The sequence below is a fragment of the Alosa sapidissima genome, chromosome 5 (genome assembly GCF_018492685.1).
Source record: "Alosa sapidissima isolate fAloSap1 chromosome 5, fAloSap1.pri, whole genome shotgun sequence".
In the NCBI taxonomy this organism is placed as follows: domain Eukaryota; kingdom Metazoa; phylum Chordata; class Actinopteri; order Clupeiformes; family Clupeidae; genus Alosa; species Alosa sapidissima.
In genome coordinates, this window is record NC_055961.1 from 6349258 (window position 1) to 6493436 (window position 144179).

Below are 144179 nucleotides of genomic sequence, written 5' to 3' on the forward strand. Positions count from 1 at the left end.
ATCAGGTCAGGATCACGACTACGCAAGTTGCTCGTCGCTGGTCGGTACAAGCCGTGCACTTCATGCTGGAACTACTCCCTCGCTGTGGTCTGGACTGTCGTCTCCTTCCTCCTCATCCTGTTTCCCTGTCACTACTAATGCGAACACTGAACGTGGAGCTGACACGCTTCCCTCCTCTGCTCCTGTTCCCCTGGGCTACCGTAGCTCATATTGTGGAAAAGGCCGAGATCACAGCTGGCTGTCTATCACAGTTTGACCACTTTTTTTCCCCATTAGAGTTTCTTTTGGTATTAGTCAGTGTTAAACTAGCAGCACTTCAAAGTCAAAGTTTGATGTACTGTATGCCTGTTTGTATTGGTTTATTTTCTTTGTTTTGTATGCTTGTCTGAGTGTGATACACTGTCGCATTTACACTGTTTGCCAGGGTCTGTTACTCAACAAGTTGAAGTGTTGTTGCCATCCTTGAGCTCATAATAGCAACTAGTTAGCGATTTCCGTTGACCGTTGCTCCGAGGCTATTGGGACCCTGTTTGCTAGTATGGCCTGCTAAGTATCAGGTGACACAGTTAAGGTACTCTAGGACTGCCGCCTTCCCCTAGTTTGCGGTGAGAGCGTGTGAGAGCGTGTACTGAACACCTATTTATACTCATGTGGGTTGTACTTAGAAAGCGTGAGTGTTACACTTGTGTTTGTGTGTGTGTATGGCCATAGATCACTTTTGGGCTGGGCAGCCATCCGAGGGTTACTGTACCTGTGTTAGCTCAGGCCGTGTAGCAGCCACCAATCCACTGGGCATTTCATTTATGGTTATGTGTATTACATTTTGTTTTCTTTGATTATTTTGTGTTGTGTACTGTGATTTTGTTTCTATCTGATTTACCTACTGTACACCCCTGCCATCAATTTTAAACAAAGAAAATAAATAATAAATACAACATTGTTTATACTACTGCCTCTGTGTACATCCATTTAGTTGGATAAACCCGAGGGCCCTGCCACAACCAAGAACTAAGTATTGTACAGAGCCATACAGTAAACAACATTCAGTGTGTATGCTGCTCCTGGATAAGGTGCCTATCTCATAGTTCACTCCCAGCTATATGAGAACAACTGGTAAAAAAAAAAAGGTTACCACAGTGCACGTTGTATTCAGACTTCCTGGACCATGCTACATTGGTTTAACACATTAGATTGACTTTTGTCTTTTTACCAATCTCAGAAGATAAACTGTGGGCTATACTACGAATCTCGATTAGTGGGTTAGCGAGGTATGTTGCGCTTAAAGCCAGGGCATGCTGTGACACGAAATGGGCTCTGTTTCAGCGTCGCTGTATCACCATGGTATCTTATGCTGTCAACCAAACCTGGTCGGGAGCAGATTATGTGCTAAGTTATAGCTCAAATTGTGTAAAACTACCGCCCACTGACCAATCAATTATCTTGAAAAACTAAGTTTTTCTCATGTGTCGTATTCTGTCATATATCTTACATGTGGAGCTCCGCCTCTACAAACATTTTGGATATTGCATACACTTTAGTGTTGTGCATGCATATATTGTTTATTAATATAGGCGGTCTTATGCGTCTATGAGTCAAGGCTTTGTGTAGCCTCAATATGTCTAGATAGCCTAGATATATCTAACATGCTTTTAAGTATACCCCACTGGTCTACAGACCTTTCTACGTGTTTAACAGTGTTTAATATAAGCATTCAGCACTGACGTAATGAGAAGAGCAGCAGAGGCAGTTCAGCAAATCCAAAACACTCGGAAAGAATAATCTACTGGGGCACTATTTTTTCCAGGCTTATCAGAGACAAGCAGAACCCCTCACACTTCCACAAGACTAATGTGAATTCCTCTGGCGAGTCACCTGACCGTTGGTTGACTGGGATTAACCCACAGGCAGGCAAGCACTGCCATACAATACAGATAGAGAAGAGCCTCGACGTGCCAAGTATTGGGCTCCGCGCCTGCCCCTGGTTGTAGCTCACAAAGGCTCCGTCTAACTGTCAAAGCCAACGCTATTGTGACTGAAACACAGGCATTTAAAGACTGAACGGCACGTCCAAGAGAACGTCCTTCACGAGCTGCCAAAGATTGAGTCCTCAGCAGCTTAACTGACTTCCGTAATGTGTATTTCCCCATAATGGTGCATTTGTTTCATCTGCGCTCTTAAGCTTCAGTGTAGGATGGAGGAAGCCTGTCTCCACACTAGGGGTGTCACGATATCAATATTTTAGAATACGATTATCATGACAAAATATATCACGATAACAATGTTATTGTGATATCAACAGCTATCATTATAAAAGAAAGCAATCACTTAAAGTATGCCTAGAGTATATATTAATTTTATTCAATTTTTTTTCTCTCTTCAAAAACATACCATTCAGGCCTACAACTCCCACTTTCTCTCATAAAACAAAATGCCCAAACCAGGTCAACAACATTAAATTGTTATTTTCGACAGATAAGACAAATTTGAACATGAAATTGAACTACCCTATATCACTGTATTTATGAATACCTGTAGTTTCATTGTTACTAGGCATAATTCTAATTGGCTATCTGACATTGCATTTTCAGGAGACTTGCCATAACTTGTGATGTTAGCTATTGCATGTTAAAAAGGCATGTCATGGTTGCACACACTGCCAGTTCATGGACAAACGCAAATAGCCTACGTTACCTCGTCAGAGCAGCTTAATTAGCGATAACATGCAGTTAATGCTTGTTTTGCCTCTTTGACAGCTCAGAAATATCACTATGCAGAGGTATATTTTTAAGCCTTCTTATTTTTTTACAAGCAAATTTTTAGAATGATCTAAAAGGCTATAGGCTATGCATCATGCGAATGAAAGATGGAAAACATGTCAGTAGTTCGGAATGCACGACGAGACAAAAGAAAAGTTCACATTAAGCCTACAACTTTGCATAACATTTCCAATAGGCCAGTTAGCAAATTAGCCAGCATTTTGTGTAAACTGGTCTGCTTATGTAGCCTGGGAAAAACCCAGACGTACTTCCGGCAAATTCGAGATTCGCTCTGAAAGCCCGTCTGGCCTAGCCTAGAAATCTAGACGCACCCTAGCGGCAGCAAATTACATTTGCTTCCAGGGCTAGTCTAGCAACTCTCCGTTGGCTTGTGAGCTCGAAAAATTAAACTTCTATCAGGCCAATCAAATCGTGTATAGAGTCGTTAGGTGGGCTTAACATAATGATTGATGGCAGAGTTGCAACGGTTTGGCTTGAATTCCCTGCTACTTGAAAACAAAGAAAATGGATGTTGCTGTTGGCCAACAGTGTGACACGAGTTAAGCTTGTTTTAAGTTGGCAAAAGTTTGAACTAGCCAACTAGCTCCGCTGGTGGGAAAACGCATAAGACTCAGCACTGTCCTATTGCGTGCAGGAAATTTGAAAGACAACCGATTATCCCGCCCCTCGGACTGAGCACTTCAACCGGTGAGTACCCAGACCCTACATTTCAATGTGGGCCTGGCTCGTCAGGCTACGTCTGGCCAAGAATTCATTCTAGCCCATTTCCAATTTTACTAGATCTAGGCACCAATCAGAACCCTTTACACGATGGGCTTTACACGATGATGATAGAGGCTTTACACGATGACGATAGAGCACCCAGTTGAAGAAGCCCCGGGGTTTTAAAAAAGAAAAAACCATCAATGATGGCTGCTGCCGCTTGTTTGAAGCTGCTATCTCGTTGGTTTAAGACAGGGAGTTAGAAGTTTCGCAACTGCTTCCTTATGTTGGAATGTGCAACATTGTACAAACATGTAAGGGATACCTATGTGATATCTGCAACAGTGGTAGGCTACTGAAAACGGTTTGATATTCTGTTCATTTATAGGCCTACAGTAGCTGGACATGTAGCCGACAGAAAACACATACTTTTGAATTGGTTTGCTATGCGAGCATAAATCGAATGCTTAAAAAATGAAATAGGCCTAGGCTAGCCTAAACATTGCAACATCGAGAGTTTTTATGGAAAGAAACGGATTTACAGACCACTATCTGCATTAAGCAGTGTCTGCCTTGAAACAATTCCAGCATAATTGCTTTGAACGTTTCAGTCTCTCGTCCCCCATTCCTGCTTTATATGTCCCGGTCAGCAAATGAAGGACAAATGAAACAAAATGCTCGTTTGAACGTGAATGGTTTTGTTCAGAGGTGAAAATGCAATTCTACGTTTAATTAAAAAGCGGTTAATTCTTCCTGCTTCTCCCTACAACTAGACAGTGTTGCAAATTGTGTGTTTCCGTCACTCTGTCTCTTACATTGCTCTGATTGGTTTTTGGCCTCTCCTATTGCGTCCGAGGCATTTTGATCAGCGTCCGTTTGGGAACGCCCTTTGGAAATGGGCTGTGAACGAACCTTCCCCAGACCCACTCTCAGTTACGACTGAGAAGGGTCTGGTATCAACCGGGCTACTGCTTATGTTGTTTCACAGCCTTTTGCTTGTGGGTATGCTAGTTAGTTCGCTAGAATTTATTAGACTAATAGACACAGTCTCCTGATATCGTTTTTTGTTGTGCAGCCAAAAGAATTCCTAGACGCTTTTCAAGCTGCGGGGCAGAGCGGTAAAGACTGATAAAGGCTATTCTATCCACTGCATTCTCCATCATGTCTGGCATCTTTTCATCTTTAGCCTACAAAATCAAAAGTTTGGCGTTGCTAACAGGTTTGAGTGTGTGACTTTGAAGGGAGCAAGTGAGGAGGAGAGAGAAATCGCGAGACAGTAACAAGCCCGTTCATTTAAAAATGCCATTGTTGTGCTACACGGTAATACCGTGGGTGCATTATTTCCACGATATTCATATCATCATGTTTTAATCATCACGATTATCAAAATCGCGACACCCCTACTCCACACGGGGACACACAGACACACAGGCAGCCGTGGGCAGCCGTGGCCTACTGGTTAGCACTTCGGACCTGTAATCGGAGGGTTGCCGGTTCGAACCCCGACCAGTAGGCACGACTGAAGTGCCCTTGAGCAAGGCACCTAACCCCTCACTGCTCCCCGAGCGCTGCTGTTGATGCAGGCAGCTCACTGTGCCGGGATTAGTGTGTGCTTCACCTCACTGTGTGTACACTGTGTTCTGTGTGTGTTTCCCTAGTTCACGGATTGGGATAAATGCAAAGACCAAATTTCCCTCACGGGATCAAATGAGTACTGTATATATACTTATACTTATACACACACACACACACAGTGGACGTGGAGCGCTATGTAGGATGGAGGAAGCCTGTCTCCACGTGGACGTGGAGCGCTATGTAGGATGGAGGAAGCCTGTCTCCACGCGGATGTACTGTAGAGCGCTGTCTGACCCCAGGCGAGCAACGCTGTGAAATAAACAGTCGGCTCAGAGCTGGTTGTTTGTTACGCACCATGTCATGTTCAGGTTAACCTCAGGTCAGTGTGTGGTTGAAACAACCCGTTAAACACATTCAAACATACACAACGCATATGTGCAGAAGTGACACACACTCAAACACACACACACACACAAACAAACACACACACACAAACACAGTCATATTCTCAAACACATACGCTCAGAAGTGAGCCAAAAGCTAATTACACAGGAAAACAAAGGCTTGTGAATTCAGATTTTGTGTTTGTGTGTGTGTGTGTGAGAGAGAGAGATATCGAAACAACATTTGTCTTCCATAAAGAAATCTATCTGTATAATTAAACCCAAAGCGTCAATAGCATTAGTGGAAATGTGTGTATTTTTTTAGTTTTGTTTTTATTTCCCTCTCAGATTGCCAGGTTGTCTCCTGCTAATGCTATACCTTATTAGATGCCGTTCAGTCGCCATTTCATGGTTAGCTGGCATTTCTGAAGGTAATGTCTTGTGGGGAGAATAATTTCATAGTGGATTTTCAGGAGATTGCTCTGTCTGTGCGGGAATCTGCCAGCTAATTAGGCTGTGCAAGTAAACAAACGAAGGCATTAGCAGCCAGGCTCTGGGGATAATTGCTGCCTCTTATTGTCAAAACTACATCTGCAGAACCGGCTGCAATTACAGTATCTGCCTTCGTGTCGCGACCCTGAAAAACTTTAGCTACGCTATGCTACGCACTTAGACGGAGATCTGGACATCTGTGCACTGAAATAATCTACAAGATTTGTCTGGCAATAACCCAGCATCTGGGCTGGCAACAGACAACGGCAAGTCTGGTTCTGAAATGGATTTGCTCTGGCCCTGAAGTGGTTCTGATCTGGCCCTGAAGTGCTGAAGTGGTTCTGATCTGGCCTTGAAGTGGTTCTGATCTGGCCTTGAAGCGGTTCTGATCTGGCCCTGAAGCGCTGAAGTGGTTCTGATCTGGCCCTGAAGTGGTTCTGATCTGGCCCTGAAGTGGTTCTGATCTGGCGCTGAAGCGCTGAAGTGGTTCTGATCTGGCCTTGAAGTGGTTCTGATCTGGCCCTGAAGTGGTTCTGATCTGGCCTTGAAGCGGTTCTGATCTGGCCCTGAAGCGGTTCTGATCTGGCGCTGATTGGCATGCGCCCTGTTTCTGTTCCTAGAGAAAAGGATAGACCTATACGTTTTTGGTTTTATTTATTTTTTGTTGGTGTAGAATGCAAGAGGTATATGGGTTGTTTTTTAGGCTATATCAGGTGGCTGGCTGTGTCTATCGAAAAGAAGAGCCACTTACTTGTTTAGGAGCTGTGTTATTACGGCCAGTTTTCAGTAAACTGTAAGAATATGGCTTGTTGTTGCCCACAGTGAGTTTGGAGATGGCAGATGGTGCAGCATGTACAATGTTCTTACAGAACTGATAAAATGTCTAGCAGTGTGTCCTTGTACATCAACAGAATATATTCATTTGGCAGACAGACACCATCAGCAGAATACATTTCTTCTCTTACAGAGACGGGATCGGCCCCAGAGCATGTCAGACAGGGCCGATTGTCACCCAGTGGACACATGAGAGACTATGAATATCAATACAGCACAGAACGACAACAGCATCAGCCAGCATGGCAAATGCAAATACATTTCGCCTGACATACTGCTCTACGCGGCCTGTCTGATTGATCTTTTATATATATATGCAAATGCCAGTAATAATTATGGGAAGTGGACTACCCTACACACGCGCACACACACACTCACACACACTCTTTTTCCTCTCCTGTAATCTGTCTGCGTAACATATTGCAAATTCCTGAAGCGAGGCTGGATACAAAGTATGTGTGTGTGTGTGTGTGTGTGTGTGTGTGTGTGTGTGTGCGTGCCAGGAGGGCTTTTCTGTCATGGGCTAAGTGGCAGCTGCCTGGATAAACTGGCCTGACGTGTTTGTTTGTTTGTTTGTGTTTGTCATGGCAGATGCACCCTGTCTTTCGGGGGCTTTGTTTCCTACTTAAACATTTATTAAAATGGGTAGAGGGGTAGAGGGGATGTGTGTGTGTGTTTGTGTGTGTGTGTAGGGGGTGGGGGGTTTCATTGTGGGATTTCAGAAAACTGGCTTCAGTGCAAAGTTGTGATTCTGTTTCATGACTGTTTCATGTTTATGCTAATTAGTTGCAGAATGTTTTCTTTTCTACCTAAGGTAACCTTTTTATTAATACATTTTATTTTGTTGTTGTTGATCACGTTGTTTGTGAAGCAACAATGTGCTTGTGCCCATGCCCACCTGGTGATGTTCTCAGTGTGAAGTCACACTTCAGGCACACACACAGCCTGTCTCCACGCGGATGTGGAGCGCTATGTAGGATGGAGGAAGCCTGTCTCCACGTGGATGTGGAGCGCTATGTAGGATGGAGGAAGCCTGTCTCCACGTGGATGTGGAGCGCTATGTAGGATGGAGGAAGCCTGTCTCCACGCGGATGTACTGTAGAGCGCTGTCTGACCCCAGACGAGCAATGCTGTGAAATAAACAGTCGGCTCAGAGCTGGTTGTTTGTTACGCACCATGTGGGCGGTGGTAGCGTAGTGGTTAAGGAGCTGGGCTAGCGTGCAGTAGCCTGTAGGGTGGTGGTAGTGTAGTGGTTAAGGAGCTGGGCTAGCGTGCAGTAGCCTGTAGGGTGGTGGTAGTGTAGTGGTTAAGGAGCTGGGCTAGCGTGCAGTAGCCTGTAGGGTGGTGGTAGTGTAGTGGTTAAGGAGCTGGGCTAGCGTGCAGTAGCCTGTAGGGTGGTGGTAGTGTAGTGGTTAAGGAGCTGGGCTAGCGTGCAGTAGCCTGTAGGGTGGTGGTAGTGTAGTGGTTAAGGAGCTTGGCTAGCGTGCAGTAGCCTGAAAGTTGTCGGTTCAATTCCCGGCTTCCACCGTTGTGCCCTTGAGCAAGGCACTTAACCCCAAGTTGCTCCGGGGACAATGTGATCCCTTGTAATATAGCTGACATACTGTATGTAAGTCACTTTGGTCAAGAAGTGTCTGCTAAATGTAATGTAATGTAATGTAATGTTACGCACCATGTCATGTTCAGGTTGACCTCAGGTCAGTGTGTGGTTGAAACAACCTGTTAAACACATTCAAACATACACAACGCATATGCGCAGAAGTCACACACACACCTCAGGCACGCACTGCCCCTCCACCATTGAGGCTACACTATCAAAGGCAAACAAGTTGAACACGCCGCACTCGAGCAGTAAGACATGTGAATTTGTCTTTACACCGTGGTGTGGATAAATGACCATATATGCCCATTATTAGAATGCTGCAGCAGAGCTCTATGAGCACAGTGGCTTCATTATCACCTACTTCAGCTGGCTAACCCTGTGGTGTGGGTGTGTGGGTGTTTCATATCATCTCTACAGTGTGTGTGTGTTTCATATCATCTCTGCAGTGTGAAGTGTGTGTATGTGTGTGTCCATATCATCTCTGCGGTATGTGGTATGTGTGTCCAAAGCAGCCTAGTGGTTACACAAGTGCCTGAAAGTCATTGGACAGAAGATAGAAAGAAAGGCATAGGAGAAGAGAGGAAAGAGAAAGGGAGGATAAGAGAGAGAAGAGAGAGGGACATTGGATGAGAGTGAAAGAGAGAAAGGGAGAAGAACAGAGAGAAGAGAGGGAGAGGAGATGCAGGGTGAAGGAGAGAGGGACATTGGAGGAGAGTGAAAGAGAGAGAGGGAGAGGAGAGGAGAGGAAGAAATGGGGGGGGGGGGGTCTCCAGCATGATCCAAGCATGCTGTTATTCATATAATGTCATTCTCAATGACAGTCTCTGTGACAGAACATTCACACACACACACTCACTTCTAAGCCTGTGTCTCTGGGTGCATGAGCAGCAGGCCCTGTCAGTAGTGCTCCTGTCAGAGAGATCCCTGTCTCCTGATTGGCTAAGCTCCAGCACAAGGCATTGATCAGGATCTCTGATCTGTGATCAATCTGAAGCAGCTGATCAATCATTCCAGGGCATGCCGTGTATGTGTGTGTGTGTGTGTGTGTGTGTGTGTGTGAGGCATCAGACTTTATGGAGATGTGTGTGAGAGAGAGCTGTCAGCCCTTATGGAGGCTCAGTGTGTGTGTGTGTCTGTGTGTGTGTTGGTGGGGTACGAGAGCTGCAGCCTGAATCTTCAGCAGGGAAGAACACCTGTCTGAATACTGAGCAGGAGATTAAGGCTGCCATCGCCCTCCTCCACTAGAGATTGATGTCAGCTCAGAACAACAACTCATAGGCCCACTTGACACACACACACGCACACACACACACACACACACACACACAGAGTGATTCTGTCTTCTCTGTTTTCTCCCCCTCACTAGGCTCAATGTATTACAGACAATATGATGAATTTCAAAGGGAACTGGGGACTTTTACGAACTCAGCTTCATTTGCCTACTGGGATGGAGGAGTGCTCAAGAGGGTGATTTGAATCTCTTTCAAGTGAGACGATGCTCAGTGGTTCTTCTGCTTCGCTCCGTTATTGCATATATCTCTTCAAAGTTAAATGCTCTTTTAAATTCAAATATCGCCTCGTTTTAAAGTGCATGTGAGGACGCAGTTGTAATTTGACAAAGTTAGAATTTATTGTTTATTCTGGATAATGACATCAGTTTTGCCAACTGGTTTAAATGAATGTGTTAAGGCTCTTCATGTCAGTGATTATGATGTTATCTCCTAATTGGATTTGGGTGAACCAGGATGCCTGGCTAATTAACAGCTTTGTTCCTCTGACATCAAGACCTCCTCACAGACTGAAGCGTGCTGCGCAGAGTTAGATGTATTAATTAAGAGCATAACATGGAAGAGTAGTCCTGTTGTGGAGTTATTTAAAAACACACAACAGGCTGTTCAGCTATTTTACAGTGATTTGTTTTGAAATTAAATCTTATTTTTTCATTACACGTGAATTGTATTCTGCCCCTTACAGCGTGCAGGTTAATTGAAAACAGTAAGTGAAATATTTGGAAGTCTGTTTTCAGTGAAGGTTTGGTTGCTGACTGGGTGTAAGTTTTGTAAAGACCGACAGAGTGACTCTCCTATAGTTACTGCCTTCAGACATTTCAAACTACCGGAATCCATTAAATGTACATCCCATCAGATCCGATAGTATCCTACAGTAGCCATCTTTGAATCAGACACACCTCCATCTCACTTTATCCATTTCACATATCACTGTTTTGCCAAGTAAGACAAAAATCCCCCAAAATAATGTGCACAACCTTAAACAAATAAACTTTATGTACTAACACTAATAAACACACATCCTCTCCCATCTGAACCAGTGCTGTTTGTAAACTTGAATGTCTCACTGCAACCCACGAACACTAGAGGCACTGCACTGTGATGGAGATCAGGTCACCCAAGCTGAGACGCCCGATTGGACTGGTCAGTGTTGCAGGTTTGGTTTTAGGTGAGTAGCAAGCACGATGTCAGTGTCCATGCCTCTGTCTGAGTACTGGTCAGTGTTGCAGGTTTGGTTTTAGGTGAGTAGTAAGTGTGATGTTAGTGTGCGAGTCTGTCTGAGTAGTGGTCAGTTGCAGGTTTGGTTTTATGTGAGTAGTAAGCACAATGTTAGTGCCCATGCCTTTGTCTGAGTAGCTGTCAGTGTTGCAGGTTTGGTTTGGTAAGTGTGATGTTAGTGTGTGAGTCTGTCTGGGATTGTGTGAGTAGAAAGTGAGGTGTGTACTTGGTGATGTTAGTGTGTGAGTCTGTCTGGGTTTGTGTGAGTAGAAAGTGAGGTGTGTACTTGGTTATGTTAGTGTGTGAATCTGTCTGGGATTGTGTGAGTAGAAAGTGAGGTGTGTACTTGGTGATGTTAGTGTGTGAATCTGTCTGGGATTGTATGAGTAGAAAGTGAGGTGTGTATCTGGTGCTGTGTGAGTCTGTCTGGGATTGTGTGAGTAGAAAGTGAGGTGTGTACTTGGTTATCGGCGGGCCGATATTATCGGCCGATATTAGGCATTTTCCAAACTATCGGTATCGGCATTTATAATGGCCGATAAATGAATATTTTAAAAATAAAATAAAAACAGACGAAACACCCTTCAACCATGTAATGAGTGTTGGCGTTGTATAGTTTGTCCACCAGAGGGCACTCTACACCATCCCTGCTGGCAACACTCGTGTATAACGCGCCACACATCCTGCAACCTGCTGATCCAGCCAGAGTCGGGCAGAGAGAACCAGTTATCCGCGAGTAAGATCATCAGTGAAGTGTGTTCATGGTGATTTGGTCACAAGACATACATTGCTTGAAATAACAATTAAAAGAACATCCCCATCAGTTCTCTTAACTCAAATAAACATGACAAAATTCGTGAAAACAATGCCCAGTTTTGCTGCTGTTAAATAAGCCAAGAGTGAAGCGGAATTAGCTAGTAATTACGTTATGTTGTTACAGTGTAGTTGACTGTCCTTTTAACTTTTGACAATGTGACTGAAGATGTATTTCTTTAATAGCGTGACAGTTATAGCAGTGAGACGTATCATCTCTCCCCGGCCTGTTATTTTGAAAGCGTATGTTTTACAATTTGCAGTATGACGTTATCCATTGCTAAATTAGGGCTCATCATAGACTAGCTAACCACAAAGCTAGCTAATGCCATGAATATCAGTGGAAGACCGCTAACGTTAACATTAATGAGCTTGGAAACCACAACGAACTTATTCTGCCTAAATAAAGTAATGATTTATAACTAGTATATCTGTAGTTACAGTCCCTGCATTGTAAAATGTAAGTTAGATGTGCGAGGAGTGAACATTTAGACAGAGAAAAAGTATCAAACGTAGCTTGTGCAAAACGTAGCTTGTACATAAAAGTTAGCTTTTCTTTTACACGTGTGTGAAATCCAATGACGACAAGTGTGCGTTTCAGACTGTCGTTCAGCCGCAGCATTAACGAGTTACATAATGGATTTAGATCACTAAATAGTAGGTTTTTAGAAGGCAGGCAGCAACTGATGATTGAAAATGGTTTGATGTAGCTTGATGGAAATAATTTTAAAAGTGCAGGTAAAGGGATAAGCAAACTGACATTGTAATTATAAGGTAGCTTAAGGCAATAGGGACTAATTATTACACACGCACACTCAAACATTTAAGAGTGTTTAATGATAATACAAATGATGATGATAATAATAATGTCATCATTATTTTTTGTAATTATTAAGTCTTAGTTCAAAGTTATATTTATGAAGCTTACTAAGTCTTTTAATACTGGTAACTTTGATTTGGGTGTTGTTGTTATTGTGTTTTTGTTCAAATGACTAAGTTTCATATCTTAAGTTTCTATTTTAATACATTTTATTTATCAGAACTTTAATATATTTCAATGTTCCTCTGTTCCACTGTGACAATATTATTTAAAAATAAACAAGTTTGTTTTTGAAATGCATTATCATATTATTTTAGTCAATACTCATAAATAACTACAAATAACTAATGTTAGGGAAATCTGTTAATGTTTTGTTGCGCGTTTCTGAAAAAAAAAATATATATATCGGCCGATATATCGGAATATTGGATTTTTAAATCAACAAATATTTGTATCGGTATCGGCCTTCAAAATCCTTTATCGGTTGGGCTCTAGTACTTGGTGCTGTGTGAGTCTGTCTGGGATTGTCTGAGTAGAAAGTGAGGTGTATACTTGGTGATGTTAGTGTGTGAGTCTGTCTGGGTTTGTGTGAGTAGAAAGTAGAGGTGTGTATCTGGTGCTGACCTCAGAGAGAGGACGATGGGAGACAAGATGGGCTCTCACACTTTGAATGCCATCAGATCATCTGCATAATGTTAATACATAGATTGTTTAGAAAATGTAATAATATCCTCTAAATAGCTAATCTCTCTGTGACCCCTGTACATGTTTGTTTACAAGTCTGTGTGTGGGTGAATGGGGGTGAGGGAGAGAGCTATATCTCAGTGAAGGTCAGACATATTTGGTATCCATGCTTATCTGTCTGCCAGAGACCTCAGGTTAGGCTCTGTAATTGGAAATAGAGGAGTGCATTACCCCATCCCACTGCAATGCAACACATTACATCAGTCATAACCGTAGAAATGCAGTAATGGAGAGCATATACACTGGAAAAAGGGTTATTAATCTTATGCTAAGATAAAAAATAGTTGGTATTGTTTTTAGTATAAAAGTGCTTTCTCGTAAAATCATTTGACTTTAATTTAATAAGCGTTTACTGTACATACTGTACTATCAATAAAACAAGCAATTTTGGCTGCCAGTATGTTAAGCATTTGTCTTGATAAGACGTCTTAAAATAAGGGAAACTCTTATTAAATTAAGCCAAATGATTTTACGAGAAAGTGCTAGGTGTCTTTTTACTTAAAATAATAACGGCTAGATTTCTTTCTCTTAATATACCATTAACAACACTTTGTTAGATATCAGTTTTTGCAGTGTACTTTATGCAGATCTTGATTGACACCTCTCACTCCATGCCTTGAAATCTGCATGGACAATTTCTGTTGTGTGTACATCTTAGAGCAGGAGGGAGGTTTGTTTGAAGTATGTTTGCCCTGAAAACAGAGGTAGGTCTATCTCCCCGTAGTTTGTTTCAAAATGTGTTCTTTGTGTTTTGCAGTTGTCAGGTTTACCCTTCAAACTGGGTTTCATTCAAAATCAGTAAGATGTCATGTGTCGCCCCCAACTAGTCCTCTTGTGGACACACTCACTGTAGGTAAACACCATCAACAAGAATAAACCGCTTACCTTACTCTGACTACCCCATAAGCAGACATGGAACTCTGTTTGGATGTGGTTTGCTGTCTTCTACTGCCATCTGCTGGCTGGTTTGTGTTTTGCTGTTCATTGTTTCCTGATTTTCACCTGATTTGGGGCAGCACAAGTAACTGAAAGTAACTGGACAATTTTATGTACATTTCACCAGCAGGAGGAGACAGGGGAGATGATTGAAGAACAGAAGTCTACTCTCTTGGAAACCAGGAGGTGACAGATAACGGACATCTGAAATATTTCATACACCCTGAGGTTAGATCAAATGGTTGGCCTGTCTGTGAAATGAAACAGCCAAGTCAAACATCAGTCAAATAAACACTTTCGCAATCATCAGTTCTTTATAATGTCACATTTGAATAAATGCACAATAGATCAGAATCAGAGTAATAAATGGGTTTATTATCAATTGAGTTTCTCATGCAAGTCACCACATCCAGACAGAACAGATTACACCTGTAAATGAGTTCATTCTTATCTTATCTTATTCTGTCAGACAATGGTGGGTAGTAACAAAGAACAACTAGTGGAGCAGATAAGCTCATATATAAAAGGTATTGTGCATGGGGACGCTTTTTTCATTTTGAAGCAACTTTGCAGTTGAGAGACTCAATACACAGGGCAACTTTTAGGGCAATGTTGACGAGAAATACTTTGTCATTGAGGTTGGGCAACTGTTTTCTATCTGAACACTTTGGATACTTTAACGGAAACTTTTGAGATCATCCAATCAGAATGCTGGCAATGAGTCACATGACCATCTTTGAGCATCTGAAATTTCCAACAAAGATGGCGGCGTGTTGCCCTGATTAGTTGCTCTGTGTCTCACCTGGTTGCCCGTGGCCGGCAACATTTCCCTTCAACATTGTCCTAAAAGTTGTCCCGTGTATCATCACCTTCAGTCTCTCTAGGATGATCTTTTTTAATCCCCATTCAAGGTTCCAGTTCACCTAATTAGTTGTGCCATGTTCCTTTTGTTGTTTAACAACAAATTAAAAATGTTATTTAAAACACATGTCCTTGAGCTCCCATTTACATGCCCACAGAGTGTAGTGCTGTAGCTGACTGCTTGCATTAGCTCCTGGCTGTAGCAACTCGAGCTACAGTAGGTAAAACCAATTGTCTTCATTTGTTTTTCGTACCGACATAACTCTGTGAACTCAATAAGCTGAGATCTATGTGAAAACTTGCCAGATTTTTCCTTTAAGGCTGTCATCCAGAAAAAGCTTAGGCTGTTGTGCCACCTGCCATGAATCAATTTGTAAAGGCAATGTCATTCTCAAAGGAACGTTATTAACCCCTCTTCTATTACGCTCTACCCGCAGGAAATGCCTTGGAGCACTGGAACGGAAACGGAAAAATTATGTTTTTGCTCAGAAGGAACCAAAATGGCAATTATTCTTTTTTCAGTCCCTGCTAACAGGTGCCCCCTTGATGCTGGCTCTAAGTAAAGCTAGAAGCCTAATCGCCCAGTGAAGAGAACCAAAGCAGGAACAAACATCACCACCAGAACAGTCTTCAAGTGCATTTCCCTGGGCTTATCAAACAGGCACCTTCCTATATTGACATTTGCATTGATTTCATCAGGCTCAGTAGCCAGGGACCAATTGTACAATTGAGAGTGGGTCTGGAAAAGGTTGATTGACTTACAATACGGCTTCCAGCAGGGGCGTAACTAGCAGTGAAATTAAACTTAAATTGGTACATTAAACTCTTACTAAATTGTTTAAAAAGTGTAGCAATCTTGTAAACAAAGGTTTTAAATGCAGTTGTTTACTCAATTCTAAAGACATACACTTCCATGTCGGATTAGCGATTGTATTGGCGTGTATTAGGGACATTGGAAATGTGCTTCAATGGCCTCTTGGCCAGACGGACCTGCAGAGCAAATCCCAAATTTGCCAAGAGGTCGTATGGTAATTCCCAGGCTACTTTTGGACCTCAGGTGGCACTGCATTACAACCAGACCTTTTTCTGTAAAGAAAATTATTTTATGTGCTCAGAAAGACTTCTGAGACTGCTAAATTGGGGAGGGACTATTCAACCATCCAATGTAACCAACTATTAGTGCTCAATTCAAAACCCAGCATCCATGATGGTGGTGCATTAGTGCCTATGACATGGGCATTTTGCACATCTGGCAAGGTGCATCAATTCTGAATGATGTATACAGGTTTTGAGCAACATATACTTTCATTCAGACAATGTCTTTTCAGGGAAGGCCTATGCCAAAATGAATTCTGCGCTTCTTTACACAATATATCTGCATAGAGGAAAAGTCCAGGTGCTATGATGGCCTGTCTGTAGTCCAGACCTGTCTAATTGGTGGCACCATGGAATGAAAAACATGAATAAGGGTGTGATCAGACAGCATGTGCTTTGCCGTTTATATAAAGCAAAATGTTTTGCACTATATTTTCATAAAAACGCGGGCCCTTTCCCGCTTGGAGTTGAACTTTTTTCAATTTGAGGCGTTCAGGGCACCTCTGCAAAAGCGTGAGGCGCAGCAGGCGCAAAAAACGCAAAGTGCTCTGGGAGCATAAGCAGCACGCAAAACACTTACTGCCAATACGAAACTGTCACAGTGTGCAAAATATTATGTATTCACGGTTGTCGTGTTTTAATGCACTTATCTGTGTCTTGTGTGCTGTGTTTTGTTTTGCTTTGATGCTTTCATGTGTGGACTTTGATACTCCCGTCACGGCTGTCCCAATCATGAACTGACAATTAACGAACTCAAGGACTCAACAATCGAACCTATAGGAAGGGGGCTGCTTAATTTAATGAGGGGGAACAGGTGTGTTGGAATGTTTGTCTCCCTATATTTGCAGGATCGACCGGCGCAGAGGGGTGTAACAAGTCAGGCGGAGAACTGCACAAGGCACAGCGGCCGAGCCAGAGGTGGCCTACCCAGTCGGACACACAGCAGAGCAGTTCCACGATTTTGGCATCCACGCACAAGCTATATTCCGGGTGGCAGATTTGGTCTGCACCCGGCAATTTGAGTAGCTCCTTTTTGCCTCAAGCAACATAACGTGTATTAGTATTGGTAGTTTGCGCCGTACTGCCCAAAGTCTCGTTTGTTTCAGCGGAGCAATTGCATCTGCTGGTGATCGGGGTGGAAAGCTGAGTACCCTACGATCTGTGGAGGACTTACGGGACTGTATCGAGCTATTGGAACACTTGTGCGTTGCCGTGCGGATGACTGCTTGGCTAGGCTAGGCTGGGTGAACACGGAAGCTACTAACTCGCCTGCTTTCTTTTACTGTATGCTCCATTGCTGCTCGATTGCTTGCTTGCTTGCTTGTTTGTCTACTGCTGTGCTGTGTTGTATTTGGTGTACATTTTAACTGTGAATCCAATGTGATTGACTTGATGTGTCTATTTATATAACTGTATTATTGAAATTAATAAGATTTTGATCCCCTTTGCCTCACTGATTAATTGCACTGCCTACTGCCGTTTATCTTAATTACTCAGGTTAAAGGGACACCAGGCAACGTTTTTGTGTTAATCATCTTCGTAAGTCGGTATATGGTTAAATGACTCATTACGGGGCGAATGAAGGCTCTCTTGCCCGCCCCTACTGCCTGTAGGAAGAATATCCTACTTGCAAGTTCGGTGTATCCTACCCGACGACCTTCAGTCTCACAAAGACTCAGACATCGCGAGAAGCAGCCAGGATCAGTTTACATCCTGCATCCCCAGCACAGAGGCAGGCTAACAAAATGCTAGCGATTGTTGCAAATGTGTGTAGCCTATAGGGTGACCAGACGTCCTGAGCAATTCGGGACAGTCCCGAAATCTAAGCGTTTATCCCGAATCCGGCCCTAATTGTCCCGAAAATTATACTCAATCAGAATACTGAGTAGTTATTTTCTGATAAACATTAAAAACTGTCCGTAGAGAGGTTGAGTCGACTGCATGCAGCCCCCGACGGCAGCTAAGTGTCTGGATGCAGCCCCGGCTATTTTGTTTCTTTTTTGATGTTCTATAATTAGGCGCGAATATGCACTGATTTTAGCTCATTTTCATTCATTCCTTGACATGGCTGATGTACCGGAACCCCACCACGCCGCTAAAAAGCAAAAGCGTCTATGCAGGTACCAGGAGGAGTGGGTGGGGAGGTACCCCTGGATTGACAAAGCCTTAAGCGACGAGATGAAAGCATTCTGCAAAGTGCACAGCGAGAGTAAAGACCAACACGTTAGGCTATTATCCTTATTCTGAAAGGTCTGATTTGCACTGTTACGCATTGTTTGTTTTTTTTCCCACAATGACATTTTGAGTTCATGATTTCTCTGTTGTATTTTGAGGCAGACTTGATGTTTGAATAAAAATGTGTTTTGGTACAGGTTTGAAAATTCATTATCTTTTATAATAGTCTATGTAGCCCTACAACCCCCCCCCCCCCGCGAAAAAAAAAGCGTCCCGAATTTCAGCCAATCTCATCTGGTCACCCTAGTAGCCTAAAATGGCAGAGCCACGAATAAGCAGCGAAAACCCTTGACGGAAGATGCAAAGAAAAGGAAAAGAGCTTCAGACCGAGCGAGGGCTCGCACACGGTTCGAAACGTACAGACGGAAATATTCAGGAATTGAAGTCCGAACAAAAGGAGTGTTTAACACATTTTATTTCGGGCAAAGATTGCGTAGCCCTACTCCCTACGGGATTTGAGAAACATTTGATTTGTATCGCGCAGTAGCCTCGATATTAAATTACAGCATGTGCGGCAGACCCGGTATGAACGATTTGCCGTGTTTTCAATGATCACATCTACAGTAGCTTTGACAATTGTGATGATATTGTAGCGGCGAGGCTATTTGCCCCCCTGTTGGGCTTTCCCCTGTGTCTTCTGTTTTTCCGGCGTGTGTGTACATGTATGTGTGCGCAAATGTTTGTGTCTCCCTCTCCCTCCTGTGTCATAGTGTCAATGAGTTCTGATGTGTTTTGATTGGGGGGAGGTGTCCGGGAGGGAATATTTAGGGGTTCAGATCATGGAGGTATTATATATAACTGGAGAGAGTGACTAAGTCCCGCCCTCCATTCAAATGAATGGTGGAGGCTAGGCTAGTAAATCCGGCCAATTCATAGTCAACGCCATCTTGAACACTGGGGTTCGGATCCAGCGCCAGTCGGCTCTGACCATGCGCCAAGTTACAAAGCTGGAAATGACACATGGACCAACGTCGATTTTTATTGGATATTCTGTAAAAAGAGAGTCGTCCTCCAGTAAGAGGGTGGCGATAATGCACATAAAGTCCTTGCCTCATAACAAGAAGAAGAAAAAGTTGCTCGGGAACGCGCATGGAGTCCGAGTGGAGTCGCCCTGAAGCGCAACTTAATTTCATTGGATAACACAGCGGCTCTAACTAAGAGCGGTTTGCCTGCTGTCCTGCTGCAAATATGCATTCGAACATGACATGAAATATCCGTAGTCGAACTATAAATAAACTATTCGGTTTTTAGTGCCAAGTGTAGCGCATTTTTACAGTCTATGATTAGTTTGTTTTTTATTTTATTGTTTGCCATCTCATAGCAGGTGCTCTAAACGTATTCTAGCGTTGGCCCATGACCAAATCAAGCCAATAATACCCAGTAGCCACAATAATGACTGGAGCCAGAGCCCTTAATAGCCACCCTGTTTTGAAAATAATATTGAAGATATTCAATATTATTGAAGATAACGCACAGAACGGTCAGCCTGACGGCAACGGTCAGCAACTCATCTAAAATGTGGTGTCTTTACTTTGAGTTGTACACCGCAGATGGTAAAGTAACGGTTAAAGAGAATGTTGTCTGCGGACTCAGCAAAAAACAGTTTACTTATGCATCCACGACATCCAATCTTCGCGCTCACCTGTGGAGTTACCATCCAAATGAGGCAGCGGTGTCAGAGGCACAGTAGACGGCCAGAGCATCGCCAGGCGTCCAACATCGTATGATTGCATACTTTCCGTAAATCCTAAATTATGTCTGGGGTCTGCTATTTACTTAGGCTGCAAAGCACAGGTATTTATTTGAGGTAGGCTTATTCGAGGCAGACCTTTATTTCTTACATTGTACGTTATTGTGAGACATGCGTTTTGTTTGGAGCGGCATACCAGGCTATCAAACGCAGACGATTTTCGGTTTTGGTATGGGATTTAATTTACTTTTTGACTTTTATTATATAGTTAAATGTTGAGACTGATGGGCATTTAAATCTAGAGGGTATTTGATGATCACTGTAAAGCAGGGGTCTCAAACTCAAATGAGCTGGGGGCCAATTCTGCCAACGTCATCTGATTGGAGGGCCGGCTATTTCTGAAAATGCAATGTTCTTTTTTTCAAATACCACACAAAACTGCAAACAGAAAGTGCAAGTGTTTTTATCTAGTTTTAGACACCTGTGCTAGCAACCTTAGCTTATAAATAAAAATATTTTAACATTTTTAAACCTGGCAAACTATAAGAAAGCAACACCATTGGATTTTTATATAGTTTATGAAGGGGGTACATTTACCCATCTAATTTGCCACTGGATGGCAAGCACCTCAAATTATGCACCTTTCAGTAAATACTGGATGAACATATTTGAGCAGGTTTACTTTCCTTTTTTTGATATTACCCACATAACAAATTAACAGGAAAACATCTAAAATGTATACCAACACCTAAGATGTATATGGTTTCTAAACCACAAGGCCTACAATAAAGTATTCTGGTCAAATCAGTTCCTATCGCGGGTAATCTGAGTACCCAGAAGTTCGCATCATATTGCGGGTGACTTTGTAGTTTAGAGCCCTATTTCTACTAGCCCTGCTGTCTGTACCACGTCCATTACGGACACTATCATCACGATTACCACTGCAACCTCTAAGCTATGTTGGGCAGAGGGTCGAAATAACCATGGTATGCTTAGTGGACACCGTTGTATAGGCTACACGCAGACGCACCTCCATTCAATAGACGATGGATCATAATCTCCAAAAGGATATTCTTCAGATTTAGAATAGGTGAATACCATAGCCTACCTAAGACTTCATCATACGTAAACGTTTTTCAACATTTGGTGTAGGCCTATTTCTGCTTATACAACAATTGGGTTCTATGGAACTATTTATTTGTTTCTGATTGGCCGAGAGACGTTCCATGAGTTGGAATATCCCTGGACATTTCAACTCAGACTCAGCACAGCTAATAATAAATCACTCCGCGATACAATGCGAAGATTTGACACCCAGCTCTCCACTATTTCAAGCAATGGGTTACTCCTTAACAAACCATAACGAAACAGTGCTTCACCACATCTGTGGATTAAGCCACACAGTCAACTCAATGTAAGTAAGATAAACGAGGATGCTAATTGTTCTCAGCATTGCCAGCATTGTGTATAATATGATTGTCACTTGGAGGAGACTTGTAGTTCTAGATAACAAACGTTAGCATAATTAGCTAACCGCTGCTAACGTGCTAGCATCGTCACGTCAGGCTGTGCACAGTAGTGTAACATTTATTCACTATACATTAATAAAGTTGAGTGGTTCTGCAATGTAGACTATGTTTCCGTTTTTTTGCAGTACCATGTCCCTTACATGACATGGCCCAGTGTCCTTGTAACATGCATGCAGCAAACCTAGATATGAATGTGATTTCAACATTTCTTTCAAGAAGACATGTAAACCACAAAGACCCGTAACGAGAGGTCTGGAATGTTGGTTACCTAGCAACCAAGACGCTGTCTATTGAAAAGGGAACTATTTTTTGATGCGTAAGAACGATGTCGAAATTAACATTTTTAAACAATAATGGGGTGTTTTCAGATTATTTAGTTTGTGGTAGAATTGTTGTATAAAAGCAATATAGCACTCGTGATCGTGGGATTGGTCATGGATATTCCCACGGCTGTTGTTGCCTGCGCCACTCGGCCTCCGGCCTCGTGGCTACGGCCGAACAACACCCGTGGGAATATCCATGACCAACCCCACTCTCACTCGTGCTATATTGCTTAATTCATTTCTGCTTCAATTTATGCAACACTATGGCCTGCATCGCTTCAGCGTCATTACAAATGCACGTCTTTGTGTTTCTCACGTGTAGCCTAATACAAGTATTTCCTGAAAACTTTGCGCAGCGATTTTGGGTTTGAATGAAGCTCTGGATGTCTAGCACATAGTGGAGCAGAGTACAAATGAGATTTGTCACTGTACTTGGAACTATCGTCTATTTTAATCAGTATCGTTGTTTGTCGCAATTAAAAATAGTCTCAAGGGCCGGATTACATTATTATTTTGACATAGGACCGGGTGTTTGAGACCCCTGCTGTAAAGTTTTGTGTAGTTGAAAAAGTGTTGGAATGTCCAGCTGTTTATTGCGAGACAAGGCCTTTCCTTCATTCATTGAACGTGCGCTGTGCTCTAATAGAAACCTTATTGCATAGCGAAGTAGCCTAAATTGCGTTTTTTTTTTTTTTTAATTATGCATGGTTTACTTTTTATTAAATTCGTAGGTTGGAATGCCTCGCGGCAATAATTGTGTTTAAATGTAGTAGCCTAGTGCTTCAGCCTCTGGCAAGCTCCAAAGGGGGCGGCTATAGGTTGAGAGCAACGTGTTGGAGACCCATGGTGTAACGAGACAAGGTCTTTATGCCGCTGTTGTGTAATTTATTGTCTTTAATCATGTTTAGGCTATGTTTGTTCGGGACAAACAACAACGAAACAAGATCAATACAATTTTCTTTATGTCATATGATTGATAAACAACCATAATATGCACGTCTTCTCATAGGCTCCTCAAGAAATACGTACTGAATAATGTTTGGCTGTAGCCGCCGGATAGGTACCCGCCCACCAACATGTACGCGCATGAGAGCTCGTGCCCAACATGGATTTTCGTGCATGGAGCTGGTTCCAAATGCTCCATGCAGCGCCATATTTGAAAATGCCGTATGCTAACATGCCGAAGCTAATCTGCACGCTCTTGACCCCTGGTTCAGATAGGTTAGCGATTGATGAGGGGATGGAATAGAATAGGGGGTTCTAAGGCGTCTAGTAAGTTTAGTCAGAGTAGAAGTGGATTACGTGCGAGTGAGTTGTGTTGCGTTGTGTTGTTGGCCGATGAGTGTGAATGATGAGTGATTGAGACCGTGATTTATCAGCGATCAGTAGGTTGTTTTGTAGTGGACACCTCCTGTTGCCCGTGCACTAGCCTGTACATCTATAGGAAATAAACTACCAGAGTTTTGGAACGATATATCAGCCTCCCTGTCTCCTAACTTCTCATCGGTGTTACAATATGTTATCTTCAACCTTACTGTTGAATAGTAATCTGCTATTTGCTATTCTTCCACTAACTCTTACATTTGTATCGCAAAGCTGGCATCGGTCATTTACATCCATCTTGTTCACTCTGGTGGGGAATGGTTGTTGTAGGCTATACAGCGCACGCAATTTCTGAGCGTTGTAGTGTAGCTTACTTCACGATCGAGCTGCGCATAACATACGTCATGGTCAAACGTTAGCAATTGGGTGAAATCAGATCCAATCGTTTCAAACTTCTACAGAGTCCATAGCCTAGAAATCTAGACGCACCCCTAGCGGCAGCAAATTACATTTGCTGCCAGGGTTAGTCTAGCAACTCTCCGTTTGCTTGTGAGCTCCAGAAATCAAAACTTAATCAGGCCAATGAAATCGTGTATAGAGTGGTTAGGTGGGCTTAACATAATGATTGATGGCAGAGTTGCAACGGTTTGGCTTGAATTCCCTGCTACTTGAAAACAAATAAGATGGATATTGCTGCATGCTGGCGAACAGTGTGACACGAGTTAAACTTTTATTAAGTTGGCAAACGTTTAAACTAGCCAACTAGCTCAGCTGGTGGGAAACGCATTGGACTCATAGCGCTGCCGCTGTCCTATTGCGTGCAGAGGGAATTTGAAAGACAACTGATTATCCCGCCCCTCGGACTGAGCCCTGCGAACGGTGAGTGCCCAGACCCTACATTTTAATGTGGGTCTGGCTCGTCAGGCTACAGAGTCCACGCATCCGTTGCAAACGTTCGTCAATAGCCGAGATCCCAGACCCTTGTAGAAGCAAAGCGTACCAAGGGGATGGCAAATGGCCAGGCTAGACTACTACTAATCTGGTGACAAAACAACATAAAAAAGGCGCACCTCACTGCAAAAACCACGTCCCGTCACGTCCTGTCTGATAAGCATTTCTACTGGAATAAATCTGCATATTTGTGAACATGTACATTATTGTAATGGAGAATAATGGGGGGGATGTAATGATGATGACCTTGACCTCAAGAGGTCAGATACAAAATGGCTCCACGTCTGAAATTCAACCTTAGAGTGTAGATTATATGTGGAAACTTTCATGCCTTAGCCATAAAATGCACAACTATTATTCTTATCAGCCTAACTAAAATACTCCATTACTGTTATTAAGTAGCTTGAGGTATCTGTATTTGACTTGGATATATTTTTTTTTTTGACAACTTTTACTTTTACTCTTCTACGTCTGAACAGAAACATCTGTACTTTCTATTCCGGCAAAATGCCCGGGCGCTAACATTTGCCCAAGTGCTAACATATGCCCGGGCGCTTACATATGCCCAGGCACTTACACATGCCCGGGTGCTAACATATGCCCGGGCGCTAACATATGCTGAAGGCTGACAGGCAATGACAGAAAGTTTGCTTTCTGCACATCTGAGTGTTATTACAGTTGTTTCTGCACACTAATCGTGATTCTTATAGCACAATTTCAAAAACTACTAATTTGTATAGCAAAACCACTCACTGAGTTTGCAAAACTCTAGGTACAACACACTCCTCGCAAAACTACACATGTACTGTATGCCTATTATTTATACGATTTTGCCAACTGTCTGGCACACTGTCACATCATGAAAACTGTTTTAGATAATTAGTCAATCAGCCTAAGCAGTGTAAATAAGCCACAGGTAGGCTGTCCATGTGGAGTACAATGGAGGGAACAGGAAGAGTAAGAAGAGTGAGAATTAGAGGAGGAGGAGGAAGAGGACGTGGAGGTGTAGAAGTAGGAGGAGGAAGAGGACACGGAGGTGAAGAAGCGAGAGGGAGAGGACGAGGAGGAACAAGAGGAGGACGAGAAGGGGAAAGAGGAAGGGTAAGAAGAGTAAGAAATAGCCCTTTTACAGGCAAAAAAAAATCAGTCTACGTGTGGGGATATTGACCAGGCATCATGTAAGGCCTGCCTGGATACGGCATTCCAGAATATATTTTCCCCGGAGCCTTGGACTAGAGGACGTTGCATGTGATGTAGACTAAATTGTGAGAGAGATGACACAATGTAGACTGATTTGTTTTCTTTTCTCAGTGAAATTACTATTTTGTGTTTTGACTTAATTGGACTTGTGTTTGTTTTGATGTGTGTAAATAAACACCAATACTTGAAGTTTGGATCTCTGTATGTTTACAGAACTATGACAAAAGTGTGACCTCAAACTGACATAGCCTACCTTGTGCACAGAGAAAGCAAAAGTCAGATGTGTTTTTTTTTTTATTTATTTTTTTTTAAATTTTTTTATTTGCAAACATCATTGACATTACAGAAAATGCAACACTACGACATGCACATGAACACTACATACGACAAACAGACGTACATTACATAAACACATACTGTAACTTAACAAGACATCACATTGACTTGGCTTCCACAAACATAACACAACATAACATTAATAACAGAAAGGCTAAGGATGATTTGCGTCCAGGATGATTACAGATATGATTATCAGGGATGAAATTGATGACCGGAATGAAAAGATGGGGGGGGGGGTGCGGATGGTAGCTCTAAGAGTGTGAATGAGGTGGTGTTGGGATGGGGGTGGGGATGGGGGGTGAGGGGTAGTGAGTATGTGAGGATGTATGTGTGTGTGTGCGCATATGTATAAGGCTGGCTTAAGGCCAGGAGGAGAGAAGCTGGAACATAGAGAGGGAGGGTTTCAGAGGAGAGGAGTTGTAATTATTCTATTTATGATAAGTATAATAATAGGAATAACTGATTGCCTGGTTGATTGCCTGACTGATTGCCAACCTGGGCACCCATTAATGGCCACAGTTCCACCCAGCCCCTGCAGTTATACTGTGACGAGCTGACAGAGGGGAGGACCTGCGTGCCACCCATCGCCACAGGCCCCCAGCATATGCACACATCCCCCACTACCACGACCAACCACACCTCGCCCCCAGACCTTCACCCAACACGCCACTCTTGACCTAAATATGTACAGTATGTGAATGGCTAGGTTGAGGGGTCTATCTAGAGTGTAGCATTAAAAGAAGTGGGCATGCATGGTGAATATCTGTCAGGATTTCCCCATGCACACCACACTTACCCTGTGTAAGATGTATGCCTCCTCAATGTGTGCATTAAAATAAGTGAGGCATGCAGATAGACACCTGATGAGGCATCTACCTGCACTCCACTCTTACCCTAGCCTGTTTTGTAGTTTTTGTTTATGTATGTCACCTAACATGTAGTGCGATTAAAAGAGAGTAAAGCGTGCTGTGTGCTTCCAGGACAAGGCATGTGCATGAGCGTATGAGGAGGGTGCACACCGGGGGCCCAGGGCCAATAGATAACCCACAGGACCCAACCAATGCCAAAACCACACAGCGACCCGCCAGGACCGAGTCTCCCAAGCCATCCAATGGGGCCCCGTCAGAATAACGATGGGAGAGGCAGAGAGAAAGAGTGAAATTAGTAAAGTTATCAGAGAATGTAAATAAAAGGGGGAGGGAAAGAAGGGGGTGCTATTTATATTACTAATAATAATAATAATAATAATAATAATAATAATAATAATAACAATAATAGTTCCAGCTACCCTCCCCTGCCTAGTGTTCGATGATATGTGTATCTGTTGATGAAGTGTGTTATGATCGTGTGGAGATGGAACTCAGGCAAAGAGGGTCAGGACTGTAAGTAGGTGATAAAGGGGTACCAAGGAGAGGTTGTATCCTGAGTATTGATTAAGTTTGTAGTTGATAGATTTTCTAATGATATATAGTCTGTTAACAAGTTTTTCCAATGAGTGATGTGAGCTTTTTTCCTAGATTTCCAGTTCATGAGGATTGTTTTCTTGGCGATAGTCAGCGCTACCAGCAGTGTTTTATTGCAGGAGTTGCTTAAATTGACTGTGGATGTATCACCAAGTATGCATAAGGAAGGGGATGCTGGGATGTGACAGCCAAAGATGGAAGAGAGAGATTTTGTGACACTCACCCAGAAGTGGTTGATTGGAGTGCAATGCCAAACCGCATGAATGTATGTATCTGGGTTATTTTGTGTGCAGTGAGTGCAAAGATCCGAGCCAAACCCCATTTTAGCCAATTTATGTGCAGTGAAGTGGAATCTGTGAAGAACCTTGTATTGTATTAGTTGTAGATTACTATTCTTTGTCATGAGGTAGATGTTTTTCTACGTCAGATGTGTTTTTTATTCATACCATCAGTGTGCAGTTGGCACATTGTGTGCTTATTATTGTGATGGCTTGTGTTTACTGTTTGATATGAAAACACCATTTTTACGAGTCATTTTGTCAAGTCAAGTCATTTTATTTGTATAGCACATTTAAACGAACGACTGTTGACCCAAAGTGCTTAACAAGTTAGAGCAGGGAAGGCAGAAAAAATATGCCTTGAAGATACATAGACAGGTGTGCAAGACTCCATGAATATAGTTAAATAATGTAAAACAGAATAAAACAGATTTAAAAAAGGGTAAAACAAAGCATTAAAATAAATTAAAAGACTATAAAGTATAAAAAACAAATGATAAATACCCAAAGATAAAATAAATAAATATATATATACATACATACATTTCAAAACAAAGGATAAAATAAAAATAAATTAAAAGGAATTAAACACAAGAGAATAAAAGATTTGTCTTAAAGCTGGCAATTGTGTTACAGGATTTGATATGGGGAGGGAGGGAGTTCCAGAGTTTGGGGGCTACTACAGAAAAGGCTCGGTCTGGTCCCCTCTGGTTTTAAGGCGTGTCTGGGGGAGGTGTTGGGTTGTGGACCTGAGTGATCTGGCGGCAGAGTAAGTGGACAGGAGCTCAGAAATAGGTTGAGGTCACTTCCGGGAGCGTACGCTGGCGCGCTTGGCTGCCTCTGCACACCTGGCCTGCTGTATGTTTTTCCTACCTGACGCTGATTGTGGAGTTTTAGTTTATGCTTTTCACTGCTCATCCTATCGGACTATAACGTGCATTTTTACGAAGGTGTGAAGAGTTAAGCAAGGTGTGTTAGCTTTTTCAAGAAAACTACAATGTTGTGCTGATTTGGTGAAAGGTTTTCCTATTTGTGTGTAGAGTTTTTAGAGATATTAAATTACTATCACAGAAAATCACATTACCCATGAATTAATCCTGTCTTCAGTTTGAATTTTGACAATCAAGTGTCTATTATACTGATTGCCAAGAAGAATGAGACTGTTACGTTTTGTAGCACTGTAATGTCTTTCCCTTTTCTTTTTTTAGAAGAATACATAAACTGTTAGGTACATAAACTTAGGTACTGCTAACCTTTACAACTCATTTGTAAACACTTTGTAAGGCATAGGGAGATCTTACATTAGAGCTCACGAAATATCCTAAGCTAACCACTAGGGTAGTAACTCTTGAGTTGATCATGAATTGCAGTATAGTGGTTTTAAAACATGTATCAACACCCGCACTAATTATTAGTGTACAGGTATGTCTTAATCTATAAAGGCATGCATAAATGTGGGTGTAAATAGTTACTTAATCATTAATATACACCTTGTAACTGACAAACAATACTGTAGACCAAACCAAACCATAGACAATTCCTTAACAACTAGTTAATCATGGATAATAAGTAAGGGATAATGTGTAGAACGCCGGTCATTATGGGGAAAATAAGTCCCGACAGGGCGAACGCGCGCCAGTGGAGGGGTCTTGTTTCGCCCTGAAGGGACTTATTTTCCCATAATGACCGGCGTTCTATACATTTTTCCGCTTATTATACGGCTACCTGCCAAAACGAAAAAATAAACTCCACGATATGTCTCTTTACACTTATTTGTTACCGTTTCGTTGTGGCTTTTGCTGAGAAACAAATAGTTTGCAACACACGCTGAACTTGAATCAAACATTCTTTAGAACACAGCTGATCAACTATCTGCTTTCACTTTTGAATGAAGTTCCAATGCAAGAAGTGACTGGAATACTTGCGGAGTGATATGATCAGCAGCACAAAACCCGTTGCCATTGACAGCGGTAATTATATGTTTGCAGCGGTAATTACATGAATTTATTTTACCGTAGAACGTTGGGAAATCCCATTCAAGTCAATGGAGCGTTCTACTACCATTGTGAAGAGCCGTATAATAATCTAGATATAATGAGCAGAACATTTACTCATTATGAAAATTACCAAGAACAAAACATTGTGTTTCGAGATGACTTATTGAAGAGAATTAATGTCGGAACAGTAATTTGCATTAGCTTATAGCTTACATTTTCATAGTGTGTAGTTTTTATAAAGTGCTACCATAATTTGCTTTCTATGTCTGTTGTACACAGTTTATTGTTTATTTTAGTCAATAAGAGAGGTTTAATATCAGTTAATACTAGATGATGGTTAGGTGTCTGAATCAAGACACATTCTAAAGAGGTAGACCTCTTTAGAGGTAGACCCCCCCCCCCCACTGGGAGGTCCAGGTGGATATGTGTAGGTATGCTGTCTCTCATCTTTAATCTTTCCGTTTCTTCGTGGAAGTAGCATAGTCGACATCTGCAGGCACAAATCTGCTGAGGAATAAGAATGGTACAACAGTATGTGCTGGGTGTGGGAACATGAATAATTTATTTACACTATACATGCATTACATAATGATGTGTGATTGTAATGTCTAAAGAGTGTTTTCAACTGCACCAGGAAGTGGATCTGCCTCAGGACAAATAGGCTTATAGTAAGAAAGGCCTACAACAAAATAATATTGGTTTAATTCCCCCACCACCCACCGTTTATTTACCAAATCAAAGGTGTCAGTAACTCCAGTACTTTCCAGAAAGGCTATGTGACTGACAGCTCAAACGCCCCAGGAGTCAGGTGGCATAGTTCATTAAACCTGACTGGTCCCTGTAGTCAACTTTAGTGTTTCATTAATAATGCATCAACCCACAACATAATCACCCCCCTCTGGGCCTCTCCTCCTCCTCCTCCTCAGAGCAGCCCACCAAACTGACAACAGTGACCAGAATAGTTCCTGGACAAACACACCTACGCTCAACTCTGCTCTAGAGCAAAGGAGTGTTTTGCAGCAGGAGCATCTCCTGGTATTTGCAGCTCATGAATCATTAATGATCATCACTGTCTGTCTCATTTGCTGACACACACACACACACAGAGTTTACTCTGTGTAATGTGTGTGGTGTCCTGGAGATTTGTCATAGGGGACTAATGAAATATCTGGTAAACACTGAGTGAGAAGATAAACATATCAGCAGCATGAGGGTGACACTGGTTTAGGGCCTACTTGCAATGCCCTGAAAATGACCTAAGACCTGATACTCAATGTGCTCAATGTGCTGACAATCAAACCTCCAAATATGTCAAGGGAGATACTGGAAGTGCCACACTCACTGTTCTTGTTGAGTCATTAAATTGGTCCAAAACAACAAATTCTTAAAGGAAAAGTTTGGTCTAACAACAAGGGTTTATTAGGTGATACTGAGTAAATTAGATGATACAAGTGCAATCTGTGCATTACCTGAACTCATGTTCTGGTCACTACCATCGTGCTAGGAGAAAGCCATACAAGTTGTTGCTAGGTTGTTGCTAGACCAAACTTTTCCTTTAAGTTGTGTCTGATCATTGATAGGCTAATCACTATCGGTGGCGGTGGTAGTGTAGTGGTTAAGGAGCTGGGCTAGCGTGCAGTAGCCTGAAAGTAGTCGGTTCAATTCCCAGCTTCCACCGTTGTGCCCTTGAGCAAGGCACTTAACCCCAAGTTGCTCCGGGGACAATGTGATCCCTTGTAATATAGCTGACATATGTAAGTCACTTTGGTCAAGAAGTGTCTGCTAAATGTAATGTAATGTAATCGTAATCATAATGCTGTTACTGAGCATATGGTTGTGCTGTTGGTGGTAAGCAGTTAACTTAATGTTCTTCTATATCTGTGTGTGGCAGTAAGTAGTACAATTGGTATTAGGCATATAGACAATATAATTAGATACTCTAATTATTGGCTAATTATTGGCTACTCTCCATTGAGAAATTATTCCAACTTTAGCATTACAATGGAAGTAGACTGTGTTAAAGGGGAACTCTGGTCGATTTCAACACTCCGTGACCACACGTTGTTTGTGAGTGATTGTTGTGAGTGATGTCAGTAGAGAGAAAAACGAAAAAAATCAGTGTGGCCTACACCGAGTTATGCTCCTGCTAGAGTTCGCACCCGGGTAGCTGAGACGGGGGAAGCAATATTGTCAACGTCAGCGAGTATTTGCATTAGATTATCGTCTAATGGCATCAAAAAGGTTTACCCGAAATGAAGTGTTGGGTCTTCTATTCGCGGACCCTGATTCTGAAGGGGAATATCTGCCTTCAAAAAATGACGGTGATTCGTTTAGTGACCAGGCTTCAGATGCGTCTCTGCCTTGCAATGATGCACCTGGACAAAGTGAGAGTTTAGCTTACACCAAGCACAAACGTTGAATCGTTTGCCCAATGTCAGTGGTGGGAATAATGTTTCACGGGGTCAGAGTGTTCATCGGGAAGTTAGCAGGGTGTTAGTGGTGTGGCGAACGAGGCTGGAGGTAATGTCCAAGTAGCGCTAGCTTCTGTCTTCTGACCGTGTGCCTCTCCGCAATCGCGGCGATATGGAGCTAAATTTGTCTCAATAATATTTGTATATGCGCAGAGGGGGATCCACAAATATTTCTTGATCTGCATGTGTGTTTTGATATCTACAAATAATCATTTGTGAACGTGAGTACCAGTGGTGGAGGAAGTACTGAACCTCAGTACTTAAGTAAAAGTACAAATACACAGAGAAATATTTACTTTAGTAAAAGTAAAAGTACCACAATGACAACCCTACTTAAGTAAAAGTAAAAAGTACCTGCTTTTAAATGTACTTTAAGTATTAAAAGTAAAAGATTTTGCATAATGATTTATTCTCTTAATATCTATATTCTAAAAGGAAAAATCAGTATGGGCTGTGGCATTTTAATTAAGCTAGTTTTAGGTTATACTCGACTAGATAGTTTTAAGTTAATGCAATTGTGCTTACCATCTGTGGCCCAGTTTACATTCTGACCTACAATTCTAGAGACTGTAATTCCGGTTATCTACTAGGGTGATCTGCTGAGTAATATCATTCAGCAAAACACGAGAGCCTGAAGTTTAACGGGGTAGACAAGGGAAACGTCGGGTGGATCGTAATGCCAATTATGCTGATTGAACAGAAAAGTTGCTGAGAAAGGTGTCTTTATGATTAAGTTCAGTTTCACTTGCGCAGACGCATAGACATTGAATGAGCGCTCACGTTACTACCCCCCAATTGTAGGCTATGCATCTTTATTTAATCACACACAATTAAGGAATATTTCCTAATCTGGAAAATGTTACGTTTTTTCCGGCCACCGGTTCATTAATAGTCTACCATTCATTTGTGCCGCAAATGATCAGACGTGTGACAGAAGCATGGGCATAGCCTGTAACTTCGCTGATCCGCGGATAGCAATCTCATCGGAGAGGAGGCCCTAACGCTGCAGATAACAGACAGAGAAAGGCACAGAACACAGTTGCATGTACAGTGTAGCCATGGGTCTGGTGAATATAGCCTACCGAATGCAGATGGCTACAAGCTCACGCTTTGCCTGGTCTAGACTAGAAGCTTATGTTTCTAAGAATGCACGTAGCGCTCCAGAATCTTTGGTAGCAACCCCCCGGTAAAACAAACGTGTTTGTCAGAGAGAAAAAAAAACTGATCATAAAATGTATCGTAAAAAGGAACGATGGTGTTGTAGAAATGTAGCGGAGTAAAAGTACAGATAATTGCTGTAAAATGTAACAAAGTAAAAGTCAAAAGTATGCACTATAAATTTTACTTCAGTAAAGTACAAATACGTGGAAAATTTACTTAAGTACAGTAACGAAGTATTTGTACTTCGTTACATTCCACCACTGGTGAGTACCCAGACCCTACATTTTAATGTGGGTCTGGCTCGTCAGGCTACAACTTTTAAACTATCTACATTCAAGTTCGGTCTACAACGGTCTACTTTTAATCTATCAACTTTTATTAAGCTATGCAACCACCATGTCTATCCTAGCATCACTGTAGTAACCATCTCTGTATTATCTATTTTAACTATACATGATATTTTACGTCACAACTTTTGCATTTTCATGCACTGGTAATTCCTTGAAATTGCATTTCTAGTTAGCATATGGGATGCATGTGAGAGATGGTAGCCCAACAGTTTGTAGCCCTGTGGACTGACTTTAATCTGAGTTTTTATTTAGTGTCTTCATGGAATTCTTATTGGAAAATATTTAATTAATTCACATTTCCACATTACAAAATGTATCTGAATTTCTGACTAATTCTGTTTTTCGCAGTGAAAGTGAAATCCACACAATAATGTGTTATCTAAAATGATCTGAAATTGCAAATGGGTGGGGGGGGGGTAATAGGCGTGTTGACAGTGAACTCCTCTATAAAAAAAGTGTGGAGGTTAACCCTGTTGTCTGTTGTGAATGGTCTGTCCACCTTTACACAGCACACAGTTACAAACAACTCTCTAGGTCATACGGGAAACATGTAGGTATGCCTACAATACTTTAATGTAATGGTATTTTGTGGCATGTAAATGATATACCCGCATATGTTTTCTGTTCCATATGTTTTGACAGTTGTATTATTCTGATTTCTATTGACGTGAAATCCTCTGTGAAGGTGTAAGCTTTCTGTATTTGTACATAGTATCACTGATGAGCTGACACACCTCTGTGAAGGATTTAAAGCTTTCTGTATTTGTATTGTGTATCTCTTTTACTCATGCTGAATAGCAGTGCTTTGCCTGTGTATATTTGTATTTATCTGTGTGACTAGGTTATGGCTCTCACAAACAACTCCACGAAGGAAGTGCTTCAGCAAGCGTCGATCGCTCGATCAGTATCCAAATTTGCTGTGATGGTGCTGATGTCTTTCGTCTTCATCTACATCAACAACGTTATGTTTATCACGCTGTGGAGCAAGCCTGTTTTGAGAGAGACCTCTCGCTACATCCTCTTTGCTCACATGCTCTGTAACGACTCGATCCAGCTGCTCTTCTCGTCAATAATTGGATTCATCTCATTCTGTTGCAGGCCTGCTAAAGCCGTTTGCTCCATCTTAATCTTAGTCACCGACTCCACCTCCAGAATCACGCCGCTTAACCTGGCCGTGATGTCACTGGAGCGCTACGTTGCCATCTGCTTTCCTCTGCGTCACAGTGAATTTGCCGCCGTTAAGAACACGTACGTGGCCATCGCTGCTCTTTGGTTCTTTGGGCTGGTGAACCCTGTGGTCGATTCACTTTACACCTCCGTGACTGACCCTGATTTCTTCACTGGAAAGGTGTTGTGTGGTACTGATTTTATGTTCATTACGTCACCATGGCAGGAGTTGCTCTACCAGGCTCTAAACGGCTTCTACTACGTGGTAGCAATTCTTGTCATCATCTACAGCTATGTTTGTGTCATGATTGTGGCTCGGTCCGTCTCCAGTGATGCGAATTCCGCTAGGAAGGCGCACAGGACGCTTCTGCTGCACCTGATTCAGCTGCTGCTCAGCCTGAACACGCTGCTCTTTGGCAACATCATTGACTTCCTGGTACAGACTCTGAGCTACGAGGTCCGATTCGACGTGCGCTACAGCATCTTCCTGCTGGTCGTCCTGCTGCCCAGGTGTCTGAGTCCCCTCATCTACGGCCTGAGAGACGACACGCTTCGCCACTTGTTCCTTCACCGTTTCAAATGTGGTTTGTGTAGAGCCAAGATGAGTGTACATGTTACCTCACTGTATTAGTTCCACTGCTTCAAGTCAAGGCCGGTAGTCATTTACAAGTCAGGGCAGGCGCGCGGTAACCTATTTTTGACCAGGGGTGCTGAATAACAAAAATAATGGATGTCCGACGATCACGCAAAAAAAAACACACACAAAAAAAAAAAAAAGTTTCTTTCAGCTTATCCATGATTTTTTTGAACGTGTAAATCGCATAGAATATGTAGGCCTATATCAACCGTAGGCCTACACACTTGATTGCTATCACATAGATGAAACCACGCTACGGTTCTTACAGTAACTGACTCACGTTCACGTTGATCTCTATAACTGTTATATATGGACCTATAAGAACAGTTTATACTTGTAAACATGTGCCTGGATATTATGTAAAACAATGTAAGTCTTGTTCATGTGACAGAATTTAAAAGATTAAATGTGTTTAAGTCACATACTAGTAAAAGATAAAATATGTCCAAATACCTCAGTAGGGTTTAAAGGTGTGGTTGTATTTGTGTTGTATATCATTAATGTTTATCACATATGTCAAATATCACTCAACCATTGCACTACCCTGTCTGTAAGGATAAACATGCTCAGACATTATACTAGAAATAATGATGACTGCAGGTGAAATGTTTAAGAAAAAGTAATTAGTCCATGCACTGTTTCATATGTATATGTCATGCTGCAATTACAAACATATACAGCCAAACAGTTGTAGTCCTTTCTTTTGTAAACCAGCAAATTAACGGCCATGTTATAGATTGTTATGGAGGGAATATGCCATCATTGACATTACATTCAGAGTTTCACACTTTCACTTTTCCACATTTAGTTCAGGTGACACTATGTAATTTCTTACCTAATGTCTTCAAACACATTTTGATGGTAGTGACTTATAAACAAGGAGAATGGAGCAGTGGTTCTTAACTGGTGGGTCAGGACCCAAAAGTGGGTCGCGGAACCATTCTGGGTGGGTCGTGGAGCTTGTGGTGAAAAAAATTCAAATGCTACCGTGTCAGATCTAATATTGGACCTTTATTTTGATATACTTTATTCGTATGTCAGTCATTGCATGGACATTTATATGACAGGTCGTGTTAGACATAATTTAAGGGGTAAACACAAATATGGTATGACCCTAAATATTTGAAGTAGGATATGGATTCACTTAAATTGTGGACCAAATGGGACAGAAACCTCAGTGTGTGGTGTGCAATGAATTGCTGGCACATGAAACCATCAAAACTAAAATGCTACATGGAAACAAAGCACCCCTGTCAAAGACAAACTTGTCAAGTACTTAAAAATGTGACATCAGGAGTTAAAGACTTCACAAATGTAATGCCAAACATCAGCATGTACCAAACAAGTACTATAGGCCTATAGGCACTTCGCATGTCTTATAATGTAGCTCATTATATCCATAAGCTTGAACGCTAAAACAATATACACTGTATGGGTCACAACTTAATGAACATGGTAAATTATGGGTCCCAAAGCCAGACAAGTTACTGTAAGAACCACTGTCTTAGAGCAGTGGTTCTTAAACATTTTGTCTGGCGAACATTGTTCGTGTACACATAGTTTACTAAAAAGAAAAGAAACATTTTGGACAACTCACTCCTTGCAAGATGGCAGCGAGCAGAAAAAACAAGTGAGTTGTTCAAAACCTCTCTTTTAGTAAACTCTGTGTACACCAACAATGTTCTCAATGCTCGAGTTCATGTGTAGAGACACTGATGATACTTCGATCAAAGTTTCATGTTGTGTCGAGCCTTCATAGTATTTGAAAAATAGCGATTGTATCAAAAAAGTAGTAGCCCTATAGGAATCCCATTCAAAAGGTAATTTCACCCGAAAACGACAACGCATACAAGCTTAAACGTGGCACTTTGGACGTACTTATGCATTTATATGAAAGTTTGACTTGGGTACATTCACAAAACACTATATGATGCATTTTGGCGAGAGTTACGCAGATGAAACGTGTGATTGTTTGCTGATAAGATGCACCCGTGCTTGTTATGGGCGTGCTGCAGAGAAACTTCTCTGACGAAACGCCGGTTGTTAGTGATTGGTTCAAAGCGGTTAAAAGGAACTCCTATGATTTTAAACATCAAACTGTGCCCTCTCAAAAGCTCGCATCCCCCTTTTCTCTAACCGGCGGAATTTGGTTTCGAAATAAATGTTGAGATGAGCATTGAAAGCAGAAGCAGAAAATGTCTTCTCTCATATGCAGGCTATGTCAACACCAAAGGCATTATGTCTATGGCATTATGTCTATGGCTGCAAATCATTTCGCGTCCCCTCCAAAGTTTTTGGCGACCCCCAGTTTAAGAACCACTGTCTTAGGCCACATTTACACATATTATTTTATGGTATTTAGAGAAACGAATATCCCCCCCCCCCCGTGCACACAACATTGTTTTCAAAAAACTTGTCATTTACATCAACCTGCATAAATACGCTGTCGAGCGCCATAATAACTATGCCAAACCTATGGGTGGCAGTGTAGGGAAAGGATTAAAGCCATGCTGGCCAATCAAAATCCTCAGCAACTTTCAAAACAGCAAACATGGCGCGAGATTCGTTTGTATGGACAGACAGCGAAGTAGAGTTACTCCTTCGTGTAGCGTTAGACTACAAAGCAAGTAAAGCCCAAGACAATGTCAACTGGGAATCTTGCCAGTCCAAATATGTTGACATGTTGGCCAGAAGCGTTTGCACAAAAGTAAAAATTAGTAGCACCATATCAGCATCCATGATAATCCTGATCAGTAGCCAAAGAAACTGTAAACATCAGGCGCTCACATGACGTTAAGGATTTTCTGGCGCATAATGTGACGTTTAAGAAGCTAAAACGCCGTTTATCCCTGTTGACACGGCAGCACATAACCGGCGTTATCAGAAATCTCCACTTTGGCCGGAGGTTTTAGAAATAATCGTTTTCTGTGATAAAAACGGGGTTTTGGTGTAAACGAGAGGCCAAACCGCAGGGGAATATCTGCGTTTTCCCTTCATGTAAACGGCATCCCTGTCAACACTCCCGTTTTTCCCGGGTTTCTCCCGTATTTCAAGGTCATCTCCCAGCACCCTCCCGTTTTGTTATTTCTCCTGGAAAACTCCCGTAATTTGCATGGCCATCAAACTTCATTAAAATCATTGATCCATTCAGGTTGCCAGATTGTGTATGAAATACACCCTACACATACACGATCACTTAGTTTCAATTTCAACTGTTTTGTCATAGGCTAAAACCTGGAAACCCAAAACCCAAATAAGGAAGCGGGTGCCGACTGCGCAGCCTGAGTCTCGTCGTAAGCAAGCGGGCTAGTTGAATGGCCTACTCCAGAACTAGCTGTTGTGAAATTGTTGGGAATTTAATTGATTAACACATCACATAAACTGTTATTGAGTGTTGTTGATACACTGAACTTGTGCCCTCGGAACCAAATCTGACAGCTTTGGAGTTTTGGAAGTAGGCTGCAGGCAGGCAGCTGGTGGATACATAACTGGCATGCGTAAGGTAATGGTAAGGTAAAAGCAACAACCGAAATGCACTGTTGAAACACGTGTATGAAACGTATTAAATATGCAAACACAGACCCGGTATAAACGCTGACCATCATCCATCCCCCGAAAAAAAATCTCCCGTTTTTGGAAAGCTAAATGTTGACAGGTATGAAACGGGGTCTTAGAGTATATCAGAGCAAAACAAAGTCATAAGGTTGTGGAATTGCTGTTGTTTTTCAACACATTTGTTGATAGTAACACATCGGTTGTTCTCCAACACATTCGTTTTAAGAGTGTATGAGTTAAGAGTGTATGGAGTTGTCCTTAGCACCGACACTGTCTAAAAAATGCATGAAAGCAGCACTATCCCCTCTGCAGCAAGAATGCATTTGCATTCAGCAAATTATCTAGACCACTGGCTGGACAACAAACTCAGCAGTGTTACTATAGCCAACAAGATGCAATCGATGTTGATGATTGGACTCGTTGAACAATTTCCCTAAAAACTAGGGGCCAGAAAATCCTCAAATTCCTGTTAACCAAAAAATTTTTATGGGGCCTTGTTAAAACTGATAACAAGGGAATTTTAGTTGTTCAAATACACCAAAGAAGCATGCTATCAGCCTCCCAGTTTCAACGATGCCCTGCCACACATCACTGAGGCCTTTTTGTGTATCCCCATGTGCTTTCCAGGACTGAAGCTGTAGTGTCGTGGAAAATTAACCACTTTCTCGAACCTCCAATCTCAATAAGCACTCTGATGTCAAAGGACCCGAAGGAGAACACCAAGACGAGAGATGCTGAAGACCGTTGATTCTTTATTTGGCGTCTTGCAGTGAAGATACAATTCTAACAGCGTCAGGACTGGACCGTCAGGCAAGAGAGCGATGGGTAACAGCTGCTTCCCCGATGAGATCTGATCTGAATGTGCCTGCGCTCTACCTTTTATGCTTCTAGGGGCCTGGGAGATGTCTCTTTCTCCTAAGAACCCAGGCCCCTTTTTAGCCAATCAGAACGTTTCTCGAACTTGGGATATTGGTGGAAACTCCTCCTCATTTAGACATTAAAAATATGTATTGGCCAGGTTCTATGTGTAATTACTTGTTGCTAGGTAGGGCCTGTATTCATTTTGGCACTGTGAAGCACTGTCACCTAATTTTACTTCCTCTTTTTACCTGCCTTGACATTTCAATCTTATGACTTCCAGACAGTCCAGTCTTTATGATCAAATAAAATCACCACAGTAGTGTAGCGGATCTCTCCAGCTCCACCACAAAGGACGTAGACGCTCACACCAATGCGTTAACTGCTTTTTTTTATTTAAGGGGTTTGCGGCTCCTGTCGTCAACCAACATGTACACACAAAACAGGGAGGCACGGGATAAAGTCAGATCAAGCCCTACAATAAGACAAAAAAACAATGAGTTCCCGTTCCCCCATATAATGTTGGTAGATAGGTAATAAGCCGTTCGCTAAGTATTTTTCACTTTTAAATTGCGTTTTCAGCGCGCGCCGCGTCTCCAACGGCATATCTCTCCAACGTATATAATCTATGGTTTAAACATTAGTTATCCTAAGATAAATTGTCCCGACATTACGAAACCCCATTAAGAAAGACAACAAACAATATACAATTAATTCATAACAGTAGGCCTATACAATTAATTCATAACAGCAAATTGAATACTCTTGACGTTACTTAGTAGCCTTGGATATAGTTTATAATTAAGATTAACAACGTTAGGCTAATATCTTACGGGACTCAATACAGTTAGAGAACAGTGTATCTATATATGTTACATGTTTTTATCCAACAATACAAAAGAAAATCATGTATATTTTGTGTATATTTATCTAGTATTTATCAATTATTATCATATTCAATATGATATTGGTCGGAGCGTAGTCGCTATACATACCTGCCTTTCTCAGCATAAACATCAACTGAGGAGGCAGTAAACATTCCGGTTGTTATGGTAACCGGAACGGTCAATGTGTCACATATTAATCATCAACACTATTCAGTTATTAGTTAAATAAACAAGTACTAACAAATAAATATACAAATAAATAAAAGGTAGATTTGCTGAAACAGTTTGTCACCATTACAGTAGCCCGAGTCAAGCACTGTGCTGTGAGTAAACCTCACTCCCAACACCTAAAGAGATGATCTAGCAATAGACAACAGTTCCTTCTTGTTAGCATGGCCTCGTCCCATGGGTGTTAGCCATCTTGTTAGCCAGACCACCTCCCATGGGTGTTAGCCTTCTTGTTAGCATAGCCACCTCCCATGGGTGTTAGCCTTCTTGTTAGCATAGACACCTCCCATGGGTGTTAGCCTTCTTGTTAGCATGGCCTCCTCCCATGGATGTTAGCCATCTTGTTACCACGGCCACCTCTCACGTCTGAGTGCTGTCCACTCAACGTAGGTTCTAGCATGAGTTAAGGATATGATGTTTTTCTGTCTACTCAAAGCAGGTTCTAGCATGGGTTAAGGCCATGATGGACAGCTCAAACGACTCCAGACTCATGTAGCATAACTCATGTCATCTTACAGCTCCCTCAGGTCACCATTAGAATGTCATGCATACACAGCAATCACCCCCTCTGGGCCTCTCCTCCTCAGAGGAGCCCAACAAACTGACAACAGTGACCTGAATAGATCCAGGACAAACAGACTTCTGTTCAACTCTGCCCTGGAGTGAGGGAGTGTTTTTCAGCAGCAGGATCTCCTGGTATTTGCAGCTCATGAATCATTAATGATCATCACTGTCTGTCTCATCAGCCGATTCAGTCTTTTGGGCACATACGCACACGCACACAGTTTACTGTTTGGTTTGCCAAGGTAATATGTCGGGTCTCCTGGAGATTTGCATGATGAAAGAATGATGAAATATCTGGTCAACATTGAGTTGGCCTACTTGCCATGTCCTGAACATGACCTCAGGCCTGATACTCAATGTGCTCATGGCCGATAATCAGACCTCCAAATATGTTAAGGGAGATGGTGAGAACTGTTATTTGTCTACAGTTTAGCCTTAAAATGGGCTGCTTTGAGGGGTTTTCACCGATTCTTCATCTGTCGTGTGTCCGCAAACGTCTTTAAACATACAATGCTTTCACTCATCGATAAATTCCATCTTGACATTTGAACTTTCAGGTTTTAATACATAAATTGATCTAATCTTTACTTTGCAAGTACTATCGTTTTGCCACACTTTTCAGTATGTTTGCAATATTTGTCAACAAAATGTCCTTGCACAAACATGCGCAGATGGAATATAATATTCCAAAATGGCCATTTTCTGACTAATGTGTCTTCATGCCACACCAGTTTAAATAAGCATATGCTAGTAGTGTTATTCCATTTTTCAGTATTCAGAATATGAGCTTGATCGGGTTATGGCAGCTTGAATAAGGTGTTTACATAACTCATGGGCAATCAGAATATAGCAATTATTCTTAATAAAACCGGAATATGGTGTGCATGGAAATGTAGTCATGGGGGTCCATTATTCCACCCAGCTCCTCTTAGGCCTCAGGACAAACAGATTCATTTAATTCAAAACACAATGACACTCACTCTCTATGTTATTATCTACTCACTGTTATGTTCAGGCCTACTATACGACAAGCATGTTGGATATCAAATATGAAGAGTTATGAACTAAAATAAGGCAAGAGAGGAGAACTCTACTTTAACATAGAACCTTTTTTAAAGATCTGTTTGTGTCCAGATTGTTTTGAGATCAAATTTTATCCGATTAGGGCTGGGACAACGTATCGATTTCATCTATTACGTCGACGCAAAAAATACGTTGGCGCAAAATATTCGTGTTGATTCGTCAAGCATAACGCGTGAAGCCAAATATTTTTAATTGTACACCTTCAGTGTTTCCCATACGTTGACTAATCTGTGGCGGGGCGCCACAAAATCAAAACCGGCCTATTTAAATTGAAGATCAGATAAAATCCTTTCATTGACCTGCACTTTTTACGCACGCAGCCTTTCCTTGCCCCGCCCGCTCTCTCTCGTAACGAGCCCGCTGCCCCTCCTCTGCATGTGCATTTAACAAAATATTCACGATTGTTGTTGCCACATAGAAGCATTGCATAGAACTAGGCTAAATTGCTATTAAATCCGCTTAGCATTGTGACCATGCTGCGCAAATTTGTTCAAAACTGCTGTTAACTCTGCTAAGGTCTTATCACAACATAGTACATTTAGGAGACTAAACTAAGTTAAGTTATGCAATCAAGCAGTATCTCAAAGCTAACGTTAGAATACTGTTAGGATGTCGAGTTTAGCATGCTTACTTACAGCTGCTTGTCAATTTCGTTACTCATGCAGGGCTCATTTTATTGACTCTGACACTGAATGTTTGCAAAATCCTGATGCAAATGGAAAAGTGTTTTCCAAGACTCAAAAGTGCTTGTCCCAAGGAATACGAACCGTAATTAGAACTAACTACTGTATATTATGAATTGCATCCACACATCAGCAGCTTTTAACTGTGTTAAGTGTTACAATTGCAAGGATTCCCTCACGAACGTCTTAAAGTGACAGGCACTGAATTAGACTTATACACTACTGAACTTTATGGAATGCTACCTCTGACTAACAATGCATTACTTTGCACTTGTATAGTCTTTTATTTTGGAATTTTAAGAGCAATAAACATATATTGCAATGTTAAGGAATTCATGTTTTTTCGGACTGAAAAAATTAATCGTTAGATTAATTGATGCATCGAAAAAATAATCGCTAGATTAATCGTTTAAAAAATAATCGTTTTTTCCAGCTCTAGATCCTATAGAATGTTAGAAGTGGCAACAACTACAGTAATCCTACCGGGCAAGCAATAATACTCAAAGTGAACTGCTTGTGTTTGCACCATGCATATTGTTGGTCATCCAATCAAATTATTTGCTTTTGTAAAAAGAGTTGGAGAGAAACTATCTAAAAATTGGGCCTATGCTGAAGGAGATAAGAGGAGAGGTAGAATTGACTGTAACTTGTTTGCAGGACGTTCATGCTTCAGTGATGCAGCTACATCAAAAGAGTGTAAACTGGCGAACTCAGGCCTTTATGATACTCTTTTGAAAGCTCTAATTAGCATATGGTATGGGAGGTGGTAGCTCAACAGTTTGTAGCCCTGTGGACTGACTTTAATCTGAGTTTTTAGTGTCTTCGTGGAATTCTTATTGGAAAATATTTAATTCACATTTCCACATTACAAAATGTATCTGAATTTCTGACTAATTCTGTTTTTCGCAGTGAAAGTGAAATCCACAGAATAATGTGTTATCTAAAATGATCTGAAAATGCAAATGGGTGGGTGGGGGGTAATAGGCGTGTTGACAGTGAAATCAGCTCAACATTCTTATAAAAAAGTGTGGAGGTTAACCCTGTTGTCTGTGAATGGTCTGTCCACCTTTACACAGCACACAGTTACAAACAACTCTCTAGATAACACGGGAAACATGCTAGTATGCCTACAATACTTTAATGTAGTGGTATTTTATGGCATGTAAATGATAAATCCACATATTATGTTTTCTGTTTCATATGTTTTGACAGTTGTATTATTCTGATGTCTATTGACGTGAAATCCTCTGTGAAGGTGTAAGCTTTCTGTGTTCGTACACTGTAGAGCTGACATACCTCTGTGAAGGATTAAGCTTTCTGTATTTGTATAGCGTATCTCTTTCACTCAGAGGCTGAATAGCAGTGCTTTGCCTGTGTATATTTGTGTTTGCTATCTGTGTGACTAGGTTATGGCTCTCACAAACAACTCCACAAAGGAGGCGCTTCAGAAAGCGGCGATCGTTCGATTATCCAAATTTGCTGTGACGGTGTTGATGTCTTTCGTCTTCATCTACATTAACACTGTTATGTTTGTCACGCTGTGGAGCAAGCCTGTTTTGAGAGAGACCTCTCGCTACATCCTCTTTGCTCACATGCTCTGTAACGACTCCATCCAGCTGCTCTTCTCGTCAATAATTGGATTAATCTCATTCTGTTGCAGGCCTGCTAAAGCCGTTTGCTCCATCTTAATCTTAGTCACCGACTCCACCTCCAGAATCACGCCACTTAACCTGGCCGTGATGTCACTGGAGCGCTACGTTGCCATCTGCTTTCCTCTGCGTCACAGTGAATTTGCCGCCGTTAAGAACACGTACGTGGCCATCGCTGCTCTTTGGTTCTTTGGGCTGGTGAACCCTGTGGTCGATTCACTTTACACCTCCGTGACGGACCCTGATTTCTTCACTAGACAGGTGTTATGTGGTACTGGTTCTATGTTTGATACTTCACCATGGCAGGAGTTGCTCTACCAGGCTCTCAATGGCTTCTACTACGTGGCTGCAGCTCTTGTCATCGTCTACAGCTATGTTTGTGTCATGATTGTGGCTCGGTCCGTCTCCAGTGATGCGAATTCCGCTAGGAAGGCGCACAGGACGCTTCTGCTGCACCTGATTCAGCTGCTGCTCAGCCTGAACACGCTGCTCTTTGGCAACATCATTGGCTTCCTGGCACAGACCCTGAGCTACGAGGTATATGATGACATGCGCTACAGCATCTTCCTGCTGTTCGTACTGGTGCCCAGGTGTCTGAGTCCCCTCATCTACGGCCTGAGAGACGAGGCTCTTCACCACTTGTTCATCCACTTCTTCAAATGTGGCCTGTCCGGAGCCAAGCCAAAAGTTAACTCACTGCACTGATTTTCCTGTGTCAAGGCCTGTAGCTCTATTGTTGTGTGCACTGCTTATGAGTGTATGTGAGTGTTGTCTGATTGGAATTTATATTTACCCCATAGTAGCCACCTTCACTAAGCCAGAGCCTCAGATTGTTTGACGCACTCAAATCATAAATTATAGCATCGCTTGGTTGGATTTATTATTTTGACACATTCTTGAGAAAGGAAAAAATAAAGGTGACACTTGTACCTATATGTTATATACATAAATCATATACTTGCTTATATTATGATAAATGTTATCAATGTCTTGCATATGACTGGCCCTGTAACAACTGATGTTTTTAAGTTGATCTGGATGAGAGGGTCAGATACATGAATAAACTAGATGTACCACAGAGCGGTACAAAATATGACAGCCGCCCAGTCCAGCACATTTTTTCCACAAAAATAAATCACGCTGAAAGGCCTATATGATTCTAACTGTCTCACTAAATTGCATTATCCACACTCAATTCTCACTGGTATCTGCTAGACAACAAGTACCAAAACATGATTAGTTCATAGATTTCACATGTAAAATTCATTTTATACAAGCCCACCTCCATCTTGCCTGTTCATAATTCTGAGAAATTCTTGAATTGTGTGCATATGTGCATGTACATGTTTATGTTATGTGTGGGTGTGTGTGTGTGTGTGCGTGCTTGTGTGTGTGCCTGCGTATGTGCCTGTACTCTACTGTGTGAGTATGTGTCATACGTATGATTACTGTGAATGTATGTGTGTGCGTGTGTATCTGTTTGTGCACATGTGTGCACATGAAATGGGTTAACATGACCCCTGGAGGCAAATATACAGAAAAAATTGGTCATCCTAGGCCCTACAGTTCTCAAGATATTCACAGAGAACTGGGTCTGCCCTACCCTCTTTTCGGGGGGGTCCAGTCCAGCGGGGGGGGGGGGAGGGGGGCTACAGATCAAAACGAAAAACGACGGTTCCATGCTATCTATGTGGGGTTACATGCCCACCAAGTTTCGTATACCCCGGTCTTTCAGTGTTCCGGTGTTCCGGGAATCCTTGACGGAAATTTGGGCATGCGAAAAAGAAAAAGAAACATAAAAAAATAAAAAATCTGACTAAACCTATATGACCGCCGCTTCGCTGCGCGGCGGTCATAATAATAAAAAACACAGTTATGACAAAATACCTCAATAGATGTCTAGAGTTGTGTGGTGTGTATTGCACATAATGGTTACCACATTATCCAACATATTTCTTTTTCTGAATATCCCTAACAAATCCCAATTAAGGCAGCTGAACAATGCTAAAAGACTTGGCAGCTGAACAATGCTAAAACACTTGCAGCTGAACAATAAATCACTTGGTAACTTGCTGAAAATGTAAGGATGTTCAACATGTTGGGTGAGATCTCTATGGTGTTGGAGTCATACTCTGATGATGATGATGATGGGATATCTGATGCATGCGGAATGATCAAGTTATTTGAATGAGATGAGAATATAATCTGTTTAGGGTTCAAACAAGTCAAGGCATTACTTCACAAATCTATTGTAATTATTAACAGAATCCGTGAACAAAATGCACTTAAATTGCACATGCTCTCCCCCAGGTCATTAGATCAGCATTATCTAGTGTTACACATTGATACATTGGGTTGGCTATACTTGGGGAGCATTTATTTTCTTCATTTTTCTTTCTGATTACAGCACGATTTGATTCTGATTTATTGGGCTATTGGGCACTGTGGTTACTGTAATACACTTGTGCAGTCAGTGCAGCATTTTCTATTACTAATATTTGGATGCAGTTCATACATGGTGTGGCTAATACACAGGAAATTGTAAAAATTCTCTGCTCATTATAAGTTTATTAAGTCTACAACACACAAAACGACATGCAAAAAGCAAATGATGTGATGGGATAACATGCTAAATGAAACAAAATTATCATGTTATTTCATGGCAAATTAACATATTCCATTTGGGGAAAACAGGCTAGAAATCATAGTACTGTAAACCTTGATATCTTCAGGAGAATTCACATACAAACAAGTTCGAAAGAGATGTTTATTCATCACCTCTACACCTTCCTTTCCAATCCTGCAAAGCATTCTGGGCCTTGTAGTTCTTCCCCTATGGGTATTACAGTTCTTACAGTAATTAAAAAAAAAATAGCTTGTATAAAGAGGCTAATTCCTGCCCTTTGGCTTCTGGTCCTTGGGACCTTATTTCGGAACAAATATGAACAATACTTGAGTAGCCTATGAGTTGCTGAGGCCAGAACACAGAATGTGAACGTTTCAAGCAAAGAGCGCTACTGAACTGCACAGCAAACACATGATGATGCAGCAACGTTGTTAGAAAATGGTCATTTGGTCATCGCAACGTTACCTTCTGGTCAAGTCTTTACGGCGTCGCATCAACGTTGTACAGAGTTGTTGTCATGGTACCGCAAGTAAAGTGGCAGTGACATGGTACAGTATGCTGATAAGTCAACTGATAACGTTGCCAGCTGGTACCGAGAATAATATTACCATGTGCAGGTGTGAGCTTAATTACTGATCATGTAGGTTAGTTCATTCTTAGCTGACCTGCGTAGCTGACCTACTGTCATTCATTTTCGAGTGAAAAGATTGGTGTTGAAGAACCCACCCAGAGCACAAGGCTTGTTGGGGAAGAGTACTTCCAGTCCTGTCACTCACAGAGATGGGACTGGGGAGGGGGCGGGGATTGGGAGTGGTTGCCTTTAATGCCGCTACAGGATGCAATTGTATAACCGCTAGTTTGATACTCATGAGTTCTCATTGTTTTGGTCCCTACTGAAAGTTGACACTTAAAAACATCTTAAAATACAGTAGGACCTAGGTTGAAAAATACTGAACAAAGTAGGAAAACTGAGGACTGTGCTAACAGAGGCCATGGTAGTGACTGGTGCATACGGAATCTGGATTTCAACTCTTCACATGTTCAAGCCGTGAGATCCGTGGTTTCCTCAAGGCACCACATCAGTGAAAACACACTCAGGCCTTTTGGTGCTGTAAGGCCGTATTGTGTCACCCAGTTGCAGCTCTGTTGAGCTGTATGATGGACAGCTCAAACGCCCCAGGAGTCAGGTGGCATAGTTCATTAAACCTGACTGGTCCCTGTAGTCAACTTTAGTGTTTCATTAATAATGCATCAACCCACAACATAATCACCCCCCTCTGGGCCTCTCCTCCTCCTCCTCCTCAGAGCAGCCCACCAAACTGACAACAGTGACCAGAATAGTTCCTGGACAAACACACCTACGCTCAACTCTGCTCTAGAGCGAAGGAGTGTTTTGCAGCAGGAGCATCTCCTGGTATTTGCAACTCATGAATTATTAATGATAATCACTGTCTGTCTTATTTGCTGACTCAGTCTTTTGGGCATGCATGCACACACACACACACACACACACCGACAGTATGCTGTGTGATGTGTGTCTAGTCAAGGAGATTTGCCACCAAGGGACTAATGAAATATCTGGTAAGACGATAAACACATCAGCAATATGGGCCTACACAGCATACTCTGAACATGACCTCAGACCTGATACAACTGCATGTGCAATGGCTCTGGGCCTACCCAGCATGACCTCAGACCTGATATAACTGCATGTGCATAGATGGCTGAATATCTGCCGTGAACGTCATATCTCAGGGCATTGCTTCTGAGCTGAATGTAGATGTCCTTACCATGAGCAACATAAGACCTCTAAGGAGATGACAATCTTTCCCCTGGTCATTCCTAGTCTCCCATCCAGGTTGTCCTGAGGTCAGTGCAGGTCCATTATTCTATCCAACTCTTCTTAGGCCTCAAGGTAAACAGCCACACTCACAGGTTACCATATACCATTACCATAAATGTCCATGAATATCAAATGTTTACAATTGAATTTTTATTTTCACATAAAAAAATAAAAGTGTAAATTGGACACTTTCAACAAGATAGAGTTGTCTAATAAAGAGTGCACACACACACACACACACACACACACACACACACAGAGGTATAAGGCATTCTGGTGTGTTTGTGTGTTTGTATTGATGTTCTGTTCGGGGGGGGGGGGGGGGGGGGGGGGGGGGTGTGTGACACGATACTCATTAAATCATCTCTCCTCCTGTCTATAAAACGGCACTGAGGTCAGCTCTGTTATTAATGGTGCGGCCATCTACCCACAGCACACATTGGCAAACGTCACACACAATCTCACAGGAAACATACATACATGACTTTGATGTGAAGATATTACAGTATGTTGGATGTAAGTCAGAAAGCTGCTGATCATGCTTACTTATTTTTCTCTGAATGCAATGTCATAAATGCATCATTATGATGTCTGTTTGAGATGAGAAACCTCTGTGAAGGTGCAAGCTTTTAGTACCTGTAAACACTGTATGTGGACTGTCACTCAGCTCACAGGGTAGCAGTGCTAAGATACAGCCTCTGGCTGTGTGTGTGTTTGTGTGTGTGTGTGTTTGTGTGTGTGTGTGTATTTGTGCTCTCTTTCTAGCCTAAGCTGGCAAACTCCACAGATGAGCTTCAACGGGTGATGTATGCACAGACGGCGCGAATCCAATTCGCTGTGATTCTGTCTTTCGTCTTCATCTACATCAACACCGTCATGTTTGTCACGCTGTATAGCAAGCCGATGCTGAGGGACACTCCTCGCTACATGCTCTTTGCTAACATGATCTTTACTGACTCCATTCAGCTCATCTCCTCTTCGGTTCTAAACTTCATCATCTTCATTTTCATCAGTCCTGTCCCTAAAGTCGCCTGCTCCTTCTTAATGTTAATCGCGGCCTCCACCTCCAGAAACGCGCCCCTCAACCTGGCCGTGATGTCGCTGGAACGCTACACGGCCATCTGCTTTCCTCTGCGCCACAAGGAACTTGCCACCGTTAAGAAAACGTACGTGGCCATTGCTGCCATTTGGTTCTTAGGGTTTGTGAACTCTGTGATCGATTCAGTTTACACCTCCGTGACTGACCCTGTTTTTTTCACTGAGCAGATTATATGTGATCGTCAGAGCATCATCACAACTCCATGGCAGAGGTCGTTCGACCAGGCTATAGATGCCCTCTACTACATATCTGTGGTGCTCATCATCTTCTACAGTTACATTCGCATCATGGTTGTGGCTCGGTCTCTCTCGAGCAGCGCTAAGTCCGCAGGCAAGGCACACAGGACGCTTCTGCTTCACATGATCCAGCTGATCCCCTGCCTGAACACGCTGTTGTATGGCAACTTAATTAGCTTCATTACCGCAACCCTGAGCTTTGACGCTTTCTTGGAGGTGAGCTACATTATCTACCTGCTGTTCATCCTAATCCCCAGGTGTTTGAGTCCACTCATCTACGGCCTGAGAGATGACTCTCTCCGCTGCTTGTACATGTACTATTTTAGATGTGGCTTGTCTGGAGCCAAGCCTAAAGTTAATATTCACTCATAGCATTAATTTCACTGTTTTATGATGAGGCCTGCAGACCTATAATTAATTAAGAAATTGTGGTTCTATGCAGTGCACCAGCTGCTGAAACCATCATTAGTTGAAAAATAGGGCACTCACTTACTGGGTTGTAGAGGTGATGCTTATGAGAAAACAAGCCATTTGTCCTTGTTCAAATGTAATGTAAATGTACATTGGACATTATCTACCACAATCCAAATCTTGTTCATGTGACATCAATCATTCAAGTGATGAAATGTGTTGTGTTTATCTGAGCACTGAACCTTTAGCAAAGCATTTAGCCCAGAAGTGCAAGGGTGACCTGTTATATTAATCTATCTGGACTCCATCAACTTGTGATTCTCAATCAGGGAGAGACCTGAGGCTTATGCAGCTGCAGAAATACATTTGATTAGTCACATATAACTGCTAAATGATAACATATGTCCAAATACATGCATTTCACTCCTAAAGACTTATACTATTGAACACCATCAGTAGTTAGGACTCTCACTCTTTATAGTGTAGAGGTGATGCCTATGAGAAAATGTAATCAATGCCTTGAAGTTTATCTAAAATAAATTGTCCTAGAATTGTTGAGAGAATTGCTTTAAAAAGCTTAAACTGTTTACCATGTTGTTAGTCACTTTGGCTGAAAATGTGTCAGCCAAATGTAATGTAAGGTAATGTAACATGTGAAAGCTGTTATTCTACAGATTAAATGTTTTGTGATTGTCTGAGCAGGTGGATACTTGTTATATCCGTTTGACAAATGTAATCAATGCTTTGGAGGTCTATCAGCACTGAATCTGAAGTATTCAGCCCTGCCTGGCTCTATTACACTATACTAGTGCTGAAATCAGGGAGAATACGAGGCCTACTGTATATGCTGCTTCAGCAATATGCTTGGTTAGTTTATTTTAGTCAGTGCCTCATAATGAAGCCTTGTAGGTCCTTGATAAGTTGCTAACAACCACATATTATAGCATGCATGTATAGCCGCACATCATAACAGAGGTATCCATGTAGAGATTTGTGGTGTGTGTTGCAGAAGATGTATTCTTCAATCCACACAATGTTCCCAACAATGATGCTCTTGAAAATGTCCCTGGGAGTTCTGAATCAAATTAAAAGGCCGCAGAACAATGCTGAAAAAACAGTTGTGTTTGATTCATCGTTGGATGATAACACCCATCTACTGGGCCCACTCTGCCCCCTTAATGCTAGCACAGTTTTGCTGTGATAGGGTGATGTTATGTATTGTTTAGTTGTTGAGTTATTTAGTGTTTAGGGGCCATGCAGCCCAGCACAATTTCACAAATCAAATTTCATCACATACCAGAAACCACACTTACAGCATCTCAGATTGGCGGGTATACTAGCACCAAGGCTAAAACACATGGGTACTTGCCTCAATCAATCAATCAATCAATCAATTACAGGGTTCCCACTCAGTCAAATGTAAAATTCCATGTTTTTTTCCTGTCTTTCCCTGACAAAAAAAAAATGTCCATGACCTACTATGTAATGAATGGTACAATATACTGCCCAAGCATTTCAGAGCAGCTGCATAGCGTCTCTGACTTGTTTTCAAGAATCTTAGAGCAGCATGAATAAATGGGCATTGAATAAACAATGTTGAGCTAACCACAACCACTCAAGCAAGCAGTAACGCTGATAACCAAATATACACCAATTTTGTGAGGAAATAAAATAAAATAAAACAAAATTCCCTGATAAGTATAAGTATATATACTCTTTTGATCCTGTGAGGGAAATTTGGTTTGCATTTATCCCAATCTGTGAATTAGTGAAACACAGTGAGGTGAAGCACACACTAATCCCGGCGCAGTGAGCTGCCTGCTACAACAGCGGCGCTCGGGGAGCAATGAGGGGTTAGGTGCCTTGCTCAAGGGCACTTCAGCCATTCCTACTGGTTGGGGTTCAAACCAGCAACCCTCCGGTTACAAGTCCGAAGCGCTAACCAGTAGGCCACAGATATTCAATGATTTTGCCCAAAAAACCACTTTGCACCAACACTACTCACTGGATACAATATAAAGGGAAGGTGGAATACAATCCAGTTATTTGTTCTGCCTATGAATGGAAATCAGAAATGACATATGATGAACATGCTCAAATGGTTCACATGTTCAAATGATATAGGATGAACATGTTCAAATGGTTCAATCAAGCCCTTAGTGGATAGAAATCAAGAAAACAATGTCAAATAATGAATGGTAAATTGACACAATATGAAAGAATCCATGACTTTTATCATGACAGTAACCCTAACCTTTACTCCTCTGAAGAAGCCACAGCATGGCGAAACATCAGGAACTTCTACTTTGCACTTAACATTTAGTCTTAGTCATTTTTAATCTATGGATGTTGATCTATTTTTCTTTTTTATAAACCTATTTGATCCTTTGCTAGGAAAGTTATTTGCACAAAATAGTAATACATTGCACGAAATTGCTTAAGTTTGCACACAATTACATTTTAACATCTTTTGGCTTTCCAGCCAAAGGCCAAAAGCCTCAGGGATTTAGCCATCTTAGTGTGTGGTGTGTAGTTTAGCCATCTTAGTGTGTGTGGTGTGTAGTTTAGCCATCTTAGTGTGTGTGGTGTGTAGTTTAGCCATCTTAGGGTATGGTGTGTGTGGAGTGGTTTAGCCATCTTAGTGTGTGGTGTGTAGTTTAGCAATTTAGTGTGTGGTGTGGTTTAGCCATCTTAGTGTGTGGTGTGTGTGGAGTGGTTTAGCCATCTTAGTGTGTGGTGTGTAGTTTAGCAATTTAGTGTGTGGTGTGGTTTAGCCATCTTAGTGTGTGGTGTGTGTGGAGTGGTTTAGCCATCTTAGTGTGTGGTGTTGCCACATTTGATTTGTGAAAATCCGGGACATTCATTGCCGACCCCCCCCCAAAAAAAAAACAAAGTTATGATTTTGATTAATGTTAAATGCCTATAATTCATAGTTATAATAGGCCTATTACTGGTTTTAAATAATAACTTATAAACAAATGCTGCAAATGTTATACAGTAGCCTACTGTTTAACTATAAATGGTGCATTCATTGTCACTTTAAGGTTGCTGAGTCTAAACGGTTCTTATAAAGCCCTTTCACCAGCTCTTTTAAATAAGGCTAATCCATAAAACATTAATAGGCTACTATGTATAATATTAAGTTTTATCTGAAAAGTTACCAATTTTCACCCTGTCGGCGTTGTATAGCCTACTGTGTATCTATTTTTCTTCGCCGCTGGCCCTGACTTTGATTGTAGGCATATCCTCCTCCGTTTCGCCCCCCATTTTATCAAACCAAATCAAACCGTAATTTTTTTTTTTTTTTTACTAGGCTACCCTCTCCAATCTGTTGCCTACCCGCACGCACTCACTCTCTTGGACATGCTGCGCGGGGCCGGTAGTTGCTAGGTGATGCTGATGGTTAAGGTAAACTTTCGTTTCGCAGGTCTGCATTACAACCAATCAAATAAGCGCATGCCTGCCTCCGACAGCTGGATGCAATTAAGATAGCTTAAGAGAAATAGGTTTTATTGAAAGTGAAACTAGGGAATACTTAAAAAAAAATAGGAGTGCCTTTGCACCAAAAAACGGGACATTTGGTGTCCCGGGAAAGATTATCAATTTTCCGGGACAGACATTAAAAAAAGAGAACAATCCCGGGAAAACCAGAACGTGTGGTAACCCTAGTGGTGTGTGTGGAGTGGTTTAGCCATTTTTGTGTCATTATTACAAATAGGCCTAGTTGAAACGGTTCTATTTTCGTTCTGCTCGAACGGCAGGCTACCGTCAGCCCAAGACCCAGCCTCCGGGTATATTTATGCATTAGAGTATAATTACTATTTACTTTACATTACATTATATTACATTTGGCTGACGCATTTTTAACCAAAGCGACTAACAACATGGTAAACAGTTTAAGTTTTTAATTTAATAAGTTTTTAATAAAGCAATTCTCTCAACAATTCTAGGACAATTTTTAAAAAGGTAGAGATTGTTCTCGACTTGCTACAAAAAAGATTAGGCTAATGAACAAATGGTTAGCCTGTGCTATAACTTCGTTAGGACACTTTGGACAAGAAATGTATCACGTTTGAAACAAAAAAAAATATCAGAAAGGTTAAATACAGCCTTTGCTGGACTGGTTCTTCTTCCTCCAATTCAGTGTCCTCTTCCTCCAAGTCAGTGTTCTCTTCCGATTCGGGCTCAAACATATAAGGCTGAATCTGTGAGTGGTCCCTAACTGTAAAAAGTTGGTCTGTCCGTGTTCGGCGTAGTTACATTCTCTTGTGGCAGCAAAGGCAGCTGTCGTGAAAAAACTAGTCCACTTTCGAATCCACTAGCAATTTATCACTTGACTATTACTAATTAGCACTCTGGGACAAAGCGTCTGAAGGAGACAGAATAGACAGGAGATCTCTGAAGACTGCTGAATCTTTATTCACCGTATTGCAGTGATAATCCAGTCTAAACAATGTTCAGACCAGGTGTCAAGCAATAGGGTGAGGTGAGATGTCATCAGATGGCGGCCCCCGATGAGATCTAAGATCAAAATGGCTGCGGCCTATCTTTTATACTCCTTAACCTTGAAGTTGGGCCTTCTCGCCACCCTCGAAAGACACCTGTTGGCCTATCAGCATCCACCAAGGTTACTGATATTGGTGGGACCCCTTGTCATATCATGCATAAAAATTATATGCAAAACTGTCTGATTCTGGTTTTTTCTAGTTACCATTACCTCATCCTCTCGCTCTTGACCGTCTAGGCCCAGTGTCACTGTGCACTCATTCACCCCACTCTTTGACACCTGGTCTGGTCTGCTTAAGATGTGTACAGGCCTTGAAGTCTCATAATAATTGCAGTAATATCAAAGTTTATAAAAAAACATACATGCATCCTTTAAGTCATATAAATCCACCACACAGCCTATCACCACAGTTGGCCAACCTGGTTTATTGTATCGAGTGTAATACATGCAACAGACGGTATATTATTAACTATTTGAAAATAGAAAGACCTGCAGAGAGGGCCTAGCAGGCCCTGACAGCCTGCCACTGTAAACAAAACTTTATATATAATAAGGTATTAAAATTAGATATTTAGTTTGTGTCAATAGAACAACTTGCCTGTTTTTGACATTATGGTTGTTCTTCTTTGACTGATATTTTCTTCATTTGGCTTTTGTATTGTATACTCTTTTATTGCTGATGTCTGTTATCAGAGTGTTGTTTTGGGTTGTTGTTGTTGTATGATTGTGAATTGCTATAAAAGTGCTTAAAGCTCAGTCAAACTTCTCTGAATAAACAATGGTTGATGATTAATTAAAAACCACAGACATGTAACATGTACAAAAGACATAATTTGCAGTGCACATGCATTCCTTATAAACAACATACAGTACATAACTTGATTCATGCTTACTGAAAATGAATATAGCAGAGATGAAAGTATGTTAATGTGTTAACACCTTATTTGCCTTGGACACAGGCAGGCCTGCTGCACTGCTCTTGCAGATAGGTTGGTCCAAGCTGTCACTCACATCACCTACAGTACATACAACATTACGTATGGGACACGAGGGGGGCGTAGGGATGTCATATGGGTGACCTCACCTCCTGTCCTCTTCATAAAGGACAGCTCTTCAGGTCTGAACACTGGAGGATAATCAGAGCAGTCGACCTCACACTATTCCAGCATTATAATCCATACACCCATGTCCTCAAACAGAAGACTGTTTATAATTACAAATCTCATTTCTCCTCTTCCCTGTTGCATGAATTGTTCTCATAGAACTTTTATTGCACTGCATTCTTTTACATTGGATTGTTTTGTTAAGCTTTGAAAAAGGGCTTACACAGTTAATTGTTTTTTTTTTTTTGTAAATGTGTGTTATGTAAACTGATGTGTAGAACAGTCCAAAGCACGATTGCTTATTGTGTTCTTTTGTATATTGTCACTACACGCTCTGCATGTGAACTGTAATGTGATCTCACATCAGAAATCTCAAGTTCCTGCATTTCACAGAAGGGTATATCTGTGTGTAAGAGTGAGGGACTCTTTTGCTCTGTTCTCTCTGTTCTTAAGCTTGTATGTTTTTAGTCTCTAAGCTCGGTTAGCTCTATTGTGTTTCTGTTGTGTTTGTGTTTTCTAATGTCATGGCCCTGAATAACTCAGGGAAGGAGGTTCTGATCGCTCATCAGCAGATGTTCCAGGTGCAACTGACCGCTGAGGGACCGCTGACCAAACTGGTGGTGGCTATCTTCATGTCCAGTCTCTTCATCTACATCAACACGGTCATGTTCATGGCACTGTTGAGCAAGCCTGTGTTCAGAGAGACCCCTCGCTACGTCCTCTTTTCCCACATGCTCTGTAACGACTCCATCCAGCTGCTCTTCTCCTCTCTGATGTACATCATTTCCTTGTGTTATGTCCAGCTGGCTAAAGCCGTGTGCTCCATTCTAATACTGGTCACGGCCTCAACCTCACGAAATGCGCCCATAAATCTGGCCGTGATGTCACTGGAGCGCTACGTGGCTATTTGCTTTCCCCTGCGTCACAGTGAGATTGCCACCAAGACGAGAACCGGCCTGGTTATCTCGGTCATTTGGTTCTTCGGGGCAGTAAACCCGGTCGTAGACATTCTCTATACCTCAGCCACTGACCCCACATTCTTCAGCGAGCGCATGTTCTGCACAAGGGAGAGAATATTCATTGCACCATGGCAACGGGAACTGTTTGAGGGCCTCAACGCCTTCTATTTTGTTGCTGTGACGCTGATCATTGTCTTCACCTACATCAGTGTGATGCTTGCGGCTCGTTCTGTCTCCAGTGATAAAGAGTCGGCTAAGAGAGCACACAAGACGCTCCTGTTGCACCTCATACAGCTGGGCCTGTGCCTGAACACGCTGGTGTTCGGCAGCATAGAGAGAGCCCTGGCTATGACCAGCAGCAGTCGTCTATTCATGGACCTGCGCTACGTGAACTTTCTCTTTGTTCTCATTCTGCCTCGGTGCCTGAGCCCCCTGATCTACGGCCTGAGAGACGACACTGTCAGGCCCCTATTTCTGTTCTATTTACAGTGTGGCACACGTAAAGTCAAGCCTAATGTCAATATACAGTGACTAGCATACATACATACTGTACATACATACATACATACATACATACACACACATGGGTTTATTCTGGAAAATGTATAGTGTGGTCTACTTAACATGAATACTTTTGAGTGTATATACAATTGACTGCTGGGGAAACAGACATACTGTAATTAGATGTGTGCTTGCTGTGGTGGCCTAGATGAGCAACAGTAAACAGGTTACACAAGAGTAAGAGTTGTACTTTTTTTTTCAACAGTATAATGGTCAGTTGTACTTTTCAGCCACCACTTCTGTGCTTTTTCTATTATTCACATTTTTTATTGTCTCTCTTTTTAGATGAATATGCTGTTTTCATAGATCATAAGTATTATCATAGAACGGCTCTCTAACCTCTGAAAGCACAGAAAAATAAAATCAACCAAACTGATCAGATATTGTTTTCACTGTGCATTGTAAACTGTCATAAATTGCTGTGTGTAATGATTTTTCTAATGCATATATTTTATATGACACTTCAAATTAAAGAGTTTGGTTCCAAAATGCTCCATTGGTTCCAAATCTCCATTTTTGAAAACATCAATAAGTTATTTACCTGTGTATTTTTGAAAACATGAATAAGTCATGTTAAGTTGTTATTTGCCTGTGTATATTTGTGTTAATATCAATCAAAGTCAAAGTCAAAAAGTCAAAGTCAGCTTTATTGTCAATTTCTTCACATGTTCCAGACATACAAAGAGATCGAAATTACGTTTCTCACTATCCCACGGTGAAGACAAGACATATTTTACCAATTTAAGTCCACAGACAAACATAACATTCAAGTAAACAAAAAAGTAAGTAAATAAGAGGGCACATATAATAATGAAAAAAATAAGAGCAGCAAAATTTGGTTGAAATTGTGCATAGACAGTCAATAAAATACTAGTGCAAAGTCAGGCCAATAAAAGGCTTGGGTAGTTCTGTTTGACCTAAGTAAGAAAGAAAGTGACATAGTGGTGCAAGTTATGTAAGAGCAGCAGAAGTGTTGTGTTTTCAGGACAACAACAACAAGTTGTAAAGTGTACAAGTGTGCAAGTGGAGTAGTGCACGCGGCCATTGTGGGTCCAATGTCCAGGATGTTATGTAGCTGAGGGTGGAGGGGGGAGAGGAGGGAGAGAGTTCAGCATCCTTACAGCTTGGTGTATGAAGCTGTAATCAATCAATGAAATTGCAGTTGTGTTTTGGACTGAGTAAAGACAAATAACAATAATTTAATTACAGTTCCACTAAATAACAATAACTCAATAACAGTTCCACTCAAATATTTATAGTATAAACATTCCCCTGTCAACACAACTAATTAACAGTTGATTGCCTTTGATCAACATAGGCACATGACCCCATTCATAAAGACCTGTGTAATACTGTACATCCCATCCTAATTAATAATAATAAAAAAAGTTTGACTGGACCTAACTGTTGTATTAACAAGCACATTGTAATTTTTGTATTACTTACCAAAGCATTTATCAGTAATACAGATAAAATAGGGGGAATGCGAATAATTCCGTTGCAGGTCAACTGAGGGTGACTTTATGTGGCAATACCACCAGTATCCACTAGAAGGCAACATAAGACAAAATATTTTTTTTAGTTTACAGTCTGAATGGCCAGCTATAGCACATCTAGTAGTTCATTGTGACTGTCTTCAATATAATTAATCTGGCTCCACAACAATGTGATCACCAACAGATAACCTGTCATCTATCAGTTTTTGGAGAGACTTAGTTAATGTTTTACCATTGAGAAAATACAATTAAGTAAAAGTGTTCACTTATTACAGTAATCAGTTCCAGTGTTCATTACAGAACAGTTTTATTTTAGCATCGGATGCAGTGACACAATGGATCGGTTTTTGAAACTAAAAAGTGATGTAGGAGACAGCCTGGCTTTAAGCTGTGAGGAGCTTATATAAGTAAGTGAGGAGCTTATTTTGTAGTCCTTAACAGATAATTTGTATCTAAATGTAAATAAATATATCAGTTTCCTGTCACAAAAGCCTTTTGAAGAGGGAAATAAAGAGAGAAATGTAATCAAATGAACACTGTAGGCTAAACTCCCCACTCCCACAATAATCGTTATGAGCAAAAAATGAGTTTTTGGTGTGCAGGGGAAATTATCAGCATTTCTTTTATGTCCTTCTGGTGCACTGACAATTTTTATGTTGTGCACATGCCAATGTTTCTGGTGTACAACATACAACATATATATATGTCTGTGTGTGTGTGTGGCCAAAACTACTTTTGAGTTTTGCAGAATTTTGCAGTTTTGAGTAAGACCAGAATATATTTTTGCTGTCCCAGGGCTCCCTTGAAAAAGATATTTAAGATCTCAATGGAACTCACCTGGTAAAATAAAGGATAACTGAAATAAACTAAAATATATATATATATTTATGCATTTACAACTGAATAGCATATAGACCCTTTCAACAAGGTAAACAAAAACAATGCTTGAACGTTCTATTTGGGCCCCAATCTACTTCCTCTGCATTAAGATAACATATGGAATGTTAAAAAGGAAGCCTTGTGGGGCCAACTATGATGCTGATAATGGAACTCTCTTGAAAGGGTCCATAGCATAGCGTTTGGGGGCAACGTCGTTTACAAACGCAAGTTCAGGAGGAGTGTGACGAAATTTGCCATGTCTCCTTCAATCTGCCAGGTAACTTATTTGCAGTCCATCTGCCGAAGCTGCAGCATCAGCTATAAGTAAAAGTATATTAGTGAAAGTGATGGTTTCTGAGGGGAAAAAAACACTCTGAGGGGAAAAACACTCTCAGGACCCACAGCAGTGTCAGAAACACCGGCAACACACCCAATTTGGCACTTTGCTCTAGAAATGAACATAATGCACTATGTACAGTACCATGCCTATTTAACATAATGTGGAACATTTTCCATGAGACGTGAATCATTTGTAAAAAAATATTATATGTATTATTTACCTACAGGTCAGTGACAAGGTTGGGGCAGTGGCTCCATGGGTCACACCACAGGAAGCAGCATCCACAGCTAACCAGTTTACAAATGGAGGAGCAGAGGTCTACATAAGAGGAGTTTCAAATTCATCAGCATGGAAAGGAAGCACCTTCAGAACTTGATTTAACTGAAGTGCAATGAACATGCCGACAATGCCAATAAATAAAAAGGTTCCAGCCAAACACGTGAGTGGCATGTCAAGTCAGCAAACCCAGCTAAAAGAACACTGATGAATCATATAAGGTGACAGAACTGATCAGCCTTCATATAACATCGGAGGGCAAGGCTTACTTCTACCCACAGAACAGTCTTTGGGCTACGTTTACACTGCTTACACGACATTGATGCAAACTTACTATTATGATTATTATTGCTATTATTATTATTTTGTCAGTATCCAATTTTACAGATGGTCTGTCAGATGAATGACAATGATGCTGTTCATGCTTAAGTATGATTGAAAATTATTAGAGGTTGTTGGTTGTTTGTAAACAGTACAATTTGTATTGTTTTTACTCATGTGGACAGATGGGAACAGGTAAGAACCATCCCCATTGCAGGAAGCAGTGACATCACATAGGTGACAGTGCTGGGATGTTTCCCACCCTTACATAATGCTGCTTATAAAATTAGTTGGTCACACATAAACTCAGTAGGATGACACTGCTCAACAGATAGCTAGCTTAGGAAAAGCTGTGACATTAAACCTTATTTGATATCATACATATTTACCTCACTGTTTAACTGCTACCAACTGCTTTACAGAGGTTTGTGTCTATTCTTGTACACACTTTTATATGTGACTCTTGGCACTTATGTTATAATTCTTGATGTTTTCCCTTCATGAAGGCTGGATTCAAACTTTCCTAACTCATTTTGTAAATTGATCAATGTTGTATGCAAATTAGCTTCTTGTATGTTGTGTATATGCTGTATTTGTTTGTATATAGATGATGGCAAGCAATAATCAAACCAGTGAAGGCACTTTACTATTTTTTAAGCAATCTTTTGAAGGTATGAATGAGGAGAGGCTTATTCAAATTGTTGTGGCCATTCTCATGTCCCTGCTTTTCACCTGCATCAACAGCATCATGTTTCACACTCTCATGAGTAAGCCTGTGTTTAGAGAGCTGCCTCGCTATATCCTCTTTGCCCACATGCTCTGTAATGACACCGTTCAGTTGCTTCTGTCCCCAATGTTTTTTCTGTTGGTTATATATTGGCAGAGGATCCCTAAGACTGTTTGTTCAATTTTGATTTTCTTTGCAGCAACCACGTTAAATATTGCTCCTTTAAACCTCGGTGTGATGTCTCTCGAGCGCTATGTGGCCATTTGTTTCCCTTTGCATCACAGTGAGATGGCCACACAGAGAATGACGGGTATATCAATTCTCATTATCTGGCTCCTAGGTAGCATAAATGCCGTGATAGATATTTTATATGCACTGATAGTGGATCCATCATCTTTTAAAGATACTATGTTCTGTGCTCGAGAAATGTTTATTTTTTCACAGTGGCAAAAGGATCTGTATCAAGGGCTCAGTGGGTTTTTCTTTGTGGCAGCAACAAGCATTATATTATTCACATACGTCAGTGTTATACTTGCAGCTCGATCTGCCTCAGCGGATAAAGAGTCTGCTAAGAAAGCTTGGAGAACAGTCCTACTGCACTTTGGCCAGTTAGTGCTGTGTCTCAACAGCCTGTTGTTTGGAACCTTTGAGAGATCCCTTATAATGATGGCCAGTGATCGTCGTATGTTCATAAATCTCCGTGTTGTGAACTTTCTATTTGTTCTCATTCTGCCTCGCTGCCTGAGCCCCCTGATCTACGGCCTGAGAGACGATCTTGTTCGGCCCTTATTCCTCTACTATGTCAGGTGTGGAACCCAAAAGGTCAAGCCCTCTGTAACTGCACACTGAAAGAGTTGGGCTGGATTAGACTATATTCTTCAGTCAGCAGCTGGAGCTGTAACAACTTAAAGAGCATGTGATGAAGTCGACATGAAGTAACTGAATTGAAATAAAACTTGTAACATGTTTGTAGCATATTTCAACAAAAAATATGTTGTTAAGTTATTATTCTGGCTTGCCTGTTGAATGGCATGCTGGAACCACATTATAATTAAAACCATTCATTAAATGCTTGCAAAACAAATTAAGACTACATCGGTTTCATCAATTCATGAAATCCTGAAACAATAAAGTATGGTACTGATCTATGCCTATTCCTGTGGAAGTGTGAGTAAAAAGTAAATTTATGTAACAGAGTTAATTTTAAATGCAAACATTAATATCTTCAATAATTCACTATGTTAGAGTGTTCCTTTACTAGTGGATTACTGACACTATTAGTGAATTACTCACTTTCATATCCAAGCAAAATTGGTGTCTTGGCAAATAAAATCTGTAACTGAAATAGTCCCAAGAAAATCAACAATGCATCAAATTAGTGATCAAATTCAACTGGACCCTCATGAATTGTAATTTAATAATTTCTGCAAATCATTGGCAATACCCAGCCCTAATACAACAGGAAGTAGACCCATTATTGGGAAGATGCTCCCTCCTTGGGGGACAGAACAGAAGACATGGGATTGTGGTTGTACAATGACATCTGATCCTAACCTTCCTCTGACCCAGCCCAGAAACCATCGGCCTCTTGTGAGCTTATTTCTGTCTCGTTACAAATACCATGGTTACAAGCCCACATCCCTGGCTCATGGGCCCAGGATTCCGAGCATAAAACTGTTTTTATCTTCCCGTCTGATACTGGCTACAGCATGTTTATCATGACCATCACCTTCACTGACTGTGCTGTATGTGGTCACGCCACGGACAAAAACATTGATTTATGTGGATAATACGATTACAACTAACAAGTGAAGAAACATTAGATTTTAGCCCTCTGTAACTTGTCTCTACATATGTGTTTTGACTTTATGCGTTCTTTAGTATATTATGTATCTGGTAGACATATGAATAAAGCCTAACTGAACTGATATCCACCAGCTGCCTGCCTGCAGCCTACTTCCAAAACTCCAAAGCTGCTCGCTGTCAGATTTGGTTCCGAGGGAACAAGTTCAGTGTATCAACAACACTCAATAACAGTTTATGTGATGTGTTAATCAATTAAATTCCAAACAATTTCACAACAACTAGTTCTGGAGTAGGCCATTCAACTAGCCTAACTAACTGCTTACGACTAGACTCAGGCTGCGCAGTTGGCACCCGCTTCCTTATTTGGGTTTTGGGTTGCCAGGTTTTAGCCTATGACAAAACGGTTGAAATTGAAACTAAGTGATCGTGTATGTGTAGGGTGTATTTCATACACAATCTGGCAACCTGAATGGATCAATGATTTTAAAATGAAGTTTGATGGCCATGCAAATTACGGGAGTTTTCCGGGAGAAATAACAAAACGGGAGGGTGCTGGGAGATGACCTTGAAATACGGGAGAAACCCGGGAAAAACGGGAGTGTTGACAGGTATGATGAGGTGGCATCTAGAAAAGATGGAGGGAATTGAATCCGGTCCCTCTGACCACCAGTGTGGCCACTTATACTACAGCTGCCCCGCTCGCCGTCATTATATTGGAATCGTGTGCTCTAGTGTGTATGTGTTCCTAATGTGCAAACTGCTGTGCTCTGTGTGTGTGTCTGTGTGTTTGTGCATGGCATGGATAATTCAAGAGTAGAGAATTAATTGTGTGTGTGTGTGTGTGTATCACTGGCTACTGAGACAATTCACACTATTGACTCCACAGGTCACACATCGAATTTAGACCTGCATGACATATTTTGTTCAGCGCACTGTGAACACTGTCTCCATGTTGTGCCTGTTGAAGGATGGCTTCTTTTATTGGCGAGGAAAAAACAACTGGGGCCTCATGTACTAAGACTTGCGTGGATTTCCTACTGAAAACTTTGCACACACTCAAAGCTGGAAAACAGTGTACGCGTAAGCAGGATTTCACACACATTCTCTTTGTACATCGCAGTCAACTTGAAATAAAGCGCTCGCACGAGCCCAACACTCACTATATACAGGGATTAAAGTGAAAAAAAATCGTTTCACTGAACTTTTTTCAGGCCATAAGTCATACGTTGTTCATATCTACCTATAGAGATAGCACCCCTTTTGCGATCGCGACCTATTGGTTTTTAATGTACAAAAAGATGCAAACAGCAAAGTAAAGGGAGTATTCGCCTCATTCACACGGCGGCCATTGTTTAAACCAAAACGAGGCTACAGGGTACACTTACTATATAATTAATGCCACCTACAGGTGAATGCATAGAACATAACAATCCTATGGTTTGTGTACCCTGTAGCCTCGTTTTAGCCGCCAATGGCCGCCATTGAGATAGAGTTTTCCTGATGAACAAAAATATATTTTAGTACCATCCCTGACCATTGCTGATTAGCCATTGCTGTTCTTTTCTACTGCAGCAATATTGTAGAAAGGCTTTAACGCACTCTTATTTAATTACTTCAGGCCAAAAGTGTTTAAAGGGGAGATTTTTTTCTTGTTAATATGCAATTCAACACCAAGTAAAATCTATAAAATCAAGTTTGCAAGACTTCCCATTTCCTCATCAAAGTAACGAACCAGAACATTCTAGATATTGTTCATATTTCCATTTGTTGCCTCATCCGCATTTAATGAAAACATGGTAATTTTGACAACTCAGTTTTTGACAACTCAGTTTTCCAAGATGACAATCTGGAGACGGTGCTTTTGTCTTCAGCAACAGATTGTATAAGGTTGACAAGAGGTTGCAATATGGTGAGGGACAGGTCGTCTTGCGCTATGAAAGAACATGCGTAGCCTACTTTCTAAACGTAAAAACGGTCAGCCATAGATAAACGTAGCCTACCTCTGTCGTGGTGGCTAGTTGCACCAGGTACAGTGGGCAGTGCTTCGACTTGGCCAGCTTCACTCGCGGTCCGCGCGTGGGATCACGCGGTATCACGCGACTTTAATTTGTATTTTTCCAGTGAGACGCTGCAACAACCCAAACAACCGGTAGATGGCTCAAGTGAGCAGGGTGTCTCGTAAAAAGAAATGGAGCCTGGAAAACCCTACACAGACTTCACTACAGACTTTAGCAGACTGGTTTAGAAATAATGTAATAGCCAGAAATAAGCCTGCCCTGCCCTAATAAAGAAATATTTGGTTAACTGCGAGTGAATCCCGTTTGCAGCCGTAGAGACGCAGGACAAATTAAACATTCTGGTTTTCTCCGAGTGCAACGATGATAGACAGACATCATTTGGACAAAATATAGAGTATTAACCTCAGTTGCTCAGCCAAATGCCTTCCTGTTACGTCCTGTTATCACAGAGTTACAGGCGATAAACGATTTTTGATGGTCACAAGTTTACTTCATTAGGGACTGTTCGTTATTTATTTAAGGGGCTACCGGAGGAGTTTTGGGAGCATTAGTCCAAAAAGACGTGACCCTCCCTCGCCAGCAATACATTTTTCTATGACCCTCCAAAGTGATTATGAAAAAATCACTGTCAACTTTTTCCGGGTTTATCGCCTACTGTATTTTAACGTTTTCACATATTTGGCCATAAGCCGTTTATCATAGGCTATCACGAAACCAAACTACAAAGGCGAACACTTTAACAGGGGGAATTAATTGGGCATGAATCATGCTGAACGCTATTTCGCTACCTTAGAATAATAAGGTTCTATCTGCGTTTTGAGTACAACCGGGACGATTGAAACGGGGACGAATGAAACATTCCGGTTTTCTCCGAGTGCAACGATGATAGACAGTTTGGACAAAACATGGAGCATATTAACCTCCGTTGCTCAGCCAAATGCCTTCCTGTTACGTCCTGATATCACGGAGTTACAAGCGATAAACGATTTTTGATGGTCATAAGTTCACTTCATTAGCGGTTCATAAGAGTGTTTTTCATTTAAAGGTTCGTGCTTATTCAGTAGAGCATTTAGTGCTCTCCCCAATCCCAGACGTTCACATTGCATGTTTGTTTGTAATGGATGCAACCGCGAGATAGGCTATGCGTTTGACAATGAGTTGTTAACAGAACCAAGACATATAGCCCAGCAGCAATCTAGGGACTGATCGTTATTTATTGAAGGGGCCACCGGAGGAATTTTGAGTGCTTCAGTTGGAAGTTGCATGACCCTCTCTTGTCTGCTAGAAATTGTTCAATGACCCTCCGGAGGAATTGTTAAAAAAGACATGACCCTCCCCTGCCAATTGTCTTCCGCCCGCGCCACAGCCACACACTTTGTGATAACGTTCTTAAATCAATCTTTCCCGTGAGCTTGCATGCTACCAGTCCTTCCTTTTCAAATGTGTTGCGCCTGTTTGCACAATTTCACAAATAATCATATGTGATTAATAGTATGACAAAAAATCCCTGTGCATGGGGACCGAAACAATGCATGCCAACTTTTTCCTTGTTTATCACGTATTTTAACTTTCCCCGCTGTCTTGCCGTTTTAATGTTTTCCGTAGAATATCCCATATTTTAATACTCTCAAAACTGCCATCGGGCCTGTCTCTGTGTTGCCCTGTTGCTACCCCTTGCCCTTCCAACGAAACAGATGTCTTCAAATCATCGTTTTCCTTGCTTGAAGGCGAACTTAGAGTGATGTTAACCTATTTAAGTTTAACGGCGCGATTGTCGTGAGAGCACGATTCATTGGCGCTTGCATGTTCGGCCTTATGTCTACGTGCGCACCTGAGGCTACTCAGCTGCAAGAGAAATAATTTCCCCTGTTTGTATGTTCACTGCAGGTTGGCCTACCATAACTTACCAACTCTGCACTGTAGACTGGCTATTTATATTTTTCTGTGAAATAAGCAAATGTATTTGTTCAACTTTATGAAGCAGAATTACGCATAGGGTACTTGGAACATAATACATTTGACAAAGGACAGATGAATGTTGCTAGTGACAAAATATTAACTTTCAGTGTTTTACGATGTCTTTGTCATGGGGAAGTGTTTTTCCCCATGCATTTATTCTAGGTTACTGTCAGTGACTGCCGTGAGTGAAGCGGGTTCTGTGTTTCGTTCATGTCAGTGACTGACGCGAGAGAAGCGGGGTCTGTGTTGTGTTGTGTTGCGTTGCGTTAATTTATTTTCATTGTGCATACCGTGCCGTGCCGTCCACAGCTCTTTAGTTCTGACAAAGCCAAAATTACTCCTTTTGAAACGATGAGTGCAGGAAGCGCGTTTGTATGGTTATATTGCTTGACGGGGGGTCCAAGCAGCTTTCAGCCATAAGGCTACTTTGAGAACATTTCAATTCACCCGACACTAATATTCAAAATGTTTGTAGCCTGCAGCAGGAGCTGTTGTTGATTTGGGGAGGGGGCTTCGCTGAGTAGAATACTTGTCCTCAGTTCAGCAACGAAGCATAGCATCTCGTTTAGGACGACTACTGTGGGGGTTTAGAGCTTTCACACAGGTATGCTATTTATGTTTGAGCAGACATAGAAATGTATTGTAGCTGTGGTAGTCAAGTGTTTTAATCCTAACAAATGCTTTTAGACTGGGCGCATAGTAACGTTGATGGACAAGGGATATGCCAAACGAACACTGGAGGTTCCGTACCCTTGCTGTGTCCATTATTAGGTATGACCTCCCGTTTTGTTCTAAGTGCACTAACTAACATCAGTTCAGTCATAACAACTGCTACTTTTTAACAACTGTTACAGTGTGAGCTGCATCCACACGGAGGTTGGACTGCTTTACACAAGGGTTCGGGAGTTTATGTCAACAGCGTTGTCAATGACGGAGCAGGTACAAACATTTGAAGTTTACACCTACTGCATTCATAGCGCATGGTTGTAGTTTACTAACTATGGTTGTATCTGTTTTAGGAACGACTGTGTTGGTAGTGATAATAGCCACTGTTTTGTCTTGGTTTATTTTCGTTCTGTTTGTTTCTTTTACTGAGTGCCACACTGATTTTGTCCATACTGGTGTTTGAAAGCCTATGTTAGGCTACAGCGCAATCCCTTGCAACGGGCCAATGTTGAAACTAAACCTTGAAATCATAGATAAGTACCATACTACCATAAGTATACGGGAGGCCGTTACTCTGGGGCATAGTGTCTATGCTTCCGGCTGTATTAGTTCATAGAGTTACTGACGGCTGCTTAGTGCATTCACACGGTATTTCCATACGGGAGACTGTTACTCTGGGGCATAGTGTCTAGGCTTCCGGCTGTATTAGTTCATAGAATCACTGACTGCTGCTTCGTGTATTCACACGGTATTTCCATACGGGAGACTGTTACTCCGGGGCGTAGGGTCTATATGCTCCCGGCGGTATTAGTTCATAGATTTACTAACGGGTTTACCCATTGACTTAGCGCATCCATACTGGAAACTGGTACTCCTGAGCCATAGGGTTCTATGACTCGTTGTATAGGTTGAATTAGATTTGCTATAACTCTGTACTTAGTACACTTACACTGTGAACATTTAGCAGACTCTTAAAGTATCTGTGATGCCCTCAGACCTAAGCTTTAAGTACTACATTAATCCCCAGAAGGTAATAATCTTAAGCAGGGCTCCTCACTCCTCAGTGTTTGCTGTGGTCACCTTGTTTGCTCAGCTTGTAGTGCACCTTACCTTGGCCCAGGCCATTTTGCTGTAAATCGTACATTTCCCTTTCTTTTGTTTTCTTTTCTTTTGTGTCCTGTGTGCCACTATTTATTGTGAGGTGACCCCGTCCGGGTTGATCTTTGTGGAGGCTCTTTGTAAACTTGAAGCCTATGTTGAGTGCCCTACCAAACAGCTCTGCAACGACGATTCGGTCAGAGAATCTTCATCAGCGATGCCCGAGAACAACTCGCTTCCAGACGGCGACACAAGGACGAGAGACTGGGCAAGTTCGCGGCTGACCTGCAGCTATATGCCCAACGGGGCTACCCAACGTACAGCCAGAGTCTACATGAAGAGGTGGCACTGGAAGCGTTCGTGCAAGGCATCCACCCAGAGCGGCTAAAAGAACACCTTCGCCTGAGCGCCCCCAGTTGGCTGTCCGCGGCCCTCGCGGAGGCCGAATGGGTGGAAAACATCTTCCGCACAACGGAGTCGAGGCATTGCGTACGCCAGACATCGATGGAGGAAGACGGGGAGGAACTGGAGGTGACGCAGCAGACCACGGCACAGCCACCACAACGCCGCCCACGCGAGTGGAAGAGGCCGGCCAGCGGAGACGGATGCAACCGGTGTGGCGAGCCGGGACACATCGCATGGTACTGCCCAGTCCCGGCACCCCTCATGCTCGCGCCCCAGTTACTAGAAGAAGGTGGCACGGCAGGAGGGGCTATGGATTGCATACGGCTGGGCCGGCTTGGCCAAACCAGAGGACTGTATGTGGACTGCACGCTAGACGGGACTCGGTGTCGCGCCTTGATCGATACTGGCTCCACCATCTCGCTTGTGCGCCCCGGTCTCTTACCCGGCACGCTGGTAGCCATACCCAGAGGCTGGGAAAATACAAATACGCGCATCACAAAAGTTACCGGAGAGCGAGCGGAACTGTATGGAGAAAAAGGGGTGTGCGTGTGCATCAACGGTGAGGCGGCGAGCCGCCGGCTTTGGTTAGCTAGCATTCAGGATGATTGCATTCTCGGCCTGGACGTGCTAGAGAAATAGGGGGCTGTGGTGGACATTTCCCGGTTCACACTACACTTGGGGACGAGCAGCGTAGTGTTGCACACGGCGGGGAAAACAGAGCATGAAGTGCGGAGCGCTGGCGCGACGAAGAACCCTCCAACTCGCTCCACACAAGCCCACAGGAAGCAAACTCGCAAAGAGTACTCGTCATACCAGACTCCGCCCCTCCTCACACAAGCCCGCAAAAACAACAGGTCTCATCCAGGTCCGCTCACCAGGGAGGAGCCAAGAGAGCGGGTTGAGCAAACACCACTCTCCGCTCAGAGAGCGCGGCCCTCTGTAGAGACCTGTAGAGCCGTAAATGAACTCTGCACTCGTAGCTGTGAGGGGCTGAGTGAAGCACAGAGTAGCCAGGTGCAGAGGCTACTAGCAGCGTACACCGACATCTTCACCGCAAGAGATGAGGACTGCACCCGAACGAGCCTGGTCCAACACGATATCGATACCGGAAATGCCCAGCCCATCCGACTTCAGCCTCATCGCTTACCGTTCGCCAAACGACAAGCAGCTGAAGAAAAGATCAAGGAAATGGCCGCGGCAGGAGTGATAGAGCCAAGCAGTAGTCCCTGGGCTGCGCCGGCTGTGCTCGTCCGGAAGAAGGACGGCTCGTGGCGGTTCTGTGTGGACTACAGGCGCCTAAACCAGGTGACCTGGAAAGACTCCTACCCGCTCCCCCGCATTGACGATGCGCTGGACAGCATTGCCGGCTCCTGCTGGTTTAGCTTGCTGGACTTGCACAGCGGCTACTGGCAGATTGAGCTAGCCCCGGAAGCTCAGCCGAAGACAGCGTTCACCATCGGGCAAAGGCTGTGGCAGTTCCGGGTACTTCCGTTCGGCCTATGCAACGGGCCAGCGAACTTTGAGCGGCTGATGGAGCGTGTCCTGGCGGGCATTCCACCAACATGCTGCGTGGTTTACCTGGATGGCATCCTGTGTCATGCAACAGACTTCACCGGTGCCATAGGACGTCTGGAGAAGGTGTTCGATGCCATACGGGTTGCTGGGCTCAAACTGCACCCGAAAAAGTGCCACCTGTTCCGGAGGCAAACCGGGTTCCTGGGCCATGTCGTGGGGGCTGCCAAAGTGGCCACCGACCCAGCTAAGGTGGAGACGGGCCTGGCGTCATATTACCGGCGCTTCATTCAGGACTTTGTTACAGTCGTCAGCCCGCTGCATCGATTGACGCACAAAGGCCAGCTCTTCGAGTAGACACAAGGGTGCGACGCGGCATTCCAGCGGCTGCGGAGGGCGCTATGCAAGGCCCCAGTGCTCGCTTTCCCTGACCCTCGACTGCCGTTTATCCTGGACACCGACACCAGCGACGGTCGCATACTTCAGCCGCTCACTGGACCAAGCAGAGAAGAATTACTGCGTGACCCGCAGAGAACTGTTGGCTGTGGTGGTGGCAGTGCGCCATTTCCTAACCTACCTCTACGGCAAAGAGAACGGACCACGCATCGCTCACCTGGCTGCTGAACTTCAAAGAACCAGAGGGCCAGCTGGCTCGCTGGCTGGAGGCGGTTAAAGACTACGACATGGAGATTCGACACCGGGCGGGTCGCCTTCACGGCAACGCGGACGCCCTTTCCAGGCGTCCGTGTGCAGCAGACCAGTGCCAGCACTGCCACTGGAGGGAGGAGAGGAGCCTGGCCACGGCTCAACCGGAGCCCGCTCGTCGGCTACAGGCTGCATCACCTTAGCGTCGCGCCAACAAGAGAGCCACCGCTCGCCAGCTTCACACTAGCGAGAGAGTCAACGCTCGCCAGCAGCACCCCAAGGTCGTCTCGCCGCCTTCCGCTGCCAGCTACAGTGATCGAGAGACCGGAGACAACTCACCGCAGCCCAACGCCACAACGCAGCACTGCAGAGCGGCAGCCGGGGCCACAGACGCGCGGAGACACGTCGCCGGTGGACCTAATGTCGAGGGAGGAGATCCGGAAGGCGCAATCAGAGGACGTCACACTCGGCCGAGTGTGGTCATGGATGGAAGCCGGTCAGCGACCGGCATGGACTGACGTATCAGCACTTGATCCAGAGACCAAAGCGATTTATTCACAGTGGCCGGGAATAGTAGCACGTCAACGACTGTTGTATAGACAATGGCAAGCTCCCGATAGACAATCTGACATTTTCCAGTTGCTGGTTCCTGCTGGATTACGAGCCTTTGTACTGGAACAGGTACATGGGGCAGTGGGGGCGGCTCATTTCGGCATTGCAAAAACTCTTCGTCGGCTGAGAAGCCACTTCTATTGGCCAGGATGCAGGCTGGACGTTGAACTGCATGTTCACTGCTGTGACGCCTGCACAGCGAAGAAGGGCCCCACGCGACGCTCACACGCTCCGCTGCAGCAATACGCAGTCGGGGCTCCCATGGAGCGGGTAGCCGTCGATGTCATGGGCCCACTGCCAGTCACAGAGCGGGGAAATCGCTACGTGCTCGTAGCTATGGACTATTTCACTAAGTGGCCGGAGGCGTATGCAGTGCCAGATCAGAGCGCCCAGACGACAGCGGACAGACTGGTCACAGATGTTCTGCCGGTTCGGGGCACCGGAAGAGCTCCACAGCGACCAAGGGCGGAATTTCGAGGCAGAGGTGTTTGAGATAGATAGATAGATAGATAGATACTTTATTGATCCCCAAGGGGAAATTCAGGAAATTCAGGTTTGCTGAGGTTTGCCAGCACATGGGCATCCGGAAAACGAGAACGACACCTCTGCATCCACAAAGCTCTGATGTTCGGGCGGGACTTGGTGTTCGGTTCGCCTCCGGAAGCGGAGATTGGAGGTAAGCCAGGGCTGGAATACTACAAGCAGCTACGCGAGAGACTGAAAGGAGTACACGAGTTGGCCCGGCAGGCTATGAGTGAAGCTGGAATACGGCAAAAGCAAGCTTACGATACGCGCTGTCGCGGCCAGGAGTTCCAGACTGGCGAAAAAGTTTGGGTGTACTGCCCGGAGAGAAAGAAAGGCATTTCCCCGAAACTCACTAGCCAGTGGGTCGGGCCGTGCGATGTCTTAGAGAAGCTGCCTGAGACTGATTAAGCGTCGGAGAGTTGTGTGCTGATCAACTGGCCCAGTATCGACCCCTGGCCTCAGCTGAGGGTCGTGGAGACACTGATTCTGTGGAACTTGGTGACAATGGAGCTGTGGCTCTAACACCGGTCACCGTGCAGCCTTTCCCGGAAGTCACCGCCGCAAAAGCGGGGCGCCCACAACGCCAGCGTCGCGTCCCAGCCAGGCTCATGGACTGAGGCAGGGTAAGACTTGAGTCAAGGGGACATAGACAATGTCTTGGGGGGCTGTGTAGTGAACCGAGCCTAGCTGGTTCCGAATGTGAGCTCCCATGGTGCTGTGCAGTGTGTGTGTAATGTTGATGTTAGTTTTAGTGAGAGTAATTGCGTTTACCTTGTCATGTATGTGTTAGCTTGTATAGTCTTTCTTTATGTTGTACCTCATGTGTTTACCCCGTGTATTGTATGTGACTACCCTGTTTGTGTATCGTGCTTGTTTAATTGACCTCCCATGTGTTACCTGTGTAATGGGGTTCGTGTGTTTTGGTATGAGACCAATAAAAACCATTCTGAGACAACCTTGCAGTTTGTTACAATATAAATGATGATGAATATTTGGTTTGCCTTTAATCCTACTGAATTTGTAGTTATGTATCGGCCGTTATAATTGCCGATACCGATAGTATGTGCGTGCCTGTGTGTGTGTATATGTGTGCATGCGTGTGTGTGTGTGTGCGTGCGTGTCTGTGGATTTGTGTGTGCGTGCGTGTCTGTGTGTACAGGGTGTGATTTGTAGGGGGGGATGGGGGAGATTTCCCCCCCTCTGGTCTTGATATCCTTCCCTCTGCTTATTTATTTTCATCGCTGGGGGGGACAACATTTATCCCCCTCTGCCCCTCATATTGATTAATGCTAGTACTTCATATAAGTAAAGCACTGCAATGTGTGAACAGTCCAGGGGCCTGTACTACGAAGGGAGCTTAACCTACCCAGATGTAACCCAGGGTTACTTTGTTAAACCGGGGTTGACAAAACCTGGTTATCTTAAGTGGTGTTAATCGGTACTACGACGCTGATTAAGAAGTTGATTTGTTGAACCGGGGTTAACCTAATTGGAGTTTGTGCGCGTTCACATAAAAGGGGCGGGTTGCAGCGCAAGTCACCACTTTCAATGATGACGCGATCACCTTATTTTACGGACGAGGAATGTACAATTATTATGACAAGTTACAAGGAATTAAAACTCACTCTACGACAAAAATCAAATATACGTCGGCAGCAAACAAAGCAAGACAAGGCTGTTGGCAACGTATTGCAGATCGGATAGCCTAAATGCCTAAAAGTAAAGTTTTATTTCCACATGTTCTTCAAATAATGTGTTACGGAGGAATAATAGCTTGTGGAATGTAGGCTAGGCCTAGTATGCTTATAGCCTTCACTTGGCCTCTGTTTTACAGCTAACAAGAAAAAGGTGTCTTTGAACACTACTGTAAGGCACCAGAGTTTTTTACAGTAGCAGAGGAGTTGGCCATCGCAAATAATAGTGGAAGGCCGATTATGGAAAGGGGTTGAGGGAGGCATTCGGTCGGATTCTGGTGCTGTGGAAATTTGTAGCCTTTATGTGCAGGGTACAGTAATATGACATTCAATTCAACAAGTTTGTTAAAATTTTAATTTATTAGGCCTACTGTAGGCTATTCTTGCTCAGATGTTTAGCATACGGCTAGGCCTATTTCGGACATGCAGTATTCTTGCTCAGATGTTCAGCATCACCGATTAGATGGAATACATGAATGTCCACATAAGGGCATTGCTATGACGGGTGACATTAGAGACTTCTTCCTAGATCATCTGACAAAGATAACGAATTCCTTCGGCTGACAATCTATATCTTCATAGAGAATATCGTCCGGGTATATATATATATAGTCTATATATGGTGGTCTCTAAAACCCCTCGTCCTGCGAAGAGATTTGCGCTCCAATGTCGTATGGATCATCCAGGTACGCCGACATCGAATTGTTAGTGGATGGGTGGTACTTATAAAGGGTGTGGTTAACGGAAACCTCGGGTTAACCAAGAACATAACCTGCTCGGAGCAGGTTTGAGATAAAGCGTAAATTGCCATGGCAGCATACCTAGGTTAAAACATATCCACCTTTCGTAGTATGGGTTAATCGGGAAGTTACGCCACACGTGATCAAGTTACTCTCGAAGTTACCCAGATAAGCCAGTAACCCCGCTTCGTAGTACAGGCCCCCAGTAGGCTAGCTTCATAATAATCTGATATCAGAAACGTACCGTCACCGTCAGCACTCACGCTGCTGACACAGTGGCTGCGTGATGACAGGTTAATTTGGCCTTGATCGCGCAGGACATTTCAGAATGTCGACTGTGTAATCAATCATAAATGGCTAGTTTCAATGGAAAAGTTAGCTGGAAAAATGAAAGAAAACGAGAAGCATATAGTCATATTTTAGAACCTTCAAAATCAGAAAACTGATGCAACTGAGATGGAGGACAACTCCAATATAGAATAGAACATAGGCCTAATGTCCAAAGGAACTTACATTAAGTGAGGAGATATTTGCTGAATGTCACAAAAAGTGTTACATATTAGAAATTGCTTATTCAATGGCTCTCTACCGAAACATCTGTAATTTGCAGAGGACGAACGAGAAAGCACTCGTTTGATAAATCAGCCAGTAGGCTAGGCCTAGTAGACAAATAATTTTCAGAAATAATCTGTACTGTAAAAACGAATGTTGGTGGGTATTTAAACTAGGCCTATATAGCGGGTGTTTTAACAGCTGCAAGAAATAGAAGCTTCATGGTCAGGGCCCATATGTTCTGGTTCGTAAATTATTTTCATAAAACTTCAAGTTGCCCTATAACTTGCCACTCTCCAAACTCTTCACTGCACTGTAGCCAATTAACTGACAGCATGATAGTAGGCAATTTATTTTCTGTAGGCTACAATAAACACATTTATTTTTTCAACTTTTGCAATATTACGCACTTGGCTACTGAACGCAAATCTGCAGGAGAGATTCTAGAATGCACGTACCCTATTCAGCGATTAGCCTACAAAATGTGTAGGCTATTTGGTTACCAACAAACACTGTTAGCCAATTCACTAACTCAAGAATTCAGTGCCATCATATACAACGTTTTTTTGCACAACAAATACAGAAAGGATGGAGGCAGCTAGGATGGATGAAGGAGTCATTTCAGGAGTCATTTCAGATGGGGCAAGAACAAGGTGAATTTGTATGCATGTCAAAACGTAGACCCATTAGAGGAGCTGATCATCATACCAAAAGAGCACACTCGCTGTTTAATATCATACACAATGGTAAACTAAAACTAAGCTAAAGGTAAATGTTACAAAGGTGGCAAAATTAATATAGGCTATTATTAACCATGAAACTACTAGGCTATGAATCGTTTGTTCATTTATCTTTTTTTTTTTTTTTGGGGGGGGGGGGGGGGGGGGGGTTACAAACTTTTTTTAAATCATCCCCCCCTCTGATTTTTTCACAAATCGCACCCCTGATAATAATACTCGTCTCATGGTATCCGATTTGTCAGGAGCCACCCCTTTCGCGAGCAAAAGAAATGTGAGCACCAAGGCTGGGATTTTACCTATGCTGACATCACAGCTGCTTATAAAAATTAGTTGGACACAGCACCACAGACTCAGTGGGGGTGACTGCCCTCAGAGGATGACTAGCTTAGGAAGTCATGTTTAAACTTTATTTGATGATATTTACCTATTATTGACTGTTCTACAGAGGTTGTGTTTTCTAACACATACTTTTCTTATAACTGTTGTTTTTTTGTTCTTTATGAAGGCTGGATTCAAACTTTCTCAACTCATCATTTCCGTTAATTGACCAAGTCAGCTTCTTGTATGTTGTATATCCTGTATGTATTTGTGTATAAATGATGGGAAGCATTAATCAATCTAGTTTAGGAACTATACTCGCATTTGAGCAAATCATTGAGGTTTTAGTTAACAAGGAGCGACTAATTCAAACTGTTGTGACCATGCTTGTGTCCCTGATTTTCATCTGCATCAACAGTATCATGTTTCACACTCTCTTGAGTAAGCCTGTGTTTAGAGAGCTGCCTCGCTATATCCTCTTCGCCCACATGCTCTGTAATGACACCGTTCAGTTGGTGTTGTCCCCTGTGTTTTTCATGTTATTTCAATTTTGGCAGAAGATTCCTAAGTTTATTTGTTCATTTTTGATTTTCTTGGCAGCAACCACAGCGAATATTTCTCCTTTAAACCTCGGTGTGATGTCACTCGAGCGCTATGTGGCCATTTGTTTCCCTTTACATCACAGTGAGATGGCCACACAGAGAATGACGGGTATTTCAATTGCAATAATCTGGTTCTTAGGTTGCATAAGTGTTGTGATAGATATTCTATATGCACTGATAGTGGATCCATTGTCTTTTAAAGACCCCATGTACTGTACTCGAGAGATGTTTACTTTTTCACAATGGCAAAGAGATGTGTTTCAAGGGCTCGCTGGGTTTTTCTTTGTGGCAGTAACAGTTATTATCATTTTTACTTATGTCAGTGTTATATTGGCAGCTCGATCTGCTTCAGCTGATAAAGAATCTGCTAAGAAAGCTTGGAGAACAGTCCTTCTACACTTTGGTCAGTTAGTACTTTGTCTAAACAGTCTGATGTATGGAACCTTTGAGAGAGCCCTTATTATGGTCAACAGCCGTAGTCTGTTCATAAATCTCCGTGTTGTGAACTTTCTTGTTGTTCTCATTCTGCCTCGGTGCCTGAGCCCCCTGATCTACGGCCTGAGAGACGATGCTGTTCGGCCCTTATTCCTCTACTATGTCAGATGTGGAACCCAAAAGGTCAAACCCTCTGTAACTGCCCACTGAGAGCTGGATAGAGAATAACTGGGATGACATCTCTGGGAACTTTAAAAATGTTAAGAGTACTTGATACAATTGGTGTGACTGTTTAAATGAAACATGTATCATATTACCGCATATTTCTAGTGGGTAAAATATGTTGATTAGTTGTTCAACTGGCTTGGCTGTAGTGTAGAATAGCATACTGGCCTGAATCATAATATGATTAAAACCTTTCATTAAATATATGCAAAACAAAGCTGTTATCTGCCGATGTTGTTCCGATAATATTGTGTAATCCTACTTGCATTGAATATATACGCAAAACAATACATTACGTTGCATGGAGTCGACCAACTACTGGCACCTGTGAACAGGTATTCCAGCCCAGGACGATTGAATTACATTCCACAATTCCTCTGCATTTCTGGGTTTTGCCTCAGAAACAGCATTTTTGATGTCACCCCACACGTTTTCTATAGGATTGAGGTCTGGGAATCGGGCTGGCCACTCCATAACGTCAATCTTGTTAGTCTGAAACCAAGCTCACTTACTGGTGTGTTTTGGGTCATTGCCTTGTTGAAACACCCATTTCAAAGGCATTTCAAGCATGCCTCTTCAGCATAAGACAACATGACCTCTTCAAATATTTTCATGTATTGAAACTGATCCATGACCTCTGGTGTGCGATAAATAGGTCCAACACTACAGTGAGAGAAACATCCCCATAACATGAATTGTGCACCACCATGCTTACTGTCTTCAGTGTACTGTGGCTTGAATTCAGTGCATGTGGGTCATTGGACAAACTGTCAACAGTCACTGGAGGCCAATGGAGAAACATGTGACTGACTGGTAATCAACTACATTCACATCTTCCACCTGAACGGTCACCTAAACTTATTGCGTTTGATCACACCTTTCCTCTGGCAATTCTCTCGTGCAATACTACGCATGCTCTACCACAGGGATAGGCAACTGGCGGGCCGCATGCAGCCCTCCTCCTCACTCAGTGTGGGCCACGGATAAATTTTGAAATGTCATTAAAATGTTTTACCACATCTGAACAGGATCCTTATTGTAATGATACGGTCCACCGATAGGGGCGTTTCCTATATATATACAAAATCCAGCATAGTTGAGCTTTCTTCACTACAGCCAGCGAGCGAGGAAGAGATACAAGAGAGCGGTTTATAAAGAAAACTCAGAATTGTAGACAAGGTGGGAAACAGCCGATCTTAACACAGAATTCAAAGTTACAACTTATGTGTTTAGTAGGCTATGCTTAGAAACTAAATCAGCCGTGAACTTAAGCCAATACTACAACACCATGCAAGAAGATCACTAAAAGTCGGCTACATCGGAGCTGCTAGAGCCGCTGTCGTAGCCGACCTCAAAGTAAAGCAGAGTTCCAACGGGTCATGGAATTTCAAAAATACCATCAGCAAGTCTATTCCAGACATGGAAGGTCATAGTGCAGTACGCTGTGTTTGGAAAATAGGCTACCGCTAGATTTTCATGTAAAAATTGCATATTTTTGCATATTTTGCTAATATAGAGTCTAAGGAACAAGATTTTTTTGTCTTCAAATTTTCACGATCCATCTTTAGTGTTTTTATCTGTATGTTTTAAAATAAGCGATTATATCTAGTCTGAAAAGTGATTTTCACATTTTCTTCTAATTTTTTGACAATTAATTCCACTTTTTGCACACAAAACCCACAGATAATGTAGAAAGGTTGTTGGTTCTAAAACAATATCCATAGTTTTCAAACTTTGAGTGTCTGAAAAGTGTAAAAACACCTCCTCCCTTGTTGCCTATGTCAAAAATGATTTCTTAATCTTTGCTTTTCTTGATGCTTTCCTTAACCTGCCATGTCATTCTGTTGTCTACCTTAACAGAAATTTGTCTTGGAAATAATCTATAAGAGTACAGGCAACACAGTACACCACCAGGTGTCATAGGCATGGGTAGTTAAGTAGCAGTAGGCAAAATTAACAAACAAAAGAATATAAAGTACACACAAACAGACAAACCACGGATATAAGTCACAAACAAACAAACAGACAGACAAACCACGGATGGCCCTTTCACAGCCTGAACTAATACAAAAAACTAATAGCTCAAGGGAAAACACTAAACCATATGCATTTGCTCTCTTTAATCTGGTACGCCCTCCAAATGAGCCTGGGACAGCTGGACAAGGCTAAAGTTAACACCATCTTGGTCAGTGTGATGCTAAGCACTAGTCTTGGTGTGGACTATGGCTACCCTCAACAGGTCTCCAACTGCAGTGTTACCGAGGCCTGGCTCCCTCCCGATACACCCATGAGGCTGTGGAGCAGCCAGTGCTGGTGGGCTGGATGAATCTCGACTGGTAGGAACAGGTTTAAGCTCGGAGCGATGCATGGTCTTAAGGGGGCCCTCCTCTCCATACGGCCTAATCTTATAGTGTGTGCCAATTCCATCCAGACACTCCACAATTTCATACTTGGTGGACACCCATGTATCCTGGATTTTGTGGCGACTGTGAAAATTGTTCTTGCAAAAGAGTGTACATGTACATTACATTTAGCAGACACTTCTTGACCAAAGTCACTTACATACTGTATGTCAGCGATATTACAAAGGATCACATTGTCCCCGGAGCAACTTGGGGTTAAGTGCCTTGCTTAAGGGCATAACAGTGGAAGCCGGGAATTGAACAACAACAACTTTTGACAACTTTCAGGCTACTGCACGCTAGCCCTAGCCTGACGAGCCAGACCCACATTAAAATGTAGGGTCTGGACACTCACCGTTCGCAGTGCTCAGTCCGAGGGGCGGGATAATCAGTTTTCTTTCAAATTCCCTCTGCACGCAATAGGACAGCGGCAGCGCTATGAGTCCCATGCGTTTCCCACCAGCGGAGCTAGTTGGCTAGTTCAAACGTTTGCCAACTTAATAAAAGCTTAACTCGTGTCACACTGTTCGCCAGCAGCAACATCCATCTTATTTGTTTTCAAGTAGCAGGGAATTCAAGCCAAACTGTTGCAACTCTGCCATCAATCATTATGTTAAGCCCACCTAACGACTCTATACACGATTTCATTGGCCTGATTAAGTTTCGATTTCTGGAGCTCACAAGCCAACGGAGAGTTGCTAGACTAGCCCTGGCAGCAAATGTAATTCGCTGCCGCTAGGGGCACGTCTAGATTTATAGGCTACGCTAGCCCAGCTCCTTAACCACTACACTACCACCACCCACTAGAAAAAGACTAGAGCTCCAGGTGGTAATATGGGTACGGTGTCAGGACCATCATGCCTACGATATGCCACAGCCTCTTCTAAGTGTCTCCTAGCACTAGCATAGACAGAAGTCAGGTACTCACTGGCACCACCCAATCAGTCGGTGGACTGTCCCTGTGGTCACCTCCAGTATTTCCAAGTAGGTGGTCGCCTGGCAACTGTGGCTTCTGACCTAACATCAGCTCGTATGGGGAGTGCTGTGTGGACTGGTACATGGTGGTATTATAGGCGAACAGGAGATGAGGGAGCAACTGGGGCCATTTACGCTTCTTTTCAGGGGGTAAGGTCCTGAGCAAGTCATGTCCTGTTGAAATGTTCACATTGACCTTTCCCCTCTGGATGATAAGTGGTGGTTCTAGTCGTTGTTATGCTGTAGATGTCACACAGGTGTTTCAATAGCTCCTCCTCAAAGCTGCGCCCTTGATCAGAGTGGATTCTCCTTGGCATGCCATACACATAGAACCATCTCTCAGTTAGAATCTTAGCTACGGTGGAAGCTCTCTGATCATGGGTGAGAAAGGTCTGGGTCAACTTTGAGAAAACATTTGTGACTACCAGAACATTCTCTTGTCCTGTGGTACAGTAGCCCAATCCAAGAGAGTAAAGTCAATGGAGATTATCTACAAAGGCTTAGTGGCTAACAGATTTCCAAAGAAGGTTCTGGCTTGGGTTGTCTTGCTTTAGCAACCAAACAGTGCTCACACTCAGAACACCCCTTTTGCACCTCATGCCACATCTGGGGCCAGTAGCACCTCTGGCATATCAAATCTGTGGTCCTGTCCACCCCCAGATGGCCATGGTTGTTGTGTAGGCTAGTGAGCACTTCGACTTGCAACACCTTGGGCAGTAAAAGCTGCAGCACTGGATCCCTGGAAAGAGGAGCCTGGATCACTCGGTACAAGGTCCCATCCACTTCCTATATCTGGGACACTGCTTTATCAGCTGGACTTCCCTTGGTTCACTCCACTTGTCTTAATGGGTAGGTGGTTGTCCCCGTCACCAAAACCACAGGTATCTGGAAATACAGGGATCAGTCCCTTGCAGGACTTTCAGGTCTCTTTTGGTTCGATCAGGGATAGGTCCACCATACAAGATTCTGTCATCCAAGAGTCTTGGATAGGTGCACTCGAGGCTTACATGTTGGCTATGGCAATCGGCAGGGGGACGTCCAGGCCGTGTGACACAGATCGCAAAGTGTTAGTGGGGTTGTGGGAAGCCTAGAAAGGGCATCGGCATTGCGATTAGCTGATATTTAATGTTGTAATCAAAGAGGGCAAGCTGAAAACCCAGCACTGTTCCAGAGCGCCCAGTTTCACTGATTGCAGGTATTGGAGGGGATTGTTGTCAGTGTACACGGTGAACTTGTTGCCCAGGAGATACTTGCATTTGTTTCCCGTGATTGCCTACTTGACTGCAAGGAGTTTGAGTTTCATGGCACTATAATTTGACATGTTCCTCTCACTTGGCCGCAAGCCCCGGCTAGCAAAGGCTATTGGTCGCCGTAACCCATCCTTTTCCTGTCACAGAACTGCCCCCAATCCTGCATGGCTTGCATCTGTATCCGCAAGATAAAGGGACGACTGAAATCGGCATAACCTATGACTAGCACTTGAACAAGCCGTTCTTTTAAGGCTCTGAATCCAGAAAAAGTTCTGAAGGCAAACCTGAACCTGACTACATTCAATGTATGCATATTAATGCATAATTAATGAGATATTGTTAAATTACAGTAGCTTTTTCCCATTACTACTTGCGTGAGTAGTTGTAGTTACCCCTACCCGTTTTTTTCAATGGCCATTTTTTAATTTCCTGATTGGTCATGGAAATTCAGGATTCATGGCTCCTGCAAGACAAGGACCGCCCCCATGATATATGCCTCCGAATCAGAGCTAGTGAACGGAGCTAAGCGGTGAAAATATCCCACTCCTCGCTTTCAAGAATCAGTCAAAATCACGAACAGCCACAGCTCTGTTTAATTGTCAGGTGTGATGAAATCCGTTCATATTCCACTTTTTATGTCATAAACGTTTTAGGCCTATAGAAAGGTTTTGTGGTAGGATTGTCCATTGGTCAAGTTGTTGCTTCAATTCGTGTTTTAATTTATGAGACGCACCGGTGCTGGGTTCATCAGTTTTGCGCAAGTTTAAAATGTTTAGCCGATTGCGTAATTTGTAATTTTCGTTCTACAAGTTCCCCTTTTCATGTCATGAATATAACATGCCTATGATAAGGCTTTGCAGTTGTCCAATATGGTCAATCTATTGTCTCAATTGTGTTTCATGTGACGCGCAGAAGCTACATTCATGCATTGTTTTGGTCCAGTTGAAAATGTTTCTGCCGAATTTGTCAGCTGTGATCAAATGCGTTCAATAAATTCCTCTTTTGTGTCATAAATATAACATGCCTATGCTTGATATTAATGCTAGATATTAACAATGTAGCGCAAGAATAACCATGTGGTGACAGTTTTAGTGAGTAAAGATTCATTTTGTAATCTAAGAGGACACATTTCGCGGAAACATGAGAGTGTGCTAAGGAGAGCAAAGAAAAACATGAGCAATTTGAATATGCTTCATATCAAGTAGAAGACTTAAGTAAAACTGGGATGCTAAGCCTGTATTCTTTAGGCAATTAATCCCACTGATCCCTTTAGTTTTAGGCTTATGTGTATTAACGTTGCCAAGTGTGTTTGTTGTTGCACAGGTTGCATCGGTGTTGCACTATCTTTTAAAATAAATGTTCTGAGTGAAATATATTGCCGTTGCTCTTATTTCTTTGGGATTTAAGTTTTCTGTTTAAGGTGACAATTCAGTTTGTAGATTATTTCTCCCTCTTTTAAATTGGAGGGAGCATGGAGCGATTTCACTGCAGTGGGATGATTTTTAAGTGGAGCGGGTAGTGAAATTGAGTAGAGCGATCTGACGCGAATTTGAGTAGAGGAGCGGCCGAGTGAACAGCCACCTGAGCGAAGCGTGGTGTTGACTTGTGCGTCTTTTTAAGATGGTGAACGAAGGAAAGCCCTCTAATCGGACGGGCAAGACTGACAAATAGATGGGCCTAGGCCCGTCCAGGCCCACCCATGGCTACGCCTATGCTTTCAAAATTATTTAGCTAACTCCATCCCCATCAACGAACTTAGAAACTGGCATAGTAGCCTATGAAATTTAACAGTCTTGGTTTTATTAGGAAGACATGAATTCTGGGTGGGTTTGGGCAAGCCTCAGACTCGTGTGAGCGGTATCGGAGCAGAACAGAGCGGCCGCTCCGGCCTCTAAATTAAAAAGCACTCCACGCTCAAATTCCATCCATATTACACAAAACTAAACTTCATTCACTCTCGGTGTATAGATCAGGACAGACTTGCGGAACAGGCTGCAGGGCAACAGTCTGGCCTGCATGAAGATAGGTATTAATGGTCCAATAGTGAAACAGTGCAATTACCAAAGGCCCCTTGAAATATTCTTTTTAAAGCCAAGGAGGATGGATTGTAGTGACTGATCACATTTGCACATTTGGTTGTTTTGCACTTTCTTTTGCATTTGTTCTATAGTTTGTAATAGTCTTAAAATTGCTCAAATTACACAAATATTTTGAAATATTTGTATACTGTTGTATAGTTTGTTTGGTGTTATTACTTTGTTAACTGTTATTTTGAGAAGCTGGTTATTTATTTAACATGTAGTTGTGACCAAGGGAGGGCGCTCAAGGGAGGGTGCCCACTATGACAGTTCTGCACCAGGAAACACAACAGACCCACACAACACACCGGGACAAGAGATAAAGTTAAAATCAACAAATCTTTATTGGGGGATAAAATGTATACTAAAGGGAAGGGGGCGGGTTCAGTCGTCGTGGCTCAGGAGAGTGTAGAGACCGGGGGGGTGGAAGCTGGAGGGCACTGGGGCAGCGGCAGGTATGGTTCGCCCGGCAGGGGACTCACCCGTGGCTGAACAGCGTTGGGGCAGCGGCGGGTAAGGCTCGTCTAGTGGGGATCTCGTCAGCGGCTGGACAGCGTTGGGGCAGCAGCGGGCACGTCTTGTCTAGCAGGGGTCTCGTCAGTGGCTGGACAGCGTTGGAGCAGCGGCGGGAACAACTCGTCCAGCAGGGGTCTCGTCAGTGGCTGGGCAGCGGTAGGCACAAACCGTCTGGTGGGGGCCTCGTCAGTGGCTGGACAGCGTTGGGGCAGTGGTGGGTACGGCTCGTCTGGGGGGGGGGGGGGGGGGGCGAGCAAGCTAGTTATCAGTGGCCGGGGCACAGGGCTTAACGCTCAGGGGTTCGGCCCAAGTGTGGGTAGCGGCTGGCGGGCCTGGGGCTACAACAAGGGTCAAGAAGAACACCACAGCCGGTCACACTCGTGAGATTAACAGAGTTGCTCTGACAAACACTTCAAAGCACAGCACGTCACAGCAAGGTCAGAACAATAGTGTTCAAAAACAGATGCAGCCCAACTAGCATGCAAACAGGTTAGCCAGCACAGCTGAATGGTACACTGATAATATGGCTCGATAAAGGGACCACTTAGCGTCACTGCCGTCGCTTCTCACTCCCGTCTGCCGAACTCCACCCACGAGAAGTCCGAGTGCTCAGCGGGCCAGCTTCGGGGACAGGCTACTGGAGGCTATATTCAGTGCAAAATACACAACACTGCAATCCGTGAAAACCCACTCTCAGCACTGCAATTCGTGAAATCTCAAACTCGCATGCACATTTCTTAGTGGGCACAGCAACATGAGTACCGGTACTGCCATAATTTCTTTACCAATCTATCCCCCTATTTTTACCCAAATCGTATTTTAAATCTATTGATCAGGTACTTATCTCTTTTATATGGGGAGGGAAGACTCCCAGAGTTAGGAAATCCCTGCTTCAGCAATGCACGCTCAGCGGAGGGCTCTCTCAACCCAATTGTCTGTACCTCTCTTAAAATATGGTATCAATTCAGGCGTCACTTTCGGTCATGTTCTGTCTCTACTCTAATGCCCATCTGCAGCAATCATCTTTTTCCACCCTCTCAGTTAGACCCTGTCTTTCGTCTCTGGGAGAGAAATGGCATAGTGAGCTTCAGTGACCTATTCATAGACAATGTTTTTGCCAACTTTTCAGACCTATCCACCTCTCACAACTTACCCCACACTCACTTATTCAGGTATTTTCAGGCGAGGCACTGTCTCTCCACCACCTTTCCCGACTTTCCCTCCCCACCCCCCAAGACAACCATGGGAAGAGTTATTTCAACACAAAACTCAAAAATCTCTCATTTCCAAAATATATCAAAGTATTTTGTCTTTTCATAAGCAGACTGGCTCTAAAGCCTCTGCTGCATGGAAGACTGATCTGGGAGTAGAATTTGGAGAGGGTTTTTGGGAGAGAGCCATCAAGAGAATACGTACCTCTTCGTCATGCGCTCGCCTAGGTCTTATCCAGTTTAAAGTAGTACAGAGATTGCATTTTTCACAATCAAGACTATCAGAAATGTATCCAGAGGTTGATAACACCGGTGTCAAGTGTGGAGCAATGCCCTGCCATCTTAGTCATGTTTGCCCTTTGTCCCAAACTTGAAAACTTTTGGAATTCTATCTTCAATATCCTTTCAGACATTCTTCAAGTCCAATTAGAATCATGTCCTCTACTAGCTATTTTTGGTATTACACCAGTCCCACAGCTTCTTAATAGAAGACAGGCAGATGTTGTTGCCTTTGCTACTCTGCTGGCAAGGCGTAGGATTCTATTCTCCTGGAAATCCTCACAGTCCCCTTCTGTGTCCCTGTGGCTGAAGGATCTTATTTTCTTTCTAAAACTAGAAAAGGTGAAATTCACTCTCAGAGGAAATATACTAATAACTTTTACAAATGCTGGAACTCCTTTATAACTTATTTCAGTGAGCTACAAACACTTCCTTGATTAGGGGGTGCATTCACCTACAACTTATTTCAGTGAGCTACAAACACTTCCTTGATTAGGGGGTGCATTCACCTACAACTTATTCCAGTGAGCTACAAACACTTCCTTGATTAGGGGGTGCATTCACCTACAACTTATTCCAGTGAGCTACAAACACTTCCTTGATTAGGGGGTGCATTCACCTGCATTCACCTACAACCATTTTTTACCCCATTGTTTTTTCCTCCTCTTTGTTGGTTTATTGTATTATTACTTATTTTATTTTATTTTTTGTATTATTTTTATTATATTTTTGTCAAAAATATCCACTTAATTTGGTTTCTCAGTTGATGTTTGTTTGTGCGTTTCTGTATGTGTGTCTTACATATCTTGGGGGGTGGGTGGTATGGGATTGGGAATGGTTTGGACTTGGGAAAATTAGTCAGTATTTGATTGTATTCTTATGCATGTTGTATTACCATTGTACAATGTTAAAAACTATTGTCTTTCATATATTAATAATAATAAAAAAAAACCTTGAACAAAAAAAAAGAAATATACACAAGTGCATGTGCAAAATGTAGCCTAGGCCTACTACAGCACATTTAAATGAAGTGCATAGCAAACAGAAATAGCCTAGTCCATATCTCCATTAACTATGTCCAGTACTCGTGTAACAGTGTAGGAGTGTAAACAATGTATAGCTCGTAGATTAGCTTATAGCCTAAACGTGAAGTGCTTTGGTGATATTTTAATTCCATGTCAACTGAGCTGACACCGGGGCCGGCACGAGTGCACGGTCACTTGCCACGCACATCAACGGCAACATTTTTGCCATTCTGGCAAACACTGGATGAACAATGAATTGTGAGTGGCGCTGACTAAAAAGAACTGAAACGTAATTTATTGCATTTCACATCCAAACAACGCCATATTTAACACTGCACTTACTTGTGTCCTCTGAACTACACCTGCCAAATCAGTCAGACGTGGAGACATGTGAAGAACACAGACATACATATGGATATTCCTTGTTTTATGGATATATTTGGTTAATTGCAAAGACACAAGCAGCGCTGCTTTACAGTGTTTATGCTCATTCATCATTGACTACATACATCATTGGATACCCAAGCATGCACAAACACAACGAATTCAGTACAACCATTCCAGAAAGCTTACATATTCCCCATCAAGTCAATATTAGATCTGAAAGAGCTCTTGAAAATGTTAATCTGCTGAAAATGTTCTCTATTCTAACCAAATTCTAAAAATGATTGCTAAAATAAAATGTCATCATGAAATATGAAATCAAAAATATCATGAATTAATGTTAATGTGCAATATTACACATTCTGTGATATTTTCACATTATTTCACGACAAGAAGTGTGTTTGGTATAACGTCTCAAAATATTTTCACATATTATTGTGATGACATGTTCATATTTCATTATGAAACATGTTCAAGTTATAAAAAAAAATACAGTATAACAAAAATGTTCATTTTAAAACATGATACTAATCCGCTTTTATTTTCTGGGGCTGTTTTCTGTACAATTCTGCCTGGTTTTCTCAGTGTGCTGTTACAGAGGGCTTGACCTTTTGGGTTCCACACCTGACATAATAGAAGAATAAGGGTCGTATAGCTTCGTCTCTCAAGCCGTAGATCAGGGGGCTCAGACACCGAGGCAGAATGAGAACAAAGAGAAAGTTCAGGTAGCGCAGGTCCATGAACAGACGAGTGCTGCTGGTCATGGCAAGGGCTCTCTCTATGCTTATATAAACAAATGTGTTAACACAGAGAACTAACTGAACAAGGTGAAGCAGTATGGTCTTATGAGCCTTCTTGGCAGATTCTTTTTCAGCTGAGGCAGATCGAGCTGCAACCACAACATTGACATAAGTGAAAAACAAGATGCCTGTTACAACCACAAAGAAGAAGTAACTGAAGCCCTGATACACATCGACTTGCCATGCTGACAGAAAAAACCTCTGTCGAGTACAGAACATAGGATCTTTAAAAGATGCTGGATTGACTACCAGTGCATAAATTATATCTATCAAAAGGTTTGTCGAACTGAAGAACCAGATGAACACAATAGAAATGCCTGCAGTTTTTCGGGTCACCATCTCACTATGCCGTAGTGGAAAACAAATAGCCACGTAGCGTTCAAGTGACATCACAGCCAGGTTCAATGCAGCGTTGCGGAAAGTTGTCTCCGTCACCACTAACAGAAGTGCACATATGGCTTTTGGAACCAGTTGTAAATTCATAGACAAAACATAGAGCAACATGGAGATCATTAACTGAACACTATCATTACAGAGCATGTGGGCAAAGAGGATATAGCGAGGCAGCTCTCTAAACACAGGCTTACTCAAGAGAGTGTGAAACATGATGCTGTTGATGCAGGTGAAGAGCATGGACATAAGAATGGCCACAACAAGTTTAGACAGCGGACCTTCATTCATTTCCACCTTAAACATCTGCTGATGTACTAGAGAAGAGCCTTCACTGGACTGGTTAGGCATGGCCATCATGTGCTACACATATATATATCATTGAGAATTTAAAGGTAAACATATATCACAGACATACATACAGTATGTGCGGTACAGGTTGTTGCATGTACCCAAGAAAACAAACAATCAGACTTTACACAGAGACATAAACCAAAAACCCATTCAGAAACATCATTCAGAAAAGTGAAGTCATTTGGAAGACATATGCTTCTGATGAGCTGTGCTGTTCCTAATCCACGTCATCCTTTCAGTGAAGTGAACCTCCAGACTTCGGATTGATTTGTCCCAGTTATTGTTATAAGCAACTGTGATGTAAATGCTGGTGTCATAATCCCAGCCTGTAAGGTCACATGTTCTCTACCCCACCCCTATCAGAAGTTACTAGTATTGGACTATTAGTGGATGGTCTTAATAATAAACATCATTCATCCATCATACAGTATGCCATGATTTGACATTAAGCTTTAGCTACGTTCCTTCTACTCCCTACTATCTACATTATCTGCAATAACTGTGTTGTTTAAGACTGTGTGTGTTTTCATGTTGTTTTAAAGCATACAGTGATGCACATAGGTGGTACAGGGAGACTGTGAGAGACAGATGCTTCACATGTTAAGCTTCTGCTCTTGGTCATTAAAACTTTTCAAACTCTATGCTTACTGGCATGCTAAATAAAGATACAGTAGTGTCTGATCTTTCTCTGCATAACTAAATTACTCAACCATTGCTAAACTGCAGCAAACTTGTTTGATGGATTTTTTAGGAGGATCAGATGTCACTGTGACACTGCTACATCTATTGTATTATGGACCCTTTCAAGAGAGTTCCATTATCAGCATCATAGTTGGCCCCACAAGACTTCCTTTTTAACATTCCATATGTTATCTTAATGCAGAGGAAGTAGATTGGGGCCCAAATAGAACGTTCAAGCATTGTTTGTGTTTACCTTGTTGAAAGGGTCTATAGGGTGAAGCAGTTTTAGTCTGTCAGGACGCATACTCTCAAGCTCTCCAAATGCTCTCTAATCAGGAGCAGCTTGGCTCTAATTACAGGGTTGTAAATACTAGGGCCTACGTGGTTGTGAGGAAACACCTGTCTGTGTGTGTGTGTGTGTGTGTGATGGCCTGCTAGGCATACTGTTTGTTTCTGTTTTGTCTCCCCTATTCAAGTGTGCTTGTGGGCATGGCCGGCTCCTTAGGGTAACACAGCACACCAGCAGGTGTGCACAGGCTTTTAAGGCGTCTGCTCCGTGTCTCCAGCAGACCTTTTTGCTTTGTGAACATGCAATGTTACAAACTAACCCCATACATTTCTAGGGGAGATTATTTGAGTGCTGTGTCTCCTCATTAGAAAGTCTCTGGTTCTACTAGCAAAACAATATAATGGTTCAAACACAAGGGAATCAATCAATCACCAATCTTTGCTGCAAAGGAACAAGTGCTAAACGCACGGAAAATCAAGAAGAGCAAAGTTCATGTAGTTGTAAGAGATAATGCCAGCTATGTTGTAAAGGCAATGGATCGCCTGGGAGTTGCCAGTGTGGGGTTCTTTGCGCATACCCTTCAACTAGTCGTGAACTAGAGACTGTTAGCACAGTGCAGTGTAAACAACGCACTGGCGATCAAGAGAAAATATGCCGGTCACTTCAAGTATTCGCCTCCTGCACGCTTTCCAGTTAAACTCAATATGCCACCCAAGCGCCTGCAGCAAGATGTTACAATGAGGTGGAACAGCACTTTCTACATGACAGAAAAGGACCCTCTGTATGACAAGTATGACCTGCCAGCAACATTAACAGCAAACCAGTGGGGAATACTTGAGAAGTCCCTCATAGCACTGGCTCTGTTTTAAGAATTGATGAGCTCCTCAGCTGCGTATGTGGGTCTAGAAAAGGTTTGTTGACTTACAACAACTAGCAGTAAAATTAAGCTGAAAATGATGCATTAAACGCGTACCAAATCGCAAAATGCTTGTATGGGTATTCCCAGGCTATGAAGCTTCTCCTCAAAGAACAAACTGAAGACATGGAATCCAAGCCATCACACTCAGTTGCAACTCTTCTTGATGGAAGATATAAAGGCAGGTATGTGTGTCTCTTTCTGTTAAATTTGTGTGTGTGTGCGCATGTATGTTCTTATCTTTCTTACTTGGTGGGGCCATGTGACCGGGACCACACCAATGGGATGGGGTCCAAATCTACAGTGGGGCCACCAATTATAATTTAGACTAGCTTTGCCTCTGTATATATCATGCAAACACACAAATGCTGCTTGATAGTGTACACAAACACATTCCACAACATGCCTTCCAAAGCATCTCATGCTGTGATACAGTTCTCCTTCAGAACCTAATAGCAACATCCCAGATGAAGACGAGAACACAGAAACAACGTGGCATTCATGGGAATCTGAAGGGGGGTTTCAGTTGAAGCTGATGAGGAGTGGAGTATTGGAGGATGTGCTTGCATCGCTGTTGGCTTAAGCTACTCAATTTCTTAAGCACTGCTTCATAAAAAGGAAACAAAGAGTATCCTTGGATTGCACTCTGGTTTATGCTGTCGGTGTTTTTCTGGCAACAATGAACCATTTTTGCACGGAAGCCAGACTCATTGCCGCCTTTTTTAGATACATTTTGGGTTCATAATGGTGTATTTTTGTTACGTTGTTGACAAGATATTCGGATTTAAATTCTGGCCCAAGACTGAAAATCTAACACAGCATTTGGCGAGCCAGAAAGAAGAGATAGCAACACCCCGAGGAATTAAGGCAGGAAAATTAGGGTGTTTAGTGTGTAGAAAAGCAAAAACCTTGCTACCCTCAGAAAAGGGACTGGGTTTACACCTTGCAGAAGAATGGATCAAGGGTGATGTTACTAGCTCTGAAGCAAAGAGGCTATGAAAGGAGATACAGAAACATAAGGACAGCCAGGCCCACACAAGGTCAGTGGAAATAGTCGAAAGAGAAAGACACCCTCCCAAACACTTTCCTTGATATACAGTCCAATTTACTCAAAAAAAAAAACAGTCTTGTTCAGAACAGCTTACACAGTGGCAAAAGAAAAGCTATCGTACAAAAAGCTCAACCCACTCATGACAATACAGGAGCTTAAAGGGGTGGTTCAGGATTTTGGACATAGGACCTCATTTCCAAGTTAGCGTGATATTTATCAGTAGAGTTTTCAACACATTTCATCCAGTCCTTCTAGTTGCGGAGTTCGCAGGTGCTAGGCTGGCGCAAGTCAACAGTATGTGTTGGCCAGTATGTGTTAGCCTGGTGGTATGGTTTTTTTTGTTTCCGTGCATGGATACGGAACATCGAAAATCGGCACCTGAAAGCAACAGGCAGGTGCAAAGTAAAGTGATTATAAAGGCTGATGCAGACTGGTGATTGGTCGGAAGTAATGAATGAATGAGTGACGTAGCATTGAGTCTTCCTGACAGAATTTAACGCTAACGCTTCCATTCTAATTATGGTTCCCATTGTAATTATGCAATTTGTAATGTTTTGCATGGACGTGCGCTGGTGTGCGTTCATGAATGATAGAAGGATGGTGCGTGCACCTGCCAATATGACTGTTGACAATGCGCTCTTAAAATAACATATAAACAACTCGCCATAGACTTCTGACCAGGTGTACAATAGCGATTTTTAGACAATGCACCAGGCCCCTCCCTAGGTTGTTAATTGCCACACCCCTGGGCGCATTGTTTAAAAAATAAACGTGCAAAATACCGAATTAAACTTTGCGCGGGTGGAAAACGAGTTTTACGCCATGCGCCAGTGTGCAAAATACAGCCCATGGTGTTCCAGACTAGATCTCCCTAAAAGAAGATCTAGGGGGGTGGGGCCTGGCTACTGATGGTGAAATGGTGAAGCGATGTGCTGTAAAGTAAAAATGCACTTCAAACGTGAATTTTGGTTGTCGCACTACTGTTCACTTTTGTGCCATCATTGAATGATATGTCAGAGTCCATTGTACTGATAAAATATGTCTAGCACTCAGGAATCTGGATATTTTTTTGTTTATACAAAAAGTTCATATGGACAATATCAAAAAATGTTGTCCCTCTCTGTCATACATTCCCCATCCCTGCCATTGACTCTGGGGGATGGGGAGGGATTGACAACATGTGACCATAAAGGGTGGAATTGTGACACCAGCAATTACATCACAGATGCTTATAACAAGGACTGGGACACAGCAACCCGAATTCTGGAGGTTCACTTCACTGAAATTGAAACTGGTGTTCTCTTCTTGTCCTGGACTGGGGACAGCTCAGCTCATCAGAGGCATATGTCTTCCAAATAACATCACTTTTCAGAACTATTGAATTCTCCTCCTCAACACATACCCCACAGCAAACTAGCTCATTTGCTTGTCAAATGTGCTACTGCTGTTGACTGTTATCTTTGGGGGATAACATAATATAATAATATATATATATAATAATATAAATGCATGTATAATAATTCTACAGAGGGACCATCGAGAGCATCGTGTCCAGCAGCATCACAGTGTGGGGCGGAAGCTGGACAGATCAGAACAGGAAGACCCTCCAGCGCATTGTTAACACAGCTAAGAGGATCATTGGAGCACCACTCCCCTCCCTGCAGGACATTTACACCACCCGCAAAGCACTAATGATTGTCAAGGACACAACCCACCCTGCCCACTAACTGTTCAGCCTCCTGCCCTCTGGAAAGAGGTACAGGAGCCTCCGCTCCCGCACCACCAGACTTGCAAGTAGCTTCATCCACCAAGCAATCAGGATGCTGAACAATCTACCCACTCTACCATCACTGACAACACAAGTCTCATGTCTAGCTTCTTCCCTTCAGCAGATTCCCGAAGATTCCCATCAGATTCCCGAACATTAAAACATTGATCTGAACCATTTTTATTTTTGGTTGTTTTGTTGAGCTACTTCTTTCAGTAGCAACATTTACCACCAGCCTTGTGTGTTAAATTAAGTATATCTGTATCTGTATGTGTTTCACACCATTTAGAAAAACACATATTGAATCTGTATATTGATCAAGTGACTAAACATACGGACTCAAAGCAGTCGGACTTTGATCTGAGTGTTTTTTTCTTGTTTAAGTGTGTTTGATATATTTACAGAATGAATTTCCTTTAACCAACTTTATTGTATGCCAGACGGCTGAAGCAACAACCTATCAACTGCATTATTACCAAAATGTTGCTATACGTTCAACTACTTGGTAAATTCTAAATGCTATATGTTTAGCACATGGCTATGACTAATCAGTCCAGTGAAGGCTCTGCCCTGGTGCATCAGCAGATGTTTAAGGTGGAACTGAATGAGAGGCTGCTGTCTAAACTTGTTGTGGCCATTCTCATATCTCAGCTTTTCACCTGCATCAACAGAATCATGTTTCAAACTCACTTGAGTAACCGCTCCTACACACTGTTGCGTTCCGTCAACGCATGCCAGTGGGTGTTCCCAACGGTAGCTATGCAAATGACTTGAAGTATAACCGTAATTTGATTGGTTGGTGCCATCTGTCGATTGGCTTGATTGGCCGGTGCCGTGTGGCGGTACAGCAACAGCTGAACTTCTCAACGCGAGCGATGGGAGAAACGTGACGCAACGGATCCACAATTCAGTTCGGCAACGGATGACGTGAGCCCATGTAAAGTGAATGGGATGCGTCTCCAGCACTGCAACGCACGGAACTGTGTGTAGGAGCCGTAAACCTGCATAAATACACCTCTGCCCTATCCGGTTCCAAGGATTTGTCATAAATTTCACCAAGCAGTGCACAGATTCTGAATCAATGGGTCTAAATCCACTGGTTACCCTGGCCTGAAAACGCATGATCTCTCTGTCAAACAGCTATAATAAGTTCCTTGGATTTATGAAAAGAAGCAATATTTCTAATGCCATTGCTCAAATGCCTACATCTAAATAATCAACACATTCTAAAACATCCCCAAAGAACCACCCGCGATTTCCAATACTCAATCATAGTAGTTGTCCTGTCCCTCCCCTCCCACACACACACACGCACACAATTCATGAAACACGGTTAAAACAATCGACACTTCCCTTGTCCGGCAGCCTTCGAGACCCTCCCGTATGGCACGTTCAGTCCGCGGGCACCGGCATCCCAGATACCCACAAAAAAAGTTACCAAAAAATATAGCGTCCCACGTTGAATCTTGTCTTCTGATTCAGTTCAATGGCATCACTTCAAATGTCCTGTGCATAGGAGCACACTAAGGGCCACATATAGTGGTGTCCCAATTCATAGGGAAAGATCTTCACCTCCACTTCCCTTGTCGAGGGGGCTTTAATGTTGAGGGCAATCAAAACCAAGTGGAAGTTTTAAGGGGGGAGAAATGGGACGGGCCCTAACTATGTCCACGCCAACTTCCATCTCTGCCCGTCTTCCGTCGTCTGCCCTCTCCCCCTCCAAGCACCATGCTCCTCTCCAGGTGTCTCTCGTCACTAAATCACCACACGTTCCTAACCACGTGAGCAGGCAATCAATTACGTCGTTACGGTCATCACACACACAACAGCAAGTATAAAAGGGGCCAGAAACCATGAAGGTGTGTAGCACACTTTGTAGTGATTCCTATTGGGAAACCAGGAAAGGACAGAACTGAAGTTAAAAGCTATAGACCAATTGCGTTAACATCTAATTTATGTAAACTGATGGAAAGAATGGTTGTTAGGAGGTTAATGTATGAGGTTGAAAAGAAAGATCTACTCTCCAAACACCAGAGCGGGTTCCGTAGTGGACGAACAACAATGGACCCTGTTGTTTGCATGGAGAATTTGATAAGGAAAGCACAAAATAACAAAGAAGCAGTTCTGGCCACATTATTTGACATAGAGAAAGCATATGATATGCTATGGAAGGAAGGGCTACTGATCAAGCTGAATAGGATGAACATTGGTGGGAAGATGTTCAATTGGATTAGGGACTTTTTAAAAGACAGAACAATAGAAGTCAGAGTTGGGGTTAATTTTTCCAAGACATATTCTATAGAAAATGGGACACCTCAGGGCAGTGTGTGCAGTCCAGTGTTTTTCAACATAATGATTAATGATATATTTGAATCAATCGAAGATATGAGAATAAACAGAGCATTATATGCTGATGATGGAGCTTTGTGGATAAGAGGGCGCAATATTGAAAACATTACAGCTAAGATGCAGCTAGCTATTAACAAGGTTGAAAAATGTCCATTTGAATGGGGCTTTCATTTATCAGTGGAAAAGACACAAGTTATCTGTTTTTCAAAGAAAAGGAATAACCCTACCATAGAACTAAAGCTATATGGACAACAATTAAAGCAAGTTAATACTGTTAGGTACCTGGGAGTGTGGCTTGATGTGAAGCTAACGTTTAGAGAAATGCAAAAAGGGAAATAATGTATTGACATGTTTAGCAGGGTACAACTGGGGAGCTTCAGGAACGTCCCTTAAAAGAGTTTATATTGCTCTGATTAGATCAGTATTTGATTATGGATGTATTGTGTACCAATCTGCATCAAAGACACAAATCAAAGAACTGGACAGAATGCAGGCTAAAAGTCTAAGAATATGTAGTGGGGCGTTTAGAACATCCCCTGTGCCAGCGCTACAAGTAGAGACAGAAGAAATGCCATTAAACCTCAGGCGCCTGAAATTGTGTATGGCTTATTGGGTCAATTTAAAAGGACATAATGCATCACACCCTACCAAGGAAGTCCTAAATGAGTGTTGGGAATATGGGAGATCGCAGATCTGTAGCTTTGGTTGGGATCCCAACAGATTAGCAAGTCAGTTGGAAATAGAGAATATACATTGTAGCAAGACCTTGCCTCTGGCAATAACCCCACCTTGGTTGTTATGTTCTCCTAGCGTAATCATAGAAACAAAGGATGAGGTAGGGCAGTATCTAGAGATTATGTGTTACAACACTGCAAAAATATATACAGACGCATCAAGGGATTCTGAGGGTAAGACTGGAATTGGGGTGTATATTCCTGAATCTGAGATGTATATCAAAAAGCGAACTACTGATCATATATCTATCTTTGCTGCTGAAATGGCAGCCATTATCATTGCATTGCAATGGCTAGAAGAGGCTAGGCTCCCTAAAGCGGTTATCTGCTCTGACTCTATGTCATCACTAACATCTATTCAGAATGGTGAATCAGCATGCAGACAGGACCTCCTGAATGAAATTAATCAAATGGTGTTTATAATTAATCAACAGGGAAGAACAGTGCAGTTTGTATGGGTCCCCGCACACAAAGGAGTAGAAGGGAATGAACAAGCTGATAAACTTGCAAAAGAAGCAACAAAAGAAGAGGAAATTCAAATAAACATTCCACTCAGTAAGTCAGAGATAAAGGTAATAATCAAACAAAAAGTGAATGCAATGTGGCAATCTGAGTGGGATAAGGAGAGAAGGGGTAGACATTTATACAAACTGAAACAAGAAATATCAAGGAAAAGGAATAGTTACACAAATAGACAGGAGGAGGTTTGGTTTAACAGATTACGAATAGGTCACACAGGTTTAAACAGCAATTTATTTATCATTAAGAAACATCCAACTGGGAATTGTGAGGTTTGTGGAGAGAGAGAAGATGTGGAGCATGTCCTTTTAAGGTGTACAAGATTTTCTAGGGAAAGAGAAAAAATGAAAAGGGCGGTTACCAGGACACGCAGTTAACAAGTAGGATTTAGAACTTTTTGTTTTGTTTGTTTGATTATTTTTGTTTTCCTATATTTTATTTTTATTTCATTTTATTTTGTTTATTTTATGATTTATTGTGTTTCTTTAAAAAACCCAAAATGAACTGCACCTCAGTCCAGCAGATGGCGGTAATACACCTGATTGTAAACTGCCATAAAACTCAACAGAAGAAGAAGAAGGTGTGTAGCGAGTGGCTATTCATAGAAATTGAGTGTTAAATTCAGAAGTACACAGAGAAATGGATCCCCAAAAAAGCAGAAGAAATTCTTAACTTCAAGCTGAAGAACGTATACACCCCTGGTTTCACCAAGGAACAACGGTATGTCCTGAAGCGGAGAGCGGACACCTATGAAGTACGAGGCAAGTCAAACAGCACTTTATTTCATTATGTCAATGTTTGAAATGCTATTTCCAATGATAATGCAGTGCACATCTTAGATGGGAACTGTTATACTTCTGTAGAAGGAAACCGGATGAGCAGCAGCACCATTATGCAAAAGTTCTTTGCAGCCCAGAAGAGGCAAACAGCCCATCCATTTCCATGCCAGTGGTCATGGGGCTCACTGTGGTGTGGACTGCACTCTCCATGCAATCCTGCAAAGATGTTGGTGGCCTGACATGAAGGAGAACATTTCCAAATGGGTAAGTGTTATAGACCTCTGAAGTTCGCCTACAAAAAAGGTGCCATCTTTGACATCTGGCGATTTGAGGAGAATAGCATGGGGATTTTTAATTATCGCACCTGCTAAACTCTCGCTGGGATGAAAAAGTCTGAAATGCAGACATTTTCTTGAACACACTTTTGTCCACTGCCTTTGAGTGAGATCTCCGGTACGTGAAGGCGGCACACTTAGATTTGATATAATGTTTGGGCGGTCTCTCTCCCCCCAGTCTGAAGGGGGAGCTGTCTATGTTCAGTCCATCTGGTCTAGACAACAGCTGATTGGCGGGACTGTTTAAAAACATCTCCTGCCAGTTGTTGGCTCTCTGCCATGCACAGCTCTGCTTGGCTCTGCTCTGCGCGGTGCGTCTGCTCTGCTCCACTGGGCTTTGCTCTGGCCTCCATGCTGGCGGCAGCACCATCCTTTTTGCCTTTTTGCATTACACAGTCTACACTTTACTGATCTGCACTACACTTTTGATTAGCTTTCTCTTGCTTTTCATTGACTGACTTGATAACATAATAAGTGTTTCATCGTATAACTTAATGTTTTAATAAATTATTTTTGATTTAACTAACAAACGGTGTGGTCTCCCCTATACTTACAACCGGACCCGCGTCACACAGAGCAGGTTGTTTGCGCCATGCCCCTTTTGAGGGGAAAACATTCCCTCAGAACAAGCCAGAGTGAACCGGTAGATGTACCAACCACACAGCTAAGAACCCCTCGAGTTTCTTTTGCCTACCATGTCCTCAAAAAAAATCCTCATAGAAGAAAATTGTAAAAAGAAAAAGAAGAGAAGACCGTATATTTCTGGTCACTGAGTGGGGTTGTTGCACCACTTCGTACTCGGGAGACTGAAGGGACATGTTTTTATATTAACTGAATTAAGCTTTTGTAGGTATCTTTCACGGTCAACGACCGGCAAAGTGGTTATGTATTGAGTGGTCATATTGATTTGTGGTATTTTTTGTTATTATTTACTCCTGCGATTTCTGTACGAATTACGTTTATTGACCCTAATTTGCGTTGGAGTTAATGAGAGGGGTTGTTTGTTTTCCCCCCGAAAGGGGCGGGAACGTTTGTCACGAGTCAAGTTCCCGGATGTGCCGGTCTAACGTATGTCATTGCTACTGAGAGCCAGGTAGTCGTGACACTTGCCATAGGTAGTTAGCTTCAATTAACAAATAGATCTCCTTATATGGGCAAAGATGGCCGATTTGGTTCTTTTTTGTAGGCAAACTTCAGAGGTCTATTGGACCAGATGTCTGTGAATGTTATGTCCATGTGACGCTGACTTCATGTCTTTGTTAGACTGTCCAGTGTGAGGAGTGTCAAATGAAGAGGGCCTACACCATAAAGGACAAAACGCAGTATAATCCGATAGAGGTGAATGCTCACATCCTTAAGCAATTTTCAATAAAACAAAATGTTATTGTTGATCCGTGCTTTACAATTCAGGTGTCCGAACCATTTGAACTGGTAGGAATGGACCATGGAAAGCTGGCAGCCACAAACCGGGGCCACACCCACATGAGTGTCATGATAGACTACATGACCAAATGGGTTGAGGTGTACCCTATTCAGGGCCCCATGTGTCATGATAGACCACATGACCAAATGGGTTGAGGTACCCTATTCAGGGCCCCATGTGTCATGATGGACTACATGACTAAATGGGTTGAGGTACCCTATTCAGGGCCCCATGTGTCATGATGGACTACATGACTAAATGGGTTGAGGTACCCTATTCAGGCAAGAAAGGCAGAGTTGGTGGCGGAGCGCATCATGGATTTTTTTTTACCGCCATGGTGCACCCAAACGCATCCTCACAGACAGGGGGAAAGAGTTTGTCAATAAAGTAAGTTGTGAACATTGTGTATGACTGTATTTTGGCCAACATTTTCCAGAAGAGACACTACTTTTTGTCTCATTCAATGAATGTTCCTAGATCAACTTTAGCTTGTGTGAGCAGCTTGAGATAAATAGGGGTCTGTGTTCACCATACCACCCACAAACAAATGGCTTGGTGGAGACGGTGAATGGAACCATTCAAGGGTGAATATGGACTTATTTCATCTTATATCATGTCATAATGTGTTTTATAACAATTGTTTTCAATTTCAGAGCCTTGAGGAAAATGGTGAAGGATCATCCACATAATTGGGACCTTTACTATACATCAAGCCCACAGTTTTTGGGCTTTGCACCAAAAAGCAGTGCACAACAAAATACGCCCCATTTTATTCACTATACGGGAGGGAGGCTCGTTATCCTCCTGATACCAGACAAGTGGCATGTAGGAGCGTTTTTTTTCTCTTGCACTTGGAATAGATTTGGCAACCAGTAACCAGTTTGTTTCTCACAAAGTTATTGTCATACTTTTGCAGATAAGCCACGGCAGTGGAGGCCCTAGTGGCTACGGAGAAACCATGTCCTCACATTGCAGCTGTGCAAAGGGAGGTCTATCCTAAGATGAGGGCAAATAGAAAGGCTTCCTAAGACCGCGTGAGGAAGAGGAAATTGTCTGTGGGAATGGATGACCAATTTCAGGTTGGGGACAAAGTCCTCCGGAAGAACATCCGCGAGGAGCAGCGGAAGGGAGGGAAGATGGAGTGAGCTCCTGGGGCCACAGTCACAGGTATTGAGGGCAAAAGTGTGGACCTGCTGGCCTCCAATGGGAGAGAAATCAAAAAAATAAATCTGGACCAACTCAAAAAGTTTATTGAGCCCCAGCCACAGATCCCCCGTAAGTTAGTCTCCAGTCCACAGCCTGAGCCAATCCCTCCATCCACCAGTCCTCAGTCCCCCTTGTCTGCCAGTCCTCAGCCTGACCAAATCCTTCCATCCACCAGTCCTCAGTCCCTCCCGTCCGCTGCTCCTCAGCCTGACCAAATCCCTCCATCCACCAGTCCTCAGTCTCTCCCGTCCGCTGGTCCTCAGCCTGACCCCACCCCAATGACCCCTCCATCTGCCATTCCTCAGTGCCTCTCAGCCCTCGGTGTCTCCCCAGAGGAATGTAAGTATATATTAGTTGTATTCTAATTTGTGTTTTTTCTCCATGCCAAATGCCTAACCCCTTCTAAATGTCAGTGATGGACGAGATCTGGTCTGGGAAACGGCAGGGTGTGCTGTGGAGCAAGGTGGGGCCTTATAAAATCTTCTCCAGGGATCTGAGCAATCTGGCCCCAGGAAAGGAGGTTGAAAGTGAGGTAAATGCATGTGTCAGATGTCCTTGAATGCTTACATATTGCTGATGTGAAAATGTAATTCCACACATGTGTTCTTTAAGGTGATGAACGCTTTCATCCAGTGCTCTTTGGAGAAGGTCAGAGGACAACTGGACAAGAAAGCCTTCTATGTGGACTCAAATGTGTTTTGGAATGTGGTTCCAAATGACTGCTGTATGGCAAGGGTCATACAGGGAACTAAATAAGGTCAGAATTGTCAAAATATGTTAGAATAAATGGGTGATTGCTAGCCTGGCTAACGTCAGACCTCATCTCATTGAGATGAGGTCTGGGAACTACACATTCATTTTCTCGTATTTGAAACGTGGTTTACGAATGCCCAGAGCTGTTTTTTGGGCGCTACCGTTTTTTGGTCGCTCATAACCGCTTTGGTGTGTCGTCATCGTCTTGCTGTCCCCCCTCCGTTCTGTGATTGGTTCCTTTGTTGAGGTGAAAACGAAATCCATGGAATCCCAGCTGCCTAGCAGCGTGAATAAAATCACGTGCAAGGCAGCATGGGAAAACCCAGGCTAGGTGATTGCAATGCACAGGTGCTCATGTGTGTCTGCTCATCTTTTCAGCTCAACCCCATGGTCTATGATGTCCTCATTGGACCTGTTTGTGACAGTCACCACTGGACACTTGTGGTGAACATTCTCATACACTGCCATCGCAGTTAAGAGGCTTATGTGTAAGAATAAAAATGTCTTTGTTACGGCCCAGGCTCGTGTGGGCAGCAAACATGAAATGGAGGCCAACACCAAATGCAATTTCAATAAAAAAAAAGAATAAAAAAAAAAAAAAATACTCAGGATACACCCTCCCCTTGGTCACCCTTCATCACCTATACAGTCCTGACCCTCTGTGCCTGAGATCCAAGTCACAAAAAAAAATGCAATTTCACTACTTAAGTTTATTTACTAACAGGTAAACTGTGTCTAGGGGATATGATGGGGCTACTGGTTGCAGTTGCAAAGATGGAAATGCCGGCAATGACGGAGTAGAGTTTGGAAGAATGGATGTGTGAGCACATGGGAAAGAGAAAAGTGTGTGTGCAAATGAGTGGATGTTGAGTGTGTGGATGTGGTGAATGAAAGTCTCGATGTGTGTGTGAGTGCAAGAGTCAGAATGTCGGGAAAAAGTCCCAGCCTCAGTGAGGCTGATCTTCAGGCTTATATAGACCACACCCACTCCAGGTGCAATCAGTCAATTAACCACCCCACAGTCGATGCATAGGCCTCTACACAGACAGCAGGGGGAGCAGAGGGTCGTCACAGTCTTCATGAGAGAGACCTGGTGGAGGGGAAATGTTTCGGTGGAATAGATCCTCAAGAATTTTGGACACAGGCCAATCCGAGAAGACATACTTGGACTTGCCAGACGTTGGCTCTGGCGAGTCTTTACCGGGGGATCCTCTGGCTGCGGCAGTGTAGAGGAGAAGAATCTATGGACGAGATTTGGGATCCTTGGTTTCCGTCTGATCTTGTCTGAGGCCGACTCGTCAAGTTCTGAAGCTTCTTCTTGATGCACAGACATCGTGGTAAGAAATGCAAGTATAACTGCAAATACCAAGCAATTTAACGCTCGCATCTCAAAGAAGCTGCGTGAGTCTGACATCTGACCGCGAAAATATATTATATATATACACACACTGCTCAAGGGAACACTTACAGTTTTCCACAATTGTTAAAACACATTTTTTGAAGTGTTCCCTTAATTTTTTTGAGCAGTATATATATTGTAACGATTGATGAGACTCACAGTTGTCCTCTCAAAGGTTTATTCAGCAGAAGCGGGGATCACACACTCAGACAACAATGCACAGGAAACACAAGGGAAGTCACTAAAACAAGCACAATACACAAACATGGTAGTCACATACAACACACATACACAATCTAGCATTCACACACATTGCATTCTGGGAGGATAGCACTCAGTCCGGAAGACACTGACGTTACAATATATACCCTGGCAAAAGAAACGGGACTGGCGTTACGACCAATTAGCAGCGTCACACAGAGTTTCCTGTATGAACTAGTCATGGGCTTGAAGTTGCATATGATTGTTCAACTGTAAACAGATCGGACAACATTATACTACAATTGAAAGGTTCAGATTTACATTGAAATGGATAAAATTCTAGGCAAGACATTTACATTTTTTTAGGTATGTTTTGGCTGGCATTAGCTTACTTTATGATTGATGAAACATAAAACAAAAGCAAATAATTGAGCAGTCTGCAGCTAAGGTCTATATATGAAGATGTCCTGCTTTCAGAGGATAACATCTATCCCTTAGTGGTCTAGTGATTAAAAAATAGCAGGTTAAAATAACATTAAAAAATTCTTGGATAGTTGGAAATGATCAGGAGGGCAAATGCCATGTTCCTTAGCCATTTAGCATTGGCTAATTCAACTGTTTAGAGTGAATATCAGATAGACCGAAATGTTTTATAAATATTTTATAAATATGGGAACACAAAATATAGACTAACCAGGTTACCTGTAAGATTTCCTTTTAATGTATCCACTCTACTGTGTTGAAATATTTTGCTATATGAAATAACCCTTGACTATAGGCCCAAGTCATTTCACTTTATGTGGGCAACCTTTCATTGCTGAACCCATAAGAAACTAGATGTACCGCATAGCGGTACAAAATATGACCGCCGCTCAGTCCTGTACATCCGTTCCGCGAAAATAAATCACACTTCAATTTGTCTCCATATTTTACTCCATCCCCCACTCTTGAAACTTTTGTGTATGCTTGTTTGGCATGCCTGAGTGTGTGTGTGCGGCTGCACAGAAAGTACCCTACTGGTGCTGAAAAGGTGAATAGATTGTAGAATAGCCAAAGAAGATGTAGCATTGTTATAAAACATTTAAAATCTCTAAACAATCACAAGTAGGGCAGTTCATCACAGTTCATCCATTGCAACTGGATTGATGAAAGGTCACTTACACCTGTAGGCTACATTGTATTTGGGAAAAGCAAAAGGTATCAGCATAATGTTATTTATTTATTTATTTATTTTTTATGTATTTTTAAACAAAAACATCTCTGTCAGTTCCATGCCGTTTTCAACAGCTATCAAAAACAAAGGTCATTTTTGGATGGATGGATTTTTTGTGAATGTTTCTTCTTCTACATAAGATTTTAGTCATCTTTAGTTCATGTAATACTTTATTGTCAATGCACAAATTAAGTAACAGTAGTCTGAAACGTTATTGTTAATGCACAAATTAAGTAACAGTAGCCTAGTCTGAAACGCTGTTTTACATCTAACCAGTGGTGCAAATAACTGACATGTCCAAATGGGCCTTGATGAAATGCGTCGCTAGACTGTTCATACACATTTTAACGGGCCAAAGTTGAAGAGCTTTTGTCCGTTATTGTTAGTGCAAATATAGGCTGATTCATGTTCCCTTGCATTGTTTAACTGAGGTCCATGGCTAGTCTGGCTTTCATCAGACCAAGCTCAATCTTTTAAGAAATCAAAAAATAAATAGCGGGCAGATCAGGCTGGGTTCACCCAGCCTAGTCCATAGGCACCCGATATTGTTTAATTTTCCGATTGAGATATACACGCTCTGGCTATTCTAAATGCAAAAATGCATCAGGGAGTTATGACAAAACGGTAACTAACAAACTAGATCCTAATAGAAAGCTGTTAGCTTCCCTAAGCTACAGGTAGGATTATAAGGTAGGCCTATTGACAACATAAATTGTCAATAGGCTATGCTGGCGACACAAATAAAATCTCCTTTGGAAACCAATGGCTTACGCCTTACAGTATCAAGCGGACTTAAACTGTCATATCGTGGCGAAAAGTTGTAATAACATTCACGCAGCTCCATGAGTCAAGGAAAGCGCGAATGAAGTAGCCACTTCTAAATGGGACCCACTACACAGTAGCTTAAGGTGTTTTGCTAAAGCAGCCATAATGAAATGAAGGTGTCATTGTTTGGATACTTCACACACACGTGCTTTTTAATTTCACAGACTACAACTACCAAGCTGTAATCAAAGCACATCGATTCCCCTCTCACACCCTGCACGCACTTAAAACAAAATAAACAGGCGTCTCAGTCTCACGCATGTATAGGCAAAACTGTATCAGACCGGTGTAACGTTGGTAAATCTTCCATTGCACAGAATGATTTTGTAGCACGTGCAATAAATGACAGTCGAAAGATACAAACAGTGCTGCTATACATTTGCTTGGTATAACCGCATTTATAGTTTTCTACAAATGCAATAAATCAAATGCCTCCATCACTCAACCAACGCTAATGGTAACATTACCTAGGTCCTTATTGATATTACAAGATTAACGTACCTGCAGTAAAAACCAAGCATGTCCGATAAACATCCTCAGATTTATTTCGGCTTCAAGAAGAAATGGGAATTACACTTCATGTGAACATCGTCCTATCCTTATTAGATGTTCGCTGCGGTAAATTACAGTCCTTGTATGAAGCGTCCATTGTATAGTAACATAAATTAATTTATTGTGTGGCCCCCCATGAACGGAATTCCACAAAACTTGGCGTGCATACAGAGGGTGTCATAATAATCCTACACTTCCAATTTCGTGCAGTTTTGACTATGTTAGGTCACAGATACCTTCAATTACACCACCTCATTTTTACTTTTTTGTGTTTAACTAGGTGGCGCTATACATGAAATAAGTGGTTATGGAATGGGTTGACATGGCCCCTTGAGATCAACATACAAAAAAAAATGGTCCTCCTAAACCCTACGGTTTTCGAGATATTCACAGAAAACTGTGTCTGCCCTACCCTCCTTTCGGGGGGTCCAATTCAGCGGGGGGGGCTACAGATCAAAACGAAAAACGATGGTTCCATGCTATCCATGTGGGGTTACATGTCCACCAAGTTTCGTGTACCCCGGTCTTTCAGTGTCCCGGGAATCATTGACGGAAATTTGGGCATGCGAAAAAGAAAAAAAAAAAAAAAAAAATCTGACTAAACCTATATGACCGCCGCTTCGCTGCGCGGCGGTCATAATAAGCAGTGTACATACTGATTTAAAAATAAATTACAGGAGCCTTTACTGATATTTATAACAGACAGGCCTATTTCAAAGAAAGAAGTGTGGTTGGCTTTGGATTTCTGAAAAGAATTGGATTACTTTTAGAATTCAGACTCTCTGCTGCACAACATTACCACAAGGAAAGGTTTGTACGGCAAGTTAAAACCTGACATAAAGATGAGTACACTCTTCCACGCCAATGTTTTTTGTATAAATCTGAAATTTGGCATGGATTTGTGCGTACACACTCTTAAGATCAAATCTTTTATTTGTATTAGAACGTGAGGCCCCATGATGGGTGTTCTCCCTTTATTTTGTTGTACATTTTTGCTTGATTTGTATTAGAACGTGAGGCCCCATGATGGGTGTTTGTACATTTCTGCTTGACTCTGAGGGGAGGGTTGAGAACATGACCATGTGACCATGAAGGCTGGAATTGTGACACCAGCCCTTACATCACAGATGCTTATGAGTAATAACAACGACTGGGACACAGCAACACAAATCCTGGAGGTTCACCTCATTGAAGGGATGACTGGTGTTCTCTTCTTGTCGTGGATTGGGGATAGCCCAGCTCATCAGAGGCATGTCCACCAAATGACATCACTTCTCTGAACCATCGAATTTGCCTCCTCAGCACCAACACAAACCCACAGCAAAACAGACTGATGCTCATTTGCTTGTCAAATGTGTTACTGCAATTGGCTGTTATCTTTTAGAAAAAACAGTGTTTAAAATGTGCTGGTTGTGTGATATATTATTAATCTCTAAGATATTTGCATTTTAGTATATCTCTGAATAGTGTTACATATAGTTTAAAAACTATATATATTGAACCTGTATATTTATCAAGTGAGCGTCAGCATACTGTAGTTTGACCTTGGTCTGAGTTCATTTTCTTGTTGAAGTGTGTTAATTATTTTGATGCATTTCCAGAATTTTATCAACTATAAGCCAGACAGCTGAAGCAACAACCTCTACACATGGTTATTACCAAAATATTGGTAAATTCTAAAAAATATATGTATAGCACATGATGGCCATGACTAACCAGTCCAGTGAAGGCTCTTCCTTGGTGCATCAGCAAATGTTTAAGGTGGAAATGAATGAAGGTCCGCTGTCTAAACTTCTTGTGGCCAATCTCATGTCCCTGTTTTTCACCTGCATCAACAGCATCATGTTTCACACTCTCTTGAGTAAGCCTGTGTTTAGAGAGCTGCCTCGCTATATCCTGTTTGCCCACATGCTCTGTAATGATAGCGTTCAGTTAATGGTCTCAATGTTGCTCTATATTTTGTCCTTTACTGTGCAACTGTTTCCTAAGGCCGTCTGTGCACTGATCTCGTTGGTGGGAGTGGCAACATTTTGCAACGCTGCATTGAATCTGGCTGTGATGTCGCTTGAGCGCTACGTTGCTATTTGTTTTCCATTAAGACACAGTGAGATGGTGACCCGAAAAACAGCAGGTATTTCTATTGTGTTCATCTGGCACTTCAGTTTGATAAATATTTCGATAGATATTATTTATGGCCTGACAGTGAATCCGGCATCTTTTAAAGATCCCATGTTCTGTACTCGTGAGAGTTTTCTTTTGTCACCATGGCAAATTGATTTGTTTCAAGGCTTCAACATACTTTCCTTTGTGACGGTAACTGCCATTTTAATTTTCACCTACATTAATGTTGTGGTTGCAGCTCGATCTGCCTCAGCTGAAAAAGAGTCTGCCAAGAAGGCTCATAAGACCATACTGCTCCATTTTGTTCAGTTAGTTCTCTGTGTTAACACATTTGTTTATGGAACTATAGAGAGAGCCCTGGCTGGGGCCAGCAGCAGTCGTCTGTTCAAGGACCTGCGCTACCTGAACTTTCTCTTTGTTCTCATTCTGCCTCGGTGTCTGAGCCCCCTGATCTACGGCCTGAGAGACGATGCTGTTCGGCCCTTATTCCTCTATTATTTCAGGTGCAGAGTCCAAAAGGTCAAGCCCTCAGTAACTGCACACATATGACAAATATAGCATTGTGATTGAGTACAGTGATTTAAGTTTGTTAGAATTAAATGTAAAATTCCATGCATTATAAGTGAATATGATGCTAAACGTCAGCAATATAGATTACAGACTACACTTCTGTTTTATTCTGCTTTTAACATTTATGACATGAGAGTTTGTCGGTATCATTTTAATAGTTGATAAATTATAATCTTTGACTCAGTAATTTTGGTGATTTCAGGCATTCAGCATCTAAGATTTTATCAAAGTGCCACAAAAGTGTATTTTTACTGTAAAGTTGTGTTTCCAAAAGGGTACATCAATTCTTAACGGGGCTTTTCTGTGTTAGTGTTAGCAGGCCCACATCTCCTGCAATAGACCTCTGAAGTTCGCCTACAAAAAGGAACCAAAGCTGCCATCTTTGACCATATAAGGAGATTGAATTGAAGCTACTGTAACTACCTATGGCAAGTTGCATTGTAAGTTAGCTTTGGGGTAGCAAAGATCAAAGTGTGCCGTCTTCACGTACCGAAGATCACAGTATCCATTCAAAGGCAGAGGACACAACTGTGTAGAGCAAAACGTCTGCATTTCCGATTTCTTCGTCCCCACGGGAGTTTAACAGGTGTGCAATAATTCAAAATTCCCATGTTATTTTTCCATACAAAAAAATCTCAAGATACCGGATTTCCTTATTTGGTATGTTTTTGTAGGCAACCTTTAGAGGTCTATAGCACTATCTAACTCTGGCTATCGGGTAGGATCACTAAACCCTCGTAGGTGGAGTTAGCCAGCAGCTTGCTAAGATGAAGTTATCTTGCATGGTAACTGCATTGTTGAGTGCAAATGATGACAAATGTCTGATTGTCAAAAGTTGCAGATTCCTCAGTTTACGTTTGTAAGACATTCATTGTCAAGCGGTTAAGCCAGTTGGTCAGCTAATGTTAGGCCTACTGGCTTGGACAGCTAGCATGCTAGTTACTATTTTTACTCTGACTCGAGTGCAGTGATTGCAATCAGTGACTGTCAAACAAACCACAACAAATGTCTTGTTCTGAATAACTTACTTTCATGACAAGTACAAGATTTAATATTGAGGAAATGCATTAGTCACCATCAGGGGTTAAAGTGTGGGGGGCGCAGTTCCGCCACCTCAGATCAATTAATAAATATATTCTTTCATACCAATGATATAGCGCAATGATTGTTAAAATAAATGGTAAGTTAATTTTTCACGTGTACAGAGGTGACCAAGAAGCTAGCAATTCTTGTTCAAAAAGTACTTGTTTTCCCCCGTTGCACCGACACTGGATTTTAGGGTTTCCCCACCTGCCAAATCCCACTTTAACCACTGGTCACCATGGTTACTATCACTACAATAGTGGCTACAATAAGAATTAAGTGGCAGTGTGTTATGACCTAGGGATAAGGCCACAACAAAAGAGGGAGTTGATATGTTGGATCTTTAACTTAAATATGGATTAATTAGCCAAATTAATCAAATAATAAATCAAACAAACAGTGTGAGATGGGCCAAAGTCAGTCATCAGTAATGCATGGATGTTGTGTGCAATGTGTCTGAGTGCAGTGTTGTGTCACAAGGTCGGTTCGTTCGCCGCTCACGGGCCTCGAACCCGCCACCTTGACACACACACACTGGCATGGGAGACGAACACTCTAACCACTGAGCTAAAAGCCCAGGCTTCCAACTCAGCGGTTAGAAGCGTTCTTAAGGTTAGGGCTGTGAGGATTTACACGGGCAACTAGCATGCTAGCTCAGTCTGCCTCCGTTACACTTGCATGTAGGGCTGGGACGGTATGGATGTTTTCTTACCACGGTCGGTAAGCAAGAAATTTCCGCGGTATACCCCCCCACCCCCCAAAAAACAAAAAAACAAAAACAAATGGATTATGAATTTTGTGCCACCATCAGCCATCACAGCCAATTAAACTTTAGACAGCCGCAGCAACTTCAAAGACCACTGGACCAAATGCTTCAGACATGAAACATGCTAATGTTACAACGGTAGGCTACTGCACGTTTTAATGGCTGCGTCAGGTTGTAGGCTAACAAAGCGAAAGGCCGGGTTTGCTTTATCTTTTGATGATAAGTTTTAAAGTTTTGTTTTGAAAACGGAGGGTTAGCCTACTTAACTTAACTGTGGTTCTCTGAGTATCAATGTCATAAGATGGTTCATCACATTACTACGTGCACACATGTGCAGGCCAATTGGGGGATTCACTTCATGTAGGCTAGCCACCTGCAGACGTCTAAGCTGACTGCATAACGTGATTATCTCGGAGATTCTGCTACGTTTTCAAACCGGAATTGTGCATGTCATGGTTGAAAACGTCGAAGTCCAAATGTTTCACAGATTCTTTTTTTTTTGCGGTGATGACGGTGACGAGCTCAGACCCGCGGTAGGGGTCACGTGACCACGGTATTGCAGTAATGCAGTTACCTTCCCAGCCTTACCTTACCTTACCTGCATGTCCAAAACCCAAAGTAAGAATGGCCCTTCTAAGGGGCGAGAGAGCAGCCCTTTTAGCTGGAGACCTGCTCTCAGGTGCAGCTCATCAGCCAGTTGGATCTTGAGGCACCTGAAGACAATCAGACAAAACAAGTGGAGGGCCAAGTGGCCCGTCTCACAGTGTCCATTTCAATCTTCTGCAAAAATCAAAATGGGAAAGAGCTGTTGTGCGATAGACTATACAAATAGTTTCAACAGGATCAGAGATCTCTTTCTACATTGCAGTCAATGTGACTTCTATTTAGTTCCTGACATTGTACAAGGCATGTTCTGCTGTGGGGTTGGGTATCAGGAACATACTGAATTGGTCTTTTTATTCCAGCAATCAAAAGTGGCTAGTAACATCGACACCCAGCAAGGGACACACTCAACCTCCAAAGCTGCAACAAATGCACATGTATTGCCTAAATGGGGAAGCTTATACCATGACATGTGTTTACAACAGTGGTAACTAGTGATGGGCAAATTAAGCTTTGGTGAACCACTGAACCACAGGAGTGTGAACCTAGCGACACTAGCTGAAAAGCAAAAAGATGGCCGCCACACATACATTTTTCAACATAAGTCCTTAGCAAACCAATATTTTTGGTTACATATACTGGTTTGGGTAAGGACTTTTAAGTTGAAAAATCTACATGTGGCAGCCATATTGGATTTTTTCCTTAGTGTTGCTAGCTTCACACTGCTGTGGTTTAGTGGTTCACCAAAGCTTCATTTGCCCATCACTAGTGGTAACACACAATTCACCTTATTCACCCGGCGGCCAGAACGAGGCTACAGGGTACACTTGCCATTACACCTCAGTCCAGCAGATGGTGGTAATGCACTCCGTTTGCAAACTGTCAAAAGACCCCAAACTGAGAGAAACTCTAAACTCTAGGTTGTCTGATCCTGTAACGATTAAACCTGAGCTGTTTGTTCCAAAACACCGGTTACAAATTAGTTAAATCAAACCCGTGTTGGTTAACCTAGAGTTGTGCGAATTCATGGCGAACTTTAGCCTAGAAATCTAGACGCACCCTAGCAGCAGCAAATGTTATTTGCAGCCAGGGTAGTCTAGACACTCTCCGTTGGCTTGCGATCTGGAAAAATCAAACTTCGATCAGGCCAATCACATCGTATATAGAGTTGATGGTTGGGCTTAACATAATGACGTCAGAGTTGTGACGGTTCTGCATGAATTCCCTGCTACTTGAAAACAAAGAAGATGGATGCTGCTGCTGGCAAACAGAATGACTCGATTTAAACATTTTATCAACTAGCCAACTAGCTCCGCTGGGAAAACGCATGGGGCTCATGAGTTGGAGCGCTATCCTAATGTTTCCAGAGGGAATTTGAAAGACTCTGCTTACAAACACTGCCAATGGTGAGTTCCCAGACCTACATCCCTACATCATCTATTGAGAGCCGAAACTATGAGTGAAAACGGCGAAACAAAGGGCACTGTATTTTTTAGAGGTGGAGAAGCAAGTTCTCCTCGAGGCTTATGAGCAGAGAGCTGTAATAACAAAAAAGAGTACTGTAGCGATCTCACCCTCAGACAAGATTCAGCTTTGGCTAGGACGGCCATTTATTGGAACAAGAAGACTCAGACACAATCAGACATATCAGGACAGGGCAACACAGGGGTAGTCTCAGCCGCACATGTAACACACAATAAGGGTTTACCACACACATCAACACGAGGATAAACACATGAGGTACAACCAAAGAGACTAACACGCTAACAAATATACAACATGCTAAACGTAACTACAACTATTATAACCGACATTACACTTTATAGCATTCACTCGCACTGCATTCTGGGAGACACTCATTCAACGTTAAACATGTACATCCACCGACGCTACATAACCCCCTCCCGAGCCATTGTCGTCCCCGGCAATGACAGCTCAGCTCACCGCTCGCGGCTGCGTCGGTGTCAGTCCCAGTGCTTAGTCCAAGTGACCGGAAAGCCTCCGGCTGCACGATAACCCGTCCCGACTGGAAGGGCTCTCGGCTGCCTCTGTCACGTCAGTTCTCCCCCAAACAAGCACCAGAACCGGCCAGACGTGGGTCGTGGTGTCGCTTGGGCCCTCGGTTTCCCGCCGTGCAGCTGCGCTACCTCAAACAGCAGCAAACAGTCCCACTGCAAGCCGAACCCCCGGATACGCTGGAACCCCTGGACGTTCGGTAGCCCCTTCTGGCTACTGTGACAGCTCGTGGCCGTTGCCACCTGTCCACAGTGTGCCGATCTCCAGGCGGTCAGCAGTCCACGTCGAGGTCCCTCCTCGCGCTGCCCTCTTGTAGAACTTTTGTCGGCTGTCTCTCGAGCACAACGATGCTCCACTGTGGCGGGAAATGGAGACCCCGACCCTCCCAGCAGGCTCGGGACACACAGGAACTCACACACAAAACGTGAAAAACATTGCGCAGACTTGTGTCGAACGTGCGCACTTCAAACTTCAAACAGTCCAAAAACGATAGCTTCCAAGGCTCTACAGGTCGACGTTACCCTCTTGGTCACTAGCTGGAGCACCGAAAGCTCCCGAACTAGCAGCTATGACTCCATCACACTCTCGACCAGCAGCTGACGCTCTGGAAGTTCTTCAGTAGCTGGCGGTGTAAACCTGGCCACTGTGGTCGTGTTCCAAGGTCGTCAGAGAGTTCGCGCTCTCTATGGATGAGATCCTTGGATGACGGCAGCATCGACATCGGCGTCGAGCCGGGAACTTCTTGCCAGCCGCGGACACTTCCGCGACATCAGCCGGGGCCGCTTCCTCCAGCGCTGGCAGCTCTCGTCGGCTGTGCAGGGCTGGTCCCGCTGGTCGCCTGCACAGGTCCCGCGCCGGTCCGGAAGGTCTTCCATCGTCCGCAGTGGCGAGCTGGCTAGTCCTTAAAAGGACCATTGGAACATCTGCTGAGCTTCGCCACCATCTTGCTGGTCTGGTCTTCGGCCTTCTTCTCCATCTTGATCTGGCGTAGATCTTCGCGCCCCGGGAGGGGCCCATCCCACTTCTGACACCAATGTAGCGATCTCACCCTCAGACAAGATTCAGCTTTGGCTAGGACGGCCATTTATTGGAACAAGAAAACTCAGACAACAATCAGACATATCAGGACAGGGCAACACAGGGGTAGTCTCAGCCGCACAGTAACACACAATAAGGGTTTACCACACACATCAACACGAGGATAAACACATGAGGTACAACCAAAGAGACTAACACGCTAACAGATACACAACATGCTAAACGTAACTACAACTATTATAACCGACATTACACTTTATAGCATTCACTCGCACTGCATTCTGGGAGACACTCATTCAACGTTAAACATGTACATCCACCGACGCTACAGTACCGTATTTTCCGGACTATAAGTCGCACTTTTTTTCATAGTTTGGTTGGTCCTGCGACTTATAGTCAGGTGCGACTTATATATGAAAAAAATTATATAATTGAACATGTTTTTAAATGTTAATTTATATGAACTGGCATGAACCCTACATGAAACATTAGCGTCTACAGCCTCGAGAGAGCGCTCTCAAATGCACAAGTCCTGTGCACTTTCAGTCAGAGATTAGTCCTTGCGCTATGCCTGAAACACACGTGCATACTTAAATACTGGCCAGGATTCTATTCATAGCCGGGCCTCAGATTCGACAAATAAAAGCCAGTATAATTTTGCTTCAATTTAACTCATAAAAGAGCTCTTCTTAATAATGTATATTGTTGGTTGGTTTAATATTGTTGCCAATGAAAAGTCATCATCCTACACCATGAGTCTCCAACGCGTTGCTCTCAAGCTACCAGTCTCACGCAGCCCCTTTCTGAGCTAGAGGCTGAAGCAATAAACTACATTTAAACACAATTGTTGCTGCCAGGTATCAGCCTACGAATTTTATATAAAAAAAGTAAATCATGCATAATTTATAAAATAATTATGAGCAGAGAGCTGTAGTAACAAAAAAGAGTAGTACTTGTGCATCTGCTTGGCAGAAATTAGCCTAACTGACCATGTAGATGCTTAAGTTAAGGATAGCCTATGTCAAAAACACAATATATTGAATAATTCAGTGGGCATTACGTAGGCAATTGACTGCTTGGAATGATGCTTTCTTAGACTAGCTTATAGACTACCTTCTCACTGATTGAGTGGGTTACAGACTCCTTGAGAGTCATTTCTATTTTAACTTGGGTTCTGGGTGTTTGTAAGCAGGGACTAGTAACAAATAGCTACCTTACAAATATATCTTGCTTATTGAAATCAACATTCACTGAAATATGGATTCTGCATCCAAACATCTTTAGGACGGAAAGATCTCTGTACAGCCAAATCCTGTATATTATGGTACAGTAGGTTTTCCCAGTGGCCTATGACTCAAGGTCATATAATGTTACTACCTAAGTGATGTACACAGTAGGTTAAACAGATCGGACAACATAATAGTATGGATGAAAGGGTTCGGTTTTACTTTAAAATGGACAATATTCTAGGTAAGATATTTTATTTACATATATTTTTTGGCTGGCACTAGCTCACTACTTTAACTGTACATACACACCGCCGCCGACTTGAGCTTCCAAAGAAGCTCTGGTCACCCTGTCAAGGACGCTTGTCAAAAAAGTATAGAGAAGCTTTGGACGCTTTGGCCGCTCTGACGTGACAGAACGTGATCGAATCTATCTTAATACTTTATTCTATTCGATTGGTTGCTGGTCGTTGGTCACTGAACCGCGTCATAACTCACTACCATAAAGTTGACTGACTTTCAACTTTCTGCTTGACGCTCAAGTTGCTCAAGACGCCCAAAACGCGACGCCGACGGATTTGCCGCTTCTGGCAGCTGAGAGAAGCCGGCTTCCATTGAAAATGAATGACTTCCTGAATCTTTGGAAGCTCAAGTCGGCAGCGTTGTGTACGTACAGTTAGACGTGAGTTATCTAGCCTGTCGTTAGCTGGTCACTTTTCCTTCATTTGAAACGTAAGGATTCAGGCTATTATTTCTTCAGGATTGTATTTTTGTTTTTTAACAATGGCCAGTGGCCTAAACATTATCCTTTCCCATTACCTATACCCTTTACCTTTATCTATACTCATCTTTATCCTGCATTATCCCAATCATGCAACCCTAGCATCTGGCACTGCCACCATTGCTAAAACGTAAAACAAAAGCAAATAATTGTTCACTCTGCAGGTCAGATATGAAGATGCAAGGCCCTGCTTTCAGAGAATAACCACTGTCCCTTAGGTGAAGTGATTTAAAAAAAAATACTATAGTAGGTTCAAATTACATTTAAAAATTCCTGGAAAGTTGGAAATATCAGGAGTAATACTATATTTCTTAGCCATTAGCATTGGCTAATTCCACAGTTTAAAGTGAATTTCAGATTAATTGAATATGGAACAGTCATTTCACTTTATTCAGGGCTGCCAACTTTTCAAAAAACCTTGGAGTGAGATTTGGTGGGGCCAACCAAAATGTTGCTGCGGAAATTTTTGTTTGGCTCATTCAGCATTATACCGTACAGTAAAAAAAAACGTACATCAGTGGTTCTCAGGTGTAGGGGCCAGGCATGGACGGATTATGAACTTTCGGGCCCCTGGGCCCAGATGTATTAAAGGCTCCCCACTAATTGTCGCATATGTGGAAGGGGGGTTTGGGGGTACTCCCAGGGGGGTACTTGGGTTTTTTTTTTATTTGTTTAATGTGATTTCCTGTATTCTGGTGCATTTTGGGGATAGGCAATACTAAATTCAATCAGATTCAAAGCCTACATTCCTGATGTGTTGATATTGAGACAATGATTCCATGCAAAGGCTTGGGCTTCAGGGCTCCCTGGGCCTGGGCCCGGAAGGTAGTGCAGTAATCCATCCCTGGGACCAGGGTCCCAGAGTTAAATTAACATTGGTATCAAAGGGATCTAGCCTACTACTGGGACTATAGGCGTTGGAGGCATTCTGAAAATGGGTGGGACATATCGGGGGGTATGGACTTGATGCAATTTCCTGAATTCTGGTACATTTTAACAGGCTATTTAGATACTTCTATATAACAAAATAAAGCCAGCCTACGAAATTAATAAAAAGTAAATCATGGTGTGGGGGGTGTGGCGTGTGAGTGTGTGAATGTGACGGGGCGCATAGCTACCACCACTGCAGCGACACACTGCTTACGTTAACTGAGACTGAGCGCGAACGTCAGCTTACGTGTTTTATGTCTGTCTTCCATGCCATTCATCTGCTTATGTGTTTCATATCTGTTAACCATGTCATTCATCATACAATTTCAGTAATTCCCATTGCTGTTAATTAGACGTCTTAAAACATTCAACACAACGGTGAATTTGCCTGGGCTACTTTTATCCATTACAACTCTTTACAGTTTAAAATCATACATTTCCATTCATTGTCATTTACGTTAAAATAAGCACTCGTCAAACCTGTCTTGTCACACCAATGTTGTGTTTATTTTAAGTTAAAACCATACAGCAGAAAAGTCACCTTGCAAAATGTTTGTCTCACCAGCGTTCAGCGTCTCGTCTTCTGTTTGTTTGAGTAAGAGATTCCCCGTGCCAAGTTCCGGGTGTATTAATGCGTTGACTTCCGGGTTCACCGGAAGTGAACCCGTGTTTTAATAAATGAATTTGTATAGGCTGTTAAAAGAATGTTGGCTATGCCAACTTGAAGTAATATGTTTAAAATATGTCACATATAATTGTCCAGATATTTGGAGTGTTTTCTAGCTGTTTTAGCTCATTTGTTGTTAGCTCACCAGTGATACCCCCTGTACTTTTGACCGAGTTGGTATGATCCAATTTAGAGAGGCACTTGGGCCAAATTTAAGCCTCCCCAGTGAGTTGGTAGGGAGTAGGGATGGGCAGAACGAGGCTTTGTGAAACAACGAAACGTTCGAAGCAATTGCGCCGGAATGTGTCGAGGTTTCAAAACAATCCGACACACGTAACTCCATGGTGACATCTAGTGGCCAGTTTTGCTAACATCACATTTTGACCGTGAAGCACAACTGCTTCAGACGAAGAATATAAATAGCCAACATGGAGCGCAAGATTTCGTCCACAGCCACGTGGTTCAGTGGTTAACACACTTGCATTCGGCCGGAGCGGCCGGAGTTCGACTCCCTGCTAGTGCTTAGAAATTTCAGACTAGTATATGCGTTCAGTAACTAGAACATTTTTATATCTGCCAGTTAGATGTTTTGTTATTTCAGTTTCATAGTACATTATCCTTTGGAATATGCTGGAGAGGAAAATGCTACAATGGTTTTAAAATGTAGGCTATGCTTATGGCCCAGGGTTTTTTTTGGGAACATGTTATGAAGGATACATGTGAAGCAGGTTAGACTAATCAGGTACAACATGGGAAAAATAAACAACACATTTTTTGTATGTCAACATACATTTTTATTTAGGAATAACAGTTGTTCTGCCGTCTTGGCATTTAATCTGTTTCTTGTTTTTGAATAAACCTCCCCAGCCTTGGAAAAAATTATTTCACAAGGCACACTTGTTGCTGGCATGCACAAATATTTTTTTGCCATCACAGTTAGGTTTGGATAAACCACTCTCCTCTCCTGCCAGTATTTCAAAGGGTCAGCTGTTCTTGAAATAAAGGCATCAGTCATATATTTTTTTTACTTCTGCTACTATCTAAATATTAACGTCACTAGACTATATCTATCTAAACTATCGCTTACTGTCTGTCTCTAGCCTGTCAATTAATCTATATCACTAACCTATCAATCACAAGAATGCACTATAAATCGCTATATCTCTATATGTCTCTATGTCGCTATATCTCTTAAAATCTCTCTCCTCACAAAAAAAACACAAAGATAGGATGTGTTTGAATGACTTTTAAGCATTCTGGGACTTTGTAATTTAGATCAAACAGGTGTTTACTCGGGTAATTGGCTCGCGCGGCAAGTGTGCCACCTGTCCAAACCAAATTGAAACACCACGAAGCCTCACTAAGCCATGGTCACGTGACATGGGCGTTTTGAACCACACTTCGAAACACTTGCGTTTCGGAAGCTCAACACTGTTTCGAAACGTCAGCTTCGAGCGTCACATCCCTAGTAGGGAGAGCAGGTCATGGACAGACGTGAGTCTTGTAGCTCTCTTTCCTAAGGTAATGTTGACTGGTGTAAAGTCATTGTTATTGTTGTCTAGACATCTTTTGACTATCATGTCAGTTTATTTTCTTTATTGAAAAAGTTTTTGTTTTTCTTATTTTTATTTTTTGCTTGGTTATTATTTAATGATTAATTAATTGCCTACGGGCCTTATTTTGGGAAAAATAAAATTCCCATCTTCCACAAAATCCACCTTGAGTCCTTCCTGAGAGTGTTCCACCTTTTGCTCAACCCGCCTCGACACACTTACCCTTAACAGTGAAACTAATCAAATGTGTGTGTCTCGCCAATGCGTGAGAGTTGGCAGCCCTGTATTATAACACACAGGCCTATTTCAAAGAAAGAAATATGGTTGGCGGTGTTGGATTTCTGAAAATTCACTGCTCTTACATTTCAGACTCTGCTGTACAACATTACCACAAGGAAAGGTTTTGTACGCCAAGTTGAAACCTGACATAAGAGATGAATGTACTTTTCCAAGTCAACGTTTTTTTATATAAATCAGAGCTTTAACATGGATTTTTCTGTACACACTATCAGATCAAATCTTTATATTAGAACTTGAGGCCCCAGGACTGTCGAACACCTTGATGGGTGTTCTCCCTTTATTTTGTTTTACATTTTTGCTTGACTCTGAGGAGGAGTTGAGAACCTGACCATGTGACCATGAAGGCTGGAATTGTGACACCAGCCCTTACATCACAGATGCTTATAACAACGACTGGAACACAGCAAACTCAAATCCTGGAGGTTCACTTCATTGAAGGGATGACTTGTGTTCTCTTGTTGTCGTGGAGTAGATCGGGGACAGACCAGCTCATCAGAGGCATGTCCACCAAATGACATCACTTCTCTGAACTCATTTGCTTGTCAAACGTGTTGCTGCTATTGGCTGTTACCTTTAGATGTTTAGAAAAACTGTGTAAAATATGTAGGATGTATGATATATTAATCTCTGAAAATCTCAGTGAATAGTGTTACACATAATTTAGGGTGGGAAAATTTGAATCTGTATATTGATCGTAAACATACTGTAGTCTGGCGAGTGTGCATTTTCTTGTTTAAGTGTGTTCAATATTTTGATGTGTTTCCCTAATTAATTTCCTTTAATCCACTTTACTTTATGCCAGAGAGCTGAAGCAATAACCTCTCCACTTGTTTATTACCAAAATGTTTTTATATGTTCAACTACTTGGTCATTTCTAAATACTACATGTTTAGCACATGACTATGGCTATGGCTAACCAGTCCAGTGAAACCTCTGCCCTGGTGCATCAGCAAATGTTTAAGGTGGAACTGAATGAGGGGCCGCTGTCTAAACTTGTTGTGGCCATTCTCATGTCCCTGTTTTTCACCTGCATCAACGGCATCATGTTTCACACTCTCTTGAGTAAGCCTGTGTTTAGAGAGCTGCCTCGCTATATCCTGTTTTCCCACATGCTCTGTAATGATAGTGTTCAGTTAATAGTCTCCATGTTGCTCTATCTTTTGTCCTTGAATGTACAGCTGATTCCTAAGGCTACTTGTGCAGGGATCTTATTGGTGGGAGTGACAACATTTTGCAATGCTGCTTTGAATCTGGCTGTGATGTCACTTGAGCGCTATGTTGCTATTTGTTTTCCATTAAGACACAGTGAGATGGTGACCCGAAAAACAGCAGGTGTTTCTATTGTGTTCATCTGGCTCTTCAGTTTAATAAGTATTTCAATAGATCTTATTTATGGCCTGATAGTGAGTCCACTGTCTTTTAAAGATCCCATGTTCTGTACTCGACAGAGGTTTTTTTTGTCACCATGGCAAAATGATGTGTTTCAGGGTTTCAACATATTTTTCTTTGTGACCGTAACAGCCATTTTAATCTTTACCTACATTAATGTTGTGGTTGCAGCTCGATCTGCCTCAGCTGAAAAAGAGTCTGCCAAAAAGGCTCATAAGACCATACTGCTCCATCTTGTTCAGTTAGTGCTCTGTGTTAACACATTTATTTATGGAACTATAGAGAGGGCCTTGGCTATGACCAGCAGCAGTCGTCTATTCATGGACCTGCGCTACCTGAATTATCTCTTTGTTCTCATTCTGCCTCGGTGCCTGAGCCCCCTGATCTATGGCCTGAGAGACGATGCTGTTCGGCCCTTATTCCTCTACTATGTCAGGTGTGGAACCCAAAAGGTCAAACCCTCTGTAACTGAACACTTCTGACAAATATACCGTTGTTATTAAATACATCCATTTCCGTTTGTCTGAATTAAATGTAAGATTCCACTTCCATTTTATTCTTCACTTTTATGACCACCTGTTTGTCAGTATTATTTTAATGGTTGGTAAGTTACAATCTTTGACACAGTGATTATCTTCTGTATTTTAGTGTTTTCAGGTATTCAGCATCTACGTTTTAATCGCACAAGTAAATTATAATGCCAGAAAGGATGTTTTTACCATAAAATAGTTTCCATAGTCATTTTCATGCTACATACACTCTTCACTGGGCTTTCCTGCCCTAGCGTGAGCAAGCCCACATCGCCTGCTATGACACTATGTAACTCTGGCTATCGGGTAGGATCACCAAGCCCCTCCCTATAAAATTAAGTTACCTAGCATGGTATTCTCAGAATGGATTACTATTCTTATTCTGAGGCAAGTGCAGTGATTGAGTGTAAACAATGCATGCAAATGATGACAATAAATGTCTGATTGTGAAAAGTTGCAAATTCCTCAGTTTAAGTTTGTAAACCAAGTAAATCAAGTTTTAAATTTGAGTGGTTAAGCCTGTAGGTCAGCTAATGTTATGCCTACTGGCTTGGACAGCTAGCATGCTAGTTACTATTCTTACTCTCGAGTCGAGTGCAGTGATTGCAATCAATGACCAAGATTTAATGTTAGTGAGGAAATGCATTAGTCATGCATTAATATATCGTGGTTACCAGTGGTGGACATTACTTGAGTACATTTACTCAATTACTGTACTTAAGTTGCTTTTTCATGTATCTGTACTCTACTTGAGTATTTCAATTTTGTTAAACTTTTTACTTTTACTCCAGTACATTTCGAGGCCAAATATCTTACTTTTTACTCCACTACATTTTGTGACAGCTGAAGTACAGCTGAAGTTCCTTTTGGAAAAAAGACTGTACAAAAACATGTGTAAATGTATATTTTCTATTAAGCGAGCTAGGCGTCAAATAATGGTGTTGCCTAACCTATGTTATTGTCATATGCACTATTTACTGTACCTTGTTGACCCCTTTTCACAATATTGATGTTACCATAACTAGCCTCTTGACGCCATCAAGCAAATGATAGACAATCTGACACTATCAAACACAAAAGGGAACATCTTGATTTGGTCCGAAAGTGTAAAGCATTTAACAAAGAAAAATGTGGTTACTTTGAAGTATCTAAGATAAGATATCACATTAGTTTGTTTTTAGTTATTTCTACATACAACAAGTATTAACTGATTTTGTCCTTGAATGGAGGAGAAAGGCTCAATGAATGCCTATGTCTGTGCCGAATCATTTCAACAATGCAACTGTATTAGGCATAATACATTTCAGGACTTTTACTTTTGATACTTAAGTACATTTGAAGGCAAGTACTTTTGTACTTCCACTCAAGTGGAAATGTAAAAGGAGGACTTCTACTTTTACTGGAGTAACATTTGACCATGTGTATCTCTACTTTCACTCAAGTACAGGATTTGTGTACTTCGTCCACCACTGGTGGTTACTATCACCGAGTGGCAAAAAGAGGAATTAAGTGGCAAGGGTTGACTACCCCTCAACATGCCTTAGTTTTGCTGCTATAGCATAGTGCTGTCATGGACTTCACACCGTACAACCTCCCCTCTCTCCCCTTCCCTCTCTCTCTCTCAACTCTCCCTCCCTTGCCTATTCTCACTATGATATAACACGATATAGTACCATTGATATACTTATTGATATTTTACTACTATACTATATTGATAAAACCATTTTGATTTATAGTAATACTAACCCACACTATATTTCTCTTTCTTCCCCCCTTACCTCACTTGTGAGGTATAACCATTACTAGTCGGGCAGCCGTGGCCTACTGGTTAGCACTTCAGACCTGTTAGGACTCCAGACTTGTAACCGGAGGGTTGCCGGTTCGAACCCCGACCAGTAGGCACGGCTGAAGTGCCCTTGAGCAAGGCACCTAACCCCTCACTACTCCCCCAGCGCCGCTGTTGATGCAGGCAGCTCATTGCGCCAGGATTAGCGTGTGCTTCACCTCACTGTGTGTACACTGTGTGCTGTGTGTGTATCACTAATTCACGGATTGGGATAAATGCAGAGACTAAATTTCCCTCACGGGATCAAAAGAGTATATATACTTATATACTTATACTAGTCATCAGCCATTCTTGTGTTTGACCTCATCTCACTCATCCCACTTTAAGTCCCATCCCTACGACTGCCCTATCATTGCCTATTGCTGTCCCCCTGTCCGGATTCCTGGCCCGTGCAGCCTAGTGAACCACTACTTGCCCTATGACAACTCCTAATCCCCCTGGACAATTGAATCTCCTACACTGGACTATTTGAACTTTCTGACAGTAAATGATTCATGTATTATCATACTGGATATGTAACCATCCCACCTCTTGTAACATACTCCTCAGATGGTTTTAAACACCATGTTCTATTCTTGACATCTAACTAACTCAGTGGTTCCCAACCTTTTTTGAGCAAACGCCCCCCTGACCTTACTTTGATCCTCTGCCCCCCCCCCCCCCCCCCCCCCCTGGGTAGGCTATAGGCCACTCACACTCGTGCTATATTGCTTAAATAAAAAAAACGAGCCCATTTCTGTTCTGTTTTGGTTTCTTCTGGAATTATAAGATTATGTCCCTATGAGCCTATTTTATCATTAAGCAGATTTAGCCCACTGTTAGAAGCAAAAGGAGACTGGTTGGGTAAAAAAAAAAACCTACCACATCAGCATTGGTTGTAATGATTTTTTTTTTAATCAATAGGAACATTAAATGTAGGCAACAGGACGTGTCATTTTATCATGGACAAAAATCAAGTGCACATCACGTGAACAACATATGCACATCGCAACAATCCAACCAATCACAAAACAGATTCCACGCGTGAGGCCTGTTTAGGCCTATATATATTTAGTATTTGACGTCTTTTCATGGAGACTACGCTCAGAGCAGCTGCAGAACAACAGTGAGCGGAAAACGCTATGAAACAAAATGAATGAGAGCCCTGTGGTTGATGGCTCGCTGCCAGCGTCTTGACATTGAGAGGTCAATTTCAATCTGAGAGCACCAGAGCTGATCAAGTTTAGGCGTGTGCAGGCCCGAACTGCACTGTATGACCACTGAGCATAGATAAACAGTAAAATGTAGCTGGGACAGTAGAGGGGTTAGAAACCCATGAATGAAAATAGCCTATTTATTTCAGGTAGCCTATTTTTGCACCAAAAATATGTGAAAACCATGAAAGTTTAAAATGTAAAAAAAAAACTCACCGTTCCCAGCACCCCCCTAGGTTGTACGAACGCCCCCAGTGGGCGGTACCGCCCCCGTTGAGAAACCATAAACTAACTTATGCATTTATCATATACAAACCTTACTGTTCTGTAACTGACCCTAGGCAGATGGGTCAGGCCCTTGAATCGTGATCTGCTCAAGGTTTCTTCCTATATGTATCTCCAATTCTAGGTAGTTTTTCCTCACCCCTGTTACAGTACTTATGGGCCTTCTTTTCTCTAATTGTTTAACATTCTGTAAAAAGCCATGAGACATGTATAAAGTGTTGGCGCTAAATTGAAATTGAAAAATGGGGAGGCTTAAGGAGGTGGTATGCTCCTCCATGCACATTTGCTTGCGTCATAGACAAGCGGTCACAATTGTTGGGAGGCACACGACACCCCCCGCATGCCGTGTTGATGATGCAATTCTCGCCACGAGCCAGGTGCGCGGGACACAGACGCAGGACTATACCAGACCTATTATACCTTAGTCTACAGGAATATGCCTGGATTCAGAGGAAAATAGGGCGGGGGAATGTCTCTGATTTCGAACAAGGCTTTTCTCAATAGCCAATCGCGGAGAGGTGGCAGACCTTGTGAATATTCACTGGTATGCACATGTACAAGGTGTTTCATGAAAATACCGCCGACAGCGGACTAACAACCAAAACAATGGCGTTTAGTTTGCCTTTGTAGCCATCTCGGGCTAGCCTTGTCTTAGGCAAATGAGACATAACTTCTGCAGAGGTTTAAAGGAGAATTCCAGTGTGATATTGACCTAAAGTGTGTTGAAACATGATACCGAGTGTGAACGTATGTCTCATAGCTCACCTCGGCTTGTCCCCTGCACTCAGAAATCTGGCGCTAGTTAGCCAATGCTACCAACACAGTGTTTCGTTGTGGTGCCTCGGGCATCGGCCTAACCATGCAAATAAATCACTGTTTTACACCATTTACGAGGCTCAAAGTAGCTCCATACTTCATTGGTAGACTTCCGAGGGCCTTGACATTTAAAACGAGACATGGAGAACTTTGAAAAAGCACTGGTAGTTTATTTACAAGACGATTTATACAGGCAGTACCTTAAGGAATTTTACCGTTCGACGCCATCTGTAATTTAGTCACAATAAGTCGAGCGACGAGTACGAACGAACAGGTATGATAAGGGATCAGATTCCAAAAATAATTCAGTGGAAACGCATGGATTCAGTTGCTTCCAGTAGCAGCAACTGGAATCCATGCATTTTTACGGAATTATTTTTGGAATCTGATCCCTTATCATACCTGTTTGTTCATACTCGTCGCTCGACTTAGGTCAAAATCACACCGGAATTATCCTTTAAAGCAAATGTTGTTACGAACATCAATGTTTGTATCGGCAGCCATTTCGCACTGGTTTCAGTCAGAACTTTTCCCCATGAACACAACCACGGTTGCATAACGAGGGCCCCGTGAGCCCTGTGAGCTGAACTGTCACATGACTGCTTTCCCAAGATGGCGCCCACATGTATGTTGTGTTTCTAAACTATCTTTTTAATAAACCGTCTGTACAGTTCTCAGTTTATGACATGAGAGTTTGTCAGTATCATTGTAATTGTTGGTGTTGTAATTATAATCTTTTGTGATTTTCTTGAGTCTGTTTTTTGGTGATTTCTGGTATTTAGCATATACGTTTTTATCACACAGGTAAATTAAGTATATATGCTGCAACTAATGTGTAGCTAATGAATTGGCTTTGAATCTGAAAAAAAAAAAAATACAAAAGATCAGAAGGGGTCACACATCGTTCATGCCAATACCAAATACGGGCAGCCGTGGCCTACTGGTTAGGGCTTCGGGCTTGTAGCCGAAAGGTTGCCGGTTTGATCCCCGACCAGTAGGAAAAATGTGGGTGGGGGAAGTGGTTGAGCACTGCTTTTCTATGCCCACGTCCACGGCTAAAGTGCCCTTGCCCTGCTCCAGCCATTGATTAACCATTCCTCAAATGTTTTTTCATGACAAACAAACAAACAAAAATCCCTTTTGACCTTGAAATGGCTTATATGCAGCTCAACACCCTGCATTGTACAACTCTACCAGCTTGCAGCATGGAGTTCCCTGATGGGTCTCTAACTTTCTGTAAACTTTGATTTGTACAGTAATACAATGCTTTCTGTGGTAGTGTATAATAATTCTATGATATTCTGTAATACCTCAATACAATATCCTTACCCTATAGTGTCCCTGTAGTGGTCGTATAGTACTTCTGTAGTATGTTCCAAAATGCTATAGTAGTCCTATAGTAGTAGTTATAACCTTTTCGTAAAAGATCTCTGCATTTGAATTAATATCTCAGCCAAAGATAACTTAATTTGCAAAAACTGATATAACCAATTAAAATGAACGATGAATGTTCAACTGATTAATTTGCAGAGCTCAACTTCTTGATGCACCACCTCTGTTCGAATGACTGCACTGCCCTCTTAAGGTGCATTGCGGAAGTGTTAACCACTTTGCCGATCTCCATAGGAAATTAATGAGCTACTGTATGTGCCGCGCAGTGGTTTTACCGTGTTAATGGACATCAGTCGTAACCCTAACCCTTGCCTAACCTAGTGCCTTCCGAGCAGCGCTGCCCTGAAGTCGACAGGGGGGCCAATTTTTTTATTTCAGTACACTAAAGTGCCACAGGTATACATTTCAAGGGGTTAGTAGTCCTTACTAAATATTTTTTTACTCATTTTCTATTGAATCGGGAGCCAGTGTAAATGCTGGAGGTTGGGATTGATTCGAGGGGATGAAAAACGAAAGAAAGGGAGGACACCCATCATGGACAGTCCTGGGCCCTCACTTATCAACACACATATCTGTGTTTGATGGAAGCATCCGATTACTCCAACGTAGTGTGGAGTGTGGAATTGATCAACTTCCAATTGTACTTTGAAATGTGCGTAAATATACCCTTACGCACAACAACCAATGGTAGAATTGTGAAATTGCAAATATATAGCATTGTGAGGGTTAGCCTACAGGATGCATTAAATACGATCACTGGGTTAAGTCAATTTAACCCGCCCTCTCATGCATGTTGCATCCTTAGGCCATCAGGGCTGTCCACCGGCTCATAACTCCATTAGGCAAACTGAGGACCCTGCAGAAGTAGAACTATAACTGGGCCCATGTGCACACTAGATCCATCATTGAGCACATAGGGGCGCTGAAAGGCCAATGGCTGTGTCTGTCTTTCACAAGGCCCTACAGTATTTTTCTGTAAACAAAGCAGTTTTTCCTGTATGTCATGCTCGACTGTGGGTACAGTCGCTATCCAGTAACCAGTCCCTACCAACACCTTCCTGCTGAAATTAATGAATAAATTAATTTAGCTGAAAATTATGAACGAAAAGTATTTGTTCTTCGGAGCTCTAGAGTGCTTTCTGAATAAAAACCCATAGCATTAACCTTTTCTGCAGTCACATTATGATCACATTACACATTTTAACAGACAATGTTTTATAAACCAGAATAAATTAGTGTATAAAATACTGCTTTAACATTATAGAATTAAGACCAGATTCCCGAATCCAAAATTCCTTTCTCTGCCATTAGAATTGCATGTCATAAGAGTAAAAAGTGGAGTAGGATGAAGGTGCAGTCTTGAACATGTTTCTGATGTTTGGTATCATATTCACAAACTCATACATGATGGTTAACATGTCTGTATTCAATCACATATTTTTCATTAATGTGCCGTTACAGGGTGTTTGACCTTTTGGGAGTTATACCGCCAGATGTACAACTTAACACAATATTTCACCCAATAGAAATATGCTGCAATATGATAAACATTTCATTTAAACATGTTCACACCAACTTTATCAAGTACTGGTAACATTTTTAAAGTGATGATAGAAGAATGAGGTCTGTCTCTGTTGTCCTCTATCCGGTCTCCTAGTGCAGTGGTTCCCAACCTGTTTTGCTCCGCAACCCAAAGTTTAACATACAAACTCGCTACCCAATAGCAAATAAACAGCGGTCATTCATCAAGTTTGGCTGTGGAAGTAAATCCATATTTATGAAAACCCGGGTCGTACGTCCATTTGTATTTTTCTTCCTGAGCTGATACTTGGTGTACAGGGAGATTTAACAGTATTCCTAAGAAATGTATCCATCGTAGCTTATTACACAAGCAGTAGATCTGTGCGAGAGATCAGTGTAGCATGCACAGCTCACTCATTGTCATAGTGACGTTGGATATGTTGATACATTTGAAATTAAAATATCTGATAGGCTTTGATTGGTTGAATGACTAATGTTGCTAATCATGTGCAGAACCAGGGTCAGACATATCTTAATGTTAGAGCTGGGGGCTAGGATTTTTGTTTTGTTTTGTTTAATCGGAACTCCTTCCACGATCCTTTCAGAACGTCCAAACAGTTGAGAAACACTGTTCTAGTGTGCAGTTACAGAGGGCTTGACCTTTTGGGTTCCACACCTGGCATAGTAGAGGAATAAGAGCCTAACAACATCGTCTCTCAGGCCATAGATCAGGGGGCTCAGGCACCGAGGCAGAATGAGAACAAAGAGAAAGTTCAGGTAGCGCAGGTCCATGAACAGACGACTGCTGCTGGTCATGGCAAGGGCTCTTTCTACGGTTCCATAAATAAATGTGTTAACACAGAGAACTAACTGAACAAGGTGAAGCAGTATGGTCTTATGAGCCTTCTTAGCAGATTCTTTTTCAGCTGAAGCAGATCGAGCTGCAACTACAACATTAATGTAGGTGAAAAATAAAATGGCTGTAACAGTCACAAAGAAAAAATAATTGAAGCCCTGAAACACATCATTTTGCCATGATGACAAAAACAACCTCTCTCGAGTACAGAACATGGGATCTTTAAAAGACGATGGATCGATTATCAGTGCATAAATAATATCTATCGCAAAATTTATTAAACTGAAGAGCCAGATAAACACAATAGAAATGCCTGCCGTTCTCTGGGTCACCATCTCACTGTGTCTTAGTGGAAAACAAATAGCCACATAGCGCTCAAGCGACATCACAGCCAGATTCAATGCAGCATTGCGGAAAGTTGTCACTGTCACAAGTATGATAAGCGCACATACAGCCTTCGGAATCAGCTGTAAATTCATAGTCAAAACATAGAGCAACAGAGAGACCAGTAACTGAGCTGTGTCGTTACAAAGCATGTGGGCAAAGAGAATATAGCGAGGCAGCTCTCTAAACACAGGCTTACTCATGAGAGTGTGAAACATGATGCTGTTGATGCAGGTGAAAAGCAGGGACATGAGAATGGCCACAACCAGTTTAGACAACGGCCCCTCATTCAGTTCCACCTTAAACATCTGCTGATGCACCAGGGCAGTGCCTTCACTGGACTGGTTAGTCATGGCCATCATGTGCTATACAAACAGAATCTATACCACGTAGATAAAATTGATCTCAAATAGACATGATTAACATTTTATAACATCTTAGTGACAAGTGGTGTGGTTGGGAGAGATACAGAGAAAGATCTTTTGTAAATAATATATTCTCAGTTTTTCAAGTTCTCTTTCCTGCTCGTATACCTTACAGTGTAATCCCTATACCGAGAGGAGAAACAGAGACATTGCATTATGCATACATTTTGATACAACAGTAGAACAAATTAGAAAAAAAGTAGAATGCAGTACAAAGTAGAAAACAGCATTAAGAATAACATATGGATTAAGCTGAAATATTAAAAGCCACCACATGAAACACTGATACTGTGGAGAAAAAATAAGACAAGAAATCAAAAGGGCTTACAGTAACAACGGTGAAATTCCCTGCTGTCGCCACAAGCCTGAGAAAGAGGAGAAGTCCACACATCATACAAACCACCTGGTGACGGCTACTGTGTCCCTTTTATAGACCAGGACAACGCCACATCACTTTGGCAAACACACCCCTTTTCAGATTGAACGGGTGGCTGTGATTCAATAGAAACCAAGATGTTGGGCCTACATGGGCAGAGAAAAAACCTTAATAAGTTAAAAACTTAAATATTTAAAACAACACAGTAGTTTTTTTACGAAACCCGGGAGAGCTCACTTTAAGTGATATTTTTTCTGGTCGTGATAATTTGTGAGCACGTTTTCCTTTAATTGATCAAATTGTCCCATGACTGTTTTTCAGAGCTGTTTTTAGAACCTGTGCAATAGCGAGAATTACAATTAAGAAATTTAACCATTGATATAACTTTTCAACCAGACATGATATAAAGACAAATGAGACCACTTTTTCATATAAATACAACATGGGGAATTGATTAGAAGGGTGAATGTATTGATAGAAACACATTTTGACAACTTTAAGGCCTAAATTATCTAAAAAAATAAAATAAATTTCTACAAATCCGAACAGGAAACTCTGTATAGTTTTATAAAAAAAATCCAAATATCATTGTCAATGCAAGTATTTGTGACTGAATCTAGATAGATAGATAGATAGATACTTTATTGATCCCCAGGGGAAATTCAAGGTCTCAGCAGCATACATACAACACAAACACATTCTTTAACAGCAGAAAGAGTAATTAAATTATATAATATAAAAACACAACTAAGCAGTAAGGACAGTAGAAGATAAAGAATATGCTAAATATACTAAAATACAAATTATACTAACACTTAATACAATATATAAAAATATACTAAAATACAAATGACAAAAATACAAATTATACTAACACTTAATCTAAATCAATTCTAAAAACAGTATCCACATAGTGGTGATTAATAAATCAGAGGCGCTTGCAATGACTGAGGCAGGGACTGAGCCTGTGATTCTCTGTGCATAGTAAGGTATGGTAAGATGCTCTAAGGTGCTCTGTGTGAATGAGTGTCATGGTGGTAGTGCAATGGTGATAGTGGTCATGGTGATAGTGCAAATGAGTAAGTCAACAGTGCAACAATGCAGAAATAAAGTAAAGTAAAGTCTATATATCTATATATTTAACTATTTAAGAAAATGTATAAGTGTGGCCACAGTTCGGCTGTGGCATGGAGGGGGGGGGGGGGGGTTATGCATATGTGCTAATGTGCTAATATAGCACGCAAACAGTGAGGTATAAAGACAGTGGTACAAGTGGCTAGTGGACAGACAGTACCAAACATGGAGGGGATGAAGAGGCAGACAGACTATGCAGAGAAGTCTATCTCTCCTCTTCCCTTAAGTGAGGCATTCCTTGACTTAACACATTTCCACTAATCATCAAGGTATTATAACATATCTACATAATCTACAGTACTGCATCGTCCTCATCTTCACTGTCACTAGACCAGCCTGTTTCCAATAAATCAGCCATTGAGGGAGGCAAAACTGGCCCAAGTGACCATACTGGTTGCAATAGCCCATCCTTTGTTGTTTGCCATCCTTGTTGATCATCATAGGGCTTTGGCTTTTCAATAATGGCATTGTGAGGGACCTAGGCGACCACCCCACGTTTAGGGAGGTACACCACTGGATTAGGTGGTGTTGAGGAAAGGCAGGAGACAGCAGTTCCATACAAAAATATAATATTTATTTAATCCACAAACCAGGAGGAAGCACAGCAGGAATCCAGACATAAAAATCCAGGGATCTTCAGTATGTATCTTCAAGTGAACATTTGAACTCGCCATTAAACATCAAAGGAAGCATCAAGGAAGCAAAAAAGGAATACACTCACAAGATAACCACCCACTTCAAAGACAGCAGGAACGCACAAAGCCTATGGCAGGGCATTCAGGCCCTCACGGACTACAAGCCCGCGCCACAGAGCTGTGAGAGCAACATCCCTCTGCTCAACAACCTGAACCGCTTCTTTGCTCGCTTTGAAGCACAAAACAGCACCTGCCCACAGAAGACCCATCCCCCTCTACATGAGCAGCCCCTGTGCCTCTCTGCCGACAGCATGAAGAGGACACTTGCTGCTATCAACACCCGTAAGGCAACAGGTCCAGACAACATCCCAGGTCGTGCGCTGAAGGACTGTGCAGGGGAGCTTAAGGATGTCTTCACAGACATCTTTAACACTTCCCTGAAGCAAGCCATCGTCCCATCATGTTTCAAAGCTGCCACCATCATACCTGTGCCGAAGAAAACTGCTCCATCCTGCTTCAATGACTACCGCCCTGTGGCACTGACACCAATCATCATGAAGTGCTTTGAGCGGCTTGTCATGTCACATATCAAAGCCATTCTCCCCCCCACCCTGGACCCCTTCCAGTTTGCATACCGAGCCAAGCGGTCTACAGAGGATCCAATCTGCTCTGCCCTCCACCCAGCCCTCACCCACCTGGAAAAAAGAGACTCATATGTGAGATTGCTGTTTATAGACTTCAGTTCTGCATTCAACACCATAATACCACAACAACTCATCTGCAAACTTGACAAACTGGGACTCAGTACCTACCTCTGCAACTGGCTACTGGACTTCCTCTGTCAGAGGCCCCAAGTAGTACGTGTTGGCAACAATACCTCAAGCAGCATCACACTGAGCACAGGGGCCCCCCAAGGCTGCGTGCTCAGTCCGCTGCTCTTCACCCTGCTGACGCATGACTGCACTGCAACCTACAGCAACAATCACATAGTGAAATTTGCTGACGACACAACTCTGGTGGGTCTCATCACCAAGGGCGACGAGACTCAATACAGGTTGGAGGTCGACCATCTGACCACGTGGTGCAGGGACAACAACCTCCTGCTGAACGTCAGCAAGACCAAAGAGATTGTTGTTGACTTCCGGAGAGGTCACACCCAACACCTGCCACTGACCATCGACGGTGCTGTGGTGGAGAGAGCGAGCAGCACCAAATTCCTGGGGGTGCACATCAGTGAAGACCTCTCCTGGACCACCAACACTGCATCACTGGCGAAGAGAGCTCAGCGCCGCCTGTACTTCCTGCGGAAACTCAGGCGAGCAAGTGCTCCACCAGCCATCATGACCACATTCTACCGAGGCACCATCGAGAGCATCCTCTCCAGCTGTATCGCTGTGTGGGGCGGAAGCTGCACTGAATACAACAGGAAAGCCCTGCAGCGCATAGTGAACACAGCTGGAAGGATTATTGGTACTTCACTCCCCTCCCTGAAGGACATTTACACCACCCACCTCACCCGCAAGGCGACCAAAATTGTGAGTGATGCAAGTCACCCCGCTCACAATCTGCTTGATCTACTGCCCTCTGGGAAGAGGTACAGAAGCCTGCGCTCCCGCACTACCAGACTCACCAACAGCTTCATACACCAAGCCGTAAGGATGCTGAACTCTCTCCCTCCTCTCCCCCCTCCACCCTCAGCTACATAACATCCTGGACATTGGACCAAAAATGGCCGCCTGCACTACTCCACTTGCACACTTGCACACTTTACAACTGGTGTTGTTGTCCTGAAAACACAACACTTCTGCTGCTCTTACATAACTTGCACCACTATGCCACTTTCGTCTTACTTAGGTCAAACAGAACTACCCAAGCCTTTATTTGCACTAGTATTTTTATTGACTGTCTATGCACAATTTCAACCACATTTTGCTGCTCTTATTTTTTCATTATTATATGTGCCCTCTTATTTACTTATTTACTTACTTTTTTTTTGTTTACTTGAATGTTATGTTTGTCTGTGGACCTAAATTGGTAAAATATGTCTTGTCTTCACCGTGGGATAGTGAGAAACGTAATTTCGATCTCTTTGTATGTCTGGAACATGTGAAGAAATTGACAATAAAGCTGACTTTGACTTTGACTTTGACTTAAACTAGGCAACAATTTTACTGACTTTATAGGCTCCCGATCCAAACAAGGCGACCTTGCATAACTCTGGACCATACTTTATCCCCTTGCCTCACAGCAAGCAAGGTTAACATTAAACTTCAATTTACTTCCTAACTCTAAACTTCCCTGAGTCCCTGGCTCTCCAGCTCTTCCCTCTGTCTTCCGTTGTCTCCCGTCTATTGTGTGTCTCCACTGTGAAATAAGCCTGCCTTTAAATAGGCTAGGCAATTACCCAATTAGGTCTTGGCTAAACCATAGGGAATGCGGGGGTGGTGGTGGTCTGTACCATTAACCCAATCACAGTTAAAATCAACACCTTAATACAGACACATACTACATATGAAATAAACAGCCATAAACCTGGAATTGAGTGCAGGTGAGTGTTTGGCTGAAGTCCATGGAAGTGTGGCACAAGGGAGTTTTTCAAAAGTTTGTCGTAGGGGAAAAGGAGAGAACTTTTTTTTCACAGGCATCATATGCCCTCTTATCTGCCGTGCAAAGGCAAAAGGCCGTAACTTCAATTTTGTCAAAAATGAGTTTTTGTCATTTTTGGAACAATGGGCATCAGTTTTATCATGTGGACAAATATCTTGAGTCAATTTTGTTGTTTTCTTATCAAAATAAGATGCTGTTTTTGCCGTAACTTCAAAAACCAGAGGAAAGGAAAGCCAAGGCCAAAGCCCGTAACATCAGTTGCGTCCTTTAGCTTTGTTTCACGGCGCTATAGAATGCTGAGATTAAGTTACTGCTGCCTTTGTTTAACCAAGCACCAAAGTGAAGATACTGTTTACCGCGCTGGAGATACGGTGTTCGGCCTATGTATTCCATGTACTTTAAGCATTTCTATCACACACATTAACTTCAATAAAGTGTAAAGCAAATTGTTGTAGTGATTGTGTAAGCCTTCTATAACAGCATTAAGAATGGCCTGTTCTCGAGGGAAATTGATGGTGGAGATGGCTTTGAAACGCAAACACCATGATCAAGGTAAGGATGATGAAGATATATGAAAAAAGATGTATATATATGCAATCTACTTCAGGTTGTCAAATTCAGCTAGCATACGAGGTCGCCTTGTTAGCTAGCTAGCGATGCAAACAAGTTGGGCTACTTGATTGACAAAACACAACTGTTCCTATATCCTCTATAAGGGAACATGGTAGATGGCTTGCCAGCTGCAAGACACCATAAATCAAAGTCTGAATATTAGTAAGGACTAATTTTCTCGTGGCATACAGGATAGAGTTACAGTAGCTGCCTGCTAATAACAGCCCAGTCCACACACTGACAGAAATCAATGCGAGCGAGCGAGCGAGTTGGGGACGCCTCACGACACACCTCCCCGCGAGGAGAAAACATAGCCTACACGAACACAAACCAACCCAGCAGATATAACTTAGATCGCAACTTACCTTTTCTTGAAATCTGGCCAAAATCCATAGCAAACAACATCCACTGAGAAGACAAATCCATCGTCTAAATCCATAAACAGTTAATATCTGTTTGCCATTTGCTGGCTTTCGATATATTTTCTAACTAGCCAAATCAAAGTGCCAGAGTTATCGTCTTGAGGTTGCATTCAGTTTTAAGTGTCGCTGTGGGTAGGCCTACTGTTGCTATCTAAAGCTGAATAGTGTTGGTTGCAAAATATTTCACTCCCATACAAACAATTAGCTGCACTATTTCCTTAGGTTGATGTCATTGATCTTATTGGGCGAATCCACCATGTGACTCCTACATGAATGGCTCCCGTTTGACGTGTTCATATTGGTTCATACATGTGTTGAATCACTATATTTTTCTGAGAGCTAGGAGTAGGCCTACGATTTTGCATGATAGCAAACTGAGTCTTGTAGATTTTAGTTATTAATAGGCTGGGAATTTTAGCAGAACTTTTACCAATAGCCTATGATTTGAAGTGGGTAGCCTGGAAATTCAGACCCACATCTAGAAATATGTTTTTTATACAAGAATACAAATGTGCGTGCTCTCTTTGGATTGGGGGGCCTTACCAAACACCAATGTGTTTGTGAAGGTGTGTATAACACACAAAATGTTCAAATTCTGTGGGAAACTTTTTTTTAATGCTCAAAGTAGGCCCTAAGTAACTTTCTGGTGTCAAACTAGGTATTATAGGTATAATTCTTAGATGATTGCAAGCATTTGTCACCAACATGTTTCACCAAAAGTATTCCTTGATGGGGGAAAATGGCCACAACCTCTTTCCCCGCTCATCACATTTAAATGCTAGAATATTGTAGGCAATGGGGGTTGCTCTTGAAAATATATTATGTAGAGACAGTGTTCTAAACTATACATTGAATATGTTGAGGTAGGACACCTCAGGGCCTTTACAGTAGTGCAGGCCAAAAGGTATCGGCCATTCCCTTCTCCCAAATTACCAATACCCGATGTATAGCACATGGGAGACAAATTAAAAAGGAAGGTGGGGCATTTCTCACGTCTCATCACGTTATATCACATCTGGAGAATATACACAGTCATACACTCAATTTTCCCTGACCTAATGTATTATGCATAATCAACAAAATAATGAGGAAGGTGGGACATGTTTAGGGTCAAGGGTTTCCCTTTACAGTATGTCACAGGTCCAAAGGTGTTATCCACATGCCCAATTTACCTATATCCTATTTGTTATATATGGCCAGCATAACGATGGGGAGGTGGGGCATGTCTCATGTGATGTTAAATTACATTGTGAGGTTATATGCTTTCAGAAAATATATGGTTTAGGAGGTTGAATCAGTTTTCCCTTAATGTCACAGGCCCAAAGACCTTATCCATGTACCAGAATATCGACATTTTAATACATGCTATTACACACCTTTACCATCACATTGGTAAAGAAATTTCCTAGTGTCTAATTTATTTTCTTTTATACTTTTCAGTTTCTTCTATTCCTGGAGAAAGTCAGCAAAATGGAGCAGCCTACATGCCCCCTGCAAAACTGGAGGCAAACGAGTGGACAGTTCTCCATAGCTATCTGGACATCAGTGATGATCTGTTTTGTGGAGCAGATGACCTGTTCACCACGAGCACACCAGACCCCACTCCTTTGCCACGTATGACACCAGAGCCTGCACTTGCTTCACTCACTGCACTTGAACAAGTCCTTGTTTCAGTGATCTCAGAGCCCACACTGACAGCACTTGAGCCAGTGATTGCCCATGTCACAATTCCAGACCCAGTTCTTGGACCAGTCACACCAGCCTCTGCCCCAGAGAACACTCCTGCTCCTCCATCAGAGCCCACCACCAATCGACCACCAATGAGGGGACCGTGTGGAATCAAGTGCCGAAGGCAATGCTCGGGAAAATTTTCTGAAGACAGGCGCCAAGAAATTCGGAGGGCGTATTGGAACATGTCGTATGGAGAGAAACGGGTCTTTATCTTCCATACAGTTAGTCAGGTTCCAAAAGCAAAGGTCTGTGCCAATCCCAGTCGGCGGAGCAGATATTTTGTTTACAGGCTGCAGGATACACACAAGACCCCGCAGCAAGTGTGTAAGCTGTTTTTCTCTCCACGCTAGGCTACCATCCAACCAATGATAGCCTGGTGATCTCTGTGATGGGCAAAGAAACATCGACTGCTCTAGCGCCACCTAATGACCAAAGAGGGAGACGCGAGCCTGTCAACAAGCTGGACTTGAAGCCATTGAGAGACCATATACAATCGTACAATCCATCAGTCAGCCACTACCGGAGGGAGCATGCCCCACTCCGCCTCGATCTCCCAAGTGATGTAACAGTGAAGCTAATGTTTGCGGACTTCATTGACAAGGGGAACCACTGCTCTTACGAGACGTATCGTAAGGCTGTGAAGTCGGCAAACATTAGCTTTGTCAAGCTTGGAGAGGAGGAGTGTGAGAGCTGTCTGCTCCAGGACCAGCATGTGAGGGCTGATCACCAGGGGGAGGCTGCAGACGATTGCCTTCAGTGCGAGAGCTGGCGTACTCACACATCTGCAGCCACTGAGACCAGACTACATTACAGGGCAGATGCAGACAGGGACTGGCCTGAGAACACGGCTGTCCGAAGTGTTGACCTTCAAAAGGTAATAATGCTTCCGTGTATGCCAGGTGTGAAGGCAGCAGTCTTCACCCGACGCATCTCGGCATACCACGAGACCTTCGCCACAGTTGGAGCCAAGAAGACCAACAAAAAGAAGACAATCTCTGTTGTCTGGCATGAGGGTGTTGCAGGGCGGAGCGCCAAAGAGGTCACCTCAGCTTACGCGGCAGCTCTTGAAAAGGAGCGGGACACAAAACATATCATATACTGGGTGGACAATTGTAGCGCACAAAACAAAAACTGGTTGTTGCTGACTTCACTGCTCACTTTAGTTAATTCAGATACTATTTCAGCCGAAGATGTGACACTGAAGTTCTTCGAGCCTGGGCACACATTTATGAGTGCAGACAGCTTCCATCATGGTGTGGAACAGGAGATGCGGCGCAGACCAGGAGGAGTGGTCTTTGATTTTGAAGATTTTTTGTCAGTGGTCGCTAATTCAAATTCTAGGAATGTGGAGGTGGTAGAATTGAAAAATGAGATGATCAGGGCATGGATTGATGGCCATTCTGCAGCCAAGGTAAAAAAAATGCCCAGACTGGCTCAAATTAAAGTGGTTCAACTGCGTCGTGGGTCAATGTCCATGTTTGTCAAGAAATCCCATGGGGAGGAGGACTTCATTGAGCTGGACTTCCTCCAGAAGAAGTTTACTTCCTGTGTTCCAGCCACCTTGAGGCTGCAAGACTGGGGTGTAGAGGAGGCCAAGAAGATGGAGATCCTAAGGAATCTGGTTCCACTCATGCCACCTACCAGGAGATTATTCTGGAGCTCTTTGGCTGTCAGAGGCCTCAATGAGGATGAAGAGTAGTTGAGGGAAGAATTAAGTACCTGATATCTGGACTCTCTCTCTCCCTCTCTCGCTCTCTCTCATATTATCATATAATCAGTTAATTGATGATCTTGAGTCTTTCAATGGAACATGGGGGGTTGAGGGTTGTATTTGTGCACTAGATGAAGAAGGGAAATTATTGTTCAAGTTCTGAACTTTTCAAAGGGTGATTGATAGTTAGGTTGGTCTGTCTGTCTGGTTGCTTGTTTGTTTTGTGTTTTGTTTTCACTTTTTGCATATTTTGTGGGTTTTTTTTTTGTTGTTGTTTTGTTTGGGTTACTGTTTTTTGTTTTGTTTGGGTTTCTTGGTTCTGGGTGGGGTAGGGGTGGAGGGAGGTTTTTATTATGGGTTGGTTTTAATGTTACCTAGTTTCCTTTTTGATTGTCAATAAAGGAACCTCTAAAGTCAAAGTCTCTCTCATATGGCTCTAAATACATTTTCCTTTCCATCCTAAATGTACTGTTTTTTGTTGTGTTTTTTCATCGATTTGCACATGTCATTAAACACAACCATATTCCTATAAGTTTATGATAAGGATGAATGGCATATAAGAGAGGACATTTTACTGACAACCTTTCAAATGTTAGACATATATAATATGTTATATATATATAATATATATATATATATATATATATCTTTTATGTAGTATTAAGCCTAACTAGACAAAAACTGACTAAATGTTATTTTAAGGCTATTATTGTTATCACAGGAAATGTTGATGTACAGTGATACAAATCCAAATTGTCAATAGAATAGAAGTCTTTTGCCTTTGTATGATCCATTATTGTTTTGCAGGTAATACAAAGGCAGAGTACAGTAACTTCCGAAAAAGGGTCAGAGGTCAAGCTTAAACTTTAGATTTTTTGAGGGATAAATAACTTCCTTTTTATACGATAACATGCCAAATTTTCAATAATTTACCTACAACTGATTTGACAGGACAACAAAATAACTTTAAACTCATTTTTCTCAGTTCTACACTCTGGTGAGTTAAGGTCTTTTGCCTTTGTAGGGCAGTTATAGCATGCCACCCTATGATTAACCCGTTGTATGTGCGGTATTCAAGAATCCTGGCAGGGTGGAATGCGTGACAGGTCAACCTTTGATTTAATTGTAAGTTTCTCATCATCACCGACCATTTGTTGGAGCATCTTAACTCTCACTTCATTCACTGATGTTTCACTCGCGTGCCCATACATGAGACATGTAAAATGCTCAAGTTCCTGCAGGACTTTGACTGGAAATGTCCAGTCTTCCCCAAGTTGCCTAAATGGATACCAGATAAAATCATATGCGCATTAGTTTATTACCACAAACAAGATTGGACAAAATAACAACATATACAGTGGTGAACTGTACTACCCACCTGAAAGCAGCCTGGAACTGGGGTTTTTTGGAACTTTTTAAGGGGAGCCACCTTGCCTTTGCCTTTAAATGCACTGGTACAATCCTCCCCAGAAAACACATAGTATCCCAGAAGAGTACTGCAGTAGTCACTACCAAGCTCTGTGGCAAGTTCAGTTATGTTCACAAGCTTTCGCTGCTTCCCTGTTCCAATGTCTAAGAAGATGGTCAGGCTAATTGAATGAGAGTGATGCAGAAGGATAAAAAAAGATGTCAGAGTCGGGTGTCCTTACTGTACAACTGCTGATGTAAATCCCAGAGCTGCTGCATGGTGAAGGTAGAGCTACCCTTGTATCTGTTTCTTCCTGGTTTGACCTCAAGGAGTGAATCTCCTTCAACTGGATCTAAAATCATGAAAAAAATGTATATAAATATACATTAATGGCTTTGTAAATATCAATAACACTATACTGTATCTATTGTATTTAGGAGCTGGTATTGTTCACTTACTTGCTCATTCTCACTGTTCATCAAATGGTAGGCTTTCCCCTCTACACAAATGATCGCAGTCTCACATTTCTCTAAACTGGGTGATGCCTCCTTGCTACTCCATACTTTCAGAAGCAGTCTGCAGAGTTGAAGTTTATTTTCTTCATTGGCCAAGAAAAGCTTAAAATCAATGGGTTTCCTGGAAGCCGGTCCATCCAATATCAGATGAACCCCGCCTTGCCCTCTCCTGTGCTTTGATGGAATCTGGTTCGTAACAATCAGTTGAAAAAATGAAGTTCTTCTTGAAAGACATTATATCCAGAATTTGGATACAGATTTGGCCAAATGTATGGGGAATGTTTGTGAGAGCATGTAGGAGTTCCATGCCATCCTGGATGTACATTGCATCTTTAGGATAGGCCACATCTTAAACACAATCCTCTAAGAGGAAATGAACCATAGCTGCTTTGTTTGTCTTTGCAAAAAAAAGCATCACATGTTCCAAGACTGTGTGGTATGGGGCTGAGTGAGTAGCACATCAGTTCTTTAAGATCAAGAGGTTTTTCCAGAAGCTGTGATTTGACAAGAAGCATAAAGGCCAAATTGCTCTGCTCTTGGTACTGGACTTGCTGCAAAGAAAACATGTAAACATTATTGAAGACAATGGCATCAAGCAACAGGGGCGTCGCTAGCCATTTAAAACATTCGGGGCTAGAGCCCAGAAGTTAGAGTTCTTTTTTGTCCCTTGGTTCGGGGGTTTCTCCCCCGAGAGATTTTGAAAATCGTGCTGATGAACATGCAATTTTAACCTACTTTGAGAATGAAAAGGAAGGCCAATCATAATGACTCACGTCACGGCATTCTGAATATTTTGATGTTTAAAGACCGTGTAAGGAGAACGTCTCTTCTGCCAAAGTGCACCACATACAACACCCAAAATATGACATTAAAATAGCCTGTAGAATAAACATCGTCATGCACCTCTGTCAAGTGCACAGGTGTGAGCGTTCGTCTCGGGATAAACATTTCGGACGTCATCCCCTTCAATTAATGGGCTATGGGTGCCTTGAAAGCAATGCATTTGGGTTGTATATCACGAACTTTTGCCCAAAGAAAAAGTTCCGTTCTGTCAAAATCAAGCCCAACATGCATTGCTTGGAAGCCCCCTCAAATGAGGTCAGGTTTACCATATTTACTGCGCATGTGATTCAATAGTAAATCACAATATATTGAAACTGAGCTGATCGAAATGTCCTCCTGGGTTGCGGGAGATGATGACACACTGAAGAGTTTCCACTTCTTGTCCCTGCTCTGCCCTTTTTTTCTCTAAAGAAACTTCTAATATCCATTTGTCCTTCTGTACACTTATTTCGCTAAGGCTAGTTAGTAGAAGCACGAAACAGCAATGCGTAATAGCGTAGAGGAGAATTGAAATTGCAACATTTTGCAACAAATAATT

The 144179-nt window shown here is 42.4% G+C and overlaps 10 protein-coding genes and 2 long non-coding RNA genes across 12 annotated transcripts; 10 read left to right on the forward strand and 2 right to left on the reverse strand.

Moving 5' to 3' along the window:
* The first annotated feature begins 34296 nt into the window (after positions 1-34296).
* On the forward strand, positions 34297-35376 carry LOC121709009 (odorant receptor 131-2-like). The gene has a single exon (XM_042092012.1). It carries the CDS (start codon positions 34297-34299, stop codon positions 35248-35250), a length of 954 nt encoding a protein of 317 aa, XP_041947946.1. The 3' UTR covers positions 35251-35376.
* A 9147-nt stretch (positions 35377-44523) lies between these two features.
* On the forward strand, positions 44524-45468 carry LOC121709010 (odorant receptor 131-2-like). Its single transcript, XM_042092013.1, has one exon. The coding sequence runs from the start codon at positions 44524-44526 to the stop codon at positions 45466-45468; it is 945 nt and encodes a 314-aa protein (XP_041947947.1).
* A 4568-nt stretch (positions 45469-50036) lies between these two features.
* On the forward strand, positions 50037-50939 carry LOC121709011 (odorant receptor 131-2-like). The gene has a single exon (XM_042092014.1). The coding sequence runs from the start codon at positions 50037-50039 to the stop codon at positions 50937-50939; it is 903 nt and encodes a 300-aa protein (XP_041947948.1).
* Positions 50940-57112: 6173 nt separating this feature from the next.
* On the forward strand, positions 57113-58078 carry LOC121709012 (odorant receptor 131-2-like). The gene has a single exon (XM_042092015.1). It carries the CDS (start codon positions 57113-57115, stop codon positions 58076-58078), a length of 966 nt encoding a protein of 321 aa, XP_041947949.1.
* A 4015-nt stretch (positions 58079-62093) lies between these two features.
* LOC121709013 (odorant receptor 131-2-like) lies at positions 62094-62996 on the forward strand. The gene has a single exon (XM_042092016.1). It carries the CDS (start codon positions 62094-62096, stop codon positions 62994-62996), a length of 903 nt encoding a protein of 300 aa, XP_041947950.1.
* Positions 62997-68450: 5454 nt separating this feature from the next.
* LOC121709240 lies at positions 68451-69262 on the forward strand. The gene is made up of 3 exons (XR_006031875.1): positions 68451-68534; positions 68618-68701; positions 68785-69262. It is a non-coding gene; the product is annotated as an uncharacterized LOC121709240 (long non-coding RNA).
* Positions 69263-77718: 8456 nt separating this feature from the next.
* LOC121709014 (odorant receptor 131-2-like) lies at positions 77719-78684 on the forward strand. The gene has a single exon (XM_042092017.1). It carries the CDS (start codon positions 77719-77721, stop codon positions 78682-78684), a length of 966 nt encoding a protein of 321 aa, XP_041947951.1.
* Positions 78685-89356: 10672 nt separating this feature from the next.
* On the reverse strand, positions 89357-90366 carry LOC121709231 (odorant receptor 131-2-like). The gene has a single exon (XM_042092454.1). The coding sequence runs from the start codon at positions 90364-90366 to the stop codon at positions 89401-89403; it is 966 nt and encodes a 321-aa protein (XP_041948388.1). The 3' UTR covers positions 89357-89400.
* Positions 90367-102633: 12267 nt separating this feature from the next.
* Positions 102634-103168, forward strand: LOC121709244. The gene is made up of 3 exons (XR_006031879.1): positions 102634-102752; positions 102827-102945; positions 103026-103168. It is a non-coding gene; the product is annotated as an uncharacterized LOC121709244 (long non-coding RNA).
* Positions 103169-109057: 5889 nt separating this feature from the next.
* LOC121709015 (odorant receptor 131-2-like) lies at positions 109058-110026 on the forward strand. Its single transcript, XM_042092019.1, has one exon. The coding sequence runs from the start codon at positions 109058-109060 to the stop codon at positions 110024-110026; it is 969 nt and encodes a 322-aa protein (XP_041947953.1).
* Positions 110027-121912: 11886 nt separating this feature from the next.
* LOC121709019 (odorant receptor 131-2-like) lies at positions 121913-122881 on the forward strand. The gene has a single exon (XM_042092026.1). It carries the CDS (start codon positions 121913-121915, stop codon positions 122879-122881), a length of 969 nt encoding a protein of 322 aa, XP_041947960.1.
* Positions 122882-129865: 6984 nt separating this feature from the next.
* LOC121709228 (odorant receptor 131-2-like) lies at positions 129866-131793 on the reverse strand. The gene has a single exon (XM_042092450.1). It carries the CDS (start codon positions 131582-131584, stop codon positions 130616-130618), a length of 969 nt encoding a protein of 322 aa, XP_041948384.1. The 5' UTR covers positions 131585-131793; the 3' UTR covers positions 129866-130615.
* Between the last annotated feature and the right edge of the window lie 12386 nt (positions 131794-144179).

Coding starts and splice junctions, on each gene's coding strand:
- LOC121709009 (XM_042092012.1), top strand. CDS start 34,297: ATGGCTCTCACAAACAACTCCACGAAGGAAGTGCTTCAGCAAGCGTCG.
- LOC121709010 (XM_042092013.1), top strand. CDS start 44,524: ATGGCTCTCACAAACAACTCCACAAAGGAGGCGCTTCAGAAAGCGGCG.
- LOC121709011 (XM_042092014.1), top strand. CDS start 50,037: ATGTATGCACAGACGGCGCGAATCCAATTCGCTGTGATTCTGTCTTTC.
- LOC121709012 (XM_042092015.1), top strand. CDS start 57,113: ATGGCCCTGAATAACTCAGGGAAGGAGGTTCTGATCGCTCATCAGCAG.
- LOC121709013 (XM_042092016.1), top strand. CDS start 62,094: ATGAATGAGGAGAGGCTTATTCAAATTGTTGTGGCCATTCTCATGTCC.
- LOC121709014 (XM_042092017.1), top strand. CDS start 77,719: ATGGGAAGCATTAATCAATCTAGTTTAGGAACTATACTCGCATTTGAG.
- LOC121709231 (XM_042092454.1), bottom strand. CDS start 90,366: ATGGCCATGCCTAACCAGTCCAGTGAAGGCTCTTCTCTAGTACATCAG.
- LOC121709015 (XM_042092019.1), top strand. CDS start 109,058: ATGGCCATGACTAACCAGTCCAGTGAAGGCTCTTCCTTGGTGCATCAG.
- LOC121709019 (XM_042092026.1), top strand. CDS start 121,913: ATGGCTATGGCTAACCAGTCCAGTGAAACCTCTGCCCTGGTGCATCAG.
- LOC121709228 (XM_042092450.1), bottom strand. CDS start 131,584: ATGATGGCCATGACTAACCAGTCCAGTGAAGGCACTGCCCTGGTGCAT.